The sequence below is a fragment of the Xenopus tropicalis genome, chromosome 1 (assembly GCF_000004195.4).
Source record: "Xenopus tropicalis strain Nigerian chromosome 1, UCB_Xtro_10.0, whole genome shotgun sequence".
Lineage (NCBI taxonomy): Eukaryota > Metazoa > Chordata > Amphibia > Anura > Pipidae > Xenopus > Xenopus tropicalis.
In genome coordinates this window covers 158809710-158953888 of record NC_030677.2, presented here as the reverse complement: position 1 = coordinate 158953888, position 144179 = coordinate 158809710, and the positions used below count along the sequence as shown (strand labels likewise).

Below are 144179 nucleotides of genomic sequence, written 5' to 3'. Positions count from 1 at the left end.
ATTCAGCTAACGCAGACCTGGATTTTTCATGGGTTGTAATCAGTTTATGGAGATGCTCAGTACCCAAAAGGGATTAAAGAATTTTATCACTGAACCGTGGTGGGTCATTACTGCAATGCAATGTCCAATATTTAAATGCAGGTTTCTGCTTGTACCATTTAATAGGCATTTTAGTTTGTTTTTAAATTTAAGGTTAAATCAGGAAAATAAGTCACCAACATTTTTAAGTTTATAAAGGAATGTGTTTTCACTGTTCACTTTGTCTTCTGCTCCTTGTGTTAAGGTTTAGACACTGGTCAAATAGCAGGGAAAATCATCCAAGAGGTGTCCTCCCTACTGTCCCCTAACTTAATCTGGCCATGCATGTTAAGGTTTTTTTCAAGCTTATCTTGAAACAATCGTTTAATATTACAATTTGTCCATCAATAAAAATTACCATTTTAAGCCATATTTGGTTAAAAGACTAGTAGAGAGTGCATGGCCACCTTTACACTTTATTCAGATGGCCAGAGTTAAGGACAGGGCTTGTCTGCACCCCCGGATACTGCACAATGGAATTTTTTTTATCCAGTGTCAGGTGTAGACTGCAGTAAGGCTGGGGAAAGATGTACTGCCTGAATGAGCACTAAGGGGGGTGCTCTTGCATGTCTTCCCAAAGTAGCTGTAAATAACCGCTAATGTCCTATCAATGGTAGTTAAAATATAGAGTTCAGAAGCAGTGACACACAAGATACTACTGTTACATGGTGCAAGTACTTACTGTGTGGAGTTTTAAACTTGCTCATTTCTGCCCCTGCATTAAGCCCACTAATAATAACTAAGGCCCATACCAACCATATGTAATACAAAGCACTGTTTGTCCAGGTGCAGTAACTCATAGCATCCAATAAGATGTTACCTTTCAACAGGTGACCAGGAAATGCTACCTGCTTGTTGGTTGGTAATAAGAATCGTAGCAAATGTTGCACCTTATATTCCATTACACTCTTAAATTCTAATCCATTTCTATTTAGTTTCTAGTTTCAACAGGGTATTTAAGAAAAATGTTTAACCTTCCTTCTTGACCGGTTTCCAAAGGGTAAATACCTTCTTGAGTTCTGACTACATTCTATTAGTAAGCCCTTCAAAGTCAGTTTTTCACCCAGTAGCACTGCATCCTTACTTTCTCTGAAGGGCCAGTTTAATCTTCACCTCCTCGGCCGACAATATGAATTTTTCTTCTTGCTCTCCTTAACTGTGTCAATAGTCCCTACCTAAGATCATTTGTAACAATTGCAGTGGATACTTTCCCCATTCCTTAGCAGTAACTTCTCCCGACTAATACCACTATGCATTCTTTATTCCACAATTTCACTGTGCATTCTGTTGCCCTACAATGTGTCTCCCTCCTCAACAGTTTCAAACACTTAATAGCAATAGTATATTCTCTCAACAGACATTCACTTAAAGCCAAAGCAACAGTGTCTCCCTCCCTTTGACTTGCTTCATCTTCCCATCTTCACAGTACTTTCTCTCTGTTTAGCTACCTTGTCGATAGAGCTTGTACTTTATTGTTCTTGATTTTTAGTGGTGACTCATTGGAGAAGTTCAATGACTTTTGCTTTCCTCTGCGGATGAAACTAGATTAGTGACAGAATCCTTTCAACATATTTTATGTGTTTGCTTAAGTGTCCCTTGCACCCCACCTCAATAGCTGCAGCTCTCTACTGCTTTGCTCCTCACAAAAGGCTAGTGGGCTGTAATATCTGCTGTTAGATTTTATACACGTCAGGGCATATCGATATTAAGAGTAGCAATTGTGTATGGTGAGTTAAAAAGCCAAATGTTTTTAAGAATTATAGTGAACACAGGTAATAAAGGATATAATTTAAAGGATTCTGCAAGAAGTGAACTATATTTATGTTTTGTTGGAGTCTGCTTAACGGTTTGTTTTTATGGTTCTCTTAAATATAAAGTAAACAAAAGAATTTTAGTGGCAGCCTTAAAGTTTCAACACTTTATGATAACATTGACCAAAGTAACAGCATGTTTATAACCACATCTACTTCTTATTGCCATTAAGGGGGGTGTTCACCCTTGAAGAAGTTAAAGAAAATAGATTTGTATCATTTAAATAAGATTTACAATTTGGGTTTATAAACAAATATGCAGCATTTTCATGTAACCCCCTGTTGTATTAATCTATTCTACTGTACAGCGCTGTGTACATAAGTAGCGCTTTATAAATAAAGATATACATACATACATACACCTATAAAAGAAGTGCTAAAGAAATCTCTAGCTCCTCTCTTTCTGCCAGCCAGCGGACCTCCCCCCCTTGCACTGAATAATTTGAGGAGCAGGCAACGATTGGCTACTTTGGTTCACCCCTTCCTTTCCCATTCCTGTGCTGGTCGTTGACCCTATTGGCTGACACAATTCAGCCAACAGGATCAGGTGTATACAAATGAAGGAGGCGTGTGCAGAACAAATCAATGCCTTCACCTCCCCTATTGCTGAGATCTGATGGCCCCCTAGGTTAGTCAAAAAGTAGGGATTCAAAGATCTTTGCAACACTACCTTTCCAGGTAGGTATACTGAAAATGATGCATTTATATTAATAAGACCACAAATTGCTTAAATGGGCAAATCTATTTATTTCCTTAAACTTTTACAAAGGTAAATATCTCTTTTAAGAACAAGCAAACAAGCAATACTGGAATATACAACAAGCTCATCTTGTGAATATCTGTATTGTGCAGAGTAGTACCAACTAATCGGTTATTTTTGTGACAGATCCTGAGTTGATGACTCCCATTAGTCAGTGCAATTATCTGCTGCAGAGAGATACTACATTGCACAAAGCCTACGCAGATATGAATTTATATTGGGCCAGCCGTGCTTAACGTGATAGAAGTAATGATTCGGAGTAGTTTTTTATAAACTAAATGCAGCGTGATTCTTCCTATTTCTCTACGATATACAATATTCATTAATATTTAGAGACATCTGAATATAAATTGCTTCTTAAATATTCATGATAAGAACTTCATACAGTATACGAATCTACTGTGACATTAAATTGTCACTTTTTATTTACAGGGGTGAGGGAGTTCAACATGATACAGCTCAACAAAACAGTCGCCGCAAAGCTCCCACTTTATTAATATGGGTTGTTTGTCTAAGTGGCATGAATAAAAAATGACAAACGTGGATATTCTGAATTTTAAAATTGGGGTGAGCTAGGCAGGCCAGTGTGAGTGCCAGGGGTTAAAGAGAAGCATTACTCTTCCAGACTGCCTGTCATTTTTTTTGAAGAAAATATCTATGGCAGAATTGTTATACCACATATATAAATATTAATTATACAGTGACATGGCCTGAACTGCTACTCATTCACATTTTGATATCATGCAGCCAACCCCAATCTTTGTATCACTGTAATTTGCCTGTGGGTTCAGAAACTAATTATAAGAAAACAAACAAAGAAATATATAATTATTTAGCTTTGACCTTATAGATGGAACTATAGAATAGACATAAAAATGACTTACACATATTTTGTATATATTTATTACCTATATATACAAAAGGTAGACATTATTATGTACTTTTATGGGGAACAATTGAATTATAAAGAGGAGGGGGTTGCAATTTAGGAAAGAAAACATGAACATAACAAAGTAAGAAAAAAGTACCAACTGCAGAAGTGAGCCAGATTCTCAACTGAAGGTAATGCTGCCCATTACACGGGCATGTCAACTTACAATTAGCTTTGAGGATGATGTACACAGTGATATTCTTAGACATGTCATCTTTATGGTTTTATGATTATTTAGCCTTATCTTCAGTTATCTATTTGTTAGGGCAACAAATAGCAACAAAACACTGGCTTGAATGGCAGAAGGAGTATGAGGATGAATGAAAGTGATAAAAATTAATATACTGACCAGATGACAATTTCCTCAGAGTATCACCATTTACATCATAGTAAAAGGTAGGTTAAGGAACTGCTGCCCACAAAGTCCTACTGATACTGTTACTTTTGTTTCGGGTTGCCCAGAACAAGATGTACAAAGGAAAATAGAATTCTGATAAGATTGTTTTCATTTGTTGGTGTGTTGGTGAGCGTGCAGGGCAGATTACTCCAACTAAAACACTGCAATGCACATAACTGCACATTGATTGGCTCAATTCTTTTGCAGAACATACAGTATACAGCACTGCTGGGTCAGTCCATTAACTTGTTTTCTTGCATTAAGTTGCATTAATCCGTTCCATGCACTTCCTTTAATATATAAGTGCTCTCAGCCTCTGATGGAAAGTTATTTTCATCCAACAGTTGTCATATGTAGAGTTGCCACACAGCTGGTACAGAATTTTTCTGGCCTAGCTGGCAAATCACCAGCTAGGCCCAGTGCTGGTTTTACAAATGCACTAGCACTGTATTTGCAGGGGGGGCACCCCTACATATACCTAGAAACCCCTCCCTTTCTTGACCCTCTCAGCTGCTGATCACCTTAATAAGAAGAGGACCACTTCTGTTTTGTCTATTTCCCTGCCTAGCCCACCCATCTCTTTGCCCCATCCACCCATTTCCCAACCTTGGTAGAACATTTTTAAAAAAATGCTTGAGTAAATAACACAAAAATATCTTGAAAATAACATTCTGCTGGTTATAAAAATATGAACAGGGATACACACCATTTACATTCAAAACTGAGCAGGGAAAAAATGTGCCTTTGATAAATCTGCCCATGGATGTCTGTCAGCTACAGTTACTGTAGTACTGCAGAACCTACACACTTGAGCCTGATATAGTGCCTTCCAAAAATATATTGAAATTTTCGCATTGTTCAAGCCCTTGGCTCCAAAGTGGTTGACAAGGTTCTTTTTTTATTATCATGGGTCTGTTAATAAACAGTCAATATTTGGACTGCATAGAACAAACAGACAGCTATTTTCTGCTAGTATTCCCAGCGGCTGGTACTTAGATGGCAAGCTGTTTACCTTACACGGTAACATACTCCCCCCCCCTCCGTCGTAGGAATTGCAAAAGCGAGACTAAGCCATTAGCCAAATGAAGAACTGCAATGAATTCCCAGCTCTGGGACCTTTTGACATCACACTAGCAAATATCCTATGCAGACTCTAACTAGATTACCCATCAGTTTTCCCAGACTGCTCTCTAAAGTGTAGAACAAGCACAAATTGCTGTGCAGTCGCCTGTCCATGGGGAAGCCACTGATGTGGCAGGCAGAATGAATCCTAGATTGGGTACATCCATCACATATTTGAACAAATGTTTATATAGAGCTGGTGGCAGTTCCCCATGGTGAATGCCACCAGCAAAGGCCATTTTATGAGACCATCTAGGCAAATCAAGTTATATCTTTCAATGTCTATTTGTAGTCACTGCATTTTGATGTTTTACACATTTAACCATGGTTTTTGTTCTGGTTTATTCCTGTTTCTTTAATTTAGGTCACTTCAACCATGTGTTACTCCTATTAATGTTACAGTTGAAATGTTCATCAAAGAACTATACATTTTATTTTAAATCTGAAGGGATGAGCATGTTGTTATAACCACAATTACTTCCCAGTAAAAAATTCAAATTGTTCTTCAGTCTGTCCCTAGGTTTCAGTAATGTTGCCAGAACCCTTTCATATTATTTTGGTAAAAGAAAAAAGTGAAAAGACTACCCATGTTCCTATAGTGTTTTTAAACTAATGGAGCTATGTAATAAGAGACACAAGGGGTAATGTAAGTGGAGGACAGGCACAATCTGCCATTTTTTTTTTAACTCTAACATTGCACCCTGTCATACACTCTAAATGCTAAAGCTGCGAAGCAAAATTTATGTATTTTTTTTTTCAATTCAAGTTTTTTTTTTCGTTTTTCAAATTTTTTTGAGAGTTTGTAGAAAATGAAAATGGTGAGTAGAATGGAAATTTGATGGACAGTTTTTTTATGGTTTAATTCAAGTGACTTTTTAGATTTTAATTTTTTGATAAATAAGCAAACATTTAAAAAAAAATTGAGTTTATTCGCAATGAAAAAAATTCTAGGTACCTAGGCACCGTCCGTAACCCATAACAGCAGACAGCATTTACTGGTCATCTAAAAGCAAAGCCTAGTTGCTTGTTGCCCCTAAGCAAAGTTTATGCCTTTGATAACATGTGGGGATATATATTTAAAAAACAATTTTTTAACTAAAAACAATAGAAGAGACATGACTGACTCTTGAATGATGGAGCTTCACTTGTTAGACCACTTGGTTCTCTGTTTCCTATCAGTACCCTCTTCCCACAGGACTTGACTTGTGGCCCAGCCTTTTTTTGGGATCACAATCTGACATCAGGTATCGATTTGCTGATGTGAGTAATAATAATTTCATTTATGACAATATATATAAAAATTTGATAGGTTCCTATAATGTTTAATATATTTGTTATTTCCCTCTTCTATGTTAAAAAAAGGAAACTGACAATAATTCATGTGTTTAAAAAGAGGGGATGCTTGGAGTGGCTAAAGCAGAATCTGAATGCAGGATAATGGGCTCCCTTCTTATCTACTTAATATGGGCTGAAAAAAGGGGAAATCAACTAACTGAAGTGATTTGCAGTTTTTAGCCAGTACTGGAGCTTGGCAAGACAAAGTGAGGTAAGCCAGCAGTAACCCTATTAAAACTGCGGGCAGTAATGATGCTCAGTGATTCAATACAAGAAAATTTAATGAATTTAGCTCAGCTGTGAATTCCTAATACCCGGCCACAGCTTCAGAAACTCTGGCACAAATTCTTTGCTGACCATAAGTGCAGACAAAAGGATTATGAGGTTATTTAGTTATTTAAAGCTGTAACAAATAAAAACCAAGCTCTTAATTGATAATAATGCAGGTCTCTGTTTTATTTGAGAACAAAAATAATGAAGTCTTTACATACAAAGAATATCTTACAAACTCCTTCTCTTAACCTTCAAAGCCCTCCATTCCTCTGCTCCTCACTAGATCTCTTCTCTTGTGACTCTGTACTTTCCTGGCAGACTCCTCTGTTCCTCACAGAGCAACCGCTTGGTTGCGCCCCCCACTTCTACCGAATGCCCTCCTTGATTTCCTCCGGAGAGAATCCTCCCTCAGTCTTTTTAAAACTAAACTTAAAGACTACCTTTTAGAGAACTCACCCAGCACCTGATCTAGTACTTATATTGTAGTGTCACCCACTATGACCTACAGCACTTATATTTGCCTATTTGTGTCTGTAAGTTACCCTCCCATCTAGATTGTAAGCTCTACGGGGCAGGGACCTCCATACTCTTGTGTCTTTGACTCTTAACTTATTGCAACTGTATCTTGTATTTATTTGTATTTATTGTTATACTTTGCATTTATCTATTATTATCTTTAACTCCCTGTTTGTATTAATGTATTCTACTGTACAGCGCTGCCTACGTAAGTAGCGCTTCATAAATAAAGATATACATACATACACAAAAGCCATTGAGTAATGTGTCCATAATGTCATTATAATAGATGAGGAATGAGGTGGCTTAACTGAGTTTGTAACAAAGAGAAGGGAAAGGTTTAGGAGGAGGAGGAAAAAGATGGCAAGTGGAGAGTAAGGGCAGTGACACATGGGGAGATCATCCCCGCAATGCCATCCTACCGGCAAGAATGTAAATCAAAGGTTGGATGGCATACGTGGCGCTGCAAGTTGCACAAAGTTTCCTCTCATGGCAACATCGGCGTCTTCTGCAAATTGCGGCGCTGCGTATGCCATCCCACCGACGATTTACATTCTAGCCGGTGGGATGGCATTGCGGGGAGATTAGTCGCCCATGACAATGAAGATTTGTTGCAGCGCGACTAATCTCCCAGTGTACCCCTGCCCTAAGAAAGAAAATAGAGAGAGGGAGTAAGAAAGGAGAGGGATAAAGGAGAAAAGAAACAATCAGCCTTGGAACTGGAAAGGAAGAGATAAGCATCAGTTTTATATATGGATGATGACAGTACTGTTTTGTATGTACAGGTATATCAATTGAACTTATATTCTATGCCGTGAGGCCTCTGAACACCCAAACAGACCAGATCTTCAGAAAGTTGGGGGTTTTATTTTGCAGAAAAGCTATTTTGTCCTCAAAGCATCTATAACTATTGACCTGAGCAGGTCTTTATATAGGAGATGCTTTGTTCTGAACTGATTGCAGCTGCAAAGCAGGATTTGTTTATGTGCCTTTGCTGTGAATTTGCAATATTAGTTTTCCTTAGTTTCACCCATGAAGAGCCTGATTATGTAAAGGTTCAGGAAGTAAGGGGGGCATCACTTGGCAGGTGAGGATATTGGGCAGGTAGCCATGTTAACAAGCATTAATGGATTATGATTTAGAAAAGATTTAGAACAGCTCATAAAGATTGCTGCCTGGGGTACTAGCAAGATCCTGGATCACTGCATTTACAGAGAGGAGCTATAGTAACAGATGCTGGGGAAAGTAAAAGCTGCCTAACACAGATGGAGCATGTGCGTTCCCACAGCAGTATCACTAGGCGCCCTGAATATAGATTTATGTATGCATGCTGTTCTGCAGTAGATATTAATGGTATCCTGTAGGTAACTGGCATTTTCAAGTAAGCATTGTTACCTTTTACATGCAGGGCAGCCTGTACTAATTTCCTTGTAAACCATTTAAGTATGTTCTTCCATTATTAAACAGGTGCTTTTGTCTCTAAAATCCTTACCCATATTCAAGGCAATTTTAAATAATAGGCAAGTATTATATCTTGCTTCCCATGGTATTGCTGTTATGAATTCATTTTGCAGCCATTTTAATTGGGAGGTGATTCCAAGTATAAACAGGAGTAGGGAACTGGGACTGATAAATTAGTTACCCTTTATGTTTATAGGCAGTACCATAAAACATTATAGACCGCTAAAATGTGTCCAAAATTGAAGTTATGAAGGGAAACTTTCCTGATTATGTGTAAAAGTATGCTCCTGGAAGTTCTATAACTAGCCAGGAGGGGTCATTGTTATATTGAGTAAAGGTACCTAAAGCTGAGAGGGCATACCATTTCAGCATGGATTCCACCTAGGCAGGAAGGTGGAAGAAGGTTAGAGCTTTGGCCAAGTAGGTGAAGCTAGTTGGGAAAATATTCTCTTTTATAACTAATCTATAGGATTAGAGTCCTAGATCTCCACCCCCCCCCCCCCACTGGAGATTAAGAGGGTTATTTATCAAGGTTTTTCCACAATTCAAGTTTTTTGAGCTAATAATCATGAATTTGAGTAATGAATTAAAAAACACAAATTGTCGATATTTATTAAGGGGGAAAAAATGTGAAAAACTCTAATGTAAAACTTCAGCATCTGCTAAGCTTGGAAGGTTATGTAGTTTTTGCTGGTTCCCTGTAGTAAATTTTCACGTGATATATAATGCAATTTCAAGATAGTTATAACTGTGTTCACATATTTCAAAAACACATTTGTTTAATTAAGGTATTAATGACCAGGAGCTATGAACTATAACTTCTACTCATTGATGTTTTGGGCGAGGGAAATATATTTTAAATAATAAGGGACAATGTCATATGTATTTCTGTGTAAAAAATGTACTAGGCAGTGTTTTGTTTGTTTGGGAAAGAGCAAAAGGTTGAAGAGGTTGTAAATAAAAAAAAAAAACACCCACTGTAACCGAAAATTTCAAGGCAAAAATGTGAGAATCTGAGGGCAAATGTACATTTAAAGGAAAAGGAAAGTCAAAATCACTGTTCGGCACCCCGTGTGATTGCAATAGCTTACCCTGATACCCCAGGCCGGTGCTCCTGTTTGCCGAAAAATGTCCCGGCCCAGGGTATTTCTGGAGAAGTTCTTCAGTATGATCCTTTTATCTCTTCTTTAAGCCAGGGAGCGGGTCAGCTTTTACACTACTGATACAGTATGTGCCTGCCTGAACCGGAATGAAAAGAAGACGAAAGACTCTGAAGAAGATGGAAGAGCTTCTACAGAAATACCCTGGGCCACTGCAGTTGTTAGCAAACAAGAGCACTGGCCCAGAATATCAGGTTAGCTATCACTGGGGGGTGCCTAACATTTTGGTTTACTGTGTCTACTGCTTCTGCCAGAGGACCTCTGAATCCCTAGGGCCAAACAATTGCATTAGAATGATATTGCCCACAAAAGGTGGGCGTATTGGGGATAAACTAGCAAATCTTACCATGTACCTTAAGGTTCCTACATGTAAATAAACATTCTTATGAATTCTAACTCCTCATACACCCTACCTACTTGTGGTGTGAGTGCTGAGAGGTAAGGCACCTATCTTCATATAAAAGGCTATGTGTTAGGGTTTGTGATTTACCCTGTGAAAAAATATGGGTCTGGGTTCAGTTCTAACCAACAAATCAAATAAGCACTCGATGACTTATAAACAGGACCAGCACACCATTTCACAGCAATTCTTCTATTTATTCATTCACCGAACGGATTGTGTGTGTATATATATATATATATATATATATATATATATATATATATATATATATATATATAGGGAAGGAGAGAGTTTGGTATTAAGTCCATGACCAAAACTGGCACCATTACCAGAAAGCATCAAACAGAGGCACTCTTATTTTTTTAATAAACTGCTAATGGTTTTTGTTACAAGCTACACAGTTATAATATTTTTATTTATGAATGTGTAAATGAGTAACTTGCATTACTTTCTCTGTTGAGGAAAATATCTATAAAAGCCAATGAAACATGCAAAAATGTAAGAATTCTTAGTTTTATCAAGAAATAACTTACCAAGGTTAATAACCCCCAAATATTCTCCTATTTTTCTAGTATAACTATAAAAACATTTGAAAGGAATGCTTGCCACACAACAAGATCATAGGAGATCAGACTGATCCTTGGGTTATTCTCCTTTATACAAAGAAACATATATTCATATGGATAAATAATTATAAGGTGTACATATATTTACATTTATTTAAACATTTCTTTTAGAAATAAGTCCTTATTAATAGGTTTCCTAAGCCTATATACTTTTTCCTGCTGAAAGCAATTGCAGCCTTTTGCAAATACAAAAGGGCTTATGCAAAACAAAAACAAAACCTATACAAAAATGTAAGCGAAGGTGATTTTAACATGCTGCTCTAAATTTTAAAGCACTTTTTCTGTGTGAACATGTACTTTTTTCTTCAAGGTTTTCTCAAACCATCTGTAGGAGGACAGATACAAATGTATGCAGGCAGCAGTGGCAGACCATTAGTGGCAATGTGCTGGAGCGGGATTGAGGCTTGTCATTCCCATGGATTTGGGACTGCTATAAATATTTTTGTGTCTGTAGCTGCTGCAACAGTTCATAACTCCTCAGAAAAATCAAAACAGCATGTGTTAGAAAGCAGAAAGCTTTATTATTGACATGCATGCAGGAGAAGTACACAGACACTTCTGATAAACAGAAAGATCATTTTGGGCTTTATAGACTTTTTAAGATCTGAATGTAATTTTTTCACGATTCTAATTTTTTAGACTCCCAAACACCAAAACTCAAAAGCTCGATATTTAGTTGTCCTAGGCAAAACTGATGTTTTTCACATTTTTTTTGATAGTTTGTAGACCCATTGAAGATCATGGGTAAAATGACTGTTAAAAAAAACTTGATGAATAAAAAGTTTTTCCAGATACAGAGATCCCTCTCCCCTCTCAAAGGCATCAGTAGCATCTGCAGCCTTGCACACAGTACGTGCAACTTTGTAGAGACAGACAGATGCCAACCTCCTGATAGCAAATTTAGGATTATTTACTAGAACAACAAATTCCTAAGAAAACTTGTTTGTAATTTCTACAAGGATCAGGGGCGCATGGCTACAAAGTAGAGGGGTTTTTCGTGCAGAACATTCTAAAATGTTGGAACGTATACCTTACTGCATTCCAGCTCAGCGGGTCTTATCACAACAGACTGGCGAGTTGTGTCTCCAAACAGCTTTCTGCTGCTTTCCCTTGCTAGTGCTGCATAAAAGGTCTGCATATTAGAAAGCTTAATTACCTTCCCAACTCAGTATCTTGTCTGGGGACTTAGCTCACTGCTGCACTGTTACAGTTCCATTCCCCTCTGTACCTAGCCATTAAAATCCCTTTCAGCTCTCTCACTCAGAACATTAAAACAGTTCACTTTTGTGTATTATGGATAGATCTATATTAGCGATGAGCAAATCTGTCCCATTTTGCTTCGCCATAAAATTTGCGAAAGAGCAAAAAATCCGTGAAACACATTTGTTGCGCAATTTTTTTGTCGCCCGAGCTTTTTTTGACACGCCCAATTTTGATGCAACAGCGCCAATTTGGCGCGCATCAAAATTTTGCTGTGTGCAGCGATTTTTGCCACAGCAAATTTTCACAGAAGTTTCACTAAACAATTCGCCAATGGCCAAATTCAGAAATTCGCTGTGAAACCATGCCTGCCTAAAAATTCACTCATCAGTAGTCTATATTGAATTTCCATGTTCCTTTTTTTCCTAATGCAATCGGATCAGACAGCACAACCTTTTTAACAAACTGTTTATTTCTAAACTTAAAACAAATGTATAACAATATGAAAAAAACACAACACTATACAAAAAGCAAAAAAAAAACAAAACAAATTTCCTGCAATAAAATATGCATTTTAGGCAACTGTACATTATTCTGTGCAAACAAAGCTTCAGCAGATCTAGTACCATAGAAAAGATTGGCAATGTAATAAAATGACATACATATACACACACACAAATCACAAGTTAATCTCATTGAGCTATGGTCTACTCCAAAGTGGCAGCAGATAAGACACAGATAAGCCGTATAAAGTCCTACATTTGATGTCTGGGGACTGCACTCAAGGCACTCACTGAATAACAAGAGCTTCCCCTATTTGCAAAAATAAGAACATGTCAGGTCTTTTTGAAGAGGTTGTTCACCTTCAAGTTAACTTTCAGTGTGTTACAGAATGGCCTATTTGTAGGAACTGTTCAGGTGGTCTTAGTTTTTTTTTTTTTATTGATTTTTTTATTCTGACTCTTTTCACCTTTCAAATGGGGGTCACTAATGTTACTGTCATTGTTGGTTTTTATTACCGGTACTTATCTTTCAAATTTAGGCCCCCACTCTATTCATATACATGTCTCTTTCAAACCTCTGCCTGGTTGCTAGGTTAAACTGAATCCTAGCAAACAGATAGCTTGTAAAAGTCCAAACTAAAGAGCTGCTGAATTTTTAAAAGTGCAAATATTAAAAAATGAAGAATAAATACAGATTCTCTCAAAATTGCACTCTCTAAATGATACTAAAAGTTAAAGGGGTTTAAATTAAGAGAAACTGCCAAAAAATGTGAAATGTGTTATGCTATAGTGTTATCCATCATGGAACATTTCCCACAATACCATCTATTTAAATTGAACAAATCCAGCACGCCTTTAGTATAAGCAATGCAAAGCACATTGTGTAACAAGTGCCTGAACATACAGTAGTGAGGTCTGGCTGTGAGCAGAATGCAATATAAGACATGTGTCCTGTATAGAGAGAAAAGATCCACTCTAATTTCAAGTGTTTATCAGCACTCTACTTCAAGATACTACAGTTCAAGATTCATCCTTGCAAATGAAGTGGATATCCAGGAAAATAACATATTCTTTATCTCTGACTCAAAATGAAGAAGACCAATAGCTTCTAAGAGGTTTCTCACATTTATCAACACATAAATGGCAAAATAGGCAGTAGGAAGTATAAGGTTTAAATATTAGTATTGCTGATGGTAGGGACATATTCATTTCTGAACAATCATTATTTATCAAACATTCATTAAATACGGAAAAGGCCACTCAATGATATTCAATATAGAAAAGAGGCATTTGGGGGTAAAGATGCATAAACAAAAGGTCTCATCCACATTTGTAATCATTAAAACAAGAAACTGCTTTGTACAGGGCAGCTGCACTCAATAGAATACAGATATGTAACGTTACCTGTTCTCTGGTCTGTTAAGCAAGGCACGACGCATACAAAGACATACACATTCCTATATCTGAATCCATGTGAACAGTTCATTCAAAACTTCGCGCTAGCCATTATAATATACCACACGTAACACTTTACATTCTAAATGCAGCAGATATAAAATTCCAGAAAATAAACATTGTCTGTGCAGAACTTCTACATTAAATCTCTTAATGCTTTATTTTTAGGGATAAATGTGTGATGTGTCACTGGTGACTAACACTGGCGGTGTTTTAAATGCTGATGTAAATTTTGGGGGGAATTTCTATATTATTCATGGTTCTCCTTTTCAGCTAGTGTGACTATTGTGAGTTTTTTTTTAATCCAACTGTGCCATTTCTGGAATCTTTAAATCTGCATTTTTTAACTAAATTAGAAAAAATACATGAAATGTAATTGGCTCACCTTAATTTCAGTCTTTATTATAAAACCATCAGAACTTGGGTAGTAACCTCTGGGCCTATGGTACACGTCTGAATGACAATACATGCCTTTTGCCCGGTCAACTAAATCACATGTGGATTCTCTAAAGGATTTTGGCAGGTACAGGTACAGGATCCAGAAGCCTATTATTCAGAACACTTCAAATTAAGGGAAGGCCATATCCCATACAGTCCATTTTAAGCAGATTCTACATTTTAAAAATGATTTCCTTTTGCTATGTAATAAAACAGTACCTTGTACTTCATGGTAACTAAGCTGCACAAAAATTCATATTGGTGGCAAAACAATCCTATTGGGCATATTTCATGTTTTTTAGCAGGCTCAAGATATGGGGATCCAGAAAACCACTGATCGCAGCAACACACGCAAAAACACTTGTTGCAGCAACCTAATAAGGACCTAATAAAGTCTTTTTTCCACAGGATATCAAAAGTAAAGTCAATGATCAGAGTTTTTTTTTTCTTTTTGTCTTACATCTCCGAATAAAAACGTGACTACTAAATATTAGCCATATACAAACTAACCTAGTTTAATGTATACTAACAGGAGTCCTAAAATACCCTCAGTGTTTATTAAATTGGCTTGTCCTGAAGAATGAAAGTAGTGCAAAGTGTCTGTAGCCCTTCAAATCTTTGGCTTTAAAGGACACACAGAGCAATGAAACTGAAGTTTCAGATCGAGCTGGTGCTTTTCAGGCAGTTATCATGGACAGTACTTCAGCCATGCCTTCAGCTACACAATTGCTCCACAATGGTTTCTCTTGACAAATGTTGTTAAATTCTTCCATTAGCTCTGGACTGCTGTCGTTCATATTTCACAGAAATGATAAGGAAAAGTATGAGTGTTGCAGCCTGAACAGCTGCTAGTAGGAAGAAATAATAGTTCAGCGTGCACCCATTTATGTTACCTAAGGGAAAGAATAAAAAGACGGTAAAATATGGATTTAGCTATGGTTTAAACATATATAATTAGTTGCTTGCGACCTGGATTCTCATGCTTCAAAGCAACAACATAATGTCTCCTTATATTACTTTTTATTCAACATAAACAAAATGCTTTAAAAAAAAAAAAAAAAAAAAAAAAAAAAGGACTATTTGGGCAAAGTCAGATCTGGTGTATGGCCTGCTTCTTTCCACCAGTGTTTTATAGACAGGAAGAGAGAAGCAGATCCGCACTCAGTTCAGCTACACAGAGCTGCTAATAACAAGCACAGCTTCGGCCTGAGAGCAGATACACGGGCATTTTTGGGCCGATCTCTGCTTTACGTAGCTGCACTCAGACCGAAGCTGTGCCTGTCAGTACAGCTAAACGCCCCCATACACGGGCCGATAGAAGCTGCCGATATCGGTCCCTTGGACCGATTCGGCAGCTAATCGGCCCGTGTATGGGCAGAAACGAGCGCCTGGCCGACCGATATCTGGCCTGAAATTGGCCAGATATCGATCGGCCAGGTTAGAAAATCCAGTTGGATCGGGGACCGCATGCCCATGGCCACAAATGTAATCCGATCGTTTGGCCCCAGGGCCAAACGATCGGATAATTATTTTTAAAGCAACTTGCTACCCGATATCGCCCACCCGTAGGTGGGGATATCGGGTAAAGATCCGCTCGCTTGGCGACATCGCCAAGTGAGCGGATCTTATAGTGTATGGGGACCTTAAACGGCGCTGCTGATGAGATCAGTTCCACTTCTCTCCACCTGCCTATAAAACACAAAGTCAGAGAGAATCAAAAAATATGCCAGGTCTGACTTTGCCCTTAGGACTAAATAAGATCTTTAGGATCCATTGGATATATTAGACAAGAGCAACCGAGTCAGTAGCCAATATCTGGCCATGAACAAAATATATACTATACAGTAAAATTTATTATAATAGCATTTCTATTTGTATCCATCCCATTGCTGTGCAGGAGATCTACACCATGGCAGAATAGGCAGAAGACCTGTCTACAGGTTATTTAACATTTACAGGGCTTATATAAAAACACTGAGCAACTTTGTCTTAAAAGGGGTGGTCCACCTTTAAGCTAACTTTAAGCATGCTATGAAATGACCAATTCTAAGCAACTTTTCAGTTGGTCTTCATTATTTGTTATAGTTTTTGAATTATTTGCCTTCTTCTTCCAACTCTTTGCTGCTTTCAAATGGAGGCCACTGACACCAGCAGCCAGAAAACTATTGCTCTGCGAACCTACAGTTTTATTGTTACTTTTTGTAAATTTCTTTTCTATTCAGGTCCTCTCCTATTCACGTAACAGTATCTCATCCAAACCACTCCATGGTTTCTATGGTAACCTGGGCCCTAGCAACCAAATAACTGCTGAAAGTCCAAACTGGAGAGCTTATGAACTGAAAATGAAATTACTAAAAAATTTAAAATACAAAATGATGACCAATTGCAAACTGTCTCAGAAAATGACTCTCTACATCATACCAAAAGTAAACTCAAAAGGTGAACAACCCCTTTAAAGGTGGCCATAAACGGACAATAAAAACTGCTAGTTTGGCCCATCTGAACCAAGTCTGGAAGACGGCAGCTTATTGGCCTGTGTAAGGGGCCTTTCAACAGCATTCGACAGATATCTGTCTGAAACTGATCTTGTGATTTTAAAATTCCCATTTGGGCAAAGACAGCATTGGTTCGTTCACGCAGACCCCTCCCCAATGGCCTGCATTTACTGCCAATGTGATCTAATTAGATCATCCAAATATTGCTCACCTCAAGATGGACATTGGGGAAAGATCCACAATGTGTGGCCATCTTTAGTAGCTACTTATATTCTTATATTTTATATCCATTTGTTCTCTCTCTCAACTACTTATTTTGTCTTACTTCAGTATAGATATATTTCAGTTGTGTTTTTGTGTTAAACTTCAGAATTTCTACCTGCCCTGCAGGAGAACTCATGGCCTACAATGATAATGTAAAACACTGGACACACAGGGACAGATTCAAATTTTGCCTATCGTTTTAATCAATAATCTATGATTTTTTGTTATTTCTTGCACTAAACAGGGCAAACAGGTATGGCCCAGAGCCATGAAATTGAAAAAACTCACCTAGATCAGAGTGATTGCTCATCCATCCAATTTGTGGAATAGACACAAGGGCAAGAAGTCCAGATCCAACAAAAGATCCAATTCCAGAAAAGAAAAAGAATAACCCCATGATTGCACTCTGCATGGATTTTGGAGCTGCTGAGTATGCAAATTCCAGACCTATTGAAATCCAATATCAAGTTTAAGGTCACTGAGTTTAATTAATGTCCTCTAAACTCACTCGACTAGTGTATTACTCTAAGGGGAGTATTTATTATGCTGTGTAAAACTAATTCGCCGAAAAAACGGAGTAAAAAGCTGTGTAAAATAAATGGAAAAGATTGGCATCTGAACGCCGGATATTACGCCATTATTTTCCATAAGTTTCGGTGGAAGAAAAAACGCGTAAAACAATTACGCCGATTTTACACGGCGAAGACTGGCGATGTGTGGCGAATTTTCTCGCCATTTTTTACACAGCATAATAAATATGCCCCTAAAGGTAGATTCTGATGATGTTCAAATAGGATATGTTTATATGGAACAAAAGCTAACTTGCAACAAAAATAGGCAGAGTTGTAAATGTGGAGATTTACAGGAAATATTGGAACATTTTTAAATGCTACTATTACATAAGTGATAGCATTATTTTCCTGGTTATTTCACATCATTAACTTTTCTTGTTGCTCGCTTCTCAAGTTATGTTAAGAGAATTAATATGAAAAGAATTCTGTAAAGAACACTAATGGGAGCATTATGGGATATGCAAACATATTTGCTAAGAGGATAAATTAATGGCTATAAGAATGAATGTTAATTGACTGTAAATGTTGCCAGACCCTTACAGCAACGTGTTTTAGACTGACATTTAATAAAATAAAGTATATATCAGATAGTTCTCTTTTTATCTAAAAAGATTCTATACAAATAAAATAAAACAACAAGCACTGAAAATTACTTACCTGCAATACTTGCAAATATCTCGCTGATTCCAATGAGAATGTACTGAGGTAACTGCCACCATACAGCCAGATTGGCAGCGTAGTAAGTCACACCTCCAATTTGCTGTTGGATCTTATCATTCTTTACAATCTCCAACCTTTTACTTTCCAAAATACCTGAGTTATGATTAATATAAACAGTTACCACTACAATAAACAGTTCTCCTGCACAAAATTAAATCACTTTGAAATTACTGAAGGAGGCAGACAACAAGGGGCAGCAAGATCATTCTCTATTTAAAAATAAATGGTGTATTTAAAAAGAATTGGTTGTTTTATTTATAAAGTTGCACATTTCCTTTTATGTCACTAGACTGCAGTATTTTATGCCTTTATTTTATACCACCTTAGGACTGGGTGTATATTTTACAAAGCATATTCTAACTTGCTGCTACTTTTTGAGCCGGAATTTTACACCAAAGTGAATAGGTTTAAATCAATACACGCTAAATATGCAGGATTTTACATGGCAATAAGTTATGTAATTTTTTTTTTAACACAGTTTTATAAATACACTCAAAGAGGTTATGCAATAACAGCAACCAAGCTTGACATATTCACCTTAGCCTATCAGCAGCAAAGTTTTCCAAACTGATTATGGGCCCCTGGCAGATGCTTGATTCCCATAACAAAGGACCCAAGTCTCAAGGCTTGGAGCAATGGAGCATTCTTATGCCACCGGCATACCTTGGGTGCTGATTTATGCAGTACAATGCCCTTCTAATCTGTTGCTGCCAGTCCACAGATGACAATTGTTTTACTATTTTCTACTATCTATCAGAGTTCAAGGCCCTGCTCAGCCACACAGGGATTGGTTAAAACAGATGAACTTAAAAGCAACACAGAACACAGGTTTTAAGCAGCATCCTTCAAGCCTCTCATGTGTTCAGATATTAAAATATTTCCCCAGAAAAATAAATGTGAAAGCAGAAATGAAAATGGGAAAAGTAGAGAAAAGGGAAGAAACAGCCCAATAGTAAGGCAGAGAAATGGGAATAGAACAAGAAAATGGAAGTAGAAAAATATGGAGGAGTGAGAAGGATAATTAGAGGTAAAAAAAAAGGTGGAAAAAAGCAATCTTTAATGAAAGGGTAAAATAACAAGGTTTAGTAAAGGCTTTGCAAGGGTAAGAAGGGTAAGAAACCATTATCAAAGCACATGCTTAACTCTCAGGGATTACGTTTATGATTTGATGGGGGTCCTCTCACACCAAACTCTTTGGGGGACCCAATATATCTCAGTCCAACACTGGGTTCTGCTGGTGTGAACATCAAGTGAATATGGTTTACCTGCAGCTAGTACTGAACACATCACAAAGAACATCCCAACAGCAATCCGTTTAAGGGGCGACGGCAAAAGGCCTCTCTTTTTCAAAAAGGGATCCACCATCTTATCTTTGAGTGGTATGAGGATCAGAATGAGCACTGCATCAAACATGGTGAGCCATGCTGCTGGGAGCTGCAACAAAGGTTTAACATTTAACAGAAATGTAAATTTTAAGTAATCATGTTTCATCAGACACTACAATCAGGAGATTGCTAAAGAACTTTTAGGGCTCTGGCACATGGGGAGATTAGTCGCCCGCGGCAAAACTCCCTGTTCGCGGGCGACTAATCTCCCCGAGTAGCCTACCCCTGCGTCTGCCATCCCGCCAGCGACTTACATGTTTGCCGGTGGGATGGCAGGGGTAGGCAACTCGGGGAGATTAGTCGCCCGCGAACAGGGAGTTTTGCCGCGGGCAACTAATCTCCCCGTGTGCCAGAGCCCTTATGTTAACACTTTTATTACTCTGTAACCAAAGTTATCTGCAATATGTGAACTGACATTGCTAAGAAATTGTCAGCAGTAAGTAGGGAAAAAAGTGGGAAAAATGTGCAAGTAAATTTAATGCTTTCTGAATCCGAAAAACATGAGGCGTGGAATGGAAATATACTATATTATGTTTTGGAACATAGACAAATGCAGGCATTAAGGTGGCCATACCCAATCAGATTTAAGCTGCCACTTTGGGTTTTTTTAAAGATCAATTTTCCAGTTTATCTGCTTGTGTATGGGGCCCTCCGACAGGCCTACCTGACAGATATCTGGATGAAAATCATCCAGATTTTGTTCAGGCAGGCTTTCTTTTTCCGTCAGATCATTCACCTCATCAGCTCATTGATGTGGTCCTTGCTCTGACAGCTCATATATCCCTCACTCTAACAAGATCATTCAACCCTAGGGCTGAACGATCGCATTAGAACGGTATCACCCACCTTAGGTGGGCATAATGATCTTATAGTGCATGACCACCTTTATTCTGGTTTCAAATATACTCCATACCTTCCATTACATAGAGACATTAGTGTGTGTTGGCAATTTTAGGTATTCAAAAAAAAAAAAAAAAAAAAAACGTACAGAAGGAGAGAAAACAAAAAAGAGGGAGCTAGAACACTACTGGTAGGGCCATAAAACAGAAACAACAGAGCATTAGCTGTTTGTGACACACACATGTCCCTAAAGAGATTGCTTGAAAAACTCTTGGCTCACGATCCAGCCATATCACTTGCCTCTGACATGCTTTATTATACTGCAGCCAGAGCAGTGACGGATAAATTGGTGGTGAAGGAAAAGGACCTGATAAGCTACAGAACCAATGTAAACAGTGTCTGCAGTCTATTAGGCTTTTGCCTTGGCCCCAAAGCCTAAAATCACAGTTTTAGCAATAATGGCAGAAGTCATGTCAGAGAAAAACACAGGTGACAAGGGCAAGTGTTCAGTATGATTATTTACAGATAAGTTTGGGGTGTTAGCAGACCGTAATTTAAAATGTTACGGTTTGTAACTACAGAACACCCACTCTTGCCAGTGATAATGCTTTTACAAGAGCCTGCAGTTACTTTGGTTATGAATATCTACATTTTACTGTTTTGTTTTTTTTTTTTTAACTGAACTTCAATTTTAGTACAGAAGAAGCCAGTAGGGACATCCCAACAGACCATAATATCAGAACAGACTTCCCCAGCACTGTGAAAGAGGAACTCTCTACATGTGACTGCGTATGTGAAATTAAACTGCTCACCAAGTTTCATTTACAGAAAGAGCCTTTTTTAAAATGGAGCCTAATCTCAATGAGATACTTTCAGGTTTTAAGTTTCTATTTCCGCAAAATCAACATACAGCTACAGTTTATATTTAACTATTCAATGATCTCATCATTATTGCCACATCAACGCACAAGAGTAAGCCAAACTAAAGTATAGCAGGCAGAGGGATTTTTAGCTCTTCTCATGTTTCAGTCCCTGCTATACAAACACTGCACAAAGTAAATATGCTTATCAGGCAGCTGGCCACGAATAGTAGGTGAGCAAAGTAGATCATAAAATACATAGAATTCATCAGCACAGAACATTCTACAGGTATATATGCACATATATATGTTACATATGTTATATATGTATAAACATACATATGTTTTACACACCTGGCTCAAAACTATTCCCATGTAAGCTATGATTATATTAATTTAAGAACTGCATTCAGTTTATATTCCTACTGTTATGGTTGGTTTGGTTAATTCATTTGTTATTTCATTGAATTGTTTTAAGCTGGCCATACACGCCATGAAATTACATGAACTTAAGTAAGCATATGATTTGCGGACCAAGTGTGGGCTGAAAATTAGCACCCCGATAATTTTCGTACAATGGCGTTCGGTCGTTTAGTTGATCAGACAGGTTAGAAAATTTTGGTCATACAACGATAAAATCTGCGCATGTATTGTGTATCTGACAATATCCTTGGGGGGACCTACAATGCATTTCAAGGAAGTCACTTTCGCACAATTGGTGCATGCCAACTATTTCATGTTCAGAACATATTTTTAGGGCTTCATCCTACAATTTCAGTCTGAATGTAAAGGTGCCCATACACTATAAGATCCGCTCGCTTGGCGATGTCGCCAAGCGAGCGGATCTTCACCCGATATCCCCACCTATGGGTGGGCGATATCGGGTAGCAAGGGACTAAAAAAAAAATAATCCGATCGTTTGGCCCTGGGGCCAAACGATCGGATTACATTTGAGGTTATGGGGCAGTCGGTTCGGGGACCGCATCAACGAGCCGATGCGGTCCCCGATCCGACTGGATTTTCTAACCTGCCCGATCGAGATCTGGCCAATTTCAGGCCAGGTATCGGTCGGCCAGGCCGCTCTGTTCTGCCCATACACGGGTCGATTAGCTGCCGAATCGGTCCAAGGGACCGATATCGGCAGCTATAGTCGGTCCGTGTATGGGGGCCTTTAGTCTTAGATCATTGCATTTAAATGTACGACCGATATCTGAACGCTCATCGGAAGAAGACTTAAATCTGAACGTGTATGGCCAACTTTAGGCTACTGTCTGACAAAGCCAAGAATTTATATAACTTAAGTAAACATCTTCAGGATTTTTACGATACAGAAACTGTGGAAAAATGCAGGCCGAGAATCAGCCCCAAGGACTCCTACCTTGCCTGCACCCAGAAGAATAGTATCCGCATTTTTCCACAGTCTGGGAATCAGCACCTGCGTGGCACTAGCCTAAAGTATCATCCTCCTTGCCAGAAATTTATGCTCTGATAATATGTATCTAATAAAAAATTCAAAACACGCAGGAACATTCAGTGACCCCTTGTAACTGCATATTAAGAAAAAAATGTTTTTAATTGCATACCGTATGATTGTTATTGAAGATTGGTGGTATTTTCAAATGAAGACTTTGAAGTACATATGTAGTTTGCATCTATTGGGAAAAAAAATAGAAGTTAATCTTCAACTTTATGAAGTTGAAAGTAGCAATAAGCATCTTTTTTATTGGCTAATGTTTCTTGTTATTTTTTCATCATTCAGCCCTGTTTTGACCATAAATAGGCAGTGCCTAGACTGCTTTCAATTGTAGAAAATGTAAATGGCTGTATTAAACACGCATATATAAATATCAATGTGGAGCCCTGCATTTTGAGGTTATAATTATACAATAAACCAACCAAAGCCCCAGTGATTTCCAAAAATTATAATGAGCAGTTTGAGACAATTCTTGTCAACCCGTTACACACTTTTTCCCCAGAAAGCACCGCATGTGTCATGCCTCTAATGATAGTAATAAAACATGTCCATAGTGAACTTTAAAGTCCACAGTGACCTTTAAAATAGAGTTTCTATACAGTGACAGGACTTAATATATATCTAGGTTTAAATTAAGTCCGGTGTAACCAATTTTCTCTTGAGTTCCTTTCCTGTAGCCTTCAACATGCTATGCCAAGACAGAGAAGGAAATTAATATGTCTGAATCAGTCCACTCAGAACCAACCAGCAAGTCATTCTTCAGTGGGGCAGACCCAGGTACTATTAGCCCTCTTGCATGAAAACCAGCTACAAGTTTGAGGCTTAGCTCTCAGCTTTCAGTAAAAATCTTTGCAAATCATTCTTTTCACAACAGCTCACTGCAAGTCTATTAGCAAACAGGGCAGTCTAATCCATCTATTATTACTTCCCACAGAGAAATACAGGAAAACGCAGTGCCTAAAGCACACATGCAAGTCACAGGCAGAGGTCTGCCTGTCACAACTATGTCTGTTTTAGACAATGCATTTACTATAGTTCTGTGGGAAACAGTGACAAGTGGACTGGGGTTTTTTAGCCATTTTACTGACTCCCCATATGCCCCAGAATATGAGCTTCATGGAAAATACCATACGTTTCATACATGTTGATCTATTGTAATTAACTATTTCTGTAGACAATAAAATCCTATTAAATAAAATGTACTATTGGTAGCTGAAGGCTCATGACCACAGGATACTTTTTGATCCTAAAGACTATAGAACATAGTCTGCCGCTGCAATCTGGCTGAAATCAATAGTGGACAAACCATTACGTTCAATAGGCCTAAGGCAAACATTTGCGTATGTATAACTTTATATAGCGCTACTAAGATACACAGTGCTATACAACACTGTAATAAATAAATAAATATACAGGAATGAAGTGCCTTGTGGTAAGAGATTTGAACAGCATGCTTTCTCTTCCCCCGTTGTCATTGCAAATGCTATGTTTAAATAGAAAAACAAACCTGAAAATACACAGTCCAATATGGAATAAGTGCCAAGAATACTGGGATAATTTTTACAAGGGATTTGACATCTTCTACTTTATCTTCCCTAAATGGTCCACCACGCGAAGCCTTTGCAAAATCCAACCTGCTTTGTTTATGCCTTTGTTGATTATTCTGGCTGTTGAGAGATATTAAATATATATATGTTAAAATATCTAAACATGCAGTTTTATATTTTAAAAATATCCAATTTTTACCAATCTACAGAAAAGCTAAATTTATTGGGGGAAGGGTTGGAGTGCCAATGTTTTAGGCACTTTTTTCCCCAGAAAAAAATGCACTGTGGTGTCAAGTGTAAGTTGATGCTAAAGACGACTGGAAAAAAGACAACTATCTGCATAATTCTCCTTTTAAAGATCAGGTAAGGGGGGGGGGGGGATAGGGGGGTTATTTTCCTTTAAAGGAACAAAGTGGTACTCTAAGCTACAGGCAAAATATATTTTATCCTGGGGATGAGAACATCTTTGCTTTAACCAAATCACTGCAAAGTGTGGATTTTAAAATGTTTTATTCTAAACAGATCTGATGTTTAATCAGATAAGAAACTGACCAACCATTCTCCCTTTACTTATAAAAAGGACTTTAGTCATAGCTGAAACCATTATATTAATGTTCTGCAGCACTTCCTTAATTTAGCTTAGCCTCAGGCATAAAGAAGCAGACCGACCATGTGAGATACTAGGGGGAAATTTGGACGCATGCGCCACAAGCACATTGCTTATACACATGCACTGTTGTAGTAAAACTGACTTGGTTACTATACAATTATCCACATTGATGTTCTGGGGGAACCTGGAAGGGTGATTCACTTCCCTGTATTGATTTTTCAGTAATGACTACTCACATTTTTTTTTTCTGTAAAATTGAAACTTAAAAAATACAATATCCAGCTCTTACATACACGTGTCTAGTGTTTTCTCTTCTATGCTTCCGTGCGCAGCAGGAGTAGGCCAGAATCTTGACCATATCAGTGAAGGCACTGCCATCGGCTGGTTTGGTAACAAACACCGTTTTTCCACATAAAAAAACTAAAAAGGAAACACCGATACACACTGTTGGAATGATGTATCCAGTGAGGAAATCTACATTCTGCTGGACATATGCAATTCCGCCAAGAGATATAATGGCACCCAGGTTAATACTCCAGTAGAACCAGTTGAAAAATCTCCGTGTTGCTTCTGGTCCTCGGTCTTTCACCTATAGAAAAGATAACCCATCACATAAACAAACAATCAAAAAATAATCAAGGTTAAAAAAAGGGGGCTCTCCTTAAAGGAACACCAAAAAACAAGTGATAAAAATATAATGTACTGCTGACCTGCACTGCTGAAACTGCTTGCTTCAGAAACACTAATATAGTTTATAAAAATAAGCTGCTGAGTAGCCTTGGGGGTAGCTATTTAAGTTGGAAAAAGGGAGAAAAGTCACAGGTTACATAGGAGATAACAGATAAGCTCTGTAGAATACAATGATGTTTTACAGCACTTATTTGTTATCTGCTATGTAACCTATGCCATTTAGCCCTATTTCAATATATATGGCTGCCCCCATGGTTACACAGCAGCTTTGTTTAAATAAACTGTAGTAGTGTTTCTAAAGCTTTTACCAGTTCATTATATTTTAATTACTTTAATACACTTTCGTTTTTTGGTGTTACAGTTGCTTAAAACCACTGATGGACAGCGCAACCCAACAAGTTCTGCTCCAGCTGACCCCACAAAGCAAGATACGGAAGAATTTCTATAACATGCAATGCTATTATTTACTTAGGATACTTCATTTAAAAACTCCCCCCTACTTGCTCTATTTAGTCTTCTTTGTCGCCCCAGAATTTGCCATATTTCCCTATTGTGTCATCTGTTATTTGTGATGGGATGAAATAATGATATTGTGTGTTATTTTCCTCTGTAAAATGGAAATTCTGACTCAATGAAACATATTGTAATATACTAAACAAAATCATTACTGACCTAAAATAAAAATTAAGAAAAGAGACAACTAAAAATAGCATTCACAGTGAATAGCTACCCTTTCATAACTAACAGACACCAAATTAGTACAGCATCTCATGACTGAAATCCCTTAGTCACTATCATGTGCTATGGTAATACAGCAGTGTGGCTTTATCCCATACATATATCCAGGGTTCAAAAAAGTTCAGAGGGGGAACCATACATAACATGTTTCTTTCTTTTTTCCACATAAGATAAGTACAGGTAAAAAGATCCAAACAATGTCCCCTGTGGCTGTGTAATCTGCTCCAGCAGGGATGGAGATGCTGTGTGAGCAGCCTGCCTAAACATTACCCCCAGCCCATTCACTAAATGGCTTTGTGCCACAAACTGTACCACAAAGCATTCACTAAATATGTGAATGAAGGTAAGCCCAGTGAGCAGGGCCTGGTGCCATCCAGCAGCAAGGAACACTTTGGGCCTTATGTAGGACTATAGGTAGAGACTGTCCCACTCTACAGTAACTCCCCAAGACCACTGATCCAATTCCACTCAACATTTAAACTGCACTATACTGTTCCAAGAGAATAGTGGGTAGCAGGCCTGGACTGGAATTTAAAATAAGCCCTGGCATTTCAAGTACACAGAGGCCCAAACAACCCCACACCAGCCCATTACATAGCGACTGTTTATGGCATTTTACATAAGCCCTTCTGACATTTGCCACAATCCACAGATCACCAGTCTAGGCCTTCCTTGTGTTTATTGACTAGGGGGATTGCCGATGTTACTGCATAGATCAGTTTATGAAGGTCGGGTGTCAGTATTTTATTGGCCTAGAAAGGAGGCATGATATTGTATTTTTGGCTAATCTCTAAAACAGCGGTTCTCAACCTGTGGGTCGAATGACCCTTTCACAGGAGTCGCCTAAGACCATCGGAAAACACATATTTCTGATGGTGTTAGGAATAATTTTATGGTTGGGGGTAACCACAACATGAGGAACTGTATTAAAGGGTCGCATTAAGAAGGTTGAGAACCACTGCTCTAAAACACAATGCTTTATAAAAATAAAGTGCCATCCCAGCACTGCTACATTATTTGCTATCCCTTTAGGTTGTTAGGTATAATGTTTTTCTGGCCTTGAACTGCCCCCATTATTGCAATGTGGACAAATGAAATACCATTGTAGAACTGTTTATAGATCTATTAACTTTGAGGGTAGAGGTCACTTACAGCCTACTTCACTAAAGGAGTTTTTCCTTAGTTTTCACATAGACCTAAGTACTGGCTGTAAAGGAAACAACAGTCTATGAGAAAGCGGAATACGTCGGTTGTTGGCATGGAATAGTGCCTCTTGTCACAGGCAGCAGCTTAGTGCCACTTAAGGCAGAGAGCTCACCCCATCCCTTAAAATTACCTTTAGAGTTTAATAAGTATTGCTGTGGCACATTATATGCCAGGTGCCCAGTCTGGAGTGCCGGCCAGTATTGCACATGTGCATCACCTTTCTCTCCTGGCCATGAAGGAAGACATGGAGAAAGTGCCAATGCAGAATAATGTGGTGGAAGAGGTCAGAGTTGGTTGAGTGGTGTGGCCAGCTTTCTATACTTATAGGCTCATACTTTTGGCACTTGGTAAAGCAGCTCTATGCCATGAAAGGCACTGTAAGAATACCAACTTTATTTGCTCTTTAGGGCTCTGGCACACAGGGAGATTAGTCGCCCGTGACAAAACTCCCTGTTCGCGGGCGACTAAGACTCATCGCGAGTCTTTTTCGTCGATTTCGGGAAATCGCGCCGCCGCGTGTGCCATCCCGCCGGCGACTTACAAGCAGGGGAAGGCAACTCGGGGAGATTAGTCGCCCGCGAACAGGGAGTTTTGTCACGGGCGACTAATCTCCCCGTGTGCCAGAGCCCTTAGGGTGAAGACACACAGGGCTACTGGTAGCAGCTACTTTTTCACGGCTACTAAACTCCAGAAAATACCCTGCCATAGACAATTCTGAAAATTGCCTCTGCTAAAACACATGTAGAGACAGTTATCAGTTAATGATCAGCATTGTCTATTTTAGTAGCAACGACTAGTAACTGCTACTAGTAGCTCTGTGTGTCTTCACCCTAATACAGGCTGGGCTGGCAACCTGTGGATTCTGGCAAATGCCTTAGGGGCTGCTATTAGTTGCCATAGACAGTAACTTTTTTTTGGACTGGAGGGGGCTTTTTGGGCATCTGTGTACTTGAATTACTGGTGCCAGGCCTGCCGTTAAACTGTTTGAAGCAATGACTTAAGTGCTACCATCTAAAATGGCATGTACCAGCAGGCACTTTTACAAATAACCACTGTACCCTTAAGATACTTTTTATCTCCACCATTAGAATGAGATGTTAAACTAGGTCCTTTGCCTGTTAGTGCGAAACTACAGCTCTCTAAAGCTTTGTGCATGCTGGGAAATGTAGTGCAACATTAAATATAAAAAAAACAAGAACAGACAAGGCCAGAAAAGAACGTGCAAGATGGTTAATAATAAAGACTATACCTGATCAGCTCCAAACGGTGTGATATTGGCCTTCACCGAGCCCACTCCCAGCCCCACAATGATGAGCCCTAGGAAGACCGCCGGGGCGCAGTATCTCCGGCTCGGATCCAGGCAGGTATCGGGGCTGCTAGAGGTGTTGCTCCTGCTACAGTTATCTATACGAGCCCACGGAATGTCCCCACAGAAAGCAGTGCGGGTCCCCGAATAGGAGATCATAGGGAAAAGCAGCATGCCCAGCAGGTACAGCACCATGCTGCCGAGAATGATGAAGAAGCGCCCTAACAGGGCATCTGCCAGCCAGCCAGCAAAGGGCGACACCAGGTAAGTGATCCCCATAAACAGTAAGAGAGCCTGGCTGGCCTGGGTCCCTTCCCACCCGAAGATCTGCCCATTGAGGAAAAGGACGAGGTTGGAAGTGATGCCGTAGAAGGCCACCCGCTCCAAGAGCTCCGAAAGCAGCACGGCGGCGCAGGCCAGGCCCCGACCGGCGAACACGGAGCCAGGAGGGACAGGGGGCTCAGAGCGGCCGCCCAGGAGCGGGCTCCTCTCGCTGGGATCACGGCTTGCCATCTCTGCACACAGGGGCTGAGGACAGGAGAACGCTCACCACGCCCGGGGTAACATGCAGACTCAGATTAGGAGCTCTCCGGAACGGGACTCACTGGCAGAAGGACAGACCCGGTTAGGCAATGGGCAGAATACGGAAGCGATCCCGCTGATCCAAAGCTGTACGTACCTAGCCGGCCAATACTTCTTCCACTAACTCGTGACTCCTTCGGGAGCCCGCCTACTTCAGCCGGTACCGAGAGGTGATTGGTTGTCACTAAGTACAACAACTGTAACTCTGCCACCTATTGGATACACTAGCTAGCCTTCACACAGTGTCCACAACATTACAAAATAAATAGGTATACTGGGGTCAGCTGTAGTACTTGTGTGAATTGCAATTCATCCCATCCTCCCTCGCTTCGCACATTGCTGTTCTGATTACTTTAATTGTTGCAGGTCCCTGTCCCTGCTCTTTTTAGCACAGAGACCTTCAGCCGCCCCTGTGAATACAACCCTGCCTGCATTTGGGAGTGCTGTATCCACTGTCAGACTGGGATGCCAAGGGCCCACCAGAAAACCTTGGACCATGGGCCCACTCCCAAACTATTTTTCATCCACTTCTTAATAGTCTCTATATTGTCCTAGTTTTTTTTGCATCTTTGCATACTATAATCTATTCTTCTATATATTTAGTTGGTTTGGTCCCAAAAATAAGTGATGACCATGAATTAGGCCAAATGGCTAGAAGCAGGAGGGCCCACTGACACCTGGGCTCACCTGGAGTTTTCCTGGTATCTCTGTGGGCCAGTCCGACACTGGCTGTATCCATGAGAGGTGGGGAAGCATGTAAGCCCCACCACCAGGCAGAGAAGCATGACCCCCACCTAGCACCTAAATTGCGTGTCATTTAGACAGAAAGTTAAGTAGTGTTGGCACATGAAGGTGGGGTCCTGCACTTACTCCCTACCAATTCATAATATTGACATAGAACATTATTTTTCCTGCCCATATCAATAAAATACCAGCTAGGTGTTTCGGGCACTGCAAGTCCCATGTGGGGCTAGCGGAGCTGTAAATTAGCCCAATGTCATGAGGGAGATAATGATCAACCCCAGACCTTTTTGAGAGCTTAATTTATGTTATTTAGTGTAAAGAGGAAATCAGGCCTAAAAAACAAACAGGACTGGATCAATATCTCCCTCATGACATGGGGCTGGTTGACAGCTCTGGGCTAGGCCCAGGTGCAGCTACAACCCCTACCCCACCCCGTATCCAGGAGTTATACAAGTTGGAGAGCAGAGTGGTGCATCTAATTTTTTCACTATTCACAGTGACCACTTTTGATGACTCGCAAAAGATTTTGTAGGTTTTTTAAGTTGTTCTTCTTATAAACTAATAATGTGTGTTTTTATTCAGATTTCCTGCTTTGGGGTTGATTTTTCTTATAGTGGCTTCTTTATATTGCTAGGCAGCCCCATTAGTTCTGAATAAAAGGTGATTCTCGGATACCTTAAGTGTTCATCATACCTCCCAACTGTCCTGATTTTCGCGGGACAGTACCTCTTTTGACAGCTCAACCCGAAGTCCCGGATTCTTACTGAAAAGTCCCTGATTTCCCTTTGATCTCCTGCACTAAAGCTAAAAAAGATACAAATTTAATTAAAAGTACCTTTTTGGCAGAGAGCCCAGAAATCTTTACTAGCGTCACCTGCACTGAGATACAATTGTAACTAATAAGCTGAACAGGTCTCTTGAGACTTGCGGCTTAAAGGGCAATTTCACCTTTTCAGCAAAACTGTAATAACACATAAAACAGGACCCCAAAACCCCCAGAAATGTGTTCAAACTTTAAATAACCTGACAAATGTAGTCAAATGGGAGTGGTATTTAGGGGGGTGTGGTCACAAAAACGGGCGTGGCCAAAAATTTGGGTGCGCCATTTGTTTTTGTCCCTGTTTCTGTGTTCAAAATGTTGGGAGGTATGGTTCATACTCATACTGCCATATTTTTGTTACATCTAAGCACAGTGCATGACTTCATATATTCATGAATGATAGGATGTGTGTCAGATACTGGTACTTTGCTACAACCTGGCCATTATACATGTGATTTTTTTCATGTTTGTTTTGTGAATATGACACTTTGCATAGTTCCCACTTTGAAATTACATTTTAATGTCTATAGGCTCATAGCATTAATTTACCTAGTACAGAATTACTGGCAGCATCATATAGCCCAGTGACCTGCTGCTGAAAATGGCACAATGTCACACCATTACCACTCCAAACTACATGTGATTGTTCTAAATGACTCGGCCCGAACACACAAGCGCTTTGTCCTACATTCCCCTGCAGTGGAGTTCTCCTGTTCCATTGCAGGGGAGCACAAGGCCAAACGCAATCCATTATTTTTTACGGGGCACAAGGTGAAATTCCCGTATGGACGAGCCCTTAAATAGCATCTGCCTGTTACTGCTCACATGAGCAGCCAAACTGCAGGTTTGATTGGGTGTAGCAAGTCAAAGTGGTGGTAGCAGTGCTGATAGCCAGGACAGATCGTTGTATTTAAATTTACAACCGATATGTGAACATTCATCGGAAGAAAACTAAAATCTGAAAGTGTATGGCTATCTTAACAAGACCTATTCACCTGTTAATCTCTCTTTTGGGGTGCCCCAAGGGTCAGTCGTAGGGGCAGATTTATCAAAACACGAGTTCAAATCCCGAATGGGAAAAATTCGGATTGGAAACGAAAATTTCTGAAGATCGCAAATATTACGAAAATGCTTACGAAAAAATCGTATTAGTCAGGATAATATCGTATTGTGGTGAATTAGCAAGGTGAATGCAATTCACGCGCCGCATAAGCAAACTACTAACACCGGCACATGTTATACCAGCTAACAATTAAGCAAAAGCGGAATAGCGTTCAGGGTCACACCGAGCAGTTCTCTGATGCCGAAGTAGTAAATGCGAACGTTACTTCTATATGCACTATGCTGAGCATTTGAGATAAATTAAGTCCCAATGTGATCACATCGAGCGGTTCTCTGATGTCGAAGTAGTAAATGCGAACGTTACTTCTATATGTATTATGTTGAGCATTTTATACAAATTAAGTTCCAATGTGATTACTGATCGTGTGTAACCAATGTGAACATTGACAAGCCGTAAGCAATTACAATTTGTATCCTCTGCCCGCTCTGCAGTAAGGACAGAGACAAAATCATTGATTAATGGCTATTAATAGTGCTAGTATAACTAGCGATTTTGACTTTTGAAGGAAAGTGCGGAAGCTGTAATGATTGGATAAGCTTACCCTTTCTCTGATAGGTAAAATAGATTACCGAAGTTATTATTAATTTATGGCTAAATGTATGCCATAAAGGATAGCATAATTAGTGATTGTTATCCCGCTGAGCCAAACAACAGGCCCTAATTAACAATTGTTCTGCCTCGAGCAAAGAAAAAAAGGGGACTTGCAAATATTATGTTATAAATAATTCTGTGCCAATTTGATATTGGACATTAACCACAAGGGTTTTATACGTTTCTGGACTATATTAAGACCAGATATACATGATCCTGGAAATCGAATACTGGTGAACTGTGGGTCAACCTTAGCAATATTCGGTGAAGCACTAGGAATCAGTAGAGTGAATTAACAGTTAGGAGATTAAATCTGTGCATGAGCACCATAACGATACTTACCCGTGTTTAAAGTGTAATATCCACTTGTTTCTCTGTAGAAAACAAATATCGATGAAATAAAGACATGATACACGAATGGTGAATAAAAGTTTATTATACGGATGGTGTAATTATTTTCAAATCTCCCATGTAAGAGTTTTTAGTACTTACCTGGATGAATGAATTACGATTTCTCTTGCAAGTCACACTGTGCAGACCATTTATATTGTTGATACAAATGAAACTAATCACAACAGAAAAAGATACTTTATAAGTAACAATATCCAGGAGGGTAAGAGCTAGAATTGAAACAGTTTCAAGGTGTGATTTCGAACATTTTAAACTTTTCTTCACTTTCCTATCCATTTTAAGTATTTAATTAAAATTAAAAGTAAAAGTTATATTTTAATAATAAGAGGTGTGCCAGTCTTGTCCTTTTCGTGCCTATAACACGTTATATTAGACGTGCAGACTTTGCCAGTTTAAGGGCATCTCTGCAATGTGTCAACTGGGAAAGGCTTTTCATGGGGTTAGACACAGAAGGAAAATGGAACATCTTTAAAACATTGCTTTGCAGGTATACACAACAGTATATTCCCCTTGTAAGCAAGGAGAGGCATCGCAAAGCAAAACCCTTACGGCTGAATAAAAGAGTTAGGGTCGAGGTTGGTAATAAAAAACGTGCTTTTAAAGCATTCAAGTTAGCTGGGACAGCGGAAACTTTCATCAGGTACAAGGAAGCAAATAAAGCATGCAAAAAAGCTATCAGGCAAGCTAAAATAGAGATGGAAAGGGATATTGCAGCTAGGAGTAAAAAGAATCCAAAATTATTTTTTAATTATGTGAATAGTAAAAAAATGAAGCAAGAAGGGGTGGGAACTTTATTATCACGGGGAGGTAAGTTGGTTGATGAGAACGGAGAAAAAGCTGAAATCTTGAACTCTTATTTTTCATCTGTCTATACATCTGAGGAGCCAGATAATGAAGGCTTCCCTTTTAATATACCCAGTGCTAGTAATTTAGCTACTGGCGCATGGGTCACTCAGGAGGAAATTCAAAAGAGACTTGAACATGTAAAGGTAAACAAAGGTCCAGGACCGGATGGGATTCATCCCAGGGTATTAAATGAGCTGAGCGCTGTGATTGCCAAGCCTCTTCACATAATTTTTCAGGATTCATTGAGGTTTGGCATGGTGCCGAGAGACTGGCGGATTGCTAATGTGGTGCCGTTATTTAAAAAGGGATCTCGTTCTCAGCCTGAAAACTATAGGCCTGTTAGTCTGACATCAGTAGTAGGAAAGCTTCTGGAAGGGGTAATAAGGGATAGGATAGTTGAATACATTGCAGTTCACAATACTATTAGTTTGTGCCAGCATGGTTTTATGCGTAACAGATCTTGCCAGACTAATTTAGTTGCCTTTTATGAGGAGGTGAGCAGGAACCTTGATGCTGGAATGGCAGTTGATGTCATCTACTTAGATTTTGCTAAAGCGTTTGATACAGTACCGCACAGAAGGTTAATGATCAAATTGAGGAATATTGGCCTAGAACATAATATTTGTAATTGGATAGAAAACTGGCTGAAGGATAGAGTACAAAGAGTGGTGGTAAATGGAACATTTTCTAATTGGGCCAGTGTGGTTAGTGGAGTACCGCAGGGGTCAGTCCTTGGTCCTTTGCTTTTTAACTTGTTTATTAATGACCTGGAGGTGGGCATAGAGAGTACTGTTTCTATTTTTGCTGATGACACTAAATTGTGCAAAACTATAAGTTCCATGCAGGATGCTGCCGCTTTGCAGAGCGATTTGACAAAATTGGAAAACTGGGCAGCAAACTGGAAAATGAGGTTCAATGTTGACAAGTGCAAAGTTATGCACTTTGGTAGGAATAATATAAACGCAAACTATCTACTGAATGGTAGTGTGTTGGGGGCATCCTTAATGGAGAAGGATCTAGGGGTTTTTGTAGATCACAAGTTGTCTAATTCCAGGCAGTGTCATTCTGTGGCTACTACAGCAAATAAAGTGCTGTCTTGTATAAAAAAGGGCATTGACTCAAGGGATGAGAACATATTTTTGCCGCTTTATAGGTCCCTGGTAAGGCCTCACCTTGAGTATGCAGTGCAGTTTTGGGCTCCAGTCCTTAAGAAGGATATTAATGAGCTGGAGAGAGTGCAGAGACGTGCAACTAAACTGGTAAAGGGGATGGAAGATTTAAGCTATGAGGTTAGACTGTCGAGGTTGGGGTTGTTTTCTCTGGAAAAGAGGCGCTTGCGAGGGGACATGATTACTCTGTACAAGTACATTAGAGGGGATTATAGGCAGTTGGGGGATGTTCTTTTTTCCCATAAAAACAATCAGCGCACCAGAGGTCACCCCTATAGATTAGAGGAACAGAGCTTCCATTTTAAGCAGCGTAGGTGGTTTTTCACGGTGAGGGCAGTGAGGCTGTGGAAAGCCCTTCCTAGTGATGTGGTAATGGCAGACTCTGTTAATGCCTTTAAGAGGGGCCTGGATGAGTTTTTGAACAAGCAGAATATCCAAGGCTATTGTGATACTAATATCTACAGTTAGTATTACTGGTTGTATATATATAGTTTATGTATGTGAGTGTATAGATTGGTTAGTATAGGTTGTGTGCTGGGTTTACTCGGATGGGTTGAACTTGATGGACAATGGTCTTTTTTCAACCCTATGTAACTATGTAACTATGTAACTATGTAACTATATTATACCCGTAAATCCTAAACACTGTGCACCCTAATAAAATCACTGTAGTGCGAGGTTCCTCTTATTTTGGAGATAATATCGTATTGGCGATCCGAAAGTCACAAAATTTTCGTGCCGAACGATTGGAAACAGCGGCAGAACCTTCCTGAATTTTTAGCACCAGCGTACGAAAAAGTCGCACGGGCATACGAAAAAGTCGCGCAAGCTCCGAGCATTCGTGTCTTGATAAATCTCCCCAGTAGAATCTCTTCTTTCTTTGAGCCCTGTCTCTCATAGTGACCTCATCACATTTTTTAGTTCCTCTATCACCTTTATGCCGATGACACTGATCTCAGCCCTGCTAATTAGGCTAAAGTCACGCAATTTCTCATTGCCATAGCATTTTGGGTGACTGTTTGCCACCTGAAACCTAACATGTCCAAGACTGAACTGCTTATATTCCCACCTAAGCCTGACCCCCTCACTCTGTTTAACATTACAGTTAAAAATGTCATCCTACATTCAGTCCCCATGACAGGTGTCCGAGAGTCACTTTGGACCTTTTCTTACTTAGCCCACACTGCATCCCTCACAAGAACATGCCACATCTTTCTAAGAAGCATTGAAAAAATAATCCCTTTCTTTGACCCTCTACTGCTAAAACACTGGTCCAGGCCCTCATAGACTACTGCAGTATAATACTAGCTGGTCTCCCAGAGTCACATCTCCACCTGCTGCAATCCATCCTCACTGCTGCCAGTCGCATCATCTTACCCAAATCTAAATCTCTCTCAACCACCTCACTTCAAGCCGCTCTCCTGGCTCCCAGTAAAATGGCGCATCTTATCCTGTCCTTTAGAGCCCTGCACTCTTCTGCTCCACTATATATCTGCTGTCATCTCTCCATATACTCCTTCCAGGGCCCAGTATTCAGCTTAGGACAATAATATAAAACTTCTCCATGGAATGCTCTACCTCCTTGTATAAGAAAAGCCCCCTCAATAACACTTTTTTCAAAGCTCCTTAAAAATCACTTTCTAGAGGAACCAGTTAGCGAGTCTCTTCTGCAGTAACAAGCCCTTGAACTACACACTTGTTGCCCACCCCTTTTGGCTTCTGCCCCCTCTTCCTAACAGATTGTAAACTCTTTGGGAAAGGACCTAATTCCAACTCTGTACTAAACATTTAAGCATAGATCACCATAATGCTTACCACTAATTAACTTCAGTCTTCACTGTCTAATTTAGTAACTGTACCCCTGTTTGAGCATACATTTGTGGTGCTATATAAATAAATACATACATATATATATATACTTACTACTTTGCTGTTGCCCATTACAACCAATAGACCCTTGCAATTTTCTAACTGGCTGCAGATTTAAATTGAATGTTATGGGCAACTGCATTGTGCAAATTAGAACCTTTGTTAGTAAAGGTTCTACACACATAAGTTTTACACACATAGGTACTTAATTGCACCACTTTCTAAGCAATCCATTTTGATCTCACTACTACAAGTTAGAAAAAAAAATTTTTACAGGTTGCTGTAAGTAACTGTACTGGTAAAATTTGAACCAGTGTAGTAGATCAGTTCCCTCATGTGCGGAGATACATCTTTAGGACAGGGGAATCTTTATGGGAAATCACACTATGATGTTTTCCAATGTCATTTCTGGAGGGAGAGTGAGCAGAGAGCTTCAATGGTGATCGAGTGGAGGGCTAGTGGACCAATCACGCAGGACAGGCAGTCGCCATGTGGACTGAATAGCAGCAGGAGGGGAAATAGGTGTTGTTGCCCTGTGTGTTTGAATCATGGAGAGGGAAGGTCAATTTAATGGGGTTGCTGGACCAAGTAGCATTGCCTTGGGAACCAATATGACCTGGCCTTTAAATTAACCTTTAGTGTGAATATTCTGAGATAAGATGCATTTGTTTTACATGTTTTTATTTTATTTTTAAATTATTTAGTCTTTGTTCCACTTTAAAATATCAGACATTGTATGATTGGTAAAGTGCAATTCATAGCAGCCAGATGAATGCAAAAAAGGTTTAAAACTATAACAAATAAAGATTAATGTAAATGTTGGTAAGAATAGGAGATTCTATAACACCAAATTGTTACCACCACTTTAAGGCTCACGTGATACAAAGTATTTTGATCTCAGTAGTTCCCCTTACAGAGAACCATACTGATTACAATGCCTTTCCCTTGTGACATCTCACTTGAATATAAAATGCCGTGTCTGTGTGCCATCAGATGTGTGTTGCCCAGAAACACTTCAGCCAATAGAGCCAATGTCTGTAATAGGCAGCATATTTCTCATGTAAGTGAATGGGAAGCACTTGCCAGAGGGGAAGGACATGCTGACTGCACTTTAAGAGAAGAACTGTGCTGATTGTCCAAGGCTTAACCCTTTGGATATTGCAAGCTATGATGTCCAAGCAAAGCTCAGAGAAGGAAACATTGGCAAGAAGTTACATTTCTGTTTTTATTTCATATAACGTTTAGAAGGGTAGGAGATAATTAAACTGTGGCCTCTGTATTTTTATAAAAATGTTACTGCCACTGAATTCTCAACCAAAATAATGTCTCCATTCAATATGAATTTTCGGAACATTTCCAGTTCAAGTGTTGAAAATGTGGAGAAGAGGGAGCCATGGACCCCCAAAACTTTTGCCTTTTTTGGCATGCCATGTAGCTATCCAGCACTGTGTCTGAATTAGATTGCAAGAGCTGCACTGTTCAGTAACAGGGTGGGTCAGCAAAGGAGTAAGCAGGGTGGTGACCCCACCAATAAACTAACACTGTCACTGAATTTTACTAGACCGGTGTTGGGCACTGCACTAATGTCATAGTGCTTTGGATGGAGAGGTAGCAATAGAGTAAGTGTTCCTTTATGTGCTGTAGCCACTGTTCTATTTCATGTTAGAGGATGACAGAGTAACTGTATCCTTTTGCTTTTGTGGGCCACTGTCCTTATGTGTCTCCTGCATGTTGTGGGTTCTCAGTACTCATTTGTGAAGGTCACAATGCTGTAATGTGCTTTGACTTTGGTGTCACTGTAGCTGTGGGGTTGCATAACCTAATATTATTCTGGTTACCACGTTAAATTTAAAATCAGGCACAGAAGGTAGATCTTTGCTAAATGCCTTCCATAATCACTTCCTTCTTGTAATTTGGTACATGCAAGTTATGGCATTGCTATGTGCTGCCTATGCCCCAGCTCTCCTGCATACAATGTTATCAATGTCAAATCTTAATAAAAAAATTATAATAAAAAATATAATTTTCCAACTGAAATTAATTAGATACTTTTAATGATTTTTTAAATATATTTGTTATTGTGTCTCTCAGTCTGTTTATATTATGTGCACTGCTGGTTCTGATGAGTTCTGCTACGCTGTTTTAGAAATCAGAAGCAATAGTGCAGGGGTCCCCAACCTTTTTTATCCATAAGCAACATTCAAATGTAAAAAGATTAGGGAGCAACACAAGTATAAAAAAATTCCTGGGGGTGCAAAACAAAGGCTGTTATTGGCTATGCCGTAGCCCCTATATGGACTGGCAGTCTACAGGAGGCTCTGGTTGGCATTACACCTGTTTTTGTGCATCTAAAATGTGTCTCAAAGCCAGGATTTCAAAAATAAGCACCTACTTTGAGGCTACTGTGAACAACATACAAGGGGTTGGTAAACAACATCGTGCTCATAAGACACTGGTTGGGGATCGCTGCAACAGTACAGAAAACAGAAAAGGACAAATACTGCCACTAATCACAATTACATTTAAAAATAACTTTAAAAACCTATATAGATTTTTTTTTTCTATTAATGTAGAACTGCACCATTCATTGTATGCAATAGTTCATACAAACTGCTCCAGCCCAGCCAGGTATCCCATTTGTGCACTGGCTGTACGGAGAGAGAGAGTGGCTTCCTGCAGTCAGAGTGTCAGGTGTGGTTGGGCTGGGGGTAGTTTAGGGGAAGTTTTGTATAAGAATTAACACTGCAGTGCAATATTAGTAATACCAACAAGTTCCCTAAAGTTATAGCTTCCTTATACATTGGAAAGTTGCATAGATTTACATTTATTTCATTATGAATGGTGGTCATGCCCTTTAATCATGCTTGAAGGATTTATTGAAAGCCATTGTACATACATGACATTCTGAGGTTTCATGAGTAGAGATGTAGCGAACTGTTCGCCGGCGAACTAATTCGCGCGAACATCGGGTGTTCGCGTTCGCGCAAATTCGCGGACTTTTGCCGATGTTCGCCACTTTGGGTTCGCCGCGGTTTTTTTTGGCGCCGCGGTTTTTCCGCCGCGTTTTTTTGCTTCGTTTTATAGCCTATGCATATACATAGGAATAGCTTGCGTTTTTTTTTTGGCGTTATTTTTTGGCTTTTTTTTGGCGTTTTTTTTTACAAAGTATTTTTCAGAGAAGTTTTTGCCCTTTATCCCCCTCCTGCATGCCACTGTCCAGGTCGTGGCACCCTTTAAACAACTTTAAAATCAGTTTTCTGGCCAGAAATGGCTTTTCTAGGTTTTAAAGTTCGCCTTCCCATTGAAGTCTATGGGGTTCGCAAAGTTCGCAAGTTTTGGCGAAAGTCCGCAAACAGGTTCGCGAACATTTTCGGCGATGTTTGCTACATCACTATTCATGAGATCCATGAGAAATCAAAGGATGATTCTAAATTCATCAAAGACAGCCCATGGCTATGCAGCTTTTCAAACAAAGGTACAAAACTAGGTCTTTCCTGTAATATAGATTGTTCTTCTGTAGTATGTTAAAATATGAGTGCCAACAGTTAAATATAATTCAAGGGATACTTTACAGTAGGGATCTTTAAACTATGACCCGTGGGATTGGGAGTTGGAGAGGGAAGACGGAGTAGGGAGCGGGAGGACACAGCATGGAGTAGGAGGACACACAGGGGGCAGGGAGAGGGAAGACGCAGCAGGGGGCTGTAGTTTCACCCCCCCCCACCGCCGGGAGCAGGCAGTGTGAGTGGGACATAGTTTGAGGAGGGGGGTTAGTTTGAGAGGGGGTGGTTTGGGTGTAGTTTAATGACTATAGTCTTCATGGTCTGAGGGACCATGAACTGGCCCCCTGTTTAAAAAGTTTGAGGACCCCTGCTTTACAGGATAGGGTGCCCACTCTTCCCAGATAATATGTAAAATGGCATAATTTCTACAACTGTTCTGTGCTCTAAGCACTCTATAAAAGCACTATTTATAAAATTGAAACATTTTTCAGTTAGTGGTAATGTTTTCCTAATGGATTAATAATAAATAATAATAAGAAGAAGATTTTGTTCCACTTTTTTTAATCAGAAGCTTTCAATTTTGGTATTTCTCTAACCCTAGTAAATAGACCTGAGCCATGACCCTACAGGAATTAATTTAATTCAGTCCATTAAAGAAGTGGTCAAGAAAGAAAAGAAGAGGAAGGAGAAGGAACAGTATAGAATAGAGAAAACAGAAGAGGGAGACAAGAAGAGAGAAGTGGAAATAAAAGAGTAGAAACTGTAGCAAACATGAAGAAAGGAAGCAAGAGGAGAGAAAAGATTAAAGAAAACAGGGAGAATGATGGAGAAGAGAGGATAGAAGATGTGTTAGAAGATTAAAAAGAGAAGAAGGAAGACAGTATGGCAATTAGAGAGGTTGTGGAGAGGGAACAGAATTATGATACAGGTAGGGGCGATAATACAAAAGGTGAGAAGATAAGGAAAGGGAGAGAAGAGGGAAAAAGATGAAAGGGGGTAAAGGTGAGAAAAGAGGGGAGAAGAAGTAGAAAAAGAGGTGGAAGATGTAGGAGGGAAGATGTAAGAGAAGATAATATAGAGATAACAGAAAATGAGATAAGGGAGGGAAGAAGAAAGATTAACCAAGAAGTGGAGAGTAAGTAGACGAGAAGGGAGAAGAAAGGACAGGATTTATTAATTGATAGCAATAGTTATTAGAACAACGTTTTAAAAGTTGAATGGTTTTAAAAATACATTCCAATTTCGCCTTTCTTCTCTCCTCTCTCCTCTCTAGTGTATTTTCTCGCTAAGCCGTCAGCCTTATCACAAACTGCAGATAGGAACTGTGAGCGCAGCTACTGGTTTCTCAGGGCACATGTTGCTGGGGGACCGTGTGCAGTAGCGTATGGAGGTGTGTGCTGCTTCTAGCTTTCTCATTCGCCCTTTATCTACCTATAGGCTGTGGGCTATTTTATAAGATCTCCAGCCAAGACACCCGGATGTGTTGCCGTAGCACAATGACAGCGAGTCACAGGTGGTAGCTACTGGCTTAGTGACTGGGAGGACTGCTTCGTGTGCGGCCAGTCATGAAAATCCTCTTCCTGGCCTGCCTCCGAGCCCACACTGGCAACTCAACTACCGCCCTGCGAATCAAGTAAGCGTGACAGGCAACAGGAATCAGTAGCTCCGTGTTCAGCACTGTATCCCATACAATGGGGCACAGCGTTCTTTTCAGCTTTCTCATCAAGTGGATCTCTATTGCAGTATGCGCCCCTTACAGCCCCGACAGATTTCAAACCTAGTTGGTTTATTAGTTTTTATTTGCTGAATGTAAAGCTGAAGTGTTTAAATTAATAACTTCCGAATAATAGTGCTGGTTTAGGACCCATTATCCAGAATGCTCCGTACCAAGGGTTTTCCGGATAAGGGGTCTTTCCGTTATTTTGATCTTCATACCTTAAGTCTACTGAAAAATCAATAAAACTTTAACTTAAACCAATAGGATTGTTTTGCATCCAATAAGGATTAATTATACCTTAGTAGGGATCAAGTACATTGTGCTGTATTATCATTATAGAGGAAAAGGAAATCATTTAAAAAAATTCAAATTTGATTAAAATGGAGTCAGTGGGAGACAGGCTTTCCGTAATTCGGAACTTTCTGGATAATGGGTTTACAGATAACGGATCCCATACCTGTACCATATTCTTATGAATACAGGCTCTAACATCATAAGAATTAATGGTACATCAAATTCAGCAGTGTACAATGCCCCACTGTGTTCTCACTAAACTGCAACATTTTTTTCTCCCTTTTATATTTGCAGTCATCTTTATCTGGCTAATTGCATCTCCTTTAGGGCTCTGGCACACGGGGAGATTAGTCGCCCGTGGCAAAACTCCCTGTTCGCAGGCGACTAATTCCCCGAGTTGCCTTCCCCTGCCATCCCACCGGCGACTTACATTGTCGCTGATGGGATGGCAGGGGAAGGCAACTCGGGGAGATTAGTCGCCTGCGAACAGGCAGTTTTGCTGCGGGCGACTAATCTCCCCGTGTGCCAGAGCCCTTAGCCTACTACAAGCCATCGGATAACGATGTATGCTACATGTATGGGACCTGTTATCCGTAATGCCTGGGACCTGGAGTTTTCTAGATAAGGAGTCTTTCCGTAATTTGGATCTCCATACCTTAAGTTTACTAAAAAAAAATCTGTTAAATTAAGTAAACCCAATGGAAATGTTTTGCCTCCAACAAGAATATAATTATTTTAATAAGAATCCGGTACAAGATACTGTCTTATGATTACACAGAAAAAGGAAATCATTTTAAAAATAATAGAATTATTTGCTTATAATGGAATCTATGGGAGATGGCCTTCCCGTAATTCAGATCTCTCTAAATAACAGGTTTCCGGATAATGGATCCCATACTTGTATAGCCCAGTAGTGTCTCCGCTATAGACTGTTTATGCCAGATGTCTGCATTCTCCTGGGTTAAAAAATGGCCCGCTGCTGCTTTATACAATATAGCTCTTTCTACATACAGAGGGAAAAAGATATACACTGAATGTGCACAACTAGATGAACATCCACTTTTCTTTGCTTTCTTAATGCATCAACCAATAATTGCTTGCAACCTACTATGCATTCCTATTACTTACTGCCAAGGAAGCAAGCGCATGGCTACTGTGCTTTCATTGCTGCTAGAAGAGTCCTAGCCCTTGGGCAAGTCTATAAACTACTAACTGTAGTCGACCTATGTAGTTTACAACAAGAATGATTGTAATGATATAACTTAATTGGACCATTGTTGTAAGTGGAGTACTGCAGGGGTTTGTCCTTGGTCCTTTACATTTTAAGCCATCCCTGTGGCTAGAATGTAAATCACTGGTGGGATGGCATACGAGGCGGCCGCCAAAGGCTGCCAAAGTTTCCTCTCAAGGCAACTTCGGCAAATCGTGCTGCCGCGTATGCCATCCCACTGGCGATTTACATTCTAGCCGGTGGGATGGCATTTTGGGGAGATTCGTCACCTGCAGCAAGGAAGATTTGTCGCACGGCGACTAATCTCCTGATGTTTTACAGCGCACAGCCCCACAGGCACTTGAGGGTCAGTGCCTAGGGTGGCAGTATCCAGGGGCGGCACATCAGGGGGCAGATTTATCAAGATGTGAGTTCAGAGCTTAATACATAAAAACTCACCCACGTTCTATTCATTCCTATAGGGTTTTTAGAAGTGTATTTATCAAAAAGTAAGTTTTAACTTTCACCCATTGATAAATAGACCTCTTAAAATTCCATAGAAATTAGTTTTTATGTATTCTGCTCTGAACTCACATTTTGATAAATCTGCCCCCAGGTGTGTATTTGAGGCGGGGGGGGGGGTTGTTTGCATAGGTGTCTGAAGGCAGAAGGAATGCTTGGAATTCTAATTATCTTTAGTTGCTCAAACACTTACAGTACTCACTATGCTCTGCAGTAAGATTGTGCGCCTCCATGCTCAGGAAATTCAAAACCGTAGCTCTGGAAGGTGCGATCTTACTGAAGAGTGAGTAAGTGTTTGAGCAGTGGGAGAAAATGGAGCTGTGCAGAGTGTAGGAGAAATTAGGAGTTCTAAAATAAGAAAAGGCAGGGGAGGAAATGAAAGTAGACTAGAAAGAGGAAAGAAGAAAAAAGGTGCGGAGGAGGGGAGACAGAGAAAAATAAAAGAGCAGAAAGAGAAAGAAACGTATTAAATGAAATGATTATTAAAATTTATTTATAAAGCGCCAACATTCTGCATCGCTATACAATAAGTGGGTTTCATACATGGTTAAAGGAGAAGAAAAGGTAAAAACTAAGTAAGCTTTATCAAAAAGGTCTATGTAAATGCAGCCATAAGCACTACAGTAATGCTGCACTAAGTCCTCTATCAAAAGAAACATGATGTTCCAGTGTCTAACTCCCTCTATCAGAAACATCCTTAATTACCTGGGCCAGAGTCTGCTCAGTTCTCTCCTCTCTCCTGCTCCCCCCTCCCCTCTCCTTCTCCCCCTCCCACTAGAATGCTAAGAATTCCCTCCCCCCTCCCTTAGCAATGTGTGATCTCAGCTATAACAGCTAGAGACTGCAGGAAGGAAGCTACTTAAAATGGCAGCTGCTATCTTAAGCAAACGGAGAGAGCTTCTAAAGCTGTTTACTCAGGTATGGGAATGGTTTCTGCAGAATAAATATATTGTTCTAGGTGGCACTAATGTGGCAAATCTGTTGGCAGTAAAATGCCAAAATGACTTACCTTCTCCTTTAAGAAACAAATGTATAGTAGGAAAAGTGGGAAAGAAGTATAAAAAAAAAACCCAAAACAGTTCTGTAGTAAATATAATGGAGCAGAAGCCATTGGAAAATTGTGGAATAATCTTAATATACTGTTCTGGGTTATAAGTCTTGCAACAGATGCTGCTTCTGCTGCTATGGCTGATTAATGATTCTCTTTAATATCGTGTGAAAATATATGTAAAAAACAGTTTGAGTTTAATGGTCGTGTTGTTAAAAGCGGGTGTTCACTTATATTTTTACAGAGGTTTTATCTTTAATATGGGGAGTGGCTTATTGGGGGCATATCTCCCAAAGTGGGCATGAAAAGTGGGTATGGTTTCATGCACCGCAATTCTTTTCTGTTCCTGAAATCTACTGACCTTACTGCAGGTTCATACAAAAAAGTCAAACTTGAGGGGGTGGGATGGTAGGTGTCATAAATCAAGAATGCCTAGCACAGCACAAACTGTAAATACACCCCTGATAGGGGGTTTCTTTTTTCCCATAAAAACATTTGAAGCAGTGTATGTGTTTTTTTCATGGTAAGGGCAGTGAGGTTGTGAAATGCCCTTCCTAGTGATGTTGTAATGGCAGATTCTGTTGATGTCTTTAAGAGGGGCATAGATGAGTTCTTGAACACGCATAGTATCCAAGGCTATTGTGATACTAATATCTACAGTTAGTATTAATGTTTGTATGTATACTTTATGTATGTGCGTGTATAGATAGGTCAGTATGGGTCTGTATGTGAGTGTATAGATAGTTCAGTATGGGTCTGTATGTGAGTGGATAGATGGGTCAGTATGGGTTTGTGTGTTCTGGGTTAACTTGGAAGTGTGGGACGTGATGGACGCTGGTCTTTTTTTCAACATGTAACTAGTGCTGGGCGGTATACCGGTATATACCGAACACCGTTTTTTTTAAAAAAGATGATAAAAAATTTTAACTTACCGGCATACCGGTGTGGGCGCCTCCTGGCAATTTTTCTTACTATTTCCGGGTTGTGCGCGCTGACGTTACGTGCGCGCTGACGTCACGCGCACGCTGACGTCACGCGCGCAACCCGGAAATAGTAAGAAAAATTGCCAGGAGGCTCTGTGAGCTGTCGGGGGTGCCTGCGGCTGCCTGGCCCGTAAGGTTTATTTATGTGAAGGGGATGGGGGGGTGTTTGGGGTTGGATGGAGGGGTGTTTGGGGTTGGATGGGGGGGTGTTTGGGGTTGGGGGGGGGGTGTTTGGGGTGGTCACGTAATCATGCATGGGGAAAAAAAAATACCGTCAAATACCGTGATACCGATATAATAAAAAAAATACCGTGATATAAATTTTTGGTCATACCGCCCAGCACTACATGTAACTATGTAACATTGAGTTAAATTTAGACCCACAAAAGTTAAAAGGCATGGGGTTGCTGTATTAATGCCTACAGTTGCTTATTCAATGTCTATTCCTTTCTGCGTTCCTGTGTCTCAGGCCTTCAATTTGCTTCAGGGCCGCCCTTATGCACTATGTGTAGTGCTGTTGAATGACTCAACTGAGGTATGTTCTTTGGCTAGGCTTATGACTCTCCTTTATTAAAGCAACAATGTACATTTAGTGAATATGAGTAGGGTTCAAACATTTGGTTTAGTTTTGAGAAAGTTATAGGCCCTGCCCTTTGTGCTAGGAAATAAAAGTGCCTATCTGCTTTTTTTCCCAACTGGGGTATTCCAGCTTAGCAATGATTTGTAATCTCCTTCTTTATTTTATATAAAGTCTCTGCAGCATAATCAACTGGTATGCAAGAAAAATTTATGAGACATGAAACGATCAACAGGCATAAAAGGCCCTGTGACTAACCATGGCAACCCTACTGACACGTACCTATTTTTAAGAGGAATGTGTAAAGAAATTGGCTCTAAGCTGATATCAATTTTAGTAGCGTGAGCTCTCTTTTTAGAGATCATTATACATATATAGGTATTGGTTCCCTTATCTGGAAACTCATTATCCAGAAAGTTCCAAATTACGGAAAGGCCGACTCCCATAGGCTCCATTTTAATCAACTAATTCACATTTTTTAAAAATGATTTTCTTTTTCTCTGTAATAATAAAACCGTACCTTGTACTTGATCCCAACTATGATATAATTAATCCTTATTGAAGAAAAAACAATCCTATTGGGTCTAATTAATGTTTAAATTGTTTTTTTTTGCAGACTTAAGGTAGGTGATCCGAAATATGGAAAAACCCCTTATCCAGAAAACCCCAGGTCCCGAGCATTCTGGATAATGGGTCCCATACCTGTACTATCTCCCACTACATTCATATGTGAGAAACAGTTTATAATGTTTATATAACTATTATATATGTTTAAAATAAATCTATACGTTATCAAATGTTTTATATGGCACTTGTTTGCTTTCTAAGTCTGACTGTTTGAGCTGCTATTAAATTATTATTCAGTTTTGATTGCTTAGGAAACGCCTTATCATTCAGCTGTTCTGCTAACCTGCCATTCTCCAGCTGTAGCAGAGATGAATATTTATTGAAAAGCCCCACAATTATATATTTTTGTGTAACCAGCAAAAAATAAGATGCTTGAAAGATACTTTTGAGGGTCATTTTAAAACTTTATGAGCAAAAGTTCTCTGTAGTGGTATAGTGATCAAAAGCACAATGCAAATAGGAAGCAGCCTTGGTAGCTATAGGTCTAAATAGTATAGAGCCAAAAAAATAAGGGTAAAAATTAATGATACTGTTTAAAAAAGATATCTAAAAGGATGTTTTTTTTCTTGTCTTCCCCACCCTACTCCCCTTCTTAGGGATCATCTGGAAGCGGCAGGTCATACATGTGTGCTTAAAGATGCAGCAATATTGGAAAGTTCAGAAGTAGAAACACTAATCTCTCAAGAAAAGTTTAATGCTGGACTAATCATACAACTTTATAAAGCAGGCCGGTTTCTTATGGGTAATTTTTTTTTTTTCCCCAACTGTTCTTCTAACCATTCATTAAGCAACATATTAATAAATAAATATAGCTTGGCACATGGTCTAGGTCTAGTGTTTGTTTTTTTCCCCCAAATTCTAAATAATTTTAAATAGGAAGGGAACCATTCACATGAGATCATTGAACTATAAGTTAACTTATATTTGGAGCTAGTAATGGTAAACATATACACAGCTTTTGAAGGACTTGTAAATGTGCGGTCCGTTATATTCATCTATTATAGTTGTTCCAAAAATCACTTCCCCCTCTCTTGCTTTTTGCAGCATTAGTTGACTGGATAAGGTGCCTTTTGCTGACTTTACATGAAGCCTGAGTCTTTTATAGTACCTGTACCGTTAGTGGTTCATTAATGATATCCTAAAGTTATTTATGACTTATATGATATCTTTATATCCACTGTGATAACTACTATATTATATCTTTATAGCCACCATGAGGAAGCTTATTTGTAAATCCAACCCCCCCCCCCAGCATACTAGAGCTTTTGAGCGCGGCTGCTCAAGCCATCCGTCTTTGTAGTTTCATCCTATTATAGAAGATTGTCCCCACCGGGCCGCTGTATATATTTGTTCCCACTTTGTAGTCTGCACACAGGAACATATATAAAGTGGGCCATGAAGAAAAACTACTACAATCCTTTCACATTAAACTTGAAGTTGTCACTTGAATAATGTTATGTTGGCATCTATTTTGCATGTGTGTATATATATGTGTGTATGTATGTATATATATATATATATATATATATATATATATATATATATATATATGTATATATATATGTGTATGTGTATATATATATATATATATATATATATATATATATATATATACAGTGGTGTGAAAAACTATTTGCCCCCTTCCTGATTTCTTATTCTTTTGCATGTTTGTCACAGTTAAATGTTTCTGCTCATCAAAAACCATTAACTATTAGTCAAAGATAACATAATTGAACACAAAATGCAGTTTTTAAATGAAGGTTTACGTTATTAAGGGAGAAAAAAAACTCCAAATCTACATGGCCCTGTGTGAAAAAGTGATTGCCCCCCTTGTTAAAAAATAACTTAACTGTAGTTTATCACACGTGAGTTCAATTTCTGTAGTCACCCCCAGGCCTGATTACTGCCACACCTGTTTCAATCAAGAAATCAATTAAATAGGAGCTACCTGACACAGAGAAGTAGACCAAAAGCACCTCAAAAGCTAGACATCATGCCAAGATCCAAAGAAATTCAGGAACAAATGAGAACAAAAGTAATTGAGATCTATTAGTCTGTTAAAGGTTATAAAGCCATTTCTAAAGCTTTGGGACTTTTGCGAACCACAGTGAGAGCCATTATCCACAAATGGAAAAAACATGGAACAGTGGTGAACCTTCCCAGGAGTGGCCGGCCGACCAAAATTACCCCAAGAGCGCAGAGACAACTCATCCGAGAGGCCACAAAAGACCCCAGGACAACATCTAAAGAACTGCAGGCCTCACTTGCCTCAATTAAGGTCAGTGTTCACAACTCCACCATAAGAAAGAGACTGGGCAAAAACGGCCTGCATGGCAGATTTCCAAGGCGCAAACCACTTTTAAGCAAAAAGCATTAAGGCTCGTCTCAATTTTGCTAAAACACATCTCAATGATTGCCAAGACTTTTGGGAAAATACCTTGTGGACCGACGAGACAAAAGTTGAACTTACATCTGGCGTAAAAGTAACACAGCATTTCAGAAAAAGAACATCATACCAACAGTAAAATATGGTGGTGGTAGTGTGATGGTCTGGGGTTGTTTTGCTGCTTCAGGACCTGGAAGGCTTGCTGTGATAGATGGAACCATGAATTCTACTGTCTACCAAAAAATCCTGAAGGAGAATGTCCGGCCATCTGTTCGTCAACTCAAGCTGAAGCGATCTTGGGTGCTGCAGCAGGACAATGACCCAAAACACACCAGCAAATCCACCTCTGAATGGCTGAAGAAAAACAAAATGAAGACTTTGGAGTGGCCAAGTCAAAGTCCTGACCTGAATCCTATTGAGATGTTGTGGCATGACCTTAAAAAGGCGGTTCATGCTAGAAAACCCTCAAATAAAGCTGAATTACAACAATTCTGCAAAGATGAGTGGGCCAAAATTCCTCCAGAGAGCTGTAAAAGACTCGTTGCAAGTTATCGCAAACGCTTGATTGCAGTTATTGCTGCTAAGGGTGGCCCAACCAGTTATTAGGTTCAGGGGGCAATTACTTTTTCACACAGGGCCATGTAGGTTTGGATTTTTTTTCTCCCTAAATAATAAAAACCCTCATTTAAAAACTGCATTTTGTGTTTACTTGTGTTATCTTTGACTAATAGTTAAATGTGTTTGATGATCAGAAACATTTTGTGTGACAAACATGCAAAAGAATAAGAAATCAGGAAGGGGGCAAATAGTTTTTCACACCACTGTATGTATATATATATATATATATATATATATATATATATATATATATTTATATGTGTAACACAAAAAAAATTTATTTGGATCAAGGACTGACGTTTCGGCCACACAAGCAGCCTTTCTCAAATCTTGATCCAAATAAAAATTTTTTGTGTTTTTTGCATCAAGACCTGAGTGTGCGGCATATTCTTTCTAATTTTGTATGCTCACCTTATACTGCACCCAGGCAAATTATTACTTCATTATACGTGAGTGCCTGCTTTGACCTGTTCCTACAAAAACACCGAAATTTTTTATTTGGATCAAGATTTGAGAAAGGCTGCTTGTGTGGCCGAAACGTCAGTCCTTGATCCAAATAAATTTTTTTTGTGTTTTTGCATCTAAGACCTGAGTGTGCGGCATATTCTTTCTAATTTTATATATATATATATATGTGTATATATAGCTATGTGTTTTTGTTAAACATTGATTGATACTTTTTCTTGCTTATTGCGCCAAATGATAGACGTTGCACTATTTTAACTGCGGTAGATCTCATGGCAGAGGCCATGTGGCAATAGTAGATCACAGGGTGACAAAGTCTGGGCACCCCCAGCTCTAGGGCATAATTCATGGATTTTTCAGAAGGCAAAATTTCTGTTGTACTTTATAAGTAGAAAATAATTATCATTTCACGAATCACCTCATAGCGATTACAGATATTTTTTTTTAAAAGATGGCAACCTTAGTAGCAGTCTAAGGCATCTCTGGGCCCCAGGTAAGAATGCACCCAGCAATATTTGGGTCTCTTAAGTATGTATGTATATCTTTATTTATAAAGCACTACTTATGTACGCAGCGCTGTACAGTAGAATAGATTAATACAAACAGGGGGTTATTAAGATAATAAATATAAAGTATAATAATAAATACAAATAAATACAAGATACAGTTGCAATAAGTCAAGAGTCAAAGACACAAGAGGATGGAGGTCCCTGCTCCGTAGAGCTTAGAATCTAAATAAGTGAGCTGTACTGTCTGGCATTTGTTATTCTAAATATGCTAAGCAGCTGAAAGTGTGGATTTTTTTTTTCTTTTTAATTCCAGCTGGTTGCAAAGACCCCATACTGGGACCATAGCTCATTTTAATCTAACTGTGTGGTTTAAATTGATTTGGTTTAGCTACTTCTTTTAAAGAACAGAACAGAAGTAGAGAACAGAAGTAACATCTATGATCAGTAAATATATAGTTATATTTTTTTTCCTTACAATTAAGGTATATTAGCCATGTTAAAACCACATAAAGTATACATTAAAAATATTGGTGCTATTGTGATTAAAATTTTAGGTAACAGAATTCCTTTTGGTGCCATCTTCGGAGGAACTGACATTAATGAAGATGTCAAGAATGAAGAGAAATGTAGAGTTATGGGAGCTGTGCTTGAAGAGGCCAGGTACTGAAACAGACCACTGCACAGAAATCTCTGCATATGCAATGACTAGCAATTGGAGGATTTAAGGTTAATTCTTAGTGACGTATTTAGTGGCAAAATATATTTCTTCATAGCTTCCTCATATTCCGTGAATCACCATTTCCCATGGCAAAGAAAAATTATGCATTTTTACTTCCTCTTTTGATCATGTCAAGTAATGTGTGTAAATATGTGTCTGTACTTTGACATTTAGCTATAAAATATAAATAGGCTGTAAATTTTCACTATATTGGCAATCTGTCTATTCTGTCAATCTGTCTGTGCCAGTGGGGCTGCTGTAAGATGCCAGTCACTGTTTAGTCGTCTGGTGGGGGCCTATTTTGAATCCCTGTCTAGGCCTGCTATAAAATAATTTTTCATTGTGTGGATAATTTGCTGCCAGTGTGTTTATAGCTACTTGTATGCACACTGTTTGATATATTAGCAGGAAGGAGGCCCCTGTCACGTACAGCTTGCAATATAAGTAGTTGGGTAACTTACTAGCACAAATAAGATGGTAATAAAGTTACAGTGGATGGGGCATTGGCCTATAATTATCAAGATTAGACCAGATATTGTGCCAGGGATTGAAAACTGTTGCACAGTACAGGTATGGGACCGGTTATCCAGAATGCTCAGGACTCTGGATTTTTTTTTCCATATAAGGGTTCTCTGTAATTTGGATCTTTTATATTTTAAGTGTACTAAAAATAATTTAACCATTAAGTAAACACAATAGGATTGCTTTGCCTCCAATAAGGATTCATTATATCTTAGCTGGAATCAAGCTCAAAGTAATGTTTTTTTTAAATACAAAGAAAAAGGAAATCATTTTTAAAATTTGTGTTATCTGATTACAGTGGTGTCTATAAGAGATGGCCTTCCCGTAATTCAGAGTTTTCTGGATAACTGGTTTCCAGATAACATGCTATATCTTTTATAATTTTTTTGCATAGGGGGATTTGTTCCAGGGCAGCATTATTTTTCCCCAGTGATCGGTCATATACAATGTACATACTTAAACTTCCTAAAGTACGTCAGCATTTTACTGACCTATTTACTGGGCAATTATAAACAATAAAGGAAATAACAATAAAGGAACGCTGTGAAAGCAATTGCTATGTCTAATTTATGGGCCACAGGTATATGTCAAATGCTTAGACACAGTTACTTAAATTATTTATTTGTATTTGTGACCACTCCCCTTGTGTGCGCTAGGACAAAAGTTTGAACTCTATGAATATATATATATATATATATATATATATATATATATAAATTGTTTGCTAACACAGCAACTATAATACAAACAAGTAATTTTACTGAAAAGAGTAATTTAGCTATTGGAAACAGATCCTGCAACTGCTGGGATCATAGGAACTATAGCAGACCCAGTGGAACTTTGACTGCAAAGCAGCTGCAATATATGTTTATGGTTACCACTACCCATAATAAATGTTTTGCAGTTAATCTGCTGGAGCTTTTTTTTTTTCTATTTTTGGTTTTTTGCATATGTTTATGGACATATATTGCTTCTGAAATTTAGTGAGGCCCAATAACTTTTCATTACACTACAGGTGTATAGCTCATATCACTCAGTAAATAGATAAAATTTCAGATTTAAACCCTACACACCTACCTGACCATGTCAAGCTGCTTTGCATTGTCATTGTCATTGAGTTACATAAGTTTCTAGTTACAGACGCTTCTTTGTAACTCTTATGTGTTTGTTTAACGCATAAGATTCATTTTATTTTTTATTCCATATATTGTAGCAGTGTCTAGTATTTTTGTTTTCACGCATAGACAAAGTAAATATGTTACACAGAAAAGTTGCCCAACTAAGCCTAAAACAGCAACTCTTTCCAGTCACTGAAAATTAAAGAAAAACCCACATGATTTTAATTTGAAATTGATCAGATTTTTCTGCTAGAGGTTAAAAATAGGGAGGTGATTAATATCTTAGACTAATGCCACACGTAGCATAAGTAGTGTATTCTCGGCAAGCTGAAAAACGCTTACCAATAGCCTATGGCTAACTTCAAACATAGCATAAGTAGCGTATTCTTGGCATGCTGAAAATATGCTACCTACTCTTCAAAATCCTTCTACCTGTGCCTGCACCTGATAGCTGATAACCAGAGAAAATGCAAAGTCTTGCGGTTATTTGGCAGATATCGGCTACATGTGCCTGCATCCGAGCATAATTAATGCTATCGGGTGCATGCACAGGTAAGAGGATTTTAAAGCATACCTAGCATATTCTTGGCAAGTGTTTTTTGGCTTGCTGAGACTATGCTACCTACGCTACGTATAGCCTTAGCCTTGTAATATCACTGCTGTTGACTGAACTATACAACAACTATATAATCAAGATTTTTGCTACATGAGTTTAGCTTAATACAGGGCCGCCATCACGAGGGGATTAGGGGTACACTTGTGCTGCACCCCTGTGAAATCATCTTTGGTAAGGGGGGCCGGACGTGCTGTGAAAGTTACGCAAATTGCATATCTTGCACAAAAATTGTCTAGAAAACTATGTTACTTGCCAAGGCAGAGAAGCTTGACACGGCAGGCAGGGGCGAACAGTGACCACCAATGAATTAAACTTAGGGTAAATTCCACTGCCCCCTATTAACTGACTGACTTATTAGCACTATATTATTCATTTTAAATATTTATATCAACTTTTAATTATAGAGTAACGTCAGCTGTTTATATTGAAAGCTATTTTACTACATGTACTTTCCAGCGGGGGAATGACTGGTTATTGGGCCTCTCAGCAACATCATTGGGCCACTACGCTTACGTAATTTACTTCATTTGTGCAAAAAACGTATGCTACTTTCGAAGAAACTTATGTAACTTGGTTATAAACTCCACTGACCTCCCAATTAAAATACTGACTTATTAGCTAATTATTTTTACTATTTTAGGGGATCCCACAGCAATACCATTGGGCTCCTAAACTTATGTGGTTTACGTAACTTATGCAGAAACTTACATAACTTTATATCAACCAATGACAACCAGAGCAGGGGCAGGTAGGTGGGAAGGGGTTAAATTTAAGACAAACTCTGCTGACCCTCAATAAACTGAATGACGAATTAGCACATTAATCAATGGAACTCTTAATATAAACAGCTTATTATAAAGTAACATCAGCTTTTTTTTATTGCACATTTTTTTTTGTTTATTGGGGGGCCCCATATAATTAATTTGTACTGGGCCCCAAAGTTTCTGATCACAGCCCTGGCTTAATAAGTAAGTATAGCTTTATTGATCTGGCTTTGACTGTCACTCCTTGGTTTTTCTTGTTTTATGGCATGCAGATTATCCTGGATGTCTGTTTTTATTTAACAAAGAAAATAACTTATTTTGTGCTAGTAAACTAAATGTCTTAAATAATGCTATGATTACTATTGTCCTATTATGTTTTATAATTAAAAAAGAAAGATGAGGGTGCAAAATACAGTACACATAAATACTGTAACCAGCTTCAGTCTGTTAAACTAAATCTTGGATGAATGTTGTCCTTCTGCCATCTTGTCTTGTAGAGCTACTGGTTGTATAACGCTCCTGTTTACTAGAATTTCATTATTAAGTATGGCTAATCAACTTTACCCTCTGGGTGATATGTAACAGATTTTAACAGTTTTCATTACTTTAAACATGTAACGTTAAATAACTTCTGCAGCCCTCGTTTTGTATGTGTTGCCCATTTTGGAAAAAGATGGAAAATATATTTCTCTCCCTTATTATGAAGCAAAACCTTTTAAAGTATAATGAGTTAAGTTCAGCTCATTCCTTGCATAGTGAAGGTTGACATTACTTTTTGGATATCCAGTGGAGAAAATGATTTTTTTGCCATCATGTAAGTATTTTTGGGCAGGGCCCTCTTTACCTCTTGAATTGGTTATGGACTGCTTTGGATGTAAGTCTAGAATTTCTATGTATGTACCCATTTATTTATAGAGCTGTGAAATATATTGGAACTTTAAATATTTATTTAGTATTTAAATATGAAGGTATCAGGGCCCCAGTAAAGCCATAATTTACCCTAGAGTCATCACCTACTCTATTAAAGTCAGGGACAGGGACCCTGTGAACGAGGACCAGTTAGATAGTTACTCTTGTCGAGCACTTTCTAGGAAAGTGAGATAGAGAGGGTAGGAAGCAAGAACAGTTTTGGCTCCACCAAGGAAAGTAGCTGTAAGTACCCTTCCATACAGGCACTGTTGCCTCAGCATAGGGCCACGGTTAAGACAAAGGTGAGAGGCAGTACCTAAACCCTGATCCACAGTCAGCTGTAGGACTCTTAAAGCTAGAGGTATTCAACCTGAGGACTGAGGTATCTATCCAGACTGCTACTATAGGGGTGCTGAGCTGACCAGGTGCATTTACCCTGCCCAGTCTCCCAAAGAGGTGGAACAAAGCGTTGTGCATCCTCTCTTGTTGTCTTATTATATACCATCTGTATTGTGAGTATTATCAACCTTCCTAGAGATGTGTTAATGGCAGATTCTGTTAATGCCTTTAAGAGGGGCCTGGATGAGTTCTTGAACAATCAGAATATCCAAGGCTATTGTGATACTAATATCTACAGTTAGTATTAGTGGTTGAATATATAGTTTATGTATGCGAGTGTATAGATTGGTAGGTGTTGGTTGTGTATGCTGGGTTTAATTGGATGGGTTGAACTTGATAGACTCTGGTCTTTTTTCAACCCTATGCAACTATGTAAAGAATATTAATTGGAGATTTAATATTAATAAGATTTAATTGCATTAGGGTCTACCACTATTCTGACATGGAACATTTGAATAGTTTCCTGGGTGAGTGATATTTTTTCACTTTCCAATGTTCTATGTTTACAGGAAGCCTTTATCTGAATAGAACTTATTTTGCTAAATTAAATTGTAATTTCAGTTTAAATGGAGTCTAGGGGTTATAACAGGTACTGTGTAATAAGGAAACACATAACCATATATATGTAAAATATTTCTGCCAATTTAAGGCTCTGCTTATGGGGTGACACAAATGAGTTCTTGTATTTATTGTACCAGGAGAACTTTGCCAATTGTAGCATTTACATTACTGAGGGCTATTCAGCAACCTATCCAGTCAAAAGTTTTCTGTGTTTAATTCTCTGGTTTAATTGATTTATGTTGTAACAAGCAAATTAGATTTAATTGTAGAAAGATTTAGAGAAAATATCACCCTGGAATGACATTTTATTAATGAGGGGTTACAGATGCCAATCTACTAATTAGCTTGTGTTTCCAGCTACCAGCTGTGACTCTGACAGTACCTGTGGGGAAGCATATTGGGGAAACAAGTTAGAGCAACTGACATACAAGCTGTGAGAGCAGCTACTGCTGACTTGTTGAAAAAGAGAAAATCAATCTAGATGCTGTTGTATGGGTTAAAATATAGTTGTCTGCAAGATAGGATTTTAGAAACAGAGATGGACAACCAACTGAGCTCCAAATGTTGGTAAGCTACTTCTGCCACCTTCTCAATAACATTGAGGTGGAACAAGACTATTTGGTGGGGGCAATGTAAGACAATAGTTTGGGCTCCCCCAACTTTTGTTCTAACCTTAGATTCAGAGGGCCTCTAAAGTCCCCACACTGACAGAGGCAGTACATAGCATTATACTAATTTCCTTACTCATGACTATATACAGAATTTTTATAACTGAAAAGGGGAAAATCTTATACATTGGTGAAGTATTTGAACATGTCTGTGAATTAGCCTGTTAAAGGTAATGCTAGATTGTGTTTTTGCTGCAGTTCATGAAAATTAATTGGAAATACAGTCAAGATTAAGTTTTTTTGAGGCGAGTCTTTTAATCTTGAATATACAAGATAAATCACATAAAGAAACTCAGAGCATGAATGGGAAACCCCACCTTCTTCTGACTTTACTTGCTCATTAAAGTCATTCTAGATTTTTCATAATTATGTACCATATGGAGCAGCTATCCGTACATTGCAGAAAGTCTGTACATAGTCCTAGTGTGGAAGTAGGTTCAATAAATATTGACTAATGCTGATTTGAGTCAGATTGTTGTAAGGATCTGCCAGTCCTCCAGATTCCTTAATTTCTGTACCTCTAAGTCAGGGGTGGGCAAACTTTTTGGCTCAGGGGCCACATTGACTAACAGACGGGCCGAACCGGGCCGGGACAGCGTTACGCCCGGGGCTGCCATCAAAAATTATGGGGCCTCTCAGCTCCCCCCCAGCATCCTCCATGACCTGCGGCTCCCTCCTCCAGCAACCCGCTGCTTCCTCCGTTCCGTCCCGTCCTTCTGTTCCCCAGCTCCCCAGTGCATTCTTTTATATGGTTGCGCCCCGTGCGTGCTGACGCTGTGTGCACGCACGGGGCGCAACCAATCGGGGCCCGTCATTCTTTTAAGGGGGCCGGAGACGGCGGCCTGGATTGAAAGGGCTGACGGGCCGGATGTGGCCCGCGGGCCGTAGTTTGCCCACCCCTGCTCTAAGTTGTCAAAATGAAATTCTTAACTTTAAAATAAATGCAATGAAGTTCCAATCCACCAACACAGTTGAACACAGCATGTTTATTGACCATCCTAAGTATTTTTTAACCCTTTCACTGCCAGCCACTTTGGTCACTTGCAGAACTTTTATTGCCACGCAGTTTTTGAACATTTTGCGCTCTTTCATTTTAGGGGCCTTTCCTTGGGGGGGGGGACTTTTAGTTTATCCATGAATTTTACTTATAGTTTTTTTTCAGGACAACATAAGATTTCAAAATATGAGTGTGAAATTGAGATTAGGGGAAACAATGTAGAGCAGATAAGCTGAGAATTGATCTGACAAAAGGCAAAGGTTAGGTGTCCACACACTGTTCAATTTCAGCGGTTTATACAGATTTGGCAGCTTATCTGCCTCTGTATGGGCACCAACGATGGCCCCCCCACCAACCAACATCTGGCTTGAAATATAATATATTTATATATTTTTAAATGTATACATTTATTATATATTTTATTACAAACTTGTGCTTTTTTTACAAGGAACTGAAACTGCTTTATGGAAGATGGGTGCACTTTCCCTGAGCACAAACAGTAATTTTACTAAGGCAAAGCACAAATACTGACCAAAAAAAAGGTTCTTTTTAACTGAAAAAAAACTTTTATCTTTTATATTTCTTTCATTTTTACCACATTAAGGTAATGTACTTGTTTTGAGGTATTGAGCTTGCTAAATATATTAGGAATAGAAACTAAAAAACGACACCATAGATTAGCTGTAGCAAGCAGTGCCAGTCAGCAAGGGCCAGCAGAGTTTTTTTAGCTGTAGTTAAAGTTTGTTAGAGGGTAATCCTTCCCCTTTAAAAATCACTGATAAGGTCCCATTTTGAATATGCAGTACAGTTATGGTCTCCAGTGAGTTGGATGGCTTTTTAGCAACTGAGAAAATATAAGGATTTTAGCTATTGGCACAAAGTTGATCAAAGGACTTTGAATTGGGAATGAAGGGTGAAAGTTTTCTATTATTTGGTGTTTGTATTTCTTAAACTTTATCTTAAAAAAAAAAAAAAAGGAAGGAGAAACACAGTGTGGTTTCCTGCCCAAAACTTGTGAAACAAGCTGTCTGAAAAACTTGTCATATTATCCCCCCCCCCCCCTTTAAAGACTGCATGCGGGGGGGCATTTATCAGCACTAGGCATACTTGCCCATGGGCAGTAACTCATGGCAACCAATCAGATTGTTGCATTTATTGTTCTACTTACAGCTGGCTTGAAAAGCCAATCACAAATTGGTTGTGATTAGTTACTGCCCACTGGAAAATTTGCCCAATATTGGTAAATTAGCCACCCTGGCGTTATTCCCAAAATGTATTACTGTTCAGATACAGAACACTATTACCTATGTATTCTGACTGCTCCATAATGCTAGCATTGTTGTGTGTTGTGTAGAAAAATAAAGCAATGTGGTAATGGATACAACTGGCAAGGTTGTTTTGTAGACTACAGTAAATAATAGCAATAATGTCAAGAAATGTTTTCCAAAAGACAGCTCTCCTTATAATATGCTAGCTGGTCTGTGGTGGTATGGGTTGAATGAAGTGTTTCTCATTCAGTTTAGGCATGCCCTTTTAGATCTGAATTCCCTATTGGTTCAGGAATGTCAGGTGGTTTCCACATGCTAGAAAATGAAGCTATAGCTATTTTGAAACTCATTGGACTGCACTGAATGGAACAGGGTCCTGAGATACTGAGGAGCCCTTAGTAAGTGACATTTTTGTGGTACAGAGTACACCCCTGGTCTTTAGAACCACTGTTGACCAAGTTATGAATAAGTAAAATGCATGACAGAATCTGCGCATAAAACTCTTAATATAACAAAAAAAATTTAATTTAAATTACTATATTGTTGCCAACCCAATAAGAATATTTGTTAAGTGAAACTTTTTTTTTTTTGTGCATCACATATAAACAATGTGTATCTTTCTTCAGGTTTGTTGTGGCTTTTACTCACAAGATTAAAGAGCTGGCAGCAACAAAGTGGGTAAGGAACTCTATTTTTTAATTTCTCTTTAACCCTTTCTGCTGTAGCAAAAGTGCCTTCTTTTAATATGCTAACCATGCTTCTAAAGCATCTCAGTTGTTCATGCGTTATGCTAGCTATGTCCCAAACTTAATTTATTCCAGAGAACCTATTACTGAACTGTAATTCTAAATTCAATCAGAATCTAATTTAGTCACATTTAATGTTAATGCAAAAATGTTTTTACAATGTGTCAGTATAAGCTGTGTATTCCAGTCTTGTTCTAGTAAAAATAAATTGTTCTTATTATTTTCTTAGCCTCATGCCAAGCATAAAATACACATTCAACCTCAAGGTAAGTTGTGTTATTAATATGACACTGTAAATGTAATGTGTGCAAATAAATTAATGTTCATTTCAACAGTAATACTGATGCTGCATCAAAGCACCACTAACAGTGATGCTGTATTTTTTTCTACTTGTTATATCAGTACAACTTTCTACATTACCTGTAGATGTTTGTTGAAAAAAAAACAAACGGTATTAATGATTTTTGGCACTTGTTTGTATTAAATAGTTCTTATATGCCAATAGAACTTTCAAGTGTACAAATTTCAGCCTGTGTTATCGAACAAGTTTAAAATAATAATGTACCATAGGGTCTAATCTTGGTCATTATTGAGTTACAATAAAAGTACATTTACCTGTTAACCCTTTTACTGCCAGCCATTTTGGTCAAAGCGGAACTTGTATTGCCAGACAGTTTTTGAACATTTTGCACTGTTTCACTTTAGGGGCCTTTCCTCGGGGGGACTTTTAGTTTACCAAGGAAAACAATATATCGTTTTTTTCAGAACAACCTAAGCTTTCAAAATATGGTAGAATTTTTGTGTAATTCCAATTCTGTAACAAGATATAGGCTTCTAAATGTCTAAAAATGCAAAAAAAATCAAATTTTCCATAATATAATCACACATACTAGAAACAAAAATTATTTTATGCACGAATATACAACTGATTTGGAAAGTCCCATGTCTCCTGAACGTGCCAATACCAAATATATATAGTTTTATGGAGATTTCTCACTTGTATAGGTCAAAAACTCCCAGCAGTACACTACCAAATTCCCAAAGCACTGCTCCAAAAAAACTGCATACTTTGGATTTCAAGGCCAAAATTCCACTAACAGAAGGTTTATCCCAGAAAATTGTACATTTTTGGAAAGAACAGATTCTGGGGAATACACAACTGTCTGTCTACTCCAAACTATCAAGTCGCAATGCTTTCCTAAAGTTATTGGTTTTTATCAAAATTTGTGATTTTTTTTAAAAATCGCTTCAAAGCTTCTAGTCTATAGTATCTTATCTCCTACAGGTCATAAAGTAACCAAATAAAACACCCTAAATATGAATGCCTGGGGTCCACTGAACAGTTAGGTAAACCTATACATATTGGGCATCAAAGTATGTGGCATGTAGGGGCCCCAATGTGAACATACCCCATATGAACTGTCATTTCTGTCATTTCAGCTTCTGCAAAATCAACACATTTACATCATTATATGTGGGATGAAGCTAGTAAAAAGTACGCTCACCCCAGAAAGTCATATATTTTTGGAAAGTACACATTCCCCCGAATCTAAAATGGGTACCCATGTCTTTCTACTCCAAAGTACCAAGCCGCACAGCTTTTCTAAAGTTAGCAATTTTGATGACATTTCCAAAAATCCCCTCAAAGCTTCCACTTTGAAGCATCTTATCTCCCACATAGCATTAGGTACCAAGATAAAACACCCTGAATTTGAACACCAGGGGTCCACTGAACAGTTTGATGCCCAATATGTATAGGTTTACCCAAGTATGTGGCATGTAGGGGCCCGAATGTGAACATACCCCCATATATACTGTCATTTCTGTCATTTCAGCTCCTGCAAAATCAACACATTTACATCATTATATGTGAGATAAAGCTACAAAAAAGTACGCTCACCCCAGAAAGCCATATATTTTTGGAAAGTACACATTCCCCCGAATCTAAAATGGGTACCCATGTCTTTCTACTCCAAAGTACCAAGCCGCACAGCTTTTCTAAAGTTAGCAATTTTGATGACATTTCCAAAAATCCCCTCAAAGCTTCCATTTTGAAGCATCTTATCTCCCACATAGCATTAGGTACCAAGATAAAACACCCTGAATTTGAATGCCAGGGGTCCACTGAACAGTTTGATGCCCAATATGTATAGGTTTACCTAAGTATGTGGCATGTAGGGGCCCCAATGTGAACATACCCCCATATATACTGTCATTTCTGTCATTTCAGCTCCTGCAAAATCAACACATTTACATCATTATATGTGGGATAAAGCTACAAAAAAGTACGCTCACCCCAGAAAGTCATATATTTTTGGAAAGTACACATTCCCCCGAATCTAAAATGGGTACCCATGTCTTTCTACTCCAAAGTACCAAGCCGCACAGCTTTTCTAAAGTTAGCAATTTTGATGACATTTCCAAAAATCCCCTCAAAGCTTCCACTTTGCAGCATCTTATCTCCCACATAGCATTAGGTACCAAGATAAAACACCCTGAATTTGAACACCAGGGGTCCACTGAACAGTTTGATGCCCAATATGTATAGGTTTACCCAAGTATGTGGCATGTAGGGGCCCGAATGTGAACATACCCCCATATATACTGTCATTTCTGTCATTTCAGCTCCTGCAAAATCAACACATTTACATCATTATATGTGAGATAAAGCTACAAAAAAGTACGCTCACCCCAGAAAGCCATATATTTTTGGAAAGTACACATTCCCCCGAATCTAAAATGGGTACCCATGTCTTTCTACTCCAAAGTACCAAGCCGCACAGCTTTTCTAAAGTTAGCAATTTTGATGACATTTCCAAAAATCCCCTCAAAGCTTCCATTTTGAAGCATCTTATCTCCCACATAGCATTAGGTACCAAGATAAAACACCCTGAATTTGAACGCCAGGGGTCCACTGAACAGTTTGATGCCCAATATGTATAGGTTTACCTAAGTATGTGGCATGTAGGGGCCCCAATGGGAACATACCCCCATATGATCTATCATTTCAGCTCCTGCAAAATCAACACATTTACATCCTTTATGTGGGATAATGCTACAAAAAAAGTACATTCACCCCAGAAAGCCATATATTTTTGGAAAATACACATCCCCCCGAATCTATAATGGGTAAATATTTCTTATTGCTACAAAGTACCAAGCTGTAAAGCTTTCCTAAGTTTGCAGATTTATATGACATTTTCGAAAATCGCATAAAAATGTTGCAATTTGCCGCATTTATCTCTCACAATTTCTTGATAAAGATCAGATAAAGACAAATCACCCCAAAAAGGAACACCAGAGGTCTACTGAACAGTTTGATGCCCAATATGCATAGATATACCAAAGTCTGCGGTATGTACTGAACCCAAAATGAAAATAGCGCATAAGGATTTCTCGCCTGCCAGCTCAGCTTTTGCACACAGAGCCCCCTGTCAGTGTATTATGTGCCAAAACTTCCCCTAACCATACAGTGACCCCCACAAAACCATATATTTTTGGAAAGTACACATTCTGACAAATCCAACAAGGGTAAAGAGTCCTTTCTACACCAAAGTACCAATCTGCAGAGCTTTCCTAAAGTTATTGGTTTTTATGACATTTCAGAAAATCGCCTAAAAATGTTGCAATTTGTCGCATTTATCTCACACAATTTCTTGCGTACAAAGGCAAGTCACCCCAAATAGGAACACCAGAGGCCTACTGAACAGTTTGATGCCCAATATGCATAGATATACCAAAGTCTGCGGTATGTACTGAACCCTAAATGAAAATAGCGCATAAGGATTTCTCGCCTGCCAGCTCAGCTTTTGCACACAGAGCCCCCTGTCAGTGTATTATGTGCCAAAACTTCCCCTAACCATACAGTGACCCCCACAAAACCATATATTTTTGGAAAGTACACATTCTGACAAATCCAACAAGGGTAAAGAGTCCTTTCTACACCAAAGTACCAATCTGCAGAGCTTTCCTAAAGTTATTGGTTTTTATGACATTTCAGAAAATCGCCTAAAAATGTTGCAATTTGTCGCATTTATCTCACACAATTTCTTGCGTACAAAGGCAAGTCACCCCAAATAGGAACACCAGAGGCCTACTGAACAGTTTGATGCCCAATATGCATAGATATACCAAAGTCTGCGGTATGTACTGAACCCTAAATGAAAATAGCGCATAAGGATTTCTCGCCTGCCAGCTCAGCTTTTGCACACAGAGCCCCCTGTCAGTGTATTATGTGCCAAAACTTCCCCTAACCATACAGTGACCCCCACAAAACCATATATTTTTGGAAAGTACACATTCTGACAAATCCAACAAGGGTAAAGAGTCCTTTCTACACCAAAGTACCAATCTGCAGAGCTTTCCTAAAGTTATTGGTTTTTATGACATTTCAGAAAATCGCCTAAAAATGTTGCAATTTGTCGCATTTATCTCACACAATTTCTTGCGTACAAAGGCAAGTCACCCCAAATAGGAACACCAGAGGCCTACTGAACAGTTTGATGCCCAATATGCATAGATATACCAAAGTCTGCGGTATGTACTGAACCCTAAATGAAAATAGCGCATAAGGATTTCTCGCCTGCCAGCTCAGCTTTTGCACACAGAGCCCCCTGTCAGTGTATTATGTGCCAAAACTTCCCCTAACTATACAGATCCCCCACAAAACCATATACAGGTCCTTTTCAAAAAATTAGCATATTGTGATAAAGTTCATTATTTTCTGTAATGTACTGATAAACATTAGACTTTCATATATTTTAGATTCATTACACACAACTGAAGTAGTTCAAGCCTTTTCTTGTTTTAATATTGATGATTGTGGCATACAGCTCATGAAAACCCAAAATTCCTATCTCAAAAAATTAGCATATCATGAAAAGGTTCTCTAAACGAGCTATTAACCTAATCATCTGAATCAACAAATTAACTCTAAAAACCTGCAAAAGATTCCTGAGGCTTTTAAAAACTCCCAGCCTGGTTCATTACTCAAAACCGCAATCATGGGTAAGACTGCCGACCTGACTGCTGTCCAGAAGGCCATCATTGACACCCTCAAGCAAGAGGGTAAGACACAGAAAGAAATTTCTGAACAAATAGGCTGTTCCCAGAGTGCTGTATCAAGGCACCTCAGTGGGAAGTCTGTGGGAAGGAAAAAGTGTGGCAGAAAACGCTGCACAACGAGAAGAGGTGACTGGGCCCTGAGGAAGATTGTGGAGAAGGACCGATTCCTGACCTTGGGGGACCTGCGGAAGCAGTGGACTGAGTCTGGAGTAGAAACATCCAGAGCCACCGTGTACAGGCGTGTGCAGGAAATGGGCTACAGGTGCCGCATTCCCCAGGTCAAGCCACTTTTGAACCCGAAACAGCGGCAGAAGCGCCTGACCTGGACTACAGAGAAGCAGCACTGGACTGTTGCTCAGTGGTCCAAAGTATGTCATTCGGAAATCAAGGTGCCAGAGTCTGGAGGAAGACTGGGGAGAGGGAAATACCAAAATGCCTGAAGTCCAGTGTCAAGTACCCACAGTCAGTGATGGTCTGGGGTGCCATGTCAGCTGTTGGTGTTGGTCTACTGTGTTTTATCAAGGGCAGGGTCAATGCAGCTAGCTATCAGGAGATTTTGGAGCACTTCATGCTTCCATCTGCTGAAAAGCTTTATGGAAATGAAGATTTCATTTTTCAGCACGACCTGGCACCTGCTCACAGTGCCAAAACCACTGGTAAATGGTTTACTGCCCATGGTATTACTGTGCTCAATTGGCCTGCCAACTCTCCTGACCTGAACCCCATAGAGAATCTGTGGGATATTGTGAAGAGAAAGTTGAGAGACACAAGACCCAACACTCTGGATGAGCTTAAGGCCGCTATTGAAGCATCCTGGGCCTCCATAACACCTGAGCAGTGCCACAGGCTGATTGCCTCCATGCCACGCCGCATTGAAGCAGTCATTTCTGCAAAAGGATTCCCGACCAAGTATTGAGTGCATAACTGAACATAATTATTTGAAGGTTGACTTTTTTTGTATTAAAAACACTTTTCTTTTATTGGTCGGATGAAATATGCTAATTTTTTGAGATAGGAATTTTGGGTTTTCATGAGCTGTATGCCACAATCATCAATATTAAAACAAGAAAAGGCTTGAACTACTTCAGTTGTGTGTAATGAATCTAAAATATATGAAAGTCTAATGTTTATCAGTACATTACAGAAAATAATGAACTTTATCACAATATGCTAATTTTTTGAAAAGGACCTGTATTTTTGGAAAGTACACATTCTGACAAATCCAACAAGGGTAAAGAGTCCTTTCTACACCAAAGTACCAATCTGCAGAGCTTTCCTAAAGTTATTGGTTTTTATGACATTTCAGAAAATCGCCTAAAAATGTTGCAATTTGTCGCATTTATCTCACACAATTTCTTGCGTACAAAGGCAAGTCACCCCAAATAGGAACACCAGAGGTCTACTGAACAGATTGATGCCCAATATGCATAGATATACCAAAGTCTGCGGTATGTACTGAACCCAAAATGAAAATAGCGCATAAGGATTTCTCGCCTGCCAGCTCAGCTTTTGCACACAGAGCCCCCTGTCAGTGTATTATGTGCAGTAACCCCCCCCCTAACTATACAGTGACCCCCAGAAAACCATATATTTTTGGAAAGTACACATTCTGATGAATTCAAAATAGGTAAAGTTATTTTTGTACACCAAAGTTACACCTGGCAAAGCTACGCTAAAAACAGATCAGGAACACTTATATAGGGATAAAATGTGATAAAACCACAAAAATTGTGCAAATCAGTGAAACAACAAAATAAGTTACATGACAGTGTAATTAGTGGCCAGAATATCTGATCCAATAGTCACGCTGTCAAAATAAACAGTTTTTAGGTAAAAGAAAATAAAAACAAAGTGGTAAAATGAAAAAAAAAAAAAAAAAAGCAAAACAAAAAAAAAACAAAGTGTTTGTGTATACATGTGTGTACATGTGTAAAAGTTGTGTGATAGTGTGTAAGTGTGTATATGAGTGTAAATAAGTGTATAAAAGTGTGAAAAATGAAAAAAAAATAAAAAAATGCTAAAATGTGTGCTGTAAGTGTGTGTAAATGTATGTAAGTGTGTATAAATGTATGTAAATGTGTGTAAAAGTGTGTAAATGCAATAAAAAAAAAAAGTCCTTACCTGTTCCTGAAGACCGATCGCCTCCTTCCTCATTTGGGCCGGCGCTGGGGGAGAGGGAGGAAGCAGGAAGCAGCAGATGCGATGCGATCGCATCTGCTGCTTCCTGGAGGGTCCTGCGAGCGATCGGCTCGCAGGACCCTGATGACAGCCCCCCTGGCACATTGCCCAGGGGGGCTGTCATTGTTAGAAGCCCTCTGCAGCGGCGGCACATGCCGCCGCTGCAGAGGGCAGCGCTTAAACGCCAACGACGTATGAGACACGTCGTTGGCGTTTAAGCCCTTTTACTGCCAGCACGTATGCCATACGTGCTTGGCAGTAAAAGAGTTAAAATGTACTGTGGTGGTATTAGTTTGATTTTTCAATTATAAAGTGAATGTGAATGTCAGCCCTGAGAATGTATAACCTGACCCACATACCCAAGTCACCCATGAGAAATGCATACCTTCATGTTCTGTATCCAATCTGCCCTTTTCTTTCCTTGAATTGATCGCTAAATTCTCAATACATACCACATTGTTGCCTATTGTCTATTTATTCATGTTATTTAAAGGAGACATATAGGATAAACGAAAAAAAGCAATTATGGATAATATTAGGTGTTGGTATCACTTTGCTCTATAAATTAATACTGTCTGTAAAAATGATCCCTTTATTGGAGCTCACTATAGATCCTTTCAGGTCCCTGTCCGAGTTTTAAATAAGGAGTGGGCTTGTCCTAACTGTCCAAGCCAGAAGCACAGTAGGAAGGGAATAACCAAATGCAGCCATGTAGTCACACAAGACAGGCTTCAGTTCCCTATCAGGTCAGCCTAGTTGCTGTTTGGTTCATACAGTGCAGTGTGCTGAGTGCCGCCGGCCCCCTACACAGCCTGGAAAAGGAAGCAGCGGGAAGTGGAACAGATTAGCAGGACTAGTGGGGTTTTGGAAAAAATTTCAGTAAATCAGCCCTAAAGAGAATATTGCTAAAGAGATTATTCCCTCTGTATCTGCAATATTTGTTATACATTATTTAACACTATCTTTGCAGGTATTTTAACAAAGCCAAGTAAATCTTTTGATTATGAAGCATTTTTGCAGAATGCAGGTGAGTGTTTCTTTCAAGATAACATATACACAGTAAACACTGGGCTCTGACTTAGACTCCCTGGTTTTCAAGATCTGCTGTCAGTTTCTGCAAAAATTACAATTTAAGCCCTCTTTAGCATGTGTTAACGTGCCTAAAATATAACAGTTTCCTGGATTTTACAATAAAACTAAATATCTGAAGAATTCTGTAAAAACATTTATAAACATGGAGTTGATACATTGAAAACATATGGGCCTTGCTATCAGACCTGTCATCAAATTTGTTATCCCATAATATAATTGAAAGCCAGTTCTCACCTTTGCAGCGTGTGTTGGACTGTAGTGAATTTGAAGGAGGTCTTATTTTATTGACTCTTTGCATGTCTCTTAAATTGGGCATACATTTCTTTAGTCCGTTAAAAAAAAAAAAAAAAAAAAAGTAATTTGAATAATGTAGCATATTATAAAGTACTCTGTCATTAAAAAAAAAAAAAGGGGTTAAATATTCATTTTTATAGAGATAGATTATGTTGAACATTACTGTGCTGAATTTCTGCAGCAATGGCATTCTCCGTATAGCTGTATGGGTGAAACCTCTGCTTATATGTCATACTTTAAAGGAAATCATTTGTACTTCCACTAGTACACTTGAAAATTTTACCATTGGTAATATTAAAGTAAATATCCAAATTGTATGTGTGCGTTATGTCCATTACTTTTGTGAATTAACTCCCTCATTTTTATTTATTTTTTTTTTTTTTTAAATGTAGCTGCTTACTGTTTCAAATTTCCTAATTTATTTTTTCCCATTACTTAATCCTAATATGAATGACACCATCTAAAGGAAAAGGAAAGGTCCAATCACTGGAGAGTGCCAAGGCACCCCCCAGTGGTTGTAATCACTTACCTGATACCCTGGGCTGGTGTTCCTGTTAGAAAAAAACTGCACTGGTCCAGGGGGTACCTGCGAACGAGCGATTCTCTTTTTTTTTTTTTTTTTTTTTCTTCACATTTCTTGCACAGTAGAGTGAAATTTGACAAAAAACACAGCTTTTTCACTCTACTGCACATGTGTCAGCCCCAGGATTGTGAAGAAAGAAAGGAAGAAAAAGGATTGCACGCTGACATGTACCCCAAACCAGTGCGGTTTTCTGCTAACAGGTACACCAACTTGGTACCAGGTAAGTGATTACAATCACTGGGGCTGCCTAACATTTGCCACCCCACCAGTAACTTTCATTTTCCTATAAGAACAGAACTGGTTCACTTTCTTTACACATTATTATACTCCATTTTTTTCAGCAGGCACTATTGCCCCAGGCGTATCCAACAGGCCAAACTAAGAACAGATTGTTAATTCCCTTTACTATGATGCAGGCTTCTTGTTGCTTTAGGCAATATGGCAGCTGCTCTGCTGTCCTTTACCTATAAAGGAATCTATCTTTTTGCCATCACTTCAGGTGCAGATCTCCACCTGGCAACTACTTTTTTCAGGGTACTGAGTAATTCAAATTCCTATTACAAGGCAGTGCAATGTGTATCAGAATTAATCAACCCTGTAACATCAGCATCCTTGACAGGCAAATCTTACAGCAGAGAAAATAAGTATTGAACATTTTTCTTAGTAAATATATTTCTAATGGGGCTATTGACATGAAATTCACACCAGATGTCGGTAACAGCCCAAGTAATCTCATACAAATAAATCAAAACAAAAAGTCTTTAAAGGAATACTGGCATGCAAAACATGTTTTTTTTCAAAACACATCAGTTAATAGAGCTTCTCCATCAGAATCCTGCATTAAAATTCTTTTGGCTGGTGCAGTAATTTTATTTAAAATACAGAATTTCTAGTCATATGCATTTTTAGGGTTTAGTTCTCCTTTAAGTATTAGTAGATGTGGAAACAGAAAAAAAGACTAAGCTCTGCTTTGTGAATCCATTTTTGATGGAAGTATTTTTACTTGATGAAAGTAATTTATAAAGAAAATATTTAGAACAAAATGTGCTTATGGGATGCTAAAATGCACACCTAGGGGCTGATTTACTAACCCACGAACGGGTCGAAATGAGTCCGATTGCATTTTTTTCGTAAAGATCGGTATTTTGCGATTTTTTCGTATTTTTTGCGATTTTTTCGGCGTCTTTACGAATTTTTCGTTACCAATACGATTTTTGCGTAAAAGCGCGAGTTTTTCGTAACCATTACGAAAGTTGCGTAAAATCTTGCGATTTTTCGTAGCGTTAAAACTTACGCGAAAAGTTGCGCCTTTTTCGTAGCGTTAAAACTTAAAAGGTGCGAAGTTTCGCGTAAGTTTTAACGCTACGAAAAAAGCGCAACTTTTTGCGCAAGTTTTAACGCTACGAAAAATCGCAAGATTTTACGCAACTTTCGTAATGGTTACGAAAAACTCGCGTTTTTACGCAAAAATCGTATTGGTAACGAAAAATTCGTAAAGACGCCGAAAAAATCGCAAAACATACGAAAAAGTCGCAAAATGTTCGTTTTCAAGTCGGAACTTTTCCAATTCGGGTCGGATTCGTGGGTTAGTAAATCAGCCCCCTAATCACGTTCAGTGTAACAACATTCTGTCTTCCTCTAGTTATCCTATGACATTGCAGTTTTAGGGCATTTTAATTCTGATTAACTCCCTTTGGAAGCTTATTTTAGCATCTATCCTTGATTACTGCAACACTTATAATCTCAGAAATATTGTGTCAAATACTTTTTATTTCTTCAGAGTTCTAAAAGAATTCAGATTGAACAAAACTCTGCACTGCATTATTTAATAGGTCACTTGATATTTACTCTGGTCCCCTGCATACTTTAATTCCGCTTTGTTGCATCAAGCAATTTATTATAATAATTTCTTGTTGGCTCTGTAGTAAGACACATGGTTAGCAATAAACACATTTTAGTTGTTCATATAGTCTTTTCTAAAAGATAATTCAGTTTGGGCTGGTTTTCTATACTATTTGACTTGCGTAGTTTTATTACTTCAGGCTTTTAATTTATGGGACCATGCCACTTGCATTCTAATATATGTGGTAGCAAAGGTAGAAAAAATTATCTTGCTTAACTATTGGTTTTATCCACATTCAAGGCAAAAAATAAAGAAACAGATCAAAAGGAAACAGAGATGGAAAACATTGAGATTTCCCCTTGGATCGATACATTTTGTCATTTTAGTGTATCATTTTGCAGTGGTATAGTTAATAAAACATATCCTTCTAAACTATTTTATCAGATACATGTATAGCTTTTTTTTTATATTTTATACAAAATCTACTGTTCCTCCTATTCTGCATTGCAGGTATTCGGCACAAATCAGGGCATTTGCACCTTTATGTCTTGATATGTGGACTGCGAAGAGTGAAAGATCCCCTTTATTTGGCTGAAATGTTTGCAAGTAGGTAATATTTTAAAATGCTGTGCAATTGGGCAGAGCTTATTTGAGATAAAACTCAAAAGCCAAATTGTTGTGTTCACATTTAGTAACTAATGTACCCCCAAAATGAGTACTTAACCAACAGATAGTTTATAATATGTTAAGTGACCTGATTTATTTCAGCATACCATCTACGCGTTTCGATCACCACAGGATCGTCATCAGGATCCTGTGGTGATTGAAACGCGTAGATGGTATGCTGAAATAAATCACTGACTTGATTGACGCTATAGCTGTGAGTGCTTTCTACTGTTGAGTTTGATGCGTTATTTTTGTCAGCACCCAGCCGCACCATTTTCTGATGGTCTGTGTGCTTCCCCAAAGATCACATGGTCAGAAATAATGCAGCTTTAACTCTAACAGGAGGAAGTGTGGAAGCAAAAGACAGAACTCTGTCCATTTATTGGCTGATGGGGCCTAACATGTACAGTATGTGTGCCTTGGTTTGTTTGTGTGCTCTGTGAATCCTATGATCCCAGGAGGAGGCCCTTAATTCTTAAAATAGCAATTTTCTATTTAGGTTTACCCAGTGGCACATACTACTATAAAAGTATATATGAAAATGGTTTATTTAGATATAGAAGGTTTTACATATGAGCTGGTTTATATACAGGTATGAGACCCGTTATCCAGAATGCTCAGGACCTGGGGTTTCTCTGATAAGGGGTCTTTAATAAAATTATTTAAACAGTAATTAAAGTGATTGTTTTGGCTCTAATTAGGATTAATTATATCTTAGTTGGAATCAAGTACAAGGTACTGTTTTATTATTACAGAGAAAAAGGAAACTTATTAAAAATGTGAATTATTTGATTAAAATGGAGCTTATGTCAGATGGCCTTTCCGTAATTCAGAACTTTCTGGATAATGGGTTTTCCGATAAAGGGTCCAAAACCTGTAATAAAATTATACTTACCAGTGCACATAGCGTCTTTTTTACATATAGGGTGCAAAGTTTGCCTTGTATCAGTAACCCATAGCAAGCAATAAGAGGTTTGCTTTTGAACAGGTAACCAGTACATTCTACCTCTTGATACTGGTTGCTATGGGTTACTGCTCATGGACAAACTTAGTTCCTTTAATTACATAGCCCTATATGGCTTTAAACCTTTCCTCTTTATTAATAGGCTTATCTTTCAATTTGACCCAGTCTCATGCAACTGCAAACTAATGTGGATCACGGCCTTCCCCTCCAATTTTTTTTAATATAATATGCAGATACATACACAGCACAGCAGCACTCTGAAATGGTGAAAACTGATTTTAGTGTGTGTATTGTTTTTTTACCATTTTGGTGTGCTGCTGTGTATTTATATATGAGGAATAAACCCCTTGCATAGCTTGCATCTCAGTATGTAGCACTTTCCCTGTTATATGCACGTACAGCAGTTAGTTTCCTATTGCATATTCCGGGTCATCTTGTTCACACTGTACCCATATTGAGGAATAAGATACCACATTCCATTAAAGGAGAAATGTTAGGCACCCCCAAGTGACTTTAATCGCTTACCTTTTACCCCGGGCTGGTGCCCCTGTTCGGAGAGAACAGCAGAAGTCGGCTTTTCACTCTACTGCGCATGCGCGCGTCGTTAAGACCTTAGAAAACGAAGGCGGAAGGAGGAAGCGCTCCGCTACAGGTACCCCAGGCTGGTGCTGTTTTCTCCTAACGGGCACCAGCCCGGGGTACAAGGTAAGCGATTGGGGGTGCCTAACATTTTGACACCCCCAAGTGACTTTGCCTTTCCTTGTCCTTTAATGTGATTCCACATATCCAGTATCTGTAGTTGTGATTTTCTTCCTTGTAAAGTTCTTTACAGTTATTACAGGACACAATACACTATTGTGTATTTTTAAAGGAGAAGAAAAGGTAAAAACTAAGTAAGCTTTATCAGAAAGGTCTATGTAAATACAGCCATAAATACTCACAGAAAAGCTGCACTGAGTCCTCTATCTTTGTACACTTGTTCTTCCTGCTCTAAGACAAAAACCTCAGGGCACCAGTTTGCTCCTCTCCCTCCCCCCCCATAAGAATTTGCTCCCCTCCCATAAGAATTTGCTTCTCATCCCAACTGTGCTGTGTAATCTTAGCTACCAGCAGCTATAGCTGCAGCACGGAAACTACTGAGACCAAGCTAAAATGGCAGCTGCTGTCTAGGGCTGTTTACTTTCTGAAGAATAAATATAGCGTTCTAACTAACTCTACTATTGTGGCTAATCTATTGGCAGTAAAATGCCTTAACATGCTACAAAAATTTTTTAATACATCAATGAGCATGAAATAGATATTTCTGCCTGCATCTAGCCTTTAGTGTTAAGGACTTTAAAGGAGAAGGAAAGGTAAAAACTAAGTAAGCTTTATCAGAAAGGTCTATGTTAATACAGCCAGAAACGCTGCACTGAGCCTCTATCAAAAGAAACAGGATTTCTTGTCTCCTTTTTTGGGAACATGTTTTTCTGTATCAGGCTTCCTCTTTTAGGGCTCCTTAAGGTTTGGGGCTTGAATCTGCTCAGTTCTCTCCTTGCTCCCTCTCCTCCTCCCTTCTCCTGTTCCCCCCTCCCATAAGAATGCATAAGAACTCACTTCCCCCACCCTTAGTAATGTGTGATCTGAGCTTCCAACAGTTATAACTGCAGCAGGAGGCTACCAAGACCAAGCTAAAATGGCAGCTGCTATCAAAGGGAGCTTCTAGGGCTCTTTACTAAAGTAAATTAAAGCTTTGTGCTAAATATAGTGTTTTAAGTGGCACTAATCTATTGGCAGTAAATTGCTAAAATTACTTTCCTTCAATGTAGTACAGATACTATATAGACAGCAGTCATTGTGATTTCAATTATATTATTTGGTAAGCTCCATGGCCAGGTTCTGGTGCTTCTTTGTAATCTAAAAAATGCTAAAAGAGAATGTTACACATGCTCCTTGAGCAGAGTTCCTGGTTTGAACTGCAATGTATTTTAAATCAGCTGTTCAGTTGATTCACCTTGTCCAGTGTGTTTATTGGGAACCTAGATAAAATCTATTCACAAACTGACCCTTAAAGGAACAGTAACACCAAAAAAATGAAATTGTATAAAAGTAACTAAAATATAATGTGCTGCTGCCCTGCACTGGTAAATGTTGTGTGTTTACTTCAGAAACCCTACTATAATTTATATAAATAAGCTGCTATGTAGCCATGGGGGCAGCCATTCAAAGGAGAAAAGGCACAGGCACATAGCAGATAACAGATAAAACACTATTGTATTCTACAGAATTTATCTGTTATCTGCTATGTAACCTGTGCCTTTTCTCCTTTTTTCCAGCTTGAATGGCTGCCCCCATGGCTACACAGCAGCTTATTATATAAATTATAGTAGTGTTACTGTAGCAAACACACCAGTTTTACCAGTGCAGGGCAACAGTGCATTATATCTTTATTACTTTAAAGCTATTTCATTTTTTAGTGTTACTGTTCCTTTAATATCTTTGGTTAAAAATCTGGACTGCTAAGAGTTGTACTTTTAAATGGTAAAAATCGCAAGAATTGCTTGGTAATTTCTTATTGCAGTTTTTTTTTTTTCTTTTACTTTTAAAAAAGTGAAAATCTTCTACTTCTGTTCTGGTAATTTTATATTTAGTAAATTGGTCCATAAGTGCATCAAGGAGCGTTTCTAATTCCCAGAATAATCTAAAGGAGACCTCTGGTTGTACCATACTGTATATAATTAAAGCGGAACACTTATTTTATTCACCATGGTGTGCAGGTTTTCAGGCTGTACTTATTAACTGCACAACTATTTGCAATGCTCTATATATGCTTAAATCCATGAGAAAATAAAATATATAAAGAGCAAACAGTAGAATTGGAAATGTGATATTGTGTTTTCAGTTTGGATCCAGTGCCTTAGTGAGAGCATGAGTGTAAGCATGAGTTTTCTCCAGGTCCAGTAACCCAGCCAGTAATGAAATATTAGCTTTCAAACATCACACCAGTAAATGCTTGTTGCTGACTGGCTGCTATAGCATTCTAGAACTGAAGCAAATTTTGCCGCTTTTATGATATTACCATATGTATTTCTGATCCTCACTGCTTATAGTCAAGTCAGACCATTAGGTTGTAAAAGCATTTTACACTTAAGATTCGAGTTTTGTGCAGCCAAAATTCGTTCACTTTTTGATATTTTTTATTTTCTTAGAATAAGAAAAATGTGAAAATTTAAACGTCCAAGTTATAACACTAGTTATATAAGTATAGATTAGTATAATAAATATAGGACACTTAAATAAGTTTAATTTTTCCCCCAGAAGTTGATGATCTCTTTCATTATATGTCTACCATTACTATGTATTTTTATGTATAATATTTGTGTGAATGTTCTTTAACAAAACCTTCATATTTGCATTTTATTAGCAGCTGTGTCCAGCTTTAAAAAGGTGAGATTGAATGTTGCTAAGTCAATGAAGAAATCCACTACTCATGATTTATGGACTTAAACTAAACTCAATCTTTTTCAGTGCTGTGATTATTAAGGCTGATTTTACCACAGATACTTGTGTAACCATTGAAAATGTCTGCACTGTATAGTAAAACTATACAGAAATCTGTTTTGTTCGTTCTAAAAAATAATGTCGTGTAGCTTCGACTTGTTTGAGGTAATGTAATAAAAGTTGTAAACAGGGAAAAAAAGTGCATACATTAGAACAAAACTTTTTGCAAAGTAGTGTTCTTCATTGGTTAGTTACTACATAGCAAATTTAAAGTGTGCATAGTACAGTGTCTGAGACCTGCTTAAAGATGTTGTATTTTCATGCAAAATTTAAGACTTTATAGTAAGAAATTGGCATACACTGCACACTGGTGCAAAACTTTTTCTAAACAAGGAAACTTTCATTACATTCCTGTTACCATGCAATAGAAAATTGGTATTCCAAGACAATCTGAAATATTTTTTTGCCTTTTGAGTTAAATTACTTTCTATTCTTACTAAAATATTAAATACTGTGTGGTTGCTGCCATTGAAAATGCTGCCTGGTGCTAAAAAAAAAGTGAGACTCATTCTGCAGATAATTTAAATTTGAGAGTTACAAAAACTAACATTAATTTAAAAAAAACACCACAAAAATGCACTTGAATTTTCATAAAATGTCACTGTATGTAGCCTGCTATAATTTTATTTTAAAGTGACCATTTAAAACTATCATTAGTCTTAGTGACTTGCAGTAACTTGCAGTCCCTTGTAGTAATGTTTAATAAGTGTTTGTTATCATGCTGTACTTTTCAGTACCTTTAATTTTGTGTATTGTTAGCTTTCATGTAATGCCCCCAAAAAAGTGAAAGGGAACGGATCTGTGGGATTAAAATGCTTTGATTTTATTTTCTCTTTTTAGCTGAAATCCTTTATAATAATAGACTAAAGGGCATAGGAACATATGCCATTTAAAAATGCAGTCTTTCTATAACATGGGACCCTTGCCATTTAGCCACAATGCAGGCCAGACAATTTTTTTTTTTTTTCTTTGTATGAATGCATTTGACACTCAAAAAAATAAAAAGAAGCACAATTTATACAAAATGCTATGTTTATGGAGGCAGTAAATGTATGGAAAACACTGAACTGAAAAGGTAGGTCTCTAACATATGAAATCTTGTCAAATCATATAAACAATACAAGCTTTCTAGATCAGTGGCTCCCAAACTCAGGTTTAAATAGTATTAAGAACAGCTACTGTTTCTTGTGGGCTGGGGGCATGTCTGGCTGGCCACTGTTCCATTGATAGTATGTGGGAAAGACACTAAGAAGAAAGGTTTTAATTTTTTTTAAGGATATGAGGAAAACTGAGGAATATGTAGTTACCAAATTATATAGCTTTACAAACATTAAAAAATTGGGATCCGCTGCTCTAGGTAATTATGATTTCATTAACATTTTACATATTTTTTTTTTTCTGATGACTGCAATATTACATATAGCTTGCTTAAAATGTATTTCCCCACAATGCTTTTTACCAGTTCTCTGTAAGGTGGCAAGGCAAAATTCAACATTCTGTGTTTCTTCTAAAACAAATAAACACGATTGCTATCCCTCCCATATCAAATCAAGGTAATCTTTAGAGAGATTTCTTTGTGTTTCTGATTTTACATAAAGCACTGCTTTGTGTGCATTGTAAGCAGTCTGTATGCTGATGAAATGCTGAGTGGAAAAAAGGTCAGGAGTTATGAAACCTTGTTGCATGCAGCAGCTTGTTAAATACCAATTAACTTAAATGCAGGACTGTCAACCATAGCCTAACTGCCTCTGCAAACTGGTGACTGCACATATGGGATTTTCATTTTGCGGCATATGGATTTCCATTGGCTAGGCATCTGTTTTGCCATTTAGGCTCTTCCCACTTGTCCCATACAGTGGATTTAGTCATAAATCAAAATCATTTTAAAAGGCTCACACATAAAACACACTTGTATGATAAACCTTTTGCTACAGAAGATAGGTAAATGCACCAGAAAAAGCATGTTAAACCAAATAAAATGTTATGGAAATGCAGAACAATTTTCTACTGCTTTGCTGATGACCCAGAAGCTCTTTATTAGAGGAGTGGAAGAGCAGTAAACCTAACAACTTTTTATTTTTGCTTGTTTTAAATTAACTATCAACTAGACATGATACATCCTCTAGTCTATCTTATTAAATTCAGAGCAATGGGACGCGCAAACTGGTGCACAAACTGCAGTGTTCTATATGAAGCTTCACTGTATATTTAGTAGAAATCTTGACTCATCACTTGATTGAAATAGCAAGGAGATTGAATTCAGCAAACAGACATTTGTAACTGATAGTGCTTATAATTTCATGAAATAATATGTCTTAAAACAGAGTTTAATATATATCCTATCCTTCATTGCAGAGTGGCATGAAAAGGAACCAAATGTTTACTTGGCTATTATTGGACCAATGGTAAGATTAGAAATAATTGTTAGTACTGACTCTTATTTACTATTTTTGTTGAAATGCAAAGAGAGAGAGAACCATGGAAAGTTGATAAATACAGGTATGGGACCTGTTATCCAGAATGCTTGGGGCCTGTGGGTTTCTGGATAAGGGATCTTTACGTAATTTGGATCTCCATATCTTACGTCTGCTAGAAATAATTTAAGAATTGAATAAACCCAAGAGGATTGTTTTGCCTCCAATAAGGATTAATTATATCTTAGTTGGGATTAAGTGCAAAGTACTGTTTTATTACTACAGAGAAAAAGGAAATCATTTTCAGAAATTAGAATAATTTGCTTATAATAGAGCATATGGGAGACGGCCTTTCCATAATTTGGATCTTTCTGGATAATGGGTTTCCGGATAAGGGATCCCATATCTGTAACTGAACAATATGCCACTGATCCTGTCATGTTAAGCTACACTAGGGGGGCAGGTTTATCAGTTTACCAGGCACCATATTTATAGTCGCAGTTGTGTTTGTGTGATTTTCTCCCTCAACAAAAACAAAACCCACATTTTTGCAGTTATCAGTAGGGCTGAAAATCACCACAATTTTATTAAACTGGGAAAGTTGCTTGAACAAATCTCATCAACCATCAACCTTTTCTAATTTATCAGTAGGGCTGAAAATCACCACAATTGCTTGAACAAATCTCATCAACCATCAACCTTTTCTAATTTATCAGTAGGGCTGAAAATCACCACAATTGCTTGAACAAATCTCATCAACCATCAACCTTTTCTAATTTTCTTGTATTTTCTCTTATCTGCTATGTCGATCAGGACACAGGGAGACTTCTAAAAAGATTATAGATTTATGGCAGGAGATGGAAATTCTTCCCTTTTACATTGCATTGTTAAGACCCCATGTAGTTTTAGGTTTTTGTTTTAGTGCTCAAAGAACATTATTGAAATAGAGAGTCCAGGGAAGACTCTCTAAGCTGATAAAGGGTATGAAAGATCTCTGTTATAAAGAAAGGCTAGCCAAGCAGGCATTATTTGTACTGCCTGCAATATAGAAATGTATAAGTAGACCATAACATAACACTCTCTGAAGCTTTATTCACAGTACACCCTTTCAGAGTATATAATGACATCTTTTGATGTCTTTACAGAAAGAACTGTGAAGTTGTGAAATTCTTTAGCTAAAGCTGTTATATTGATACTTTTAGATAGTTTGAAAAAAGGGTATATGTGCCTTTTTTGCAAGTGAGCAAATATAAGGTTACTAATATTAATGCTCATTTCAGTCAGGAAAGATGCTAATTTCTAAGGGCCCACGCTCCAGTTGGGAAAACAATAGTTTTTCATGGGGGAAAAAAAAAACCCTGCCAGTGCCAAACAACATAGCTGCCCACATTGGGAGCTCCCTCCTAGTGCAGATAGCCTAGCGTTTGCAGGGTTTTAGGTTTTTTTTTTTTTTTTGCAGAACCGGAGTGCAGGCTTTGGTGGGGGGAAAAAAAATGTGAGTGATAGGTACACTTTAAGTATTCTGGATGAAGACATTTATTTATATCTTTTCTGTAAAGCATAAGATATATATAAATTTAATTCTCATCAATGAGTTTGAATGAAAACCTTTGATATAATAATCTTCATAGACTATAGCTATGGTCTGCAGCTTTTTGGGTATACAGTGAATCAGAAAGGGGGAGTATTTTTTACCTTGACATGAATTCAGAGCTTGCATTCTTTGGAGAAACTGAAGAGTATTGTGGAATATATTTCCAAAGATTTTGCATTTTTTTTTTCCTTTCTGTGTGCATCATTACTTTTTTTAAATTTACATACTGCTAAAAATAAATCAACAAAAACAAAGCAGAAAATACTACGAGGCTTAACATGGCCCCTGTGCAGCTTGATGACTTGAATGTGACATGGCCACTACAACCAACCCTGAAATGCTAATTGCAGTTTTTTGCCACCTTATAGGTTGGTGTAATAGTTTTGCATCCTACATAAAAATGTGCATGAGTTGCGGGTATGTATACCCTTTAAAAACTGCCAGAACTTTCTGTAGATCCTATAAGCCTCCCAAGTAAAGTAGGTAGAATTCTGGGAAGTACTAGGACTTTGCACTAAATACCACACACACCCCAAGACTTCCTTTATAAATAAATTATAGTCTCACAAATACAATGTGGCATTTGTATCTTTTTTGGCTCTAACAGTTTGCCAAGTTAAGCCAGTTCTTTCCTTGAAACAGCAGTGGTATATAAAATGAAAATGTTCTGTTTGATTCAGCTATCCATCATATTTAATTTAAACTGTGATACACTTTGCAGTCCATTAGTAATATTTTTGTAAACACAGAAGATAATACATGGTTTTCAAGCCTCCTCATTTATTCAGACCCGGCCAATTTTTCAGTACATGTTTTCTTCATAAACTGCCAAACATCCAATTTTCTCTTTGCTTTTCTTTCTTTACACCAACTACGAAGAAAAAATATTTAAGTGAAGCGGTGTGTAAAATGGTTGAGATATGATACAATGCTGCTGCTTGTAATCAGAATAATACTTTTACCTTTTGAACAATCAGTTCAGGCATTTGGATCATCTATTAATAAATTTCCTTGTAAAGGTACTTGTGAATTGCACACATGAAAGCTCATAGTGTAGCATTTGTTGTCCTGAATAGTGATTTTAAAATACAACCTTGAAGACATACCTCTGTGTATGGTCATTTTGGAACATCATTTTATTAGCACATAAAGAAAGGTTATATATTTACTTGGCTATAAACCTTTTAAGAATCCTGTTACAAATATATCTTTTGCAATGTGCTTGACTTGATGATGTTGAAAAATGCCATATGGAACATTTGGGGTTTGCAACTTTTGCTTTTTGGATTTAGATTAGATAATAAATGCACTCTGTAGTTCTGGAGCTCTCATCTAGTTCTTATCTCTCGCATTCGGCTACAGATCAGTAGTATTTATAATAATTTGTAATATGCTTTTGATTTTTAGGTTGATCCTGTATTTACAAAGGAAGTTGAGAATAAGCTTGAAGAGTAAGTATGCCATTACATTTATTTATAACTCCTATTCTTCATGGTTTCAGTTCAGTAGCAGCACGAACAACATTTCATGCTTTATTCCATTTATTTTAAGATGAAGCTAGTGATCTTAGTGGTGATCTATTTTTGTTTATTTTGTATGCAATATTTTTTTCTACATCAGTAAACAGCTGGTCCAAACCATTTGTGTGTACATTATTAATGCTATGTAGGGCTTTCAAATTCACCAAGGCCCTGTAGCATAGGGAAGCAAGCAACACAATGCAGAGTTTAAGGGTTATAGGTGTAATAGATATTGCAAGTGCAAGTAGGGAGTCACTGTTCCAGTGCAGTCTTAGTAATAAGGCTACCTAGCCACTGAGCAGTTGGTCTTAAAAGGAAACTATACCACTGAACGTTGCCGGTCTCTATAAAAATATATTGCATAAAACAGGCCAGTTGTTATATAAGTATGAGTCTTGGATAATACCATATAGAAAACTGCCATATTAAGTACTAAAGTCCACCCTCTGGCTCGTATGTGGCACTGTGCTCACACACAATCCAGGGGCACGTATACATTCTAGGTTTTATTAGCCAATGAATGGGCAGAGATTGCTTTTAACCCCCACACTTCTTCCTCTTACAGTTAGAGCTGCATTGTTTCTGGTCAAGTGACACACAGACCTTTGAAAAATTGTAACCAAAGTTAAAAGATATAAAAGGGCAAGATTTATCTGTTATTAAAAGGTTGCTTATTATGATATTAATGTATTTGTTGGTTAAGGATTTATGTTGAACATAATACTTTTACTTTCTATTTTAATAGGCACCTTTAATAAGGAAGGTAAACTTGTCTTACCTAACATACACCATGGGCCTGTATGAACCCAATTTACAGTGATATCAGGAAATCCATTGCACTCTTAGTAATGTTTCTAGGTCATCCTTTTAAAGGAGAACCGAAACCCAGTGGCGTAACCCCTCCCCTCCATTTTTGCAGGGGAACCCGGTACAGAGTAGCCCATCCCTAAAAAAACATTTCCAAAATACGATCATTTATCACCCAAGATGATGCCAAAATTCTTATTCACTCTCTTATAATATCTCGCCTGGACTACTGTAACTCCCTATTAATTGGCCTTCCCCTCCAAAGACTGTCCCCTCTCCAGACCATAATGAATACTGCTGCCAGGCTCATACACCTCTCCAACCGCTCCTCCTCTGCCATGCCACTCTACCAATCCCTGCATTGGCTTCCCCTACCATCCAGGATAAAATTCAAACTAATGACTCTCACATACAAAGCAGTTCATAACGCTGCCCCACCCTACATCTCTGAACTTATCTCTAGGTACCATCCAACCCGCTTGTTACGCTCCTCTACTGACCTGCTCCTCAACTCCTCTCTCATTCCCTCCTCACACACTCGAATTCAAGATTTTGCAAGGGCTGCCCCCCTTCTCTGGAATTCGCTCCCACAAACTGTCAGACTTTTTCCCAATCTCTCTGCCTTCAAGAGATCTCTAAAAACACATTTATTTAGAGAAGCTTACCCTAATCTAGTTTAAGATACCCTCAGTGTGCTGCTAAAAGCAATACCCTGTGCCACACCTCTCCCAACTCTATCACGCCCATTCTCACACCTTGGGGCCCATTTACTTACTCACGAACGGGCCGAATGCGTCCGATTGTGTTTTTTTCGTAATGATCGGTATTTTGCGATTTTTTCGGAAAATGATCGCGACTTTTTCGTTACCAATACGATTTTTGCGGAAAAACGCGAGTTTTTCGTAGCCATTCCGAAAGTTGCGATTTTTTCGTAGCGTTTAAACTTGCGCGAAAAGTTGCGCTTTTTTCGTAGCGTTAAAACTTAAAAGGCGTGATGTTTTGTGCAAGTTTTAACACTACGAAAAAATCGCAACTTTTTGCGCAAGTTTTAACGCTACGAAAAAATCGCAACTTTCGGAATGGCTACGAAAAACTCGCGTTTTTTTCGCGCAAATCGTATTGGTAACGAAAAAGTCGCGATAATTTCCGAAAAGTCGTAAAGGCGCCGAAAAAAATCGCAAAAAATACGAAAAAGTCGCAAAATGTTCGTTTTCCAATCGGAATTTTTCCAATTCGGTCGGAATTCGTGTCTTAGTATATCAGCCCCCTTGTGTCTCAACCCTTTCTCCTTGTAGATTGTAAGCTCTTTTGGGCAGGGCTCTCTTCACCTCTTGTATCGGTTATTGATTGCTTTATATGTTACTCTGTATATCCAATATATGAAACCCACTTATTGTACAGCGCTGCGGAATATGTTGGCGCTTTATAAATAAATGTTAATAATAATAATCCCTCTTCCTACCTCCCTGCCTTATCTCCTTGCTTCGACATGTCTTCCTGCCTTGATATGTCACGCAGACACGTCATTTAATTCACCGCTCCCGCCCGCTCTCCTAACTGAGAGCCAGCAGTGAACAGAAGCCTAAAAAGGCTGCTGAAGCATAAAAAAAGTGGTTAGAATGATTATTTTCTATGCTGAATAGAATTTAAGAAAAAATCAGAAAAACAAATGTGCAAGTCAATATCCTCAAGGATATTTTTGGAAAACTTGAATAGTGGAAACTTTATTAAAAGAAAAAGAACTAAAATTTATGAGAAAGTAAAAGCTGCTGAGTTTCTGTTAAAGTCCATGGAAATTTATTTTTTCCAGTTCATTAAAACAGTCAATATTTTTTTCAGAAAATGAATAGATCAATGTGATTTTTTTTTCTTTTTTTTTTGTGCTATTTTTTTTTTTTAATGTGATTTTTGTCATATGCCAATGATTCAGAATACAAAAACAATATGGTCATGGACTTGCAGTATAATTAAACCTGCCTCCCTGCAAAGGAATTGCAGAAAAATTAGCAGAAAGGCCTTGCCCTGCTACATGAGCTCAAGATATAAATTTTAGGATATCTAGCCTAGTTTCTGCTGAGCTTTAGTTCTTCTTTAAAACCATTAAGATAAAAATATAAATACAGGTATAGGATCCGTTATCCAGAATGCTCGGGAACAAGGGTATTCCGGATAAGGGGTCTTTCCGTAATTTGGATCTCCATACCTTAAGTCTAGTAAAAAATCAATAAAACATTAATTAAACCCAATAGGATTATTTTGCATCCAATAAGGATTATTTATATCTTAGTTGGGATCAATTACAAGGTACTGTTTTGTTACTACAGAGAAAAAGGGAATCTGTTTTAAAATTCTGAATTATATGATTAAAATGGAGTCTATGGGAGATGGGCTTTCCGTAATTCGGAGCTTTTTGGATAACTGGTTTCCAGATAAAGGATCCCATACCTGTACCTGCTCTGTTGCTGTGGAGTTATTTTAAGCATACAGATGTATTTTATAATTTACACTTTCTAAAGAGCCATACTGTAATAATTAAACAGTATTTTGTACTTGATGATAACTGCATGTATCCATATTGGTGGTAAAGCAATCTTATTGGAATTATTTAACATTTAAATGTTTTAAAGTAGATATGAGGTACGGAGATCCAAATTACAGAAAGATCCCTTATCTGGTAGACCCCACGTCCCAGGCGTTTCAGATAATAGATCCTATATCCCTGTGCTGTTATTATACAGTATAACGTAGTTAGACTGCAGGCTTTACACATGTACCACATAAGATTCATGTTACAAATCCATCTCAGCTGAAAGTTTTAGATTACATTAGAATATGTTTTCCATTTTTATGGAGTACTTTTTATTTCTAAATTACACTGTTTACATAGAAAATAATTCACTCTACCATTTAAAATGTTAGTCTTGAACCAACAAATGTGTTGGCAGACGTCTCAGTGCATTTTGCTTCTGAGCTGTCAGAAGGAGCCAGTGGACACATTAGAACTGCTTTCAGATAACATATTGTTTCTTCTACTCCCATTTAACTGGAGGAGTCCCAAGCTAGACTTGGATTTTTTACTATTGAGTGCTATTCGGATATCTACCACAGGTGTCAGGGAGCTGCTGTCTTGCTACCTTCCTACTGTTCTGCTGATCAGCTGCTGGGGGAGAAAGGGAGGGTGGGTGATATCAATTCAACTGCGCAGCAGTAAAGTGTGACTGAAGTTTATCAGAGCAAAAGTCAAAAGCTCCATGTGAAACTTTAAAATTAAATATAAATTAATCTGCACTTTAAAAAAAAAATGGATTTCAATGCAGGATTCTGCTCGAAAAGCTCTGCTAACTGATTTTGAAAAAAAGTTTTCCCATGACAGTATTTCTTTTAAAATGACAATTTAAGTGATACGGTATAGATTTGTCAGAAAATGTTTGTGGGCATCATATTGTACTCTTCCTATTTACAACTAAACACAGATTCGTTTATAAGCCTTGCAGCTTTGACACATCACCACTATTGCCTGCTTTTCAATATGAATGTTACTATTATGCTTTTTTAAAGGGGAAGATTGCATATAGCTGCAGCATCACCATCAGGCCATGTCACTTACAGAAATGGCATGACCATAAACAATGCTGCCAATCTCTGCAATCAAAATAACTCACGAGTTTCTAGGGATCATTTACTAAGACTTGGGAAGTGCAAGAGCCTGCCTCTAATCTGATCCTAGGAGAAGTGCTATCTGCAGAAGTACTTTTCTGGTGTAAGGAACATAGGACAGACATTCCAGAAGAGTACAGTCTGTCCTATGCTGTACACCAGATAAAAACTCCAGTAAGAGCTTCAGCATTGTGCAGGACAGCCCTGTTCTTACAGACCTTCCATAGGTCAGGCAGTAAGTACAGTTCCCGCATTACAGCCTGCATCAGCTGCTGTTTCCTAAGTTTGCATCTGAAGATGCAGGAGGATGCCTACATGCCACTTTCTCTCCTGCCTCCACTACTGACCTGTTGCAATTCATTTAGACTACGGAGGATTAGGGGATCGCCGATCCTAAAAATAGTGGATTTGGTACATCCCTATGCAAAAAAAGTCAAATTGCACCATGCCTTCCAGTTTGTAGATGACCCCCTATTATCCTTTGAAAGCAAGTACCTACGGAATATTATAAATACCGGTATGTAGAATTTAAAAACATTTGTCTTATGAACTTCTCCTCCCTTGGCAGTGCAAGTTAAAAGGGACACAGTGGACACAGGGCAGTAAGAATATAAATTTTCCTGCCAAGAACTATGTTAATGATGGATGCCTTTTTAGGAAGAAAACGGATATATGTTTCTATCAGTATTCACTTATCCAAAAATCTAAGATTGCCATTTAGGGAACAGGTACTCACCCCATTCTGGCCTTCATTACCTTATAAATGTGCCACAATTGACACAAAAATGCAGCTAATCGCAATGGTAGCATATTTTTCATGACTTTATAAATAGTTCCCTAACGAACACATCTTCTGTGTCTGATGTTTTAATATTTATCAGTCTCTCCGATAGCAGTGAAAAACTGAATTTATTCAAAGTAATTAATTGGACTGATAACTAAATGCTTGTGCCACGCTAGCATTGTGTGACAATTACAGCTATTGTCTACTCTTGATTTCCCTGCTGGTCTATCTGTTGTATTGGTATTATAATACAGCTGTTTATGCAAACAATACTACCGACATCCAGCCAATTCACTTTTGCAGCTGAATGATCAACTGGTATTCAGGGTATCGTATTTTTCTTTTGTTATGCTCACTTTGTTGCTTTAGAAAGAAGCCGGATATTGTAACATAGTAAGTTAGCTTAAAAAAGACACATGTCCATCAAGTTCAACTTTTAATGCCTGTATAACCTACCTGCCTAACTGATAGCTGATCTAGAGGAAGGCAAAAAAAACCCCTTCTGAAGCCACTTTGATCTTGCACAGTAGGGGAATAATTCCTTCCTGACTCCAAGATGGCAGTCGGACTAGTCCTCCTTTCTTCTAATCTGAATGGGTGCCCTCGTGTATGCAGGAAACACCTAAAGCATTAGAAAAGATTGTTTTATCATCCCCCTATATATTTAAACATAGTTTTCATATCACCCCTTAAGCGCCTCTTCTCCATTGTAAACAACCCCAACTTGGCAAGTCTTTTTACATAACTGAGAAATCCACACTCACTCTCTAATGAGGTATAACAGGATTGCAGCAATACAATGGATGATAAAGCAGATTAAGCAACAAAGTATGGTGTCCACCAGTTTATCCCTCTCATATAGAGTTTAGGCAGGGTAAAGACAACCAACAGAGTGACAGGAGGTAAGTCCACTGGTTTTTCCCTCTCTTGTAGAGTTAGCTTACCAGCTTAGTTGCCCTTCTCTGGACCCTCTCTAACTCAATAATATCCCTTTGAGACCAAAACTGCATTACATATTCTAGATGGGGTCTTATGAACACAGTCCTGTAGCCAGTTTCCTACCCATGTGCAAATGACTTTACGAAGACCAACACAGCTTAGTTTAGAAAGCAGCTGTTTGTGGGGCAATTCTTTGGAAAAATCCAAATGGATCACATCTACTGCAACCCCACTGTCAGGCTTCTTGCTAACCTCATCATAAAAGCAATTAGAATGTGTCTGACATGACCTTAAAGCCATAAAGCCATGCTGATTACTGCTCATAATGCCATTCTCCAGAACATAGTTTTGAATGTGATCCCTTAACAAGTAACTTGCTCACCACTGATGTCAAACTTACTGGCCTGTAATTGCCAGGCTGAGGTCACAATCCCTTTTTAAATATAGAAATGACATCAGCTGTCCTCCAATCCATAGGTACAGTTATCTTAAAACCCAACATCTAGAAAGCTCAAAATTAGGGGAACGCCATCTTGCATTTGAAGCAAATCTAATTTTTAAAAGTTAATTGCTTTTTCTCTGATAATAAAACAGTAGCTTGTATTTCATGGTGGCTTACTTCCATAAATCCATATTGGTGACATAAGGTATTATAATAGGTATTATAATAATTACAATACCTTAGAACAACTATTTATTGTTGCCATTAATCATTTTTTTTTGGGGGGGGGGGGCTGTGTGTGAAGTTATTCATTCTATTTTATTTCCAAATATTCCATGGAAAAAAAGTCTTTGACAAAGTCCAGGGAATTGAATCATTGCTCACTCATGTAGATTTTTCCTGCATTCTTTGCATTTTTTTCAAACAAAAGCAATGACCACCTACAGTACTATCTGCATCAGCCTTAGACAGTACATTCTCTACATTCTCACAGACATTTGGTGTGTGTGTGTATATACCAACTTACCAAATGATATGTTTGTGTGCCGAATTCTTTGTGTGTGTACCAGCCTCTTCTAGTGACCAAACTTGCAGATGTCTACTTTTCTAAGTAAATATAAACCTTTCCTTTTTATTTTTGTAGAATTGATGGTGTTTACCTGATTAAAGAAATCCCTCAATCAGACCTGCAAGCCGTTATAAAGAGAAGTTTTGCATTGGTAAACAGTTCTTTGTCTGAGGGGATGTCCGCAGCTATACTAGAGGTATGCAAATATAGTCTAATTAGTCAATAATGAGTAACGGCTTCATTTTTTTTTCACAGTACATGATGGAGTGAAGTGTTGACCTAACCGTATATCTGTCAATAACCACTATCATTATTGAAGCATGTATTGTGGTTATGGTAATTCAGGCAGTTAAGCTTATTGTACTTTGTACTGGGGGTGTATCAGCCATAAAAACATTTCTAAGAAACCTTTATATTGTAACCCTTCCTTAGCCCTGGAATCACATTTATGGGAGAGGTCTATATAAATATGAGACTGTAGAGTATTAGTAGTTAAATAATATTGCTTGGTTTAAAAGAACTGGCACTGATTGGAAATTACAATGGTTGGCTAACTTAGATTGGTAAATAGGCAAGTGGAGATATTATGAGGGTCTGTAATTGACACATTCAATAAGATTGCTCTTAGCTCTAAATATCATTTAAAACCATGGACTGAATTAGAAACCTACAGTAAACAGTCTAGTCTGAATACAATCTTTTCATATGGCAGTGACATGTTGCTCATCAACCAATTGGATTTTGTTCTCAGTGTCCCCAAAGCAGGCAAGTTTGGTTGAATAAAAACAAGATTTACTACCAAATAAAGCCTCCTGTAAGCTGATAGTGTGCATTGAGGCTACTTAATAGCCAATCTTAGCCCTTATTTGGCACCTCCATGAAATTTTATGGTGCTTGTGTTGCTCTCCAAGTCTTTTTACATTTGACTGAGGCTCACAAGTAAGAAAGGTTGGGGACCCCTGTTATATGGTATGCAGATTATAGGGTTAAAAAAGTCTCTAGTCATTGGAATTAGCATGGTCCTTGAAAATAATACTTTTAAATTTCCATTGAATTGTTTCAGATTCCATGCTTTTTGTGCATGCTGATAACTTTTACACAGACATTCTTCTTAAAAAAAAAAAAAAATAGAAGTGTGTTTAAAAAAAAAAAAAAGCTTATTTTTTTCTATCATGTTTCATTAAAATGTATTTAGAAAGCATAGAATTGTGGAGTACTTACATTTAACAAGTTAACATTTTTGTAAACAGGGTCTACCATATATTCTACCTTGACAAAATGTAATTGTCAAGTATAATTTTTGTATATGGTTTGCACTGCTATAGCAATATGTATACAGTTGATACATAAAAATAAAGAATTTATTTTTTTTTAAAAATGTATTTACAAAAGCTTCAATACAAGCAAGGCCCTTGCTATAAATGGTATATCAATATGTTCTTACACTTTTAGCAGTGCATTTATGTTTTTTAATATAAACACAATTTTGAGAGAAGACTATTCCCCAGCATTGCAAATATTTATAAACAATGTCAAAAATTGTATTTTGAAATATTTTTTGTTTATGAACACTGACAAATGTTTGTAACAGTTTTTTAACATTATGTGCTTAGTGATTTTTTTGTTTCAACTTGACTAAAGAAAATGTTAATAAAATAAAAAAAAACATTGTTAGGTTTGCACGTTTTTGCACAAGGTTCCGTGCTTTTATTTTTTTTTTTCCCCCCAACACTTTGGGGCCGATTCACTAAAGGTCGATAATGCTTACTGCATGCTTTTTTGCATTAAAAAGCATGCGATAAATAAGTACCGATTCATCGAAGTAATTTCGCATGTGCAAAAAAACGCATCAGCGCTAAGCGTTATTTCTAATGCATTGCATTAATTAGTAAATAGAAATAGTACTAACACATGATTCATAAAAGCATATGAAGTGTTAAACGCACAAAATATCATATTTATCTGTGTGAATATTAACACTTACTTGGGGCAGGAGGTACTTAAAGAAAATTGCGGTTCCTTCGCTTTTGGCTACACAACATGGAGTTTGCAGTCACGTTTTTTTCAAGTATGTGTTGGCCCCATAGAAGAAAAGGCACCTGTTTATAATATTGTTGGAACTGAATACTTGGATACTTGTCTTCTATAGTAAAAAAAAACACTGTTTAGAACATTTTTATATTTTTGCACACCACAGCCATACACAGTGTAAGGAAAATAATTAAAAACTCACTTTTTTTTAATGATCTCCTAATGCTTAGAAGTTGGGGTTTCTCCCTCCTTCAAATCTGACCACCTTTTGTGAAGCTGGTCTGCTAACGCTAAACTTTCTCTGAAACCCTTGGATCACTATGTCCAGGATATTATTTTTCCTAGTGGCCTGGAATACTCTCCATCTTTGCCTTCATAATCTTTTTTTGTACATGGACACCATGAACACCATCTTCTGTTTGGGCATAGCTGTAGCCTTTCTCCTGCCACTGACATCCTCAGCAGTAGCCTTTTTCTTGCCACTGTCATACCCAGCAGTACCTCTCCTCCTGCCACTATTTTCCTCATCAGTAGCCTTTCTTCTGCCACTCTGCTTCTCCATGTCTTTCTCCACTATGCGATTTCACTATGCAGGGTCCTTATGATGTTGCAACTGGAAGTAGGCGTTTTGTGAAATCTATGATAAATACAGACATTTGTTTGCTTGTTGCACAGTTTGTACGACAATTGAAGAAATCAAAAGGATCTATTCGTCTCGTCACAAATTTTCTAGCACAACCTACTGTCATCTTTCGGTAAGCATTTCTTATGCAAAACTACACCCAAATACTGCACCCAAATGCAAGGAGCGGTAATTCTATTTGTTTGTTTGTTTGTTAAGGAATGTTATTGCTTTTGTAATCATGGTTTTCCCTTTTTCCCACAGCTAAATATCACAGTGCCTTCAGAAAAATTTACTAGCCCCTAATTCCTGAGGGAGTTTATTGAATTGCACCAGGCTTGTCCTTGTTTATGGAAAGTGAAATCGGGGGGACTACATGAATAAAATAAAACAAGAAAAGGCATATGAAGAGTTGTTAAACCTTTGAAAATCTGTGTGCCCTACAGAAGATATACAGTTTGTGAAAATCTGGTGCTTCTGCCGATGACATTTATGTTCCTAGATTATGGTACTATTTTATGGTACTATGATCTACTACATTTCACAGTGGATCAGGAGGTGGCAAGGGACTCAAGGTCCAATTTTTCAACTCAAGACTTGGAAAAGACATCCAGGGGATGTGACAGCTGTACAAGCGCAGGATGTCACAGCTGTACAAATACCAAAAGTAGAGGACCAAACAGAACATCTGTCCCAAGTAAGCAATCATGAAGTACATTGTGTACATTCTTGTTGTAAATATTTCACATTAATTGAATGCTGACTCAATTTAGGTGCACATTGACAGTTAAAACTTTTTTAAACAATAGATGTGAAGTAAGCTACATATTTATCTCTGTTTAACTTAGACAAAATTGTAGCATTCTGCAATGTAGCACCTTGCAGAGTCCATTTGGCTCACACCACCACTCAGCTGATATATCCGTGTGCTGTTCAATGTCCTCTTTATCCACCATATTTACTGCCATGTAAGAGAAGCACCTCTTGTGTGGCATAAAAAGTTATGTAGCACACAGCAGGCCAAAACACAAATTGTGAAATCGATTAGATAGTGTGCCAAAAGCATTTTCTGAAACCTTTCTAGCATGGGAGAGTCTATAAATGAATATTCTTCTTCTTTCAAATGACATTTTTTTTTTGTGGAAAGAGCTTTAAAATATGTTTATGCAATGCAAATGCTTCGTCTGCAACACAAAACATAATTCCATCAGAATTTGATGGTAGGTGTAATTGGTCATTTTTTAGCTACTGATAAAAAAAATCAGTAGCTAAAGATTACTGGATCAGATGGCTCCACCATCTGATCTAGTAATCTTTCAAACTGTTTAGTTACAGCTTTTTACTCCACTTCAGTTGAGAGGAACTGAAAAAAAGGTTGAAATGATTAGAACCATTGTAACCATTAAATTCTTTTTTTTCTTTTTTTTTTTTTTACAGATGCCACAGAGCAATGGCAGTACTAATGCTTCTACTCGGCTAAACACAGATAGCCAAGAAGAACGTAGCTCACAAACAATGACCGGTTCAAACAGAAAATGTATAGGAAATTATGATGCATCATTGCAACAGTTATTAAGTGATGCAGCAGCTCTACTGCACAAACAATCTGATGAGTTTAAGGCAATCTGTTTTACGGTTGCCTCAAACTGAGAAGAATGGATGAAGAGCAGCTGCTGTTTGCGGAATCCCTTATCAATGAAGCCCTGCATAAAGGCTTTAGAAAATACTACATGAAACTACTGGATTAATTGACTACCTATGTGAAAGCACTAGTAACTACAACTGGTTTTCCCCAGCCTTATCTAATTCCACTGCAAATACACAGAATATTCACACCACATTCTGTGGTTCCGTATGAAAAGACATCTACTACAAAAGACATCTATGCTATCTCCCATACCAACAAATATTGGACTTAACAATAACTTATCAGTTTCTGACATGGAACAGCAAGAGCTATAACAGTTATAAACCTGTGAACAATTGGACTATGAACACTTATGCAATTGGTTTTATACAGTCATATGAAAAAGTTTGGGAACCCCTCTCAGCATGCAAAATAATTTACTTCACTTTCAACAAAAAGCTAACAGTGGTGTGTCTTTCATACATCTGAGTAATGGGGTGCTTTCTGAACAAAGATTTTTTAGTGAAGCAGTATTTCGTTGTATGAAATTAAATCAAATGTAAAAAACTAGCTGTTCAAAGATTTGGGTACCCTTGTTATTTTGCTAATTTGAATGCATGTAACTGCTCAATACGGATTACTGGCAACACCAAATTGGTTAGATTTGCTTGTTAAGCCTTGAACTTCATAGGCAGGTATGTCCAATCATGAGAAAAGGTATTTAAGGTGGCCAACTGCAAGTTGTGTTTCTGTTTGACTCTCCTCTGAAGAGTGAAAAAGTAAGAAACCCCTCTGAGGGTTTAGGGGAAGGCTACAAAAAGCTATCTCAGGAAATTGAAGGCCACAGGCACAGTTGCTGTAAATTCCAGTTCTGGCAGGCCAAGAAAAATACAGGAGCGAAAAAGCTCATTTAGAAAAACCAGTCATTTTGGAACAAAGTGCTTTGGACGGATGAGACAAAAATTATGTTATTTGGTCATAACAAAAAGTGCTTTGCATGGCGGTAGAAAAAAATCTGCATTCCAAGAAATACACCTGCTACCTACTGTCACATTTGGTGGAGGTTCCATCATGCTGTGGGGCTGTGTGGCTAGTTCAGTGACTGGGGCCCTTGTTAAAGTCAAGAGTCAGATGAATTCAGATGAATTCAACCCACTGTTATGCAGTGGTTGGATATTCCAACAAGGCAATGACCCTAAACACAGTTCGAAATCTACAAAGGCATTTATACAGAGGGAGCAGTATAGTATTTTGGAACAGCCGTCACAGTCCCCAAACTTGAATATCGTGGGATGATTTGAAGCAGGCTGTCCATTTTCGGCAGTCATCAAATGTTACTAAACTGGAGAGATTTTGTATGGACAAATGGTCAAAAATACCGCCATCCAGAATCCAGGCACTCATCAAAGGCTATAGGAGGCATCTAGAGGCTGTTACATTTGCAAAAGGAGGCTCAACTAAGTATTGATGTAATATTTCTGTTGGGGTGCCCAAATGTATGCACCTGTCTAATTTTGTCATGATGCATATTGCATATTTTCTGTTAATCCAATAAATTTAATGTCACTGCTGAAATACTACTGTTTCCAAAAGGCATGTTATATATTTAAAGGAAGTTGCTACTTTGAAAGCGCAGACAATGATAAACAAAACTAAAATGTATTAAGAGGGGTTCCCAGACTTTTCTATATGACTGTATTGTAGTTGTTATATTATTTAATTATTGTTTTTGTTATATAGTTTGTGAAATAAATGCTCTTGTTTTTGCACTTCTCTCTCTGTGTTATCCAATAAATATTTATTTTCTACAATAGTATATTGTTAATATTCTATAACAATGATGTCTCAAACTGCTTGTGTGAACCTTAATCTGTCTGGTTGCTGTGACTGCTAACCTTTGTGTAAAATGGTATCCATGTTGACATTAACACAGATTACAACCCCTGCATTGTTCACACCTGTAGGGAAATGACAAATGGAGACAGCTAATAATTGTCTCTGTGTTGTTTTGCAGAGACTAATCGATTCTCTGTATTGTCTATGGCAGGGTGTCATAGCCCTAACCTAGCACTCTAGCACACAAACATACTGACTTTAGGAGAAGTGCCAGCAGTGTGTCTTAGTACACACTGTTCATCTTGGAGTGGTCAAAATCAGTTTGTGTGTGCCATACTCTTCCTGCCCTATGCTGCCTGTATATGCCATACTCTACCTGTGTGTGCCATACTCTTCCTGCCCTATGCTGCCTGTGTGTGCCATACTCTACCTGCCCTATGCTGCCTGTGCATGTCATACTCTACCTGCCCTATGCTGCCTGTGCATGCCATACTCTGCCTTCCCCAAGCTCCCTCTGTGTCATACCCTCCCTGTTCTATGCTGGCTGTGGGAAATGAATAACATATTCTGCATTCAGTACTTCAAATTTTGGCATTACATGTTTAAGGAATTATGCACCCTAAAGCCTGTGCAGAAATTCCCATTGAGAATTTTAAATCTTCAAATTACCTCCCTGTTGCTAGACATCGCTGTGCTGCAATTATTCTCCGCTCTGCGGGCCTCATACATGTGTGTTGTTTAGGAATACGCGGTGACACTTCTTGTAGTAGAATCTTAACAACACTCTCCGACATCCATAAGTAATTTTGGAAATGGTCAGGGTTTCTTTCTCGTAACTTTCCGCCACAAACTGTCCACCAATGATGAATGTTTTACAGCACTTCCTGTTTCCTGTACATACTGCTTCCTTCACAATATCGAATCCTATGTAGATGTATGATCTTTCTGTATCTTTCAACAATGATGAAATCGCGTCTTTTCATATAATCGTTGTCCGTGGGTGGCATATCGTATGGCAAAGCGTTCATCAAGCGATGGTTTAGATGCTCGTGTATGGCCACTTTTAGAACCTCATTCTGGATTCATTCCTAGCATAATCAGTGTTTTTTGTTTCTAAACAGATTTTAGTATTCTATAAGCATTCAGTTTGAATTTGTATTTCAAAAACTTTTGGATTTTGTCCATTAAAATACAAGTTCTTTGAGTAGAGAAATGGTTTTAAAACACCTACAGATAAGAACAGACGTGCAATTTCAATTTAGTATGTTAAGGTGGCTGCTAGTTATAAAGGTTTATTAGAAATGATGGCGACAGTCTCTGAACATCAGAGCATCTAATGCAAAGCTTTCCTCTTGTCTGTGACAGCTTCCTGCAGACATGTTGTAATTTACTGCCACAAAATTGTATATTTTCTAACCCTCCTGCTTGGATAATCACTTTCACATTTAAGAAAAGCAACATGATTATATTACTGCTTTCTTCTGTTTTTCTGGTAAGATGGATGATTATTAAGAACCATAGTGTTGTAGATAAGTGCAGTAATGATGAAATTCCAAACAATATTTAATAAGGAACTAAGGCAGACAACTTCTTTTTAACTGTCAGTCCAGATTGAAAGAATATCTATATCATTTGTGCAGTGACCACTCATGAAGGCCTCTCTCATCGTAAACCCATATTTTATATAAGTTTGTGTGTGTTTATATATACACAGGTATAGGACCCATTATCCAGAATGCTCGGGACCAAGGGTATTCCAGATAAGGGGTCTTTCCGTAATCTGGATGTTCATAGCTTAAGTCTACTGAAAAACCAATAAAACATTAATTTTGCATCCAATAAGAATTAATTATATCTTAGTTGGGATCAAATACAAGGTACAGTTTTATTTCTACAGAGAAAAAGGAAATCAATTTTTAAAAATCCGAATTACTCGATTAAAATGGAGTCTATGGGAGACAGGCTTTCCGTAATTCAGAGCTTTCTGGATAATGGGTTTCCGGATAAGGGGTCCAATATATATATATATATATATATATATTTATATATATATATATATACAGGTATGGGACCCATTATCCAGAATGCTCGGGACCAAGGGTATTCCGGATAAGGGGTCTTTCCGTAATTTGGATCTCAGTACCTTAAGTCTACTAAAAAATCAATAAAACATTAATTAAACCAAATAGGATTGTTTTGCATCCAATAAGGATTAATTATATCTTAGTTGGGATCAATTAAAAGCTTCTGTTTTATTTCTACATAGAAAAAGGAAATCAGTTTTAAAATTTTGAATTATTTGATTAAAATGGAGTCTATGGGAGACGGGCATTCCGTAATTCGGAGCTTTCTGGATAACGGGTTTCCGGATAAGGGGTCTGATACCTGTGTATATATATATATATATATATATATATATATATATTATATATAATATAATATATATACATTCCCTGCCACAGTACAGATAGTTCTCTTTACACTGGAGTGTGGCAGGTAAAGTTTTGCTGAAAATTGCAATTTGTTTTGTAAGAAAACAACCCTTCCCTAAAAAAACAGGTAATTTGAAAAATGTAACACATTTCTTTTTACAAAGCATTTACACTTAGGGCTATGGAACACAAGGTGTTTTATCCACTGCTGCCTTCTGGCAGAAATAGAGGCCAACAAAACAGTCCTTTCCATCTGCCATTGCTTCTAATACTAGTGAATTGCATTTTCCCTACTGAAGTAGCTCAAAGTGACATAGTTCCAAGTTCCACCTGTCACAGCTCTGACTGGGTGCTTTACAATCACTAGTATAGGGGTGATGAAGGTGGAGAGAGAAGTTCTGTCCACAGCTTGGTGGCAGCAGTAGAGAAGACATACACTGTACCATAAGCTGGTTCTGACATACTTCTGGGTTATCAATGGGCAATATACTAATTACTTAAAAAAAACCATTTCCTCCATCTATTTTAGCCATAATGTTTTGCTTCTAAGCAGTTCAAGGACCTAATTGGTTGTAATGTAATGAAAACGGTGTGCCCAATGACATGTCAGGATGTGTGAGAATTATATCTTTTAATGAGCATGGTACAAAAAAAGATGTTTAGAAGTTTCACTAATCAAGAACTTCCCTAATTGCATTAATTTGAATCATTATAATAATAATTTTAGGATATGACTGAATGCAGAAATTCCAAAACCAATCCATATTTACATTTGCAAAATATTGCAGTTGTGAACAAAAACATTTGATTGCAGTTATCCAAAGCCTTAACGTCACATAAGTTTAAGGGTTTAGATTCAATTCAGCTGAATATTTAGGATTTGTCTAAGTGCAAGATTTGGTTAAATCCCAGACCAAATACTGAATTCTTAAAAGTATGGTGAATTTATTTGTAGGAAGGAATATTTAGAACTGTGTCCCTGGTGGCCCGTTTCTCATTAAAGTACAATAGCAGAGATCCCCAACATTTTTTACTCATGAGCCACACTTGGATGTAAAAAGTGTTGGTGAGCCACACGAGAATAAAAAAAAAAAAAATATTTGGGGATGTCAAATGAGGGATGTGATTGGCTATTTGGTAGCCTCATGTGAACTGCAAGTTCCCTTGTTGGGGATCACTCTACAAAATATTCCAAACAAAGCAGCCAAAGTTTAAAGAAGATTTAAAGTCATCCTATTAAGTTAAGGGATTCTGATTTGTTTTTAGGGATTCTAATATAAATGCTTTATTTTTTTGTTACAGTTGTGAAGATAAAGGACTTTCTCTCTCTGTGCAGCCAGACCCAGTTGGAACAGAGAATACACATGCAACAAATGAGCATACTTGCCTCTGATTGGCTCCTGCTGCACAGCCTGGCATACTTGCCTCTGATTGGCTTTTTGCTGTGCCTAGAGGACTGTGCAGCAGAAAGGGATCAGATAGTAAGGGGCTAACTGGGGTTGTCTGTGGCAGTAGAGGAAACTGATTATTTCAGCAACAGTAAGACGTTTCTAATATAATTGCATTTTTTTTTTTTTTGCTTGTTTTTAGAGATTCTATTAGAATCCCTTAATTTAATGGGATGACTTTCGTTCCTATATAAGAGAAACAAAACCACTTTTATGTTTGCCTGGTATGCCACCTTTTTAAAACAATGTTATTAGTTTTTTTTTTTTTTTTTTATCCTTTTAAGGCATCATTTTTTCACTAAACTGAAGGTAATTGCTCTTTCACTTTTCTACACTACATGCCTATTTATTAGGCTGTCACAGGTATAAACTGCAGGAAACTGTTTTTCCATTTAAAATACTATTCATGTAATATAAAAATAGCTCAGTGATTTTCTAGGGCTGTCACTATTGCAGAATACAGAGAAATCTTGTTGATTGCTTGTGTCCCAATTTCCTCCTTCTCTGTCTGCATTTTTTAAAAATTCTGTTCATTAACCCTTTACTTCTGTTGAAACTCATGCAGCAGTAAAATACACATACACTATAGACTGAAATACTGCTTCCTTTTTTAACGCAACCAATAGGATTTTTGGGTTGCCCCACCCCAGCATAAGTGACCAATCGGACTTCCCATGGCCTTTACAGAACCCTGGGTAAGCACTGAGCTGGGTGTGGGTTGGCGGTCAATTTGTGCAAAAAAAAATTTTGATACTAAGCGATTCCTGTCATTCATACAAAAGCGTCAGCTTAACCACTTATTTGTTATGCGTGCGTTATTTAGAGCATTACAAACTTAACTTTTTGCCTCTCCATAGATGAAATATATAAAACTGCCTTTGGCATGTCAAAAGGGGGAAAGTTTCTAGATTTTCTGTTAGTAACAGATGTATATTTATATATTATATATATATTTCTTTGTCTTTTATTAAATTTGGTTTTCATTGTGTATTCTCATTGGATCCCAGTGTGATCTTGCCACAGGGAAAGTTAACACTCAGAGATAGACTATGAAGTCTTGTCCTGGGTAAGGAGGTCAAATCTGCCCCGTGTTCATAAAGTTAGGAATAAAAATGTTATGTTTTCATAAAATTGAATAAAGAAATCCTTGAACTTATGCACTGTGCTTATTTTTACAAGCCTTAACCTTTGACTTATCCACATGGATATGTGCCTTTTTAACCTGCTTAATTCGCAAAGGATAATGATAAGATCTAGTCAACTGATCTGTCACAAATAGGCTTTCTCCTCATTTCTGTCATTTATAGCCACATAGTAATGAATTGCGTTGCCATAAATGGTTTTGACTGATGCCACTATCACCATTTTCCATTTGGTTTATAATCACTTCTTATATTTCTGTCAGTTGTTAATACTAGTGTGGGTAAGACCTGAGAATGGTGTGACCTTTGATTTCCTAAATATTGCATTACCTTATTCAATATTCATAATATTACCTTTGTTATATCTTTGATGTTATAACTTTTTCTTTTCTTATTTTGCACTACCCTTTTTTGCCTTCTGTATCTCTCTTTATATAATTGAAATTCAATAAAAAGACAATTAAAAAAAAAAAATACTAGTGTGGGACCTGTTATCCAAAATGCTTAGAACCTGGGGTTTTCCAGATATTCATACGTTTTCTGTAATTTGGATCTTCTTACCTTAAGTCTATCAGGAGATCATTTAACGGAGAAGGAAAGGCTAGTAAAGAGTTAATCTCAAGCTACAGGCATACCTTCAGTTCTCTCAATAGTGCCCTTAAGTCTCCCAGATCTGAAACGCTGAGCTGTGTAAAGAAAGTTCCCATAATGCCTCACTCCTGCACAGACACCCAGACCAAGTGAACATGCCCAGTTAGTAAGACTATGGGGCACATTTACTAATCCACGAATGTCTGAAAAGCGTCCGAATGCATTTTTTTCGTAATGATCGGTATTTTGCATTTTTTTTCGTAAATTGTCGCGACTTTTTCGTAGCGTTACGACTTGTGCGAATTGTCGCGACTTTTTCGTAGCCATTGCGCCGAGTACGAAAGTTTCGGATTCATTCAAGCTTCAGTATCGTGACTTTCCTTGGGCCAGGTTGGAGCTGCAGAGTGCCGTTGAGTCCTATGGGAGGCTTCCAAAATCATGCAAAGTCGTAAACGGCGGGCAAACCTTTCAGAACGCTCAATACGAAAAAGTCACGTCAATATACAAGCAAATCGTAACGGCTACGAAAAAGTCGCGACAATTCGCGCAAGTCGTAACGCCTACGAAAAAAGTCGTAACGGCGACAAAAAAGTCGCAAAATGTTCGTTTCCAATCCAAATTTTTCCCATTCGGATTCGTGGATTAGTAAATGTGCCCCTATGAGTCAGCTTCCTGCTGATTGGCTCAGATCCACATTGCTAAGGGGGGGAGTGATTTCTTAGCATTCTTGAGGGAGGGGGGAGCAGGAGAGAGGAGACGGCAGAGAGCTGCGTGTCTCTGGCACATTAATTACAGACACAAGAAATCTTTTCACAGAGAAGTCAGTGCAGCATTTCTGTGTTTTTACCTTTCTTTCTCCTTTAAACATAAAATACACCCAATAGGATTGTTTTACTGTTGTTATTTGGGATCAAGCACAAAGTACTGTTTTATTATTACAAAGAAAAAGGAAATCCTTTTTAAAAATTATTTGCTTAGAATGGAGTCTATGGGAGATAGCGATCCCATAATTCTGAACTTTCTGAATAACTAGTCTCTGGGTAACAGATCCCATACCTGTACTGTACTATTCTATTACTTATCATCAGGGTCGGCTGGCACCAGGCAAAAACCCGGTGGGCCCAGCAGCCCAGACTGGACCCTTGCTGGCACTCCCCCAGCCCACGTTGTTTCTCCCCTGACCCGTTACACTTATGCACGCTCAGGGGAGGATGTCGTGGGGGGTGTTAGGGAGGCGCAGCGGGGGGCCCTAGTTTAAAATATATAGTAATTTTTTTCCTTACCTATACAGATAGGTCTTGCTTCCCTCCACTGCCACAGGCAGCTTCAGAAAGCCCTGATTACGATGCTCAAGAAATCCAGCCACACTGTCCACTCTGTGCAGCAAGAGCCAATTGTAAGCCAGTATAAGTGCCGCCTAATTACGACACCACTCTAAGTCACTATGTATACTCTGTTTGGTGCGGCTTTGCTCCATGTAGAAGACAGTGGGGCAGGTATTCCCACAGGTTTCTTGAGCAGTATAGGCAGGGCTGTCCAAAGCTGTCGATAAGCAGATCAAACCAGATCCTTTAGTAATAGAAAAATCACTAAATATATATAATGCAGACTGCCTTATTTGAAGTTTTGAAGGAAACTCAGAAAAGTCCAGTTGTTTGATACTTAATTCTAGTAGATACTGTATATAATGACCTGGGTGAATAAAAATCTTCATATCGCTTTTTCATATGGCTCTTTGTTTTTTTCCTAATTAGTTTAAAAAAGAAACTTCAGATACATAAGTCCCAATCTTTGTAAATCATTTTGTTCTCATAATTAAGCCTTACCTGAAGCATTATACATAAACCTGTTTTTCAACCAATGTTTAGCCTGATAACTTTTTTTTCTTTTTGTTATTTTTCTGTATTGTGTAGGCGATGGATTTAGAAGTCCCAGTGCTAGCGAGGGATATACCTGGAAACAGTGCAATAATAAAACATGAAGATACTGGCCTACTCTTTTCTACCCCTCAGGTAACATAAAAATTACATTTTGTCTTTTTTGCGTGTTCCTCTTTGTGAAAGCAGCAAACTGAAGTAACAGAAGTAGTTTCTGGCACTTACTCATCACTGAAAAAGTGAGACTATTTTTTATTTTAACCATTATCTTGGATAAAAATAGGATTTTTTTTTCTTTTCTTTTTTTTACGAAAGCACAGATTTATTACAATTCTTAATAAGCAATCCTTAAGCATTCAAAGTAGTTAAAATTTGAATAAATTTAATGATCACTTTAGCGACTGTCAGTAAAATGTTTCATTATGTAAACTGCTCAGTACGTTGATACACGTTCAAATGCAGTTGTGTGTGTCATTCAGAATGTGTTTGGCTGCTTTGACCAGTTGGTGGATTTGATGTACACCCCACTGAATCCTTAATTCCCCACTGCAAATTACATCAGGAATGAAGGATTTGGGCAAATCTTTTTTGTGCTAGGACAAAATAAATGGTCATTTTTTTAGTGGTAAAAATTCAAGGATGATAAATGTTAACAAAAAGATAACATTTGATGGCATTAACAATAAAACATTAAACACATCTTCTGTTATATACGTCTATGCTATGCTGCATGGCAGGAACTACAAAACAGTCTAAGATTAGGACAATGTAAAAAAAAATATGCAGGACACCTGCCCCTAAGTGATTTACCTATTCTCTGATCCTGAATGTCTAAAAACTGCTTAGTATGTAATCTATGTGCTGATAAAATAGCTTGCAGCTCTTCTACAGCACTCTAATGCAAAAATATACATTAAGTTGTTGCATATACAACCTAAAGTAGTGCATTTACATTTGAATATAAAACTATACAAATTTTTGAACAATCTAGAATACAAGGAATTAGATTGAAGTTGAGTCAAAATTGGAGAGACTGTCTATATTAGTGTTAAAATTCTGTTTGTTTTTTCCTTGTTTTTCAATGTTGTATTAAAAAAAAAAAATGATGGCCCATATGGCAAGATCGGTGGGTATGCCAAGCTTCAGGAAGATCTTGCAATATGTTGCAGTAGGAAGAGAACATTTCTTTCAAACTGAGTTAGACCTAAATGGAGAAAGTTTGTAAGCTATATTGATCTAATGTACTTGCCAAAAGAAACATTTTAAAATCAAATAAAAAATATTCTTTAAGGCATTTGACAGAAAAAAATGTGAGGAAGATGTCTACATAACCACAAGAAATATATTCCACATAAGAATCACAAAATTTCCAGTGGGAAATTACAATTATTAGATTTGTTCTATAGACTGCTTTAGATGGTCTGCTTTTCTTATGATTTGGGGAACTTCTAGGAAAAAAAAGTTTATTCCCTTGAACAGAAAATGTTGCACAAAGATGTTCATGTAATTATGCAGAACAGTAATAGTTGGTAACAAGCAACTCTGTACATTTATGGGACCTTTCATCCAGAATGCTTGGGGCCTGGAGTTTTCCAGATGGATTCCAATTCCATATTGCATGTTCTGTGTTTGCTCTTTATCTGTGTTTGTGCAGATTTTTAGCATTGCTGTGCTATGCAGTAAATTACACGAAGACTTAAATACATACCGTATATACTTGATTTTTCCAGCACTCAAAATGTGCTAAAAAAGGAATCCTCGGCTTATACTCGAGGCAAGCTGGATTACTTGTCCTACCTGCACATCCGTCGGGCGAGCATGAACGAACGGCGCGCTGATCGCCACCCACCAACCCCCCAGTGTGCGGTGCCCGGGTGCGCCCGCATGTCGCACGCGTACAGGGGGGTTGCGTGCAGCGTCATGTGTGCGCGTTCAGCCGGCGGATGTACTGATAGTCGGCAGCGTGACCTGTGTCCAAGCTCACCTGATTGGATGTGCTGCTGGTTTGTGGTAATGGCCTTTGTAATGAGCCACAGACTTGAGTGGTTGCACCATACCCTTATTACACGGTGTGTGACCGCACGGGGGGGGGGGGGGTACAGCGCGACCTTTGTTCATGCTCACCTGACGGATGTGCTGGTAGGGAGTGCAGGTAGGGGGTGCGCCAAATGAGGATGTGGTTTGTGTGTGGTTGTCCTGCTGGTGAGTGTCTGTGTGTCAGAGCGTGTTTATTCCGTTTGGTGCTTGAATGCATTTTTCTCTTTGGTCACTAGCCAGAACAGTAATTTTCAGAACTGGCTGCTGGGAACTGATTGTCATGGGGTCTCGGACTTCCAATTTGTTTTGCTATGTATATATTTTTTTTGCATTCTCAGAAGGGAAATTAGTAAGTATAGCAAGTTCTGTGAGTTGTTACTGCCAACTTAACAGTAGTGGTTGCACTTCCCACCCTAGGCTTATACTTGAGTGAATACGTTTTTCCAGTTTTCTTAGGTAAAATTAGGTACCTCGACTTATACTCGAGTATATACGGTAAGTTAAAAAAATGCAGCTGTCTCATCTAGTGTTTGTGGCAAAATATACTGTAGGGCTCTAAATACCAAAAAAGTATGAATAATATTTTAATATATGGAAAAATATCAAAAACCTATTCTATTCAAAGCACATATTTTATTGAAAAGCCAAATGTCTCCCACCTCATTAATACCAAATATGTATAGTTAAAATCTCCTATGAAGATTTCTGATCAAAAACTCAGTAGACTACCAGGAAACCTGCAAGTAAAATCATTTAGCTTCCTAAATCATGGAGTACCCTATGATGGATATGCAGCACAGCCTGGGTAGGGGCTGATAAGATCCCAATATTATATTATAATAGTAATATTAATTAATATAATAAACATAGTATTTCATTTCCTTTTTTTTTTTATTCTTTCTGGTTAATTTGTCTCCCAGAGCGTGTATAACCAGATAGTAAGCATTCCCTCTGATACACACCAGTTATAGTCCTTCATTCCCTATCATCAAATTGCCATATTTTTACCTCCTATTACTTCTGGTACCCTGATACCCTGCTTAGTCTTCCATCCAATAGAAACAACATAGCCGCTTAATCTTTTAGACAAACACAGGCCACATACTGGCAGGAAAAGTAGTCAGTAAGAATAATTGTGTACACACACTTGTATTTCCAACAAGCAGCACATTACTGCTACCAGGCACAAAGAAGGTGAAAGTGACTGCAGTACAGATATACATGCATGTACCCAAGGGGTTAATGTCATTGTTTTACCAGACCATAGGCCAGATGTGATATGTCACAGCATGGATTTACTTTTCCCTTTAGTTTTGTGAGGATGCTAATTATGCTTTAGTATGTTTAAAGAAAGCGTGGCTTTCAGAATTCAGTGTTACAGTAAATAAGTGATTCAAGTGCTGCTTCAGCACCCTCATCTGGCTGAAGGCTGAAATTGAACTACTGAAGGAATTTAGAATTTACTATTTGGTGTTTAACTGTTAGTATAGCAATATACAGACATACAGCAGTTAAAAGAGCAAGCTCTAATCTTACTGGAAAAACGGTGAGGTAGATGGACATTAATTTCAGCAACCATAACTTAGAAGAGTACTGTGACTTGCATCATTCCTAGCATAAACTGACTGTGACTTCCATACAGTAGTACTGTGACTCACTTCGTACCCTAGCTTATAAATTATACTGTGAATGGAAACTCAATGCATAGCTGTATATTAACTCTTATCACACTCCAAGATTAAATTCTACAGAACAGCATAGCGACACTAAACATAAAATGGCACTGCGACCAACTGCAATTCCGCCATAGAACATGACCCACAGTTTTAAAAAAAAGCAGTTACCCTCATCTTAAAAGGATATTGGGACCATCTGCAAGCACAGCATGGAATGCCACATTAACTTCTATCCTTCCTAAAATAGCACTGTGATTCCAGTAGTAAAATACCTCTATGACTCCCCAAACACCAGAAGGTGGGCAATATTGAATAATATTGACAGGATGTAGGCTTTTGGGGAGAGGACCACATCAACAAGCCATTGGGCTTCTCACCCTGAACAGATTTTTTAAACCTGCCTGATAGATAGGTAAGCCTGCTTAAGGGCCCTATACATGTCTGTCTGCAGATTTTATTGGCACATGTATGGCCACCTTTAGTTCTTGTACCTCTTGTATTATCGACCTTTCCAATTTAGTTCATCAAGAGTACATGGGAAGATAGCAGAAATAAACACAAAACAATCATCCTTGATAGGAGGCTTAAAGTGTACCTATCATAAAAAAATTGTTTGCCAACTGGAGGCGCAGTCTAAAGGTAACAACACGAGACGTTTTGTGTTAAAATATACACCTGATCCAGGTGGGATGTAATTGGTGTGATGTAGAATAAAGTTCTGGGAAGGGAATAGCAAAAATAAAGGACACTTTTTCTATTTTTCATAACACATTAGTGAGATTTTTGACATACTCATTAAAATGCTAATTACATGCATATTTATTTAAAAATGATCCTTATGGCCAGGTACTTATACATAACTATATCTAATAAATCTGTGGTGTCTTGCAAGTAATATGTTTATACTTTTTTCTTATTGAAAAGATGTCATCATTAAACTAGCAGATAAAGGGGTGCAGTGGTGGTGCAGGATATAGAGTATTATAGAGCAGAAGCTTTGAGGATTTTCAGGGACACTACGCCATATTTACCATTGAAAAGTGATCTCGCCAATAAGTTTAATGAGCTTGATGAACTCCTGAGGACAGCTTTGTCTAAGCGCATTATAGATAAGAGAGTATAAATTCTTAAATAACACCAGCCCAGGTATAGCTGCCATGTCTCTGCTTCCTAGAATACATAAAACATTGGTCCATCGGGGAGACCAATTATATCAGGAATTGACAGCCTTACAAGCCCCCTTTCGCAGTATATGGACTACTTCATGCAACTAATAGTCTCGCACTTCTTGCACTAGTAGTCGAGCAAAAATCTTACTTGCAAGACACCACAGATTTATTAAATACAGTTAAAGGGCTACAAGGGCGAGAGAATTATAGGTGGCTCACGTAATGTGACATAGTAAGTTCATGTTGAACCATAATGCCTATATAACCCATGTAATCCTCATGATAGAGACCTGGTAGCCATCGAAAAAATGCTTAAAGAGGAAAGGAGACTGAACACCCCCCAAATTATTTCATAGACGGTATCAAATTCATACTTACAATTATTTCAGATGGTCTGACAAATATTTACAGATCTCAGGTACAGCCATGTGTACAAAATTTGCGCTGTTGTACACAAACTTGTACATTCCTGAATGGGAAGATAAATTTATATAGGGATGCGCAAGCTAACTTACCCAACATCATCTTGTTTAAATGTAGAGAATTTAATTTTTATTTGTGATGGAGGAGTTAATGTTCTGGAGGTTTAAATTTCACATATCAACACAAATGAGTATAACCTTAAATTCACTAGTGAGTCTGGTAGCATATCGACTCACTATTTAAATTAAAAGGTAGAGGATGGAGAAATTGTCACTGACCTCTATAAGAAAGCCACCGATAGGAATTCTTTGTTGCATGCCAAGAGTGGACATTGCAAAAAAATGGATTAACAATATCCCTTATGGCCAGCTATTAAGAGCAAAAAGAACCTATTCCACTGATACTTTGTATAACAGACAGGTGAAAATTGTAGGGAGAAGGTTTTGTGAAGTGGGTTAAAGACCAAGGGGCTGATTTACTAACCCACGAATCCGACCCGAATTGGAAAAGTTCCGACTTGAAAACGAATATTTTGCGACTTTTTCGTATGTTTTGCGATTTTTTCGGATTCTGTACGAATTTTTCGTAAGTTTTAACGCTACGCAAAATGCGCAACTTTTTACGCAACTTTCGTAATGGATAGGAAAACTCGCGTTTTTACGCAAAAATCGTATTGGATCCGAAAAATTCGTACAGAATCCGAAAAAATCGCAAAACATACGAAAAAATCGCAAAGTACCGATCATTACGAAAAAAACGCAATCGGACTCCATTCGACCCGTTCGTGGGTAAGTAAATCAGCCCCCAAGTGTTATTTTGCAGGCAAAGGAGAACGCAGCCACAAGAGAAAGGGAACGTTTATTAGTAATTAAACAATAGGCTGAAGATACAAATGAAAATGCAGAATGCAATCATAAAGTTCCATTCGTTACCAGATAAAGTGTATTATCTGATAAAATACGTAAAATAATTTAAAGGAGAAGGAAAGGCTAAGTCACTTGGGGGTGCCAAAATGTTAGGCACCCCCAAGTGACTTAGATCGCTCACCTCTTACCCCGGGCTGGTGCCCCTGTACGGAGAGAACAGCACCAGCCCGGGGAAGCAGCGATCGCTTCCTCCTTCCTGGAGCGCCGCGCGCGCGCGCATGCGCAGTAGAGTGAAAAGCCGAACTTAAAAAAGTCAGCTTTTCACTCTACTGCGCATGCGCTGGCCGACGGATTTCGCCCGGAGAAGAGAGAGGAAGGAGGAAGCGCTCGCTACAGGTACCCCGGGCTGGTGCTTTTTTCTCCTAACAGGGGCACCAGCCCGGGGTACAAGGTAAGCGATCTAAGTCACTTGGGGGTGCTTAACATTTTGGCACCCCCAAGTGACTTAGCCTTTCCTTCTCATTTAAACACTGGCATGTAGTTAGATATGACCCTTTATTGTAAAAAAAAATGTTTAGAAACAAAGCCTACTATTTATTTTAAGGAAAAACATTCCTTAGGTAGTACAGGTATGGGAACTGGACCCAGGGTTTTCCGTATAAGGGATTTTTCCATAATTTATATCTCCATACCTAAATTCTGCTAAAGTTCATTTAAATATTGAATAAACCCAATAGGCTTGTTTTCCCTCCAATAAGGATTAATTATATCTTAGTTAGAATCAAGTACAAGGTACTGTTCCATTATTACAGAGAAAAAGGAAATAATTTTGTAAAAATTAGAATTTGCTTATAATGGAGTCTATGGGAAATGGCCTTTACATAATTTGGAACTTTCTGGGTTACGGGTTTTTGGATAAGGGATCCCATACCTGTATATTAAACTTGTTTAACTATATTTTAGTTGTTATTCTAGTTGTTTACTTTCTCTTACTTATTTAATTATTAATGTATGAGATTTTGTCTCATTGAGTTTATCAGCTTTTAGATACACTCGCTGTGTATTGTAAGATTTGCAGTGCGGAACATTCAGTCACAATTGGAACGTCCAACAGAGAGTGAGCAGCACTGACATGATAAACAGCAATTTGTGGATTACCACATTTATCCTAAAGAAGTGAGCAAGAGAGACCGCAAAACTTGTTGGTTTTGGAGCAGTGTGGTTCTTTTACTCATTATAATTAAATGATTAAAGCAATACTGTACTATAGTTTGCTTTGTGTTTGTTTTCTGTCACTTGATGAATGACTGGAGGGAAGGATTGACACTATTATGTGCTTCAATATCAAATCTTGTGAGTACAGTATATACCCAAAAGGGTGAATCCTGAAAAGTGTCACAGTGGTAGATATTTTGCAATATACTTTTCCAGGCACCTTTTTGAATACCTTGTGACTCTTTGGGCTTTACTACTAATCTTCAATTAGTTAAGACAATACTGTTCTATGTGTATTCTTCCGTCTGTATTCTATTTTAGATTTCCTAAGTTGCCTGCAGTGTCCGTGGATGTAAATAAGCCCTTAAAAGTCACCATGAAATTCTACTCGATAGGCAATTACATACCTGATTCTGTCAAAGCCAAGATTAATCGGATTATGGTATACCGTATATACTCGAGTATAGACGAGTTTTCCAGCACACAAAATGTGCTTAAAAAGGAACCCTCGGCTTATACTCGAGGCAAGTACGAAAGCGAGCCCGTATTATCCCGCTCGCAACCCCCCCCATGCAAAGGCAGCCCGTAATACCTCGCTACAGCCATCGGGTGCGTCTAGAGCATTCGGCACGCACACACGCAGAGTGCGCCCTGATGCGCGTGTGTGCGCGCAAATGCCGGTACGCGTCCGATGGCTGTAGCAAGAGCCATGTTTAGTTGTGTGGCGGCGGCAGCAGCAGCAGAATGCGCACATGTGCAATCCCTCCTCCTCCTCTCAGTGCCTGGGGACATACTTGCTTGTGTTAATGTTTACGTTAGTGACTTCATTAGTTCTCCTTCTACTGCATCGTCACTGAGAGGAAACCATCTCATCTCACTATACATGTCAGGCGCAGCCACAGATGGGTGGCTGGCAGGTAGGAGCTTATATGCCGTGTAATATGGGTACAGGGGGTACTTCACTTGTGGATAGCCAGGAAACAAGTTATGTTGCTGAAACATGATTTATTAATGAAAATAGAGTAATAACAATATGGAAGTCCTTACAACAGGCCAGTGGTCAGAGGCAGGCAGAAGACGAAACAATCCGTAAAACAGGCAGAGGGTCAGGACTGGCAGCAAACAAGGAGGGTCCGGAATAACGGGCAGTGGTCAAAGGCAGGCTGAAGGCAGGGAGAGTCCAATAATCAGGCCGAGGTCAAAACCGGGAGATCAAACAGAGGTAAGGAACAGGAGTCGTAGAACAGAGTAAGGTAACGGAATCAGGCAGGTATGCGGGCAGGAGTCAGGTAGGAACAGGGACTGGAACAAGCAGGTAAGGTCACAGGAACGTAAAGGGCTTAATGATCAAGCAACCAGGGGTAGCTTGTGACAGGCTTATAAAGCCCGTTAATTGACTGATTGGAACCACCTGGGCTAATTAAGGGAGGAGAAGGAAACCATAAACACAGAAGCAAAGAAGAGGGGTTAACAGAATGTACAGGGCTGGATGCCCAAGGTCTCCAGTGGCTCAGTGTGGTAGTGCTGAACCTGCCTAACATAGAGTCCTGAGTTCTGGTACAGGCAGGTCCTGACATTACCCCCCCCTTGAGGATCGACCTCCGGGCGATCCCAGGATCGGGTGGACATCTTTCAAACATCTTCTTTACAAAAATGTTCTTAAGGCTTTCAGTCCAAAAAATGTCCAAAACTTTCAAGTCCACAGAAACCAAAAACAGAAAACCTGCAAAAATAGAAAATACTGGCCCAAAACTACTTTGGAAAATTACATAAAAACACAGAGAAAAACATAAATTAAACCAAAGGAAACAATTTCTTAGAAAAAGTCCCAAACAAGGTGGATGCCAGAATAGGTGGTTCATTGGAAACAGCGGCCAGAACAGGAGAGTAACCAAGTCCAGGAACCACAGCAAAGGAGACGCCAGGGACTGGAGCCAGAACATAGGAGTGCCAAGGGTTGGGAGCCAGAGCAACAAGTTACCAGAGCTGGAAGCCAGAATAGAAGTGTCACTAGAGTCAGGAGCCAGAGTGGAGTCGTCACCAGGGTCAGGAGCCACAGCGGAGTCGTCGCCAGGGTTAGGAGCCACAGCAGAGTCGTCGCCAGGGTCAGGAGCCACAGCAGAGTCGTCGCCAGGGTCAGGAGCCACAGCGGAGTCATCGCCAGGGTCAGGAACTACAGCGGAGTCATCGCCAGGGTCAGGAGCCACAGCGGAGTCGTCGCCAGGCAAAACACCCACTACAGGTGGAAGAGAGATGCCCAGGGAAACAACAAGACCACCAAACACTGCAACAGAACTGGCAGAGTCTGGGACACCAGAACTACCAGATACAGTAGCAGGGAAGGCAGGTCCTGAAGCAGTTTTGTCCTCAGAGACTGGTGGCAGAAGTATTGGCACCGAGACAGGAGCAGGCACGACCGCTGGCACCGAGGCAGGAGCAGGCACGACCGCTGGCACCGAGGCAGGAGCAGGCACGACCGCTGGCACCGAGGCAGGAGCAGGCACGACCGCTGGCACCGAGGCAGGAGCAGGCACGACCGCTGGCACCGAGGCAGGAGCAGGCATGACCGCTGGCACCGAGGCAGGAGCAGGCACAACCGCTGGCACCGAGGCAGGAGCTGAGGGTTGCAGTTCAGGCACAGGAGCTGAGGGTTGCAGTTCAGGCACAGGAGCTGAGGGTTGCAGTTCAGGCACAGGAGCTGAGGGTTGCAGTTCAGGCACAGGAGCTGAGGGTTGCAGTTCAGGCACAGGAGCTGAAGCAGGACAAGGCCGCTGTCTGTGTGCTGGAACTGGACAAAGCCGCTGTCTGGGTGCTGGCACAGAGGCTGGAGCAGGAGACTGAAGTACTGGCACAGAGGCTGGAGCAGGAGTCTGAAGCACTGGCACAGAGGCTGGAGCAGGAGTCTGAAGCACTGGCACAGAGGCTGGAGCAGGAGTCTGAAGCACTGGCACAGAGGCTGGAGCAGGAGTCTGAAGCGCTGGCACAGAGGCTGGAGCAGGAGTCTGAAGCGCTGGCACAGAGGCTGGAGCAGGAGTCTGAAGCGCTGGCACAGAGGCTGGAGGCGGCAGAGGTGCCTTGGTTATATTAGAAAAACAAACAAATTGAGGTTCAGGCCTGAGATCTTGAGGGGCCGATACAGCAGGAAAAGAAACAGACAGAGGAATAGGAGAGTTCTTGGAGATAGACCGGCCTTTAAACCTAGTGGTAAATGCCGTAGGTATTTCTTCCTCATCTGAGTCCAAATCTTCCCATTCTTTGTCGTCAAAAATATCTTGCCAATCTTCCTCATCAAGTGAATCTTCACAAACCTCTTCCTCAGAAAACTCTTCTACCTCAGAAAACTCGCTGAAAGAAGTAGAAGCAGGTGTGCAGTCTTTGGGCCTGGGTGAGTACCTTGGAACCGGAGGGGTGAGTTGGAAAGTTTTGGGTAGTACAGCAGCAGAAGGATTTGAGGTGGAGGAAAATATATTTGAAACTGGCCATAAATCTCCTGTAAATTTTGCTTTTAAAAATGAAAGAAAAGAACAGGGATCTTCTAAAAAATGTGCTTCTTCGTCAATGCAGGTTTCAGCCCACTCTGCGGCCTCACCGCCCAAAAGGAAAATAATTATTAACTTGTTCTTCATATTGTCAGGAGCTTCTTTGAAAAATGGAACTGTGGAAAACCTTTTACATAAATCAAGCAAATAATCAAATGAGTCTTTCTCCCCCTCATACCTCTTAATAGAGGAAAGCCATCCTGCAGATTGTTGTAGTTCAGCATTACTTTGCACCGCAGAGTTGTTACCAGCATGCTCCTTGTTATGTGGCTTGATCATTCTGTCAGGCGCAGCCACAGATGGGTGGCTGGCAGGTAGGAGCTTATATGCCGTGTAATATGGGTACAGGGGGTACTTCACTTGTGGATAGCCAGGAAACAAGTTATGTTGCTGAAACATGATTTATTAATGAAAATAGAGTAATAACAATATGGAAGTCCTTACAACAGGCCAGTGGTCAGAGGCAGGCAGAAGACGAAACAATCCGTAAAACAGGCAGAGGGTCAGGACTGGCAGCAAACAAGGAGGGTCCGGAATAACGGGCAGTGGTCAAAGGCAGGCTGAAGGCAGGGAGAGTCCAATAATCAGGCCGAGGTCAAAACCGGGAGATCAAACAGAGGTAAGGAACAGGAGTCGTAGAACAGAGTAAGGTAACGGAATCAGGCAGGTATGCGGGCAGGAGTCAGGTAGGAACAGGGACTGGAACAAGCAGGTAAGGTCACAGGAACGTAAAGGGCTTAATGATCAAGCAACCAGGGGTAGCTTGTGACAGGCTTATAAAGTCCGTTAATTGACTGATTGGAACCATCTGGCCTAATTAAGGGAGGAGAAGGAAACCATAAACACAGAAGCAAAGAAGAGGGGTTAACAGAATGTACAGGGCTGGATGCCCAAGGTCTCCAGTGGCTCAGTGTGGTAATGCTGAACCTGCCTAACATAGAGTCCTGAGTTCTGGTACAGGCAGGTCCTGACAATACATTGCAGGGGCATGCCTATGTACTGCTGAGACTAGCCTGCTGATTTGTTTGTCAGATGGCAACTCACCAAAAGTATTACGCTGCCTTTGCATGGGGGGGGTTGCGAGTGGGATAATACGGGCTCGCTTTCGTACAGGCTGCACGGGGGGGGGGGATGCGAGCGGGAGGATAACCTTTGATCAGGGTGTGCTTGTGGTAAAGGCAGCTGCCATTGCAGGAGCCGGGATATCACTGTACTACATGCAAACCTTTCCTTTCTAATCACCCAGACCACTGATCACTCCTGGTGTAAGGGAGGGATTTTATAGACAGGGGGCCACTAGATTTTTCTGCCGCTTCTGAGAAGCTAATGCAAGAATGCTATGTCATGTTAAGGCTCAATATATCATCCAACCAGTCAGCTTTAATATAGTGACCAGCTGTTAATATTTAATAGTAAATGACTTTATGCAATTTATATATTGAGTGCTTTGTCAAGTCCACACATTATATAACACAACCATTATTAGGCTTCTGATTTGTAAGCTGGCTGAAGAGAAAGGCACTGCTTAATCTGCCACGCAGCACTCTTTTCTGATGGGGCTTTTACTCAGACACTAAACAACAAAGCCATCTCTGTGCTTTCGGCCGACTGAAGTCACATGCCTTCCTTATGGTGATGACGTGGCAGTCCTGACATTCACCTTTGTGGTTAGCACTGAGCTTGTTTACAGGCAAAGGCGTGGGCAAAATAGCAACTGTTGTGAAGGCACAAAGCCTGGTTGGCCGGTTGGACAAGTAATCCGGCGCTGCCCTTACTACTCGGACACAAGCTAGTGTGCAGGTGTGTTAAAAGAAATGGATGCCTAGGCTTATACTCGAGTCAATAAGTTTTTCCAGTTTTCTTAGGTAAAATTAGGTCCCTCGGCTTTTATTCGGATCGGCTTATACTCTAGTATATACGGTAAGCAAATAAAGTTTATAGTGATGGCTCCTGGAGACCATAAGTACAAAGGCTAGTTTGTTTGCAGCACCCAGTTAGTGTTGCCATACAATACTGTCTGAAATCCTTGCTTTTATGCTTGGTACCTAAATACTGTGAGCTGCTTTTGTATGTTGGTGGAGGAAAATCCTGTCTTTTCCCAGCTGGCTCAGATATTTTTCAAATCTGGATTCATATAGCTTTTCAACCTGTGCCGCAAGTTCAGTGTAGCTTAGCATATAGCCTTGCAGGGAAGCCACATTGACCTTTCCAGTAACTCATTTGTTTACAGTTTTTAAATCTGCATTTTATCTATTCTATTACTTGAATATACAAGTTTATGGGATGTGTGACAGTGAGTTACAGTGTCCTAAAGAAATAGCTGATGACTACAAATTGCAAGAGTAATGCGCTGGATAAGGATTATAAATTATCATGGCGGGAATATATTACAGAGGACAGAGGCAATACTTTGCTGTCTCAATTTTTGTTAGGTTAGTTTGTTTTTATAGGTCTCTGTCATACTGCTCCTGACTCTGGCTGGTGTATTAATGTTTGCTGTAGATCACATTGGGATGACTGGTGGCCTTTTTAGATGCCGTTCAACTACAGCTGGTAGTTGTGATTCAGCAATATATGGAAAGGAGAAGGTTGTCTATCCCATCTACAGCATGCATAAAGGAGGCTGATAATTTATTAATTGGCATAACCATAGAGGGTGCAGACCCTCTATAGACTCTGCGGGGTTTCTGAGGGAACTGGACGCCTGCTATGGATAGTTCATTTGGAATAGCATTGTGTGTCACTTTTGATTTTGCTTGCTGTGCGAGTTGGGAGGCTCAAAAATCTAGGGTTCCTTCTGGATCCCAAGGTAACTTCACTGGTATTTTTATGTATCAGTTTATAAATAAAAGGGCACCTAAACCTAAAGATAACATTTTTCCTAATTTATTTGTATTAAGTTATCTTTGGGCTTATGCTGCATGCATTGTTTCCATTCATACAGACAAGTGTTAGTAACCTAAAGTGATTCTGTCATGATTTTTATGGAATACTTTTTATTTCTAAATGAAACTGTTTACATAAGAAAATAATTCACTCTACCATTTAAAATGTTATTATTGAACCTTCAAATTTATTTTTTAGCTGTAATATTGGTGTGTAGGCAGCCTTCTCAGTGCATTGTGCCTGAGTCTGAGCTTTCAGAAGGAGCCAGCGCTAAACATTAGAACTGCTTTCAGGTAACCTATTGTTTCTCCTACTCCCATGTAAATGGAGGAGTCCCAAGATGGATTTGAATTACTTACTATTTAGTACAATTCTCATATCTACTGGGAGCTGCTTTCTTGTTCCTTTCCCATTGTTCTGCTGATTGGCTGCTGGGAGGTGGGGGGGTGGATGGATATCACTCCAACTTGCAGCTCAGCAGTAAAGTGTGACTGAAGTTTATCAGAGTACAGGTCACATGGCTGTGGCACCCTGGGAAATGAATAATATGACTAGCCCCATGTGAAATTTTAAAATTAAATATAAAAAACTATTTGTTCTCTGAAGACCAATCAAGTTCTTTCCATTCTTACTGTATTTTAGCAGATTTTAGCTGATGATGTTGTTTCCAGGGACAGTTTGGAATGTGACAGTCAGTGTTCTAAATAAGGTCATGCAATTTTAAAAGGATTGTTCACCTTTAAATTAACTTACATTAATACATATCTGATCCCCTATGTTCCTCTGTGAGGGGGCTGCCATATTAGTGCAGCAGTAGGCCGTTAGCATTAGAAGCTATAACTGACAGGCTGAAAAGGGACAGTCAGGTTGGCAAAACTGTCGGTTTAGGAACTTCAAGTAACAATTACTTACAAAAGCAGCATCATCAGCAAGAAATCATTAACATAACATATAGGTTAATTTTAATGTACACTCTAAACTAGAGGGCTTATTGGAAATCACCAACACTAATTTAATTTAAAGTGATACTGACACTGAAAAATTACTAAAAAAAAAAAAATTACTAAATAATAATATATTTTTCAGTGTCAGTATCACTTTAAAATAGAGTTGGTGATTTCCAATAAGCCCTCTAGTTTAGCCCTCACTCTGTTGCCACTCACCTGAAACATAAAGAGATTTGAATTAGCATTTTGGGTAATCCACAGTCCAGAAAGGCATTTTTGTATTATATCTCTAGTGAAAAGCACCATTTTCCAATTTTTTAACGTGAATATGCAAGCATCCATCTATGCTTTTAGCTTTGTTTCATACTTCATGAGAGAGGGAAGTCATTAAAGTTAACATTATTAAATGAGGTTGAAAAAAAACTGCACAAGTTGACCAGAATGAACGCAAACTAACCCACTGTCCTTGAGCTTTTATTTATCGTTGGGTAAATATGACATTGTGTAATGTTAAATGCAGCCATTATAAGAGATCATTTTATAGTTGCTTTTAACATTCTGCACTGTATCTGTTTACTGTAAAAGCTGAATAGATGCACTTTCACATAGGTGCTAATGCAGCTACAAAAAATCAGATACTTTGTATTGTAAAAAAATAAAAATACAGTTGATTTATTGCCATTCAGCCACATTCATCTTAACATTATCCTTTAGCATAATATAGACAATGGTATTCTAAAGTAATTTGATAATGGAGTTCATTTTATGTGGTTTCAGAATTAATAAACTTTTATTCTGCATTTTCTATTTTGATAATGCTATTTGATTGCTAGGGCCCCAGTATTCCCAGCAAGAGTAGTTTTGAAGTCAAAATGGAAGATAAAAGCGCCTCTGTAGAAGAATGAGCAATAAATAAATGTAACCTTGCAGAGATATTGCTTTTTCAGGTCAGTGACCTTGCAGTCTGAAAAGAGAGAGAACAGAATGGCAAGTAATGCAAAAACATTCTAAAAAGTGAAAACATGCAGACCACTTGAACGTTTTCTGATATTACTTGACAAAATCTAACCTGAATTTCACACAATACAGGGTGTTATTTACATAACTGTTCCTGCTTTATGTTGCAACAATTATAAAGCATCTTCTTAATTATGCAGTGTACACTATTACAATGAATAGGACTTGGTACAAACTATTTTTTTAATCATGAAAATTCTATGGTTATTGTTACTTATTGAGTTAAACAGTAAGATTGAAGCTACTCTTCTTTGGTTCTTGTGAGGTAGATTAGATTACCATTAAACAACCTTTTGCCAATTAGTTGTGACTGTTTTGTAAGCAGTCCTTCATGCAGATGACTTATCTGTGCACTGGTAATCTAATTGTCTACCACACAAGGACTAGACATGGAGTAGCTTCAATCTCTTTGTTCTATTGCACAATTGTTGAAATAAAAAAAATAATCACTTTTCATGATGAAAATAACAGGCATAAAGTATGTTCAGCAAAAGTCATAATAATTATTGTGTGTTGAAGGAGGGGTGTACTTCCAGTGTAAGGGGTGCAATAGTTCGGTGTAAAAATGAAACTGGGTAAAATAGACTGCTCAAAATATCATTATAATATTGTTAGGCAAAAATGTAATGTATAAGGGCTGGATTGAGCAGATGTCTAACATAATAACCATAACACTACTTCCTCCTTTACAGCTGAAAGCAGGAAGTAGAGTTCTGGCTAATATGTGAGACTGTTAGTTGACCTGTTATTTTGATACCCGTGAACAAAATGTCACTACTTTTTTATTTCCAAGAAAATGATAACCAAGCTAATGAAAGTGTTTTGATTTGCAATACAAGTAGCACATGACCCATTACTGATAAGGGATAGAAGCAACTGCCTGTGTCCAGTAGCTGCTCAGTTGAAATGTATTTCAGGTTTATTAGAGTAAAAATATTAACATAAGTCTTTCTTCAGTGGTCCATATTTAACTGCATATTTTTTATTAATAATATTTCTGGAAAATACCATGCTGCCAGTGTTTAATAAAATATAGAATGACTCCTCTGTGGTCAGAGAAATGTAAGTTTTACTCAGCAAAAAAAGGCCTTTTAAGTACCATGTTATAGGGACAAACTTATGGCATGTCAATGTTCAGAGTAAAACACAAGGCTAGAAGTTTCTGCATGTTTAAGGGATAGTGTAGAGCTTCAGCTGGTCGGTTACTGACCCCCAGAACTGCGTCCTAAAGGTGCAGCCAGATTTTTTTCATATATTTACTACTGTGTCCTTCCAGCAATGAATTTCAGGTACAGCAGTGCAGCAGCCTTCCATATTTTCTGTGCTGCTGTTATTAGCTTTCTTAATTCTACAGACATCGCCGTTTAATGTATTCAAGATGCCTCATTAGCGGCAAGCACAAAGCCAATTGAGTACAGATGAAACAATGTACAGCGCCAGCTGTCCTTCAGTCACAGATCCAGTCAAGTTTAGAATTTAATCATCTAGTCAGTGCTTTGCTACTTCTGGGGACGTGTGATATTTAGCTGTTTTCTTTCTCATTAGCCACCTTCTTAGTGAATTTATCTGGTAATATCTCCAGAAATTTGCCCTTGGTTATGGCATTCATTATTGGTTGTCATAGCTATTAAACAATAGCCTCCTTTTTCCTGCATCTTATTTAATTTTTTATCAAGACTGTACATTCTATGCTGATAAATGAGCTTAGTGTGACATACCATTTACCTGTGCTCGGGATTCTTCATTGTCACCATGTGACCATATACATTTCTAGCAGGGGAGAATATAAATAAATACTGGGATATTTAAATACTCCATATTCTACCACTATGTGTAGAATCAGTGTCCTTTTGGAAGTTTGGGACCCTTGTAAGGCTAGAGTGGATCCCAGTCTGGGACCTCCCTCTGGTTTACTGCACATGACTTAAATGTGTGATATAACTTCGCACAGAGGCATACCTAGAAGCTATTAGGCCTCACAACAAAAAAAATTTTTTGGGCCACCCCTAAATGGAATGAGCACCAGTATACTGGTCATACTGAAATGTATCTACAGCAATCGGCATATTAGAGAATGGAATGGAGATTTAGCACTTTGTCGGTCTTTACACTTTTTCCAATAATTTGGAACATCATAGGATTTATTTCATTCAATTTTCCTTTGGGCTGTTGCATGTAAAACCACTTTCATTAAAAGTACTTGAATCAAAATGTGCTCCTTGTGCTTCTGTATGGTCACACTTGGGGGCAGATTTATCAAAATGTGAGTTTAGAGCTCAATACATAACTCACCCATGTTCTAATCATTCCTATGGGTTTTTTAGAAGCGTATTTATCAAATGGTGAGTTCTAACTTTCACCCACTGATAAACCCACTTCTAAAAACCCCATAGGAATGAATAGAACATGGGTGAGTTTTTATGGATTAAGCTCTTGCTAAATCTGCCCAACGGTGTCATTCAGTCCTTCATGTCTTCTGTTCAGAACTGAGCAGTGCTGTGCCTATTTACACGGGGGAACCCTGGAGATGCCACCACCTGCTTACAGGCAGTAGCTTAAATGTCAAAAGATGCAACACTCTTGCGCCCAAAGAATCAGACGCAGATGTTACACAGTGAACACCAGAAATTACACCTCTGCACAATTGCCTTTAATTTGGAACTATGCATGGCAGTTGCATTCATTTAGTTGGGCACAATTGCGATATGTCCAGCGCTGTTGCATCATGGGCATTGGCCCCTTGCGACTGCAATGACGCTGGAACTCTGGAAGAAAACTCTGCATGGTGGGGAAAAAAAACATGGCCTTTGTGCTTGAAATTGCACTCTGCTCACTGTACTGACATAAATGAGCCTTTATATCTAAAATCTCTCTTCATCCCTGTCAAATAATTATATATATATATTTTTTAAAATGGATATATTTTTCTGTGTTTCAGGAGTTTGTTCAGCTGTCCAAACGACTAATGACTGAGCCAGAGTTGAAAAGGAGAATTGTTTCTAATGCAAAAAGATATGTGAACAGCAACCATTCATGGGAACTAGAAAGAGACACATATCAAACACTTATTCTCAACCTACAAGTGAATGGCAATATATGAATGACTGTACCTCGCGCCTCAATGACCCATTATCTGCCAGACTTTCCAAGGGCTTTTTGTAGTTTCCAGTTTTAGTAGATCATTTGTTTGGTGATGGTTTAACAAATCCACAAATTATTGCTGTGTCCTGAACATTCAACATCTAGTGGTAAAAACACAAAGCCTCTTCAAACATGGTGACCTTCCACAGTTATTGCTTCATTGCAATGTTTTATATCAGTCCTGTGTATTAAGTTAGAGCTCAAATGTTTCACTTTTTATTGGGCCTAGCTGCGTTGCTTTAAACTTTTTAAAAAACCACAAATTTTCAGCTATTTTTATGGATGAATTACTGTATGGTTTTATGTCTTTGTTGTGACATTTTTGTCAGTTGATGCAACTTTATAAGTAAATTATTATTTTAAAAGTGTACTAGAATTAATATAAAACTCATTCTATATATGAATAAATTAAATATGTATGTATATATACATAACAAGAGGAAAGTCGGTCAAGTGTCTGTAGGGGTCAGATGCAGTTGTGCAACAGTGGACACGGTCATTGCATGAATTGACACCTTTCGTTTAAGGTGTTTGTCTCCAAACCTGCTCCTTGCGCTTTTCAGTGGGGCCAAAAACTATAGTGTAATTGCTCTTGATTCATCAGAAGGTGTACATTCACTGTGTTTTGCTGACCTAAACGTGCTTATAAAATGTTGTGAGCATCCCATATCTACAGCAATATGGCTAGCTAGGATGCAACAAGCCAGAAGCCCCAACATGAGGATAGCGAGGCAATTGTACCCTACATATAACAACTTACAGAACTACAAAGTTCTGTTCTTATAAACCAAAGTAAAGCTCTGTTCTTATAAACTTAGCTGTTTGGTGTGCCAGGTGAATTTCCACAAGCACTCATTAATTTCACGTACAAAACAACAATTTAGGCTTTTATATAAACACAGTCTATTTTACCTTTTATGGTTACAAAAAAAAAAGGTTCCTTGGTTGGAATGCATTACAATAATTTTAAACAGCAACTTGTTTAACAGTGGTAAGCACAAATATATTGAAGGCTATCCACCCAGCAACAAAAATAGTGATATTCCTGGGGTGACTTTAATATATTCTAAAGCAGGGGTTCTCAACCTGTGGGTCGGCACCCCTTTGGGGGTCGAACGACCATTTCACTGGAGTCGCCTAAGTCCATCGGAAAACATATTTCTGATGGTCTTAGTAACCGAGACACCGCTCCTCTATGGTTGAGGGTCACCACAACATGAGGAACTGTATTAAATGCTCGCGGCATTAGGAAGGTTGAGAACCACTGTCCTAAAGACAACATAAACCCATAAAAAAAGGCTAAACCCCCATGGGTATAACATATTTCATATATGAACAACATTGCTAAAAGCCCATATTTATTACACCCCAGGCAATATTTGACCTCTGACAATAAAATAACCCAAACACATAAAAACAAGGTAGCAAGACGTTGGGTGCCTCTGCACACCAAATGGTAAATAATGAATATATTCGAATACAGGTATTAGTGTAATGCTTAGACAAATGTCTTTTAAAATTACGTCTTTCACAGTTCACAGAATAACCCAATTGTAAGAGTATACTGTAGGTGCACAATGGAGATTTACCTGGACTTGTTGTGTATAGATAATAATAGCAACAAATAATTTACTCATGGCAGTAATTGCTGGCATACGCAACTTAATTCCCAATATCTGATGGCAATGTCAGTTATATTAAACATTATTTGCCAGCCATAAATAGGCAAATAAGCTTAGTTATTAGTAGCAGTATTGATTGGAGGCATGAGGGACATATATGGCCAAAATTATATGAAAAGTCCATGTGAACTGGTAACGTTGTCCCCTTTCTTTGGCCTTGTCCCTTCAACAAGTGGAAATCCCCTTTCCATAAGGGAGACCCTGCAGTAGTTTGGGGTGACTGTTGTAGTTGCAGGCAGGGCGCTGGCTCTGCAGAGTTTTGCTGCATCTAGGTTCCTCTTCTGCTGCAAAGAAATTTTCCACTTGCTGGAAAGCTCAGACAGGACAAGCAGACACTATTCTAGGACTATGAGCTCTCTTCAGGGCCCCTCTAACAACCAAAAGTCACTCTGCAATTAAAGGAACAGTAACACAAATATTTAAGTTTTAATATATGCCTTCTAAATACTATTATTAAGATATGTATCTTGGAAAAATTGCAGCATCATAAGTGGTTTTTGAATAATTTATATTACAACTGATTTACTGGGCAAAAGGCGATACGGCGACTCCTTGGCTTCCGTGCTAATCTGGAAGTTATCTTGACGCATTCTTTAGAGTCTTCGGGGGTCGTTTTTTGGAGTGATTTATGGTTTTGCTGGGGATTGTGTAGGGAGAGGGATGGGGGACAGAGCGTTTCTACTTGACAGCTAAGACTGCCTGCCTGTAACAATGGATCGCTATGTAAGCCTGCACGGGGAAAGGGAGGGGGAGGAGGGGTGAGCTGCCCGGAAGCTTGCTACGAGAGTTGGAGGAGATCTGCTGCCTGAGTTCAATAAATTAATGGAAAGGTTAATTTTCAAGAAAACCACTTATACTTTTGTAATTTTTCCATGATATATTTTCTAATAAAAGTATTTTAAAAAGATATTTTGAATATTAAAAAATTGTGTTACAGTTCCTTTAATAGCACAGTACTGACACAAAATGTGTCAAGTTCTCACAGTGCAGTTGTTAGAACAACAAATGTCTGTTAGGGTGAAGATACACATAGATACTAGTAGCAGCTACTTGTCATGGCTACTAAAATAGACAATGCTGATCATTTACTGATAATTGTCTCTACGTGTGTTTTAACTGAAGCAATTCTCGGTATAGCCATGAAAAAGTAGCTGCTACTAAATAGCTCCATGTGTCTTAATCCTTAAAGAAAAATGGCTTCAATTTCAGCTGGCAGCAGCAGGTAAAAAAAACCAAAAGCAGTTTTCTTCTATTAACATTTCAAAAACACAAAAATAGCTTTCAGCAGCAATACAATACAAAAAAATAATGTGTGTTAACAGACCTGTTATCAGGCAGGGATATGTACTGTCACATTGACTTGTATGTATTTAGGAGATTTAGGAGTCTCTTTATGAAGTAGAAATCTGGAAAATGTTAAAAAGTATCCAAAATTTCTTCAACTTCATTCATGTATAAAATTTCAACGGAAATGACCTTGAAGAAAGTAAGATGGAGTGGTGGAGGCAAAATAGTTCAAGCAGACAGGGGGCTGAAGTAGAGAATGGCACGTGGAAGAATGGGTAAGAGGAAGAAGATGTCAAGTGAAAAGAGTGACAGGAGGAGAATGGCATACTGGCAGGAAAAACAGGGTGAATGATTGGCCTATAAGAGTAGATGGTGGAAGAAGTTTGCATATGGGGACTGAGAGATATGGAAAGATTTTCTATGGCAGGTATAAGGAAAGGGCTGGTGTGCATTCACCCTGCACCTTGCTCCTTACTGGATATGTTGCGGTGTCTAGCGGTGGCAGCTAATTTTCTCTGAATGCTTTCCTACCGGTGATGTAAATTGTTAGTAGGAAAACATATGTGTTGCGTCGCAAGGAAATTTCAGGCATCTTTGGAAAGGCGAAGCAATGCCTATGTATTCCTTTTAGCTATTTTCATTATCCCTGGTGGGTAAGCGTTCAGAGCAGATTGGTCACAACCGCTAGATGACTAACCTCCTTATGTGTCATTGCCCTAAGGAAGCATGGCCAATTGTTATATCTACAAAGGGCCTTTAGCAAAAAGTCTAAAAAGCACTGTACAGGTATAGGACCAATTATCCAGAATGCTCGGGACCAAGGGTATTCCGGATAAGGGGTCTTTCCGTAATTTGGATCTCAATACCTTAAGTCTACTAAGAAATCAATAAAACATTAATTAAACCCAATAGGATTGTTTTGCATCCAATAAGGATTAATTATATCTTAGTTGGGATCAATTACAAGGTTCTGTTTTATTTCTACATAGAAAAAGGAAATTAGTTTTAAAATTCTGAATTATTTGATTAAAATGGAGTCTATGGGAGACGGGCATTCCGTAATTCGGAGCTTTCTGGATAACGGGTTTCCGGATAAGGGGTCCGATACCTGTACTAGATATTAGTGATATAACCTGCAAAGTAAGTATTGTGATAGAAGGCAGGATTTTAAATGCTACCTTAGGGTGAAGACACACAGAGCTACGAGTAGCAGCTAGTTGTCACAGCTACTAAAATTAACAGTGCTGATCATTTACTGATTTACACTCTACATGTGTTTTAGCAAAGGCAATTCTCAGTATTGTCTATGGCAGGGTATTTTCTGGGGTTTAGTAGCCATGACTAAGTTGCTCTGTGTGTCTTCGCCCCTTATGGTGATGTAGATAACATTGTAAATTGCAATTTGGTAGAATATTATGATGTAGGTTTGATCTATCTATTTAGTGGTTCCCAAACTGTTGGACTGGCCTTTATAAAGCAGCCCAGAACACTGATTGGGGGGACCTAAAAGCCTATCCAAAAAATTGTTTGTTGGCATAACAGAATGCATGGCAAAATTCTTGCACAAATTCACAAACATTTTTGCCACTGGTGAAAATGCAGATTTCCCTGCTAAACTGTAGCAGTCATTGCTCATCCCTAATTTTTCACATATAATTGTTTGCAGTGATATAACTTCTACACAGCCATCTGTACTGGACTGATAAAGCTAAGAAATGAAATTGCAAAAGAAATATAGAAGTTAACCATATTATGTCTGTGGATACTTTTTCACCTTTCCTGTATGTATCCACAAATGACATTTAAAAGTCAAATTCCCTTTGCTGTTCTGCACAATGGTTGATATTCATCCTGGTAACTTGTACGTTGTAAAGGGCAAGCTTGTACAGCAACAATTTACCTCCCAGCACCTCAAGAAAATACTGCTGCTAGCTGGAATCTGTGCCCACACTATTAAAGGTAATTTTGTATGTGGCATGCAACTGCTAGAAATTCTTTACATAATGGAAATCTTTTATGTTATTTTTTTCTTGGTTACCAAGGTAAGGAAAACTTTTTCTTTCAGTTTTTTTTTTCAGAACCAAAAATGTAACAACATCCGCCTTCTGCTGAAAATGTGAGCACGTATTTTATTTATTTCTATTCATTCCCCCTCAGCTGATTGTAAAATGTGGTCGTTTAAAGAGCAATAACAGTATGCATGCATTTCCTGCTATACCGCTCTAGTATTATATGCCATCTGCACGTTCCAAAGTTATGTTTTATGATTATTACAGGGAGGATTGGCTAATGACCCTCTCCATTGTGCTCTGGTTTGATGAACAGTAAAATAATATGATATGAAAGTTTTAGAACACTTTTATGTAATATACATTGTGACTCTCTAATCCTCTGATTATACACAAACCCTGCTTTTTAAATTGCATCGTTACAGTTTGCAGCAGGTGAAATGTTATGAGGGTTTCAGATAAAGCGGAAACAAGTGATGTAATAATATATTCTTATTTATTCCGATCAGTGCACAGAGCAGTAGTCTTTTTTTTATGCTTAGCATTAAACCAAGTTGGTTTTAAAGCAATTGATGTTCCTACTGCGCAGCAAGCTATCCTGTATGATCTTAGGCCTATGTTGCAGAATATTGTTTCGTTAACCAGTGTTGTAAAATTCTAACAGCTCAGATCTAATACAGAACATTGGGGCTCATATACTAAACAATTTTGAGATAAAATTCTGAACATTTCAGAATGTATATGCGAAAGGTTTGTTAAAATTCCATGAGATAACATGGTTTTCGTTAAATTTTCACGAACAAATCGTAGTTTGCGCAAATAATGCGAACATTTCAGAATTCGTTAGCGCTTTGGTTACACTTTCATCAGGACTATGGTTTTGCCAGGTTTGTTCTGGCGTTTACGAACACCTCGGCACAAAAATTTTGTGACTTTCTGAATGCATTTTCGTAGAAACGATAAAAGCATTGTCGAGACTTCAGAAATTATCATGGTTACTCCGACTTGATACCATATTGTGTTTTAAGCCCAAAAACGGATTTTAGTAAATGTGCCCCATTATGTCATATTCAAAAGGCTGCTTGAAACTTTCAGAACTTTGAGTAATTGAGGAGGGTAACGGTTTGCTTTTAATTGTCACCATCAGCCAAGGGCATGTGTCCCTTTAAAAAAGGGAAAAAGGGGAGTCACCAAGTCTCTAGTCTATTTAGACCCTACTACTTAGAGACAAGAGCTGTAGGAGACCTGTGGAAAAGCTAGTTCTAGGGGGGATTCTGTAATAGCTAACTTTAGGAGTGAGAGTTAAGCTGAGGGATGGTAATAGATCAGCCAGAGGCTCCAACGAGTATAACAAAAAAGGGCCTGTACCCCAGGTGTCCTGTTCAGAGATGATAAATAGATAGATAGATAGATAGATAGATAGATAGATAGATAGATAGATAGATAGATAGATCTGCCGAATGTGAGGGCCTGATGCTAGTTGTTGGTTGTGACTAATACCCTTTGCCCAATACTTTCAGGGAAAATAACTATCCCTCAAGTGATTGTAATCTTTACCATCATCATCCTCATCATTTATTTATATAGCCATTCTAAAATAACATCAAGTTATAGGGACCCAAGATATTGAGAGATCTGTTCCAGTTTGATATCAGTTGTGTTGCCTCCATCCTGCCGGCTGGTTGAGAAAACGCAGTGTCTTCTCTACCCAAGGTACAGCACACGTACTCCTGTTACAATATATTTTGCTATAATTCTGGACACACAAACAATCCTCACTAATTATGAATAAACAAAGTGAATTCATTTGTACAAAGTCTAATTCAAATAGTCCGTTCAGAATCTTTCAATCACAACACAAATATTTTGGTGGAGCTATAAAGGTTTGCATCCTACAAATCATTTCCTAATTGAAGCTGAATCATGCTGGTTTATAACCAATCAACACAAATAATGCCATTTGTTAGGAAAGTCTTATTTAGCTTAATTAAGTTGTTTTATATGGTATTGATAACATGTATGTATGTATATCTTTATTTATAAAGCGCTACTTATGTACACAGCGCTGTACAGTAGAATACATTAATACAAACAGGGGGTTAAAGATAATGGATAAATACAAAGTACAACAATAAATACAAATAAATACAAGGTACAGTTGCAATAAGAGTCAGAAACACAAGATGAAGGAGGTCCCTGCCCCGTAGAGCTTACAATCTATATACTAATGATAAGTGAAATTATTAATTTGTGTTGAAAAAAGTGTCGACAAAATGACAGTACAGCCCAATGTATTTTACACATAAAAAGTCACCATGAAAACATGGTCATAGACTCCAATGTATTCTGCATGGGAAAAGTCACTGCAAAAAAGCCTATAAATTGCAATGTGTTTTTTTCTGAAAAGTTATAGAGAAAAAAGTTGCTTCGTAGTTAAAAGTTGCCGTGAAAACACACCTGTACACTCCAATGACCATTGACTTTGATTTTTACCATTTTGCAAATTTTCATGTGACTTTGTGAATGTTTTGCCAAAGTCGGGCACATACTAAACTGATTTCATCTAAGGAACCTATGGGGTGCATGTCAGCAGCAAAACCCTCCCCCTCCCCCCTGGGGGGTATATAAAAACATATTTTGGATCCACTAATACCCTAGCTGTGGTGCAAATAGTATTGATATAAGACATACGCCAGTCTACATAACAAATAATAAAACAGAAAGGCAAGAATATATGGCCACATGCAATATAGTGCTTCCATGCACACTATAGCTCCTACCAGTTGAGTTTGAAAGTTTTGCGTTTTTATGCATATATCGGCTACATGTGCCTGCACCCGAGCCTATCTCATTCATTCGGGTGCAGGCACATGTAGGAGGCGTAGGGCGGTATTTTCAGCAAGTGCTTTTCCGCTTGCCGAAAATATCCGTCCTACGCCTCGCCTGGCATTAGCCTTATGTTACGCCACTTCTACCATTCCAGTGTGACCAGTTGCTTGTGCCTTTCCTTGCCCCTCTAAGCGGTGCCCACCTCACCCCCTTTCACTTCTGTTTTCCTTAGGGGCCTTGGGGGGATGGGATTTCCCAACACAGCTTCTTCTCTTATCTTGGCTTCTTCTCTGTATGGCTATAAGACATTGTATTATAGTTTCTTAATAAGCACATAACACACTCCATGGAAGAATTTTGAATTTAATGCCCTGGTCAGTTTTTTTTTTTTTTAAATTAAACATCTTCATCTCTCAGTTTGTCTTCTTCACTTGAACAGATGAGAATTATTTGTCTCTTCCCTACTTGATGAATTTCCAGCTGATCCCAGTTCCCTATTCAAGAGGCAAGAATATTAATATCATAAGGGCCATAGATGCTGTCATGCGTGGAGAGAGCAAAGCTCTGTTCTTTTATTAGCATAAACACAACTGAGATTTAGAGAATACAAAGGAGAGAAGGTTAAGTGTCAGGCTGCTGCCATTCTCTTTGCAATAGTGAAATATTACAGTGCATAATTCTGTCAATAACATGCCATTTATAATGTATCAGCCATGGGTGGCAGCAACATAGCAACCACCTCTTGGAAGAAAAGAAAGGCCAGGCTATGAGAACACCAGCTGAAGTATATTTAGGTGGGCAATGAAATCTCAGTATCAATATAAATATTGCTCAGAATCAATTTACAAGCTCCACTGTGTATAATAACTACAGTACAGGTATGGGACCTGTTATCCGTAATTCAGAACTTTCTGGATAACGGGTTTCCGGATAGGGGATCCTATACCTGTAGACAGTTGTATAAAATTATACCCTACTTTACTGTATACGGGCAAACCTTGTGATGTAAGTAAATGGAATTCTCAGCTATTTGTAATTTATAGTCATATCTTATAGATATTATTGGTGCATCTCACTCTAACTAGTCTGTGCAATAGTATGACTGGTCACAGTCACAGACAAATAGCTGTACTTGCATCTGCATCTGAGCCTGGTTCGCACAACAGAGGAGTAGACATCAGAAGGAACATTAATGCCACTGATATAGACTCTTGCAGCCTGCTTCTGTAGTTTAATAGTAAGGCCAGAGAACTCCAGCGCTCAAGGCCCTGGGTTTGCACCTAACATCAGGATGCATATTACAACAACCTGTACTTGTGAGCTCCAATTAGGTAGTACAGGTGTGGGATCCCTTATGCGGCAACCCATTATCCAGAAAGCTCTGAATTACGGAAAGAGCTCCCACAGACTCCATTATAAGCAAATAATTCAAATTTTTAAAAAGATTTCCTTTTTCTCTGTAATAATAAAACAGTACCTTGTACTTCATCCCAACTAAGATATAATGTATCCTTATTGGATTAATTATAAAGCCTATTGGGTTTATTCAAATGATTTTTAATAGACTTAAGATATGGAGTTTCAAATTACGGAAAGATCCCTTATCCCCAGGTCCCGAGCATTTTGAATAACAGGTCCTATACAGGTATAGGACCCATTATCCAGAATGCTCGGGACCAAGGGCATTCCGGATAAGGGATCTTTCCGTAATTTGGATCTTCACACCTTAAGTCTACTAAAAAATCAATAAAACATTAATTAAACCCAATAGGAATCTTTTGCATCCAATAAGGATTATTTCTATCTTAGTTTGGATCAATTACAAGGTACTGTTTTATTTCTACATAGAAAAAGGAAATCAGTTTTAAAATTCTGAATTATTTGATTAAAATGGAGTCTATGGGAGACGGGCTTTCTGTAATTCGGAGCTTTCTGGATAACGGGTTTCCGGATAAGGGGTCCGATACCTGTACCTGTATAATAATTTAACCACTTGTATACAAGGGCAACACCTAAAGATGTAAAACCTAGAGCAACAGAAAACAGAATGCTTTGACCAGATGTGTTTCCTTACACCTGGATGTGTATATGTTGGAAAAAAGCCAAAGGAAACATTCAATCCACAATATTTGTAGACTACTGTTTAAAATGGTGATGGATCCATACTTGCACTTGTGGTTACATTATGGCGGGGGTGGGGTCTCATGATTGATCAGAAATTATAAGGTGTGATCTCTGGTGTAAATTCAAACTTACTAAAACCACCCCTTTAATGATTTTAAAGTTATTTGGAAATTAAATTGCCAATGAAAACAGTTTGTCTCTACACTGGATATTAAAAGTCCTGCAAAATAACAGGTTTTTGTTAAATAAAAAAATAGAAACCAAGATAAATCATGTCAGAACTTATTCCACCTTTATTGCAAAATTGTCATCTATACAAAGACGTTGAAAACAAATCAGAAGCATTTTAGTGAAAGAAGGAAATGCAAAAACCTGGTTACATTAGTGTGCACATCCTTTAATATTCTTCAGCAATGTGGCTGCATTCAGAATCAACATTCAGTCTCATCTCAAATTGTAGTAAGTATATACCTGATACATTAAAGTGGCCCTGGTACCCTGGCCCTGGTACTGGTTGTTCCCTACATGTGACAACAATCAGTTGTATTCTTCATATGTCTGGCTTGTGGGATAGGATAGCAAGAGAAAAGCCTTTGTTCATAAAGAAAACATTCAAGCCTGGCTAAGTTTTGCAAAAACTCCCACAACCATGTGTATTATGGTCTGATGAGACCAAGGTTGAACTGTTTGGTTATAATGCCAAAAGGTTTGTTTGGCACAAAAATAACACAAAACATCACCACAAGTACACCATACACACAGTGAAGCATGGTGGGGGCAGCATCATGCTTTGGGGCTAAATTTCATCAGGTGGATGAAATCATAAATCACAAAGTATTAGTCTAATTTGTCACAAAACCTTCAAGCATCTGATAGGAAGTTGGAGATGAAGAGGAACTTCACCTTTCAGCATGACAGCGACCCAAAGCACACATCTAAATCAACAAAGCAATGGCTTTGCCAAAGTAGGATCAATATTCTGGAATTGGCCCAGACCTTAATCAGTTTTAAAATTTGTTGGGTGACCTGAAGAGAGTTGTGCACAGGCGATACCCTTGTAATTTGACAGCTCTGGAAAATTTTTGCAAGAAGGAGTTGGCAAAGATTGTCAAGTTCAGATGCCAAACTGATAGTCTCTTACCCAAAAAGACTGAGCGCTATAATAAAACCAAAAGGTGCTTCAACCAACTATTAGTTTAGGGGATGTGCATACCAATTCAACCAGGTTTTTATATTGAATTTTTTTTCACTAAACTGTTTCTGATTTGTTTTCGACTTCTTTGTATAGATGGCAATTTTGCAGTAAAAGATCTGAACAGAACAGAATAAGATCTAACAGGATTTATTTCGGTATTTTTTTTTAATTAAGTAAAAGCCTGTCATTTGGGGGGGGGGTGTAGACTTTTTATATCCAGTGTATTAGAAACCAACTCTCCTCCAACCAAGACTCCAGTCCCCAAAATGCCTTGCACTGTTCTATTATTCTCTGTCTTCTGAATAAAGGTATTGTGGGATTTGAGTGTTGGCTGGACTGGAGCTAGTGAGACTTGCAATGGAATAAGTACCAGGGAGAGGAGAAGAGGGAATAGTAAGGGACACATTCTGATTTCAAATATGTTGAATCAAGTAGCTGCTAAATAAATTGTAGAAATGAATTTACAGATAAAAGTAAGTGCTAGTAGGGTAGAAAGACACAAGTTTACTGGCACACCACTAAACTTACTGCCAGTAAACTTGTGTCTTTCTACCCTAATTGTAGCCGTATTTTACACATACTGTGCACCCAATACTCTTGTGCGAGGTTACCTTTACAAATCTAAAAGTAAGTGCTAAACATATTGAGTTTTGGACCCTGGAAAAGAAGGAATTTCTTTAACATAGTACATGGAGGAGAAACCCAGTTATAAACCATGGATCTGTATGCTGTATCCATACACTGACCAACTCAATATGTTGCTATCATTCAGAAATGTCAGAAACTTAGTTTTTTCAAAAACTACCTACCTATCTACCTTCCAAAAGAAGCATCCACTTTACACTGCACATTTCACATTAAAATGAGTGAGAAGCAACTGCCAAAGTGAATGGGAGGTTTGATTTGCCGTAGTTATTCCTGAGAGGTTTAGGGCAATAAATAATGACTATGTGCCAAAGACCTTAAAGGGGAACTTCCCTTTTCAATTAATTTGAGTATGATGTAAACAATTTGCAACTAGTACTGACATTTCTTTTTCTGGGATATTTGAATTATTTAGCTTTTTGTTTCTGCAGCTCTCCAGTTTGGACTTTCAGCAGCTGTGTTGCATGTCACCCTATCAACCAGACAGTGATTTTAGTAAGAGACTGGAATATGAGGCTGATGCCACACGTGGCGTTTTTACGCTGCGTATTTTCTAATTCTCTCGGCGGCTGAAAAACGCCTGATATCATCATCCATAGAAATAGCTTGAAAAGACGCGCAGCAAACCTAACCCGCCTAAGCACGGATTTTTCAAGCGTTGGCTGAAATACGCCAGTACTTGCAAAGCAAGCTATTCCTATGGATACGCAAAGGCAGCTGCCAGACCTAGCGGAAATACGCGGCGTTTTTTGCTATTTCACACTATTAGCACCATGGCAACGGGATTTGCTTACGTCACCAGTACTAGGCTGAAAAACGCCATGTGTGGCTTGTGCGGCGTTTTTAGGCTGAGAAAAAACGCAGCGTAAAAACGCCACGTGTGGCATCAGCCTGAATAGGTGAGAGCTGAATAGAAAGTAATTAAAAGTAGCAATAACAGTAAAATTGTAGCCTCGCAAGGCAGTGAGTTTTTTTGGCTGCTGGGGTCAGTGACCCCTTTGGAAAGCAGAGGAAGGCAAATAATTTGTTAAACTAATTGCTAAAAATAGGCCATTTTATAACATATTAAAAGTTAAAGTGAACTCACCCTTAAATATTTACTAATCCTCTATATATATAGTATTCTGTTCTGCTGTGCAAATGAAATACACTTATTTTATTTGATCAATAGCTGAAACAGTTAAGAATCAGAATGCACTGTCTATTACTTGTTAGTTTTGTCTTCAAATGGTAATGTCAAGAAAACTGTTTGATAGGGGACTCCAAGAGGAAATCGATGATCAAATAGCTCAGTGGGATCACAACAATTTTTCATTAAGTTGTCCAGAGTAATTTCATCACCCAGGGAAGTGGCAGTGTGACTGAGTTCTCCTTAGCTATTGTAATTGCTCTTCAGGTAACATCGAAACCTGATACTAATAGTTATGGTAAATAGCAGCAAAAGCTGTTAGAATATAAACAGGGTTTTACTGTTTGTTTAAAGACTGGGATCCCCAAGGATGGCCCCTACCTTGCTATAATTAAATGGCAGTGGCACATTAACAGCCACTACACCTGGCTATCTGACTCCAGCGTTAGGGCCATCACAGATTAGGCAATAGGTACAGATTAGGCAATAGGTACAGGTCCCAAATTTCTGATGTATAAATTGCTGAAAGGAAAACTATACCTTCAGAACCAACAGATAGTTTATAGTATGTTAAGTAACCCATTAAAGAATCTTAAACTGGAATATGTACTGTAAATCAGAAAATATTGTCCTTTTGTATCCTTTCCCTTTAGTGATGGGCTGTGTGCTCCCTCAGAGATCACATGACAGGAAATAATGCAGCTCTAACTGTAACAGGAAGTAGTCTGTGAGCAAAATAGGGAACTCTGTCCATTCATTGGCTGATGCAACCTAACATGTATGTGTGCTCTTGGTTTGTTTGTGTGCACCATGATCCCAGGAGGCGGCCCTTAATTCTTGAAAATGGCAATTTTCCATTCAGGATTACCCAATAGCACATACTACAAAAAAGTATATTTTTTATAAAAATAGTTTACTATTTTTATAAAATAGGAGGATTTAAGGATTTAACATATGAACTTGTTTGTGTGATTTTTATAGAGACCTACATTGTTCAGGAAAAGATTGTTCATGTAACTGTGAGTGGTTAGCTATAAAATGCAGATAAATTGGCACCTATAAAAAAAGATACCATTTCAGCCCTATCGAAGGTGCATTGGGGGCTCATTACTCACCTGTTTGATTGCTGTTTACTCTACACTTTAGTGTACAGGTATGGAACCCGTTATCCAGAATCCTCAAGACTTGGGGTTTACTAGATAAGGAGTCTTTCTGTAATTTAAATCTCCATACCTTAAGTCTAATAAAAGATCATTTAAATATTAATTAAACGCAAAGGGAATGTTTTGCCTCCAATATAGATTATTTATATATTAGTTGAGATCTATGGGACACGGCCTTCCTGTAATTCAGAGCTTTCTGGATAATGGATTTCCGGATAATGGATCCCATAACTGCACCAATTAATCCATCACTTCCTGAAGTACAGAACTATTGAATTATGAAAGTGGAAATTCTTTAATTCCACCAAAATGATATCATAATTATTTATAATTTGTAAGAAAAATATTTCTGAATAGGTTTATATAGGAGAGGTAGGAGATTTCAGTTGGTTACAAATGGTAATAAGATTTATTCTGGTAAGCTGGTATATGATTTAATAAGAAAGGAGTCACTAAGTACTTTATATGCATGACAAATAGAAGTCAGCTTGATGGGATTAATCTGGGGAGATTGGAAAAACATGGAAAAAAAGAAATTACTCTTGGGCTTTACCTTGTATTATTAAATAGAAGATAGGATCAGCATGGCTTCTCACCCTGCGCTTGTTTCCAAATGTATAATTTCAGCCGGTGGAATAAGCATTTCATTGTATTTTGCCAGGCAAGAGGGGAAATAAATTGATTAATTTTACAGCAGTTAAAATTGTTATCTCATTTAATGAGCTCTGTTTCGGCTGCACCGCAATAAAAGACTTTTCACACATGGTGTGTTGGTTGCTTAATAATTTAAGAACTGCTTTTTGAATTTGAACTGGAAATATTTCAGCCTGCATTAAGTGTCAAAATCTGTTAGTCGGGTGCCATTTACTGCTTGTTCCAACTTTATAATGTCTTTTCATTAGTTTCTTTTGAGGGAGAGAGGGGAAATAAACAGTCAGATTTCTTTCTTGTGGCCCATAAGAAGTGGTGGAAGAGAATTCACACTACTGACCTTGGCCTCTGGCAGTTGCACTGCTTGTGTGTTAGTAAAGAGGGACTCAAATTAGACTTTTTATTGAAGTCGGATGTGTATTTTATGAAGACAATTTGACTTAAGTCAGAGTCATTAGATCTATGTTCCACTGTACTTATTTGTTCAGTCACATCCAATTTTCCCTGCCTGTCTTGCTAGCATGGACAAGTCCTAAAGAAATCAAGTCTTAGATGATCCCATTGTAGCATCTTTACGAACAAACCTTTTTCCTTGTCCTTAAAGAAACAACCTTTGCCTTTCTCGCTCATATTTCACCATGTTAAATAACCTACCCTCCCCCTTTTCTGCCCAGTGATAATGTCCTTAACCATTTGGAAGTAATGGATAGCATTAAAAAACCGCTTGATACCAAATTTAGTGGCTGATTGAAAGAGCAACGATAAGTAATGTCTCACTCAACTCGGCCAGCTAAATGCAGGAAGCAATAAATGCAGGTCACTTATTACATTATGTCGAAATAGGAGGGCTATATGGTATATGCCAATAATACTGGCTGTAATGAATTAAACATTCAACATATTGGCATTATTTAGTGTACGAAAGTCTTACCGGTACTTGAAAATGATAGAGAGTTCCAATTAAGGTGCTATGAATTCTTATCTTGTATTCAATGGGATGCAGGCCTGATTTACTGTCCTCTTCAGCTCAGAGGGAGCCCTAAGCAGAAACACACTGTAAATTCACTATGTAACAACCTGAGGCATTTTGAACGGTATAGGAAAATTAAATTGCACATTAGATACTGATGTCCCAGGGCTTCATGTCCATTACATGGTGGCTTATACGGTGTTGCAAATGTGTGATTGTTTATAATAGTAGAATACCAAAGGCAATACATGCTAAGCTCTAGTAATCCATGACATTTGATAAGTTAATACATATTTTTTAAAAGCTACATGAGAGGAAAAAAATGCAATATTGGCAAAGGCTACTTAGCAACACATTTATGCTAAGAATTTTTGGCTGCCGTAAAATGCTAAGGTTTCGATTTCACTTACTACTCAAAGTTTCTCAAGCCCAAGCCACAGCTTCCTCAGTTGGCAACCCTTCAAATTTGGGGGATTTTTTTTTTTTCCCTAAAACTCTCAAATTCAAATTATGGCTTCAAAGACTAAAACGTTCACTATTTATTACAATTTTTAATGGATCTACAAATGCTCAAATAAATCCAAAAACCTCAGATGTAAAACTTCAGCATTTCATGTAGAAGTCAATTGGAGTTGTCCTAAATACATTTATGTGGTTTTTCCATTGAAGTTTTTAGACCCAGTGATAGATAGAATATGAATTTGATGCATTAGAGTTTATTGTCACAATTTAATTTGATCAAGTTTTTTTTATAATTGGATTGTTTATTGTTATTGAAATTGAAAAAACCCTAAGGGGCCCATTTACTAATGTTCACGTTTTCACAAATTGTGGTTTAGCTCAAAAAAACGTAGATTATACGAATCAAATGGAAACTCGAAAAGTTTGTAATTTATTAAGCAAAAAAAAGAGTAAAAAACACCCAAATGACTCCATCTAAAAGCTGTCGAGGTCATGTAGGCGTCAGTGGGAGCTGGGGGTCAAATTGTAACATTCTGGATTTTATTTGTGGTGAGTTTTTTAATTAGTTTGTGCTTTTTATATTTGGATCTTTTCATAAATGACTAGACAATTGTGGTTTTAGGGAAAATTAGTTTTTCTTAATCACTTGCATACCAAGAATAAACACAGGTTGGAAAACTACATCACATTAAGGGGCTTATTGATTACATTTTGAGATCATGTTTTTACAAAGATTCCAGAAAAACAGGATCTCAATTTTTTTTATTCCTACTTTTCTGAACATGAATCTTCTAGATTTATCAATAGCAAAAAACCTCAAAAATTCAAATGAATAAATTTGCCACCTTATTTGCCACAGGCAAATGTATGCAAATGAATTGGATAATGCAATTTAAAAAAAATAATAGAATATATATATATATATATATATATATATATATATATATATATATATATATATATATATATATATATATATATATATATATATATATATATATATATATATATATATAGAGTCCAGATATCGGCACTCACCAAAATAATAGCCACTGTCCGGGTGCTAGTCCTATGTTCATGCACCTTCTCCAAGAAAGCACTCACGGACCAATATAAAAATAAAATAATTTATTAAACAAAAAAGTCTACGCGTTTCAATCCATATCCTGATGACGATCCTATATGGATTGAAACGCGTAGACTTTTTTGTTTAATAAATTATTTTATTTTTATATTGGTCCGTGAGTGCTTTCTTGGAGAAGGTATATATATATATATATATATATATATATATATATATAATTCTCCTTGACGGCACTCACCACTTCAGAATACACGCTGGGTGCTCACCAAAATGTATTCATATCCTGCCCATTGGGATTTCAGCACTCCCATGAATAATCAGCCAATGGACCCGGGTGCTACCCAGCAAATTCATACACAGTCCAAGATAGACAGGTGCACACCGGGATCATTTACAAAAAATACCTTAAAAACTAGGTCAACGTTTTGGTCTCCTTCTTGATAAAGGTCTTAGAAGGAGACCGAAACGTCAACCTAGTTTTATGGAACAATAAAAGTATTTTTTTTGTAAATTATCCCGGTGTGCACCTGTCTATCTTGGACTATATATATATATATACAGTATATACCATCAATTAGGGGCATATATATTATAGTGTGTAAACCAACATCACCGGTGATGTTGCCCATAGCAGATCTTTGCTTTTGTTTTCTAACTTGTAGGCGACCATTTAATTCTAATTCCTGATTGGTTGCTATGGGCAACATGACTGGTGATGTTGGGTTACACACTGTAATAAATAGGCCCCTTGGGGGGAGTAAATTATTTCATCATGCTGTATGAAATTGGTTACACCAGAAAAACAAAAAGCAGTGTAAAATAAATTGTGAATTTATAAAGCTTTGAATTTTCTTTTTTTGCCCTCCGATCACTGTATTTTATTGTATTCCATTATATTTATGGTGTTACCTGTTCAAGTCAATTAGAAAAAATGTAGGCAACAAGTAAAAACACAATTGTTTTTGTTGGAGGAGTGCTTTTTTTTTTTCACAGAGCTTTCATTATTTTATTATTATTATTATTTTATTATTTCCCTTTTGTAGGCGATTAATAAAACATTATACAGTGGCTTGCAAAAGTATTCGGCCCCCTTGAACTTTTCCACATTTTGTCACATTACAGCCACAAACATGAATCAATTTTATTGGAATTCCACGTGAAAGACCAATACAAAGTGGTGTACACGTGAGAAGTGGAACGAAAATCATACATGATTCCAAACATTTTTTACAAATAAATAAATGCAAAGTGGGGTGTGCGTAATTATTCAGCCCCCTTTGGTCTGAGTGCAGTCAGTTGCCCATAGACATTGCCTGATGAGTGCTAATGACTAAATAGAGTGCACCTGTGTGTAATCTAATGTCAGTACAAATACAGCTGCTCTGTGACGGCCTCAGAGGTTGTCTAAGAGAATATTGGGAGCAACAACACCATGAAGTCCAAAGAACACACCAGACAGGTCAGGGATAAAGTTATTGAGAAATTTAAAGCAGGCTTAGGCTACAAAAAGATTTCCAAAGCCTTGAACATCCCACAGAGCACTGTTCAAGCGATCATTCAGAAATGGAAGGAGTATGGCACAACTGTAAACCTACCGAGATAAGGCCGTCCACCTAAACTCACAGGCCGAATAAGGAGAGCGCTGATCAGAAATGCAGCCAAGAGGCCCATGGTGACTCTGGGGGAGCTGCAGAGATCTACAGCTCAGGTGGGGGAATCTGTCCATAGGACAACTATTAGTCGTGCACTGCACAAAGTTGGCCTTTATGGAAGAGTGGCAAGAAGAAAGCCATTGTTAACAGAAAACCATAAGAAGTCCCGTTTACAGTTTGCCACAAGCCATGGGGGACACAGCAAACATGTGGAAGAAGGTGCTCTGGTCAGATGAGACTAAAATGGAACCTTTTGGCCAAAATGCAAAACGCTATGTGTGGCGGAAAACTAACAGTGCACATCACTCTGAACACACCATCCCCACTGTCAAATATGGTGGTGGCAGCATCATGCTCTGGGGGGGCTTCTCTTCAGCAGGGACAGGGAAGCTGGTCAGAGTTGATGGGAAGATGGATGGAGCCAAATACAGGGCAATTTGGAAGAAAACCTCTTGGAGTCTGCAAAAGACTTGAGACTGGGGCGGAGGTTCACCTTCCAGCAGGACAACGACCCTAAACATAAAGCCAGGGCAACAATGGAATGGTTTAAAACAAAACATATCCATGTGTTAGAATGGCCCAGTCACAGTCCAGATCTAAATCCAATCGAGAATCTGTGGCAAGATCTGAAAACTGCTGTTTACAAACGCTGTCCATCTAATCTGACTGAGCTGGAGCTGTTTTGCAAAGAAGAATGGGCAAGGATTTCAGTCTGTAGATGTGCAAAGCTGGTAGAGACATACCCTAAAAGCCTGGCAGCTGTAATTGCAGCAAAAGGTGGTTCTACAAAGTATTGACTCAGGGGGCTGAATAATTACGCACACCCCACTTTGCAGTTATTTATTTGTAAAAAATGTTTGGAATCATGTATGATTTTCGTTCCACTTCTCACGTGTACACCACTTTGTATTGGTCTTTCACGTGGAATTCCAATAAAATTGATTCATGTTTGTGGCTGTAATGTGACAAAATGTGGAAAAGTTCAAGGGGGCCGAATACTTTTGCAAGCCACTGTATATACAAAGCCTTACGTTTCTATCTCTGTAATGCAACTGTGTATGCACAGTGTGACTTATGTTACAGGGTCACATGGTTCCATAATCTTTACTTTCTCCTTTCAGATCTCCTCTGCCAATCTGAATCTCATGGAAAAACCTCCCAATTACATAAGTTAGGGTTCATATTTAGTGTGAAGTGAACATCACCCACACTTAAACCTAGTGGGTGTATAAAACCTGCAGATAAAAGTCTGCTTTCTCAGTTATACAACTGGGTTTACATTTGTGACATGGGAGCACCCATATTAACTTTGCAATGAATGTTATTTGCTCTTATTACTGAATCCAGAATAATGTCTCTAGATATCAAAGACAGAGCACTAGACCATTTTTTGCATGTATTATATCAAAGGTGACTTCAGACATTCAACTTCCTCCATAATAAATGAGTTAATATCCATACCATATTTTGGCATCATATGCATTCTAACCTGTGCATAAGCATCACATACATTGCAAATAATAATTCTGTATCCTGCTTTGGAACTTCAGAATTGCAGAACACAAGAATGAAAAAAATGGCTTCCCTATAACTCCCAAAAGTTTCTGGCATCCATCATAACTTCCATTGAGATTCATGAGGCTTGTGATGTGTAAGGCAGTATCTGGATAACACAGAGGCAGAACTTATATAGCTAAATAACATCCAGATGCTTTTAGAAGCAAATTCAGTTCTACGTTGAGAATGTTTAATTTTTACTGCAAAGTACAACCCCTTCAATATTGCATTGCGCCCTCTAATTCCACCTCTGCTTCTGTTGCATAAATCATTGCTGCACAGAAAAGCTTTAGGGTTTATCTGTGCTTATAACTGTCACTGTTTGATCACTATGTCTAATTGCAAGAAATAGGTTTCCATAGGTCAGTGCACAGCAAGGGTGACCAGATTCCACATGCCGCAAATGGTCAGCAGCAATAATAATCAGAAACCAGTCATCAATATAATGTTCCAAAAATCACATTGAGATTTTAGAGAAATAGACTTAACCACAGCTTTACAAATGCTCATTTGAATGAGCCCCTAAACCAAATAACTATGGCAAAAAAATAAAAGCGGTAATCATTTGTGCATCCAGAGCCAAAGATAATACTGTAACACAAAGCTACACGGCATTATTTTGTCCTGGAACCCAATAAAGGGATTGTTCCTCTTATAATTTACAATTGGAATTAATTTGCTTTCATTTTTTTTATGTTTTGTTATGTCATTAACAAAAACATTTAAAAGGAGCTTTTTCTTTTAATAATGCAAGAAAATGTAATTCCAAGTAACTTTCCAATGTACGTTCATTATACATCTTCAGTGGTTTTTCAAGTGGTTTCAAGTTATTTGTAAGTGTAATTACAAGTGAAACAGTGATTATTCCTTTTTGTTCTCTTGGTCTTACTCTTAAAACAATGAAACAGGAGTCAGTTCTTCTCCATGACTGATAACTAACTTGCAACACTGTTTCAGGAGTCAAAGCCAGGAGTGCAGAGAGTTTAAACAGCCAAATACTGCTCTCAATAGCAATTGCATTTGCAAATAACTTTAAAACCAATGAAAACATGTGATGAATGTATATCCGAAATTTGCTTAGAATTATATTTTATTTTACTGTTCAAGATACAGTTTTGTATTGCTTAGAGCCTTATCTATTACATATGAGGGCTCATGTACATCCACAAGCACACTGGTCACTTGCACTTTTC

General features: G+C 38.4%; 2 protein-coding genes across 3 annotated transcripts; one reads left to right on the top strand and one right to left on the bottom strand.

Annotated features, from left to right (window-relative positions):
• Positions 1–12524: 12524 nt before the first annotated feature.
• Positions 12525–29993, bottom strand: slc15a4 (solute carrier family 15 member 4). Its single transcript, XM_002935290.5, has 8 exons — positions 29120–29993; positions 25530–25825; positions 24587–24746; positions 23189–23257; positions 19786–19954; positions 18458–18613; positions 17517–17675; positions 12525–15362 (listed from the first exon to the last, which is right to left on the bottom strand). The coding sequence occupies exons 1-8, from the start codon at positions 29687–29689 to the stop codon at positions 15229–15231; spliced, it is 1713 nt and encodes a 570-aa protein (XP_002935336.2). The 5' UTR covers positions 29690–29993; the 3' UTR covers positions 12525–15228.
• A 12211-nt stretch (positions 29994–42204) lies between these two features.
• On the top strand, positions 42205–122915 carry glt1d1 (glycosyltransferase 1 domain containing 1). 2 transcript variants are annotated; one of them, XR_001170282.3, is made up of 13 exons: positions 42205–42467; positions 48409–48554; positions 52345–52450; positions 60957–61008; positions 61306–61342; positions 69289–69345; positions 72641–72736; positions 79656–79705; positions 82716–82759; positions 90101–90221; positions 92732–92811; positions 92943–93375; positions 94116–94974. XR_001170282.3 is itself a non-coding variant. In NM_001004969.1 (12 exons), the coding sequence occupies exons 1-12, from the start codon at positions 42400–42402 to the stop codon at positions 122504–122506; spliced, it is 1038 nt and encodes a 345-aa protein (NP_001004969.1). In that variant the 5' UTR covers positions 42325–42399; the 3' UTR covers positions 122507–122915. The 2 variants fall into 2 exon arrangements, 1 of the variants encoding a protein (NP_001004969.1); NM_001004969.1 differs by lacking the exons at positions 92732–92811; positions 92943–93375; positions 94116–94974 and adding exons at positions 103668–103766; positions 122345–122915 and having other exon boundaries at positions 42325–42467.
• Positions 122916–144179: the final 21264 nt, after the last annotated feature.

Bases quoted from the DNA above. Each gene is read 5' to 3' on its own strand.
- slc15a4 (XM_002935290.5), bottom strand. From the start codon at position 29,689: ATGGCAAGCCGTGATCCCAGCGAGAGGAGCCCGCTCCTGGGCGGCCGC. The intron at 19,955-23,188 runs GTATGCAATTAA...CCTTTGTTGCAG, and splicing joins TCTTCAATAACAATCATACG to CTCCCAGCAGCATGGCTCAC. The intron at 15,363-17,516 runs GTGAGTTTTTTC...TCTTTCCCTTAG, and splicing joins GAGCAATCACTCTGATCTAG to GTAACATAAATGGGTGCACG.
- glt1d1 (NM_001004969.1), top strand. From the start codon at position 42,400: ATGAAAATCCTCTTCCTGGCCTGCCTCCGAGCCCACACTGGCAACTCA. The intron at 69,346-72,640 runs GTGAGTGTTTCT...TCTGCATTGCAG, and splicing joins AGCATTTTTGCAGAATGCAG to GTATTCGGCACAAATCAGGG. The intron at 90,222-103,667 runs GTATGCAAATAT...TGTATTGTGTAG, and splicing joins TGTCCGCAGCTATACTAGAG to GCGATGGATTTAGAAGTCCC.